The following is a 144,179-nucleotide window of genomic DNA, read 5'->3' as shown; positions in this document are numbered from 1 at the left end:
TTATTGCTTATGTGAATTGAGCTTGATGTGAATTGAGGGGCTCTTCTCGGTCACTCCTCCCCTAGGTAATGATGCCCATCGCCTTCTCAATATGCCACCTGCAGTATCTGGCCTCCAAGGTCACCAAGCACATCCTTTCTTTCTGCTGGTTCCGGAATAAAGCAGCTTATAGGCTTAATGCAGAGTCTTGATTCAGTGTAACTTTACTCAGGGAGCACTGCTCTGATTCTCAGGGTGGTTGGAACTGCCAGAAATGGTTGTAGGGTTCAGAAACATGCCAATGCATGGCAAAAACCACACAATATTATAAAGTAATTAGCCTCCAATTAAGATAAATAAATTAAAAATTTTTTTAAAAGAAACATTTGAAAACAACAGAGCATTATAGCCAGTGCCCCAGAAAGGGTGTTGTGAGTTTCACAGTGTGGAGTTGGAGAACAATGGTGGGCCATTCTCAACCTTATTACCATAAGGCAAGTAAGATATTCCTGAGACTGACATGGAAATGTATGAGTCTGTTGAAAAGACAGAAACATCTATAAATCAGGTAAACAGGTGCGCACGGGATTACAGGTTCATTAACGAAGTGATGGGCCTTTGAGAGAGAGATATTGCATTTCAGCAATTGTCGTAACAAGTTTGTTTATGATGAGGACTGTGACCTTGGAGGCCAGTACAATGGCACTCTGCATCTTTTGAGAAGATTATAGTGTAATTATAACTTTAATGGGCTTCAGGCAAAGACTCTTAAGTAACCAGAAAGTTCCTATTTTCTCTCTCAGGAGAGCATGTGCTGGTGATATATTGGAACTAGCTCACAGGTATGGCACTACTTAAAAATACCTCAGCAATTAAGAAAGAAGACAAATGAATTTCCAGAAATAAATCCCTTACATTTAGAAGGGAATCTTCAAACATAAGCAGTAGCTACTTACCTTCTGTGTTTCTCTTTATTTCTCCCCCTATCTTTACCTCTGATTTCAGTCCTTTGTCTCTCTTACTTCTGGTCTTTCTATCTGTGTTGTTTCTCTGTGGACCTGCCTTATCTCTATGATCTGGCCTGAGCATCTGTTTGAAAGGAAGATCAACTCTGCCCCACAGACTATATAATCCTTCAGACTCTAATGAAATCATAATTTAGTGTCTATTTTTCAAGATACTATGCCAGGTCAAAGGAGAAACCCAAGCCAAAGCTCTTAGTTCCATTGTCTTGATGAATGTAACAGGAAGCATCATATAAAGCTAATGATCCAAAATGGAGACTATTCTAGTGGATAGAGCAGATGCTCTGTAATCAGCTTGTAATTTCTGTTACAGAAAATTTACTGGATTTTCTAGTAAAATCCAGTAAATTTTACCAGACCAGCCAGACCTAGATTTAGTTACTTCTGGCTATGCAACAGAATTCTCTGATATCTCTTTGATGATCTACTTGAAGGCACCTTTATAACAGCTGAGAATTTACATTTTACCTCAATTTGGAAAGGACTTTGAGAGGCAGGATCATCCATCCTCTTGTTCTTCAAAATAAAGAGAGAGATGAAAAGAAAGATGGGATTCCCTTCTTCTTTTTAAGGCTTTGTCCTGGAGCAAAAGAGAAATTTCTATGAAAAGAACCTAATATTTATTAAACATCTAAGTTGTGCCAAAGACCGTGCTAAGCATTTTACATGAATCAACTCATTCAGCATGGACCACAATCCTGCAAAATAGGTGTTATTATCAGGAAACTGAGTATGGGATTGTGTGGCTACTGTGGGCTGGTTCTTTGTACACACTAACCTCATTCAACTGCTGAGTCATTCTTCATAGTGGGCATTATTATCTCTAAGTTATAGGTCAGAAAACTAAGGTTTAAGAAGTTTAATGTTTGACTAAGGCAACACAGCTGGTGAATGGTAATTTTGAATCTATGTTCAGACTGTAGAGTACCAAAGTACTCCACTCTAAAGTGCTTCCTTTCTCGCCCATCATGCTCCTCCTGAGCTCATTCCAGTCATGATATTATGTCCTTATGTCTAACCTAGATTCCAGATAGGAATTTGTCTTTTTTCCCCACAGTATCAATCACCAATCAAAAACATTTATTATGATTTTTCAGGATTTACTCTGTGAAGTCTAGTGCTCAGAAGGGAAAGAGATAGAAAAAGTGAGTAGGAACTGGTCCCTGCCCTCAAGGAGTGATGGTCCTAATTGGGAAGAAGAAAGAAAAGCTTGTGATTAAGTTGCATGGCTTTTCTGGACAACAATGGAAAACATGTCGTGAAGCAGGACGTGACAAATGACCGGAAAAATGTTACAGACAACATGTGCTGGAGAATTTCAGATGAGGGGGAAATGGGGAGCAGATGGTCACATAATACACTTTCGTATATTGATGTTTAAAGCTCATCATTAAGCCCTTCAGCAATCTTTTGTTTAGGATAAATCTCAGCTTTCCTTAAGAATATTATTCCCTACTCCTCTCAGCCTTTCCCCGCTTCTTAGAAAAGCACTGAACAGCATGACGAATGAGTTAATGTTTCTTAGAGAAGGTTGGTGTCTAAAAAACAGTTGTTGAATTGGATGAATAGAGAGACTATTTTCTGTGAGTTCCTATGTGAGCAGAGCCTGGATGACTTGCAGTCAGTAATGAAACCAGGGCTGTCCCAACACAGTCTCCATTCTGATACCCTTGAGTAGATAAAAACACACCCTTGGGTATTTTCACATAGTTCTTGGGACTGGAGAGCATGACCATCCACACACCCAAACCTCCTTGATCAACTTAAGGATGAGTGGGAGGTGGAGAAGGAAATAGGGGGAAAATTTCCCAGCACTCTCTTAGCAACAAGACACATCCTTCCCAACTAAGTGGTAAGTATCCTTATTTATACACTCCTAGGTAACCTCTTTAAAATGTAAATACTCTTGACTCCGGGGTTACATAATCTCCTACTTTAAAAGACCCAGGAACCTGTTGATAGGGCTGTATGAGGGGTGATCCGATGTAAGATCACTGCTGTTGGGCTGGAAAAAAAAAAAGACCAGTTGGGAAAGAAATGTAAAAAACTTGGAGGGCCAAATCAGCAAAACACAGGAGAGCCTGGAAGTAAATCATACCTACTTCACCATCCTGCCAGGGACTAAACCCTGGTGAAAAGTTCATGGCTGTGGAAATATATGAACCCATTTTTTTCCCCTTTTTTCCCCTTCAGTCAAATATCAAACACAAATCCCAGGAGACCAAAAGGTTAGGCCATCATAAATGCCCTCTATCTTGAATCAAAGGTGACAGAGAGAAGAAAAACAGACACGATGACCTTGAGAGATTTTATCTCCTAGACAGTTTTCAGGATACACATTTCACAAAGAGTGGTTCAAAGTCACTTTTGGGTCCCTTCCTGTTGTCACCTGATAAGTTCAAGACATCCAGTTTGCAAGCAATTTCCTGCGAAGAAACTGCCAACAAACTTTGATTCATGTTCTCTGTTTGAGGATGTTAGAAATTTTATCAAGAGCCTTTAATTCCCTTCTTCGTGTGAACTGAGTTCTGTGACAGGGAACACAATCACCAAGCCAGGCTGCTCCCGGGAGCTCTTGAGCAGCTGAGCCCTTGACTCGCTCACTCATCCAGCTGGAGACCACAGACCTCAGCGAGCCCTGCAGGCACAGAGTTGTGGGAAGCAGACTCCAGTGCTGGAGTCTGAGGCAGAAGGTTCAGAGCTTTACTTGGAGATGTGCCATTATCATTTAAACTCACTCACTTGCAGATTCATTATCTTTCAGTTCAGTTCAGGTGCTCAGTTGTGCCCACCTCTTGTGGCCCCACAGACGGCAGCGCACCAGGCTTCCCTGTGCATCACCAACTCCCGGAGTTCACTCAAACTCATGTCCATTGAGTCGGCGATGCCATCTAACCACCTCATCCTCTGTCATCCCCTTCTCCTCCTGCCCTCAATCTTTCCCAGCATCAGGGTCTTCTCAAATGAGTCAGTTCTTTGCATCAGGTGACCAAAGTATTGGAGTTTCAGCTTCAGCATCAGTCCTCCCAATGAGTGTTCAGGTCTGATTTCCTTTAGGATGGACTGGTTGGATCTCCTTGCAGTCCAAGGGACTTTCAAGTTTTCTCCAATACCACAGTTCAAAAGCATCAATTATTCGGTGCTCAGTTTTCTTTGTGGTCCAACTCTCACATTCCTACATGACTACTGGGAAAATCATAGCTTTGACTATACGGACCTTTGTTGGCATAGTAATATCTCTGCTTTTTAATATGCTGTCTAGGTTGCTCGTAGCTTTTTTTCCAAGGAGCAAATGCCTTTCAATTTCATGGCTGCTGTCACCATCTGCAGTGATTTTAAAGTCATTATCTTTAAATAATGCTAATTATATTACAAAGGCGGGCCTCCCAGGTGGCTCAGTGGTAAAGAATCTGCTTATGCAGGAGACTCAGGAGATGGAAGTTTGATCCCTAGGTCAGGAAGATCCCCTGGAGAAGGGAATAATGGCAAGGAAGATCCCCTGGAGAAGGGAATGGCAACACTCCAGTATTCTTGCCTGGAAAAATCCCATGGACAGAGGAGCCTGGTGGGCTTTCATCCATGGGGTCACAAAACCCATGGGCACATTGGGATTTTTAAGATATACCGTGTTACAGCATATCAGGAAACAGCTGTTTTAATCTAGGTATCCCATTGTCCAAGGAGAAAGGAGCTTGTAGGAAGGGTATGAGCCAGGGAAAATAAAGGCAGAACAGAGTGATGGCTTCAGGGCAGTTATCAAAACCCTGTTTAGTAATCCACCCAAACCAAAAATAACAGAGACAAAGGAATGAAATTAGAGGCAAAGAGAGAAGCAGGAAGAGGGTGAAACAAGAGACACAGAGGGTGTCTTTATTGTGGAGGCTGAAGATATTAACTTTGAACTTTCATGAGACACGTTGTTTCAAAGTCAACTGTCTTTGGCCACTGTTGCCTGCTGCACATGTAACTGTTGCTCAGTAGAGTTTACATGGAAGATAAGTGGATGGATGAATGATGGATTCCCTTAAGGAGTCACTGATATTTTCCTCAAAGTGATGGCCTGATCAGCCATAACAGGTTACGTCTCAGAGTCCGTGGGGGCGACGCCTTCCAAGCGTGACCAAACTACCTGGAAGGCCATCACCCTGGAAATCATTTCCACCTGAAACTCTTCACTGCCCAGCAGAATCCCACTCCGGCTGGGTTGGCAGCACTCTTTCCCGTCCAAGGCCTTTCCTGCTTCTGCTTAAGCCCATCTGCACGTGGGTGCAGCATGTGATCTCGCTGGCTGTAGGGCTACAGATGACTGACAGCCATTCCCCGAGAACATCGGGTCTGCCTGTAGCGGGGCTGTGCATGGATGGCTCACAGTGACGGGATTAAGTGCTGAAGCTTCTCCAGGGACAGCCCATGCTCAGGATGCGTGTCTGAGATACTGTCAGACATGGCAGCCGGGGAGGGGGATGGCTACTAGGCAGCGATGCCTGCCAGGCATGAAGAGCATCACGGAGACAAAGCACCGAGGTCCACCTGCAGGCCAGCTTCCCTGAGCTCCTTATATTTGTCTGTCTGGCCAGGGAGGTGTTGGTAGGAGGTAAAGGACTCCATCTGCCTTGCCTCCTTTACTGAGTGATGTTTTGCCAGTAATTAAATGTGTTAAAACCTCAAAACCCAGCTGGAGGCCTCATAGACATAAAACACTCTCTCCTCTGTGTCCAGGGACTAAACTTCCTGGACCAAATGTCTGACAGGACATGTGAGCAACAAGGAAGTAGGAAGGGAAACCCAGTGACTGTAGCTTTTGGAACCATCAGAACCAGAACGCATGGGGGTTTGACCACTGTCAGGGAAGAATCAGTCCACTGAATTCTCAAGTAGGATTACTATATATATATATATACACACATACTGCTCAAAAAGTCAGATTCAGAAGAAAGTGTTATTCTCAGGAACTCTTGACTTTCAGTTGTAAGTCTTTGTTCATGAGGAATATTAAGGCTTCAGTGAAAAATGCAGGTCTTGACTGCATTTCCTCTGCTTAGAATGAAAAAACAAACAAACAAACAAACAAAAAAAACATGGACATTCTCACATTCCTCCATTATGACATAGTCACAAATGGAACTAGACTGGGGAAAAATGCCTCCCACATCCTTTGTGGATTCCACTATATATATATTTTTTAACCAGTCCAGTGAGCTAAAGTTTAGAGTGCCCTCCAGTTTTGGGATGAGGGCAGGACTTAATTCCTCTTATTTACATCCCTCTTTTCCTATCCCACCACCTCTTCCAACCTCACATGGCCTTGCAGGCCAGGGCACTCCCCAAGTAAGTATACCCATTCCATTTGCCAATGGGGCTCAAAATTCTTCCGGAGGAGAAGACGTGTGCCCTCTGAAGGAGAGTTCTGATCACTGTTATTAAAGCTAATAATAGGCAGTGACAGGCCTGGAGGACTGAGGCATCTGGTCTTGTTCTGATGGACCCTGATCACTGTAATTTGGGCCTTTCTTTGGGGAAGCCTGTCCCCACGTGCTCTGTCTCCTTGCTGGGCAGGCAGAAGGTGACCTCCTCCAGCCATGGTATGGATCCCTTCCGAGAGAAGCTCTGACATGAAATCAGCACATCCGTTCATCACTTGTTCTCTTCCTGTCCCTGTCATCTGACTACCCAGCATTGCCCCGCTTGCTGTTGGTTATTAATGAGCTTCTCCTTTCTTTGGCCAGTTTCCTGAATCTTCAGCCACCACAGGCGCTGTCTCTTCCAGAAACACTGGCATTAGTGTAGGCTTGCTGCCAATGACTCCTGTGGACATAAGGTTATTTCGAAATATACATGACAGAGGTCATTCACTTCTATACCCTAGTTATAGAATGGGCCACAGAGGCTGCGGAGTTGCACTGGATTGCCCAAGTTCAAACAGATTATTGTGTCTGACCAGGAATTAGGATCTGTGTCTTCTATTAAATAACTCCAAGATCACAGATCATCCTTATTAACTCTTTTCAATGATTCTACTCCAAACTCCATGATTAAAGTTCCCTTGTTTTCCCATATTCATTTCCCTGAAGATCTTACATCTCACTTTTTTATCCATCCTGCTCTCTCTAATGTCTATGCCTTCTCCTACCACGTTTCCTGTTTCTGCACCCCCCACCCACCCCAACTATTACTCTATTGTTCAGTCACCTTTAGGAAGGCACACAGAATTGAGTGACTAGAAAATAAGTTCTGTTATTACTTGCCAGGGAAGCCTGAGGGAAGTTATTAAGAAGCAACTCTTCCCAGGGATGTTTCTCCTGTTACTGTTATAATTGTGACTGAGATTTCAGTCTCAAAGGTTAAAGTATCATAATTTCCCTTTCACTTTCTTTTATTTGCAGAGAAGAGAACATATCCAAGGAAGAATGCCTAACACAGTACTTCCCAACCCAGGTCACAATGCAAAGTGAAGAACCATCTAGAAGTGCAGGCACGCAATACAGACGGAGAAGGGTGTATGGAAAGGGGTGAACAGAGAAGATGCTGGGGAGGGGCAATCTGTGGATGGGGGAGGACCACACCAGTTGGAGGAAACAATTTTCTAACTTCAGTTTGGTGTTACCAGACAATGGAAAAGAAGGCAGGTGAGTAAGTTTTGTTTCAAAAAAAGGAATCCAGCTGGATTAGAGGAATGTAGGGCTTTCTTAGGAGAAGGCAATGGCACCCCACTCCAGTACTCTTGCCTGGAAAATCCCATGGGCAGAGGAGCCTGGTAGGCTGCAGTCCATGGGGTCGCTAGGAGTCGGACATGACTGAGCGACTTCACTTTCCCTTTTCACTTTCATGCATTGGAGAAGGAAATGGCAACCCACTCCAGTGTTCTTGCCTGGAGATGTTCATCCCAGGGATGGGGGAGCCTGGTGGGCTGCTGTCCATGGGGTCGCACAGAGTAGGACATGACTGAAGCGACTTAGCAGCAGCAGCAGCAGCAGCAGCAGGGCTTTCTTGGTTGCTCAGGCAGTAAAGAATCTGCCTGGAGTGCAGGAAACTGGGGTTTGACCCCTGGGTCAGGAAGACTCCCTGAAGAAAGGAAGGGATACCCACTCCAATATTCTTGCTTGGAGATTTCCATTGACAGAGAGGCCTGGCAGGCTACAGTCCATGGGTTCTGAAGGATTCTGACATGACTGAGCGACTAACACTTCCATTTTGCTTTCAGAGGAATGTGGTTGTAATTAGGCCCCCTAGGAACCAAGGTAAACACGAGAGCTCTAATGCTGTGATGATGGTTTGGAGAATCAGAAACTGAAAGCAAGAGGGGGTGGAACACTGAAGGACTGGAGAATAGGAGATGTAGTTTCTACTCTCAAAATCCTTACTTGACTTTGAACATGTGATTTCTCCACTGGGGGCCTCAGCCTTCTTCACTGTAAAATGATTCAGTTAGACTTGATTATCCCAAGGTCTCAACTGTATTTTTCCAACTGCATCGACACCCAGATTGTCTAACACTGCAATTCCATTTGACCAATCTGTCCAGATATAACCTTCTGTTGGCATCACCACAGAGAAGCTAACTCATGTCTTTTCTCTTCTTCTGCATGACTCTCCTCCAAAGGCCAAACTCTTCTATATCAAACACATCCAAGCATTTTTTGAAACCCTGTTTTACTGACGTCACAAAGCCCTGGGGGCTCCATCCTGGTGAAATTCCTCCCCACCTTACCCCTGCCTCTCTTCTCCCTAGACCTATCCCCTGCACCTAGCAGGTCGAACTCATTTAAAGTGTAAATGATAGCAAATCAGGAACCTCCTGCTGCTTGTAATGATAACACTTCCCATAATTTGCATGATAAAATTCAACTGATTTCGGGCCGCATTTCTTAGGACAGATAGGTGACACTTGGGCTCCATGAGGGGAATAAATTACCACCTCACGTTCTCTGCCATTACAGTTGTGAATTCGGATTGGCTGACATTCAACTCCAAACAAAAGCACAAAGCCTTGTCTAATGGAGCAATGAAAAAGCATATCTAGGAAATATTAACAAGTTTCGCATGGTAATTTATGCAAATACACACCATAACTCAGCTGAAGAGGTTCAGCTTACACCTATAGCAGGGAGCCGCACTAGCCAGGGATTTTATGGAACTGAAACCACCTCATTACATCTCAGAGGTTGTGGGTTTCCATGCAAATTAGCACTGGAGAAGGCAAAGGTGGCAATTAGTCCTCAGACCACCCGCATCAGAATCACCTTGGCGTGCCTATTAAAGGCAGTTCCCTATGGCAGACCCATTAAAATCATAAGCCCTTTGGAGTGGGCCTGAGAACCTGCATTTTAATAAGCTTCCCTCCCCCCGACCCCAGGCAGTTTAGACCGTCTTTCTGACCTTGGACTCCACCGTCAGTACTGTCTACATCTAGGTTATACACAAAATGATCTAGTCTCTTACTCTATGAATTGGCTAAGTTGCTTAACTATTTTCACCCTCAAGTTCCTCATCTACAAAATAAGAAGTCAATCCAATGACCTCTTAAGTGTTTCAAGCTGTGATTCTTTTTTTTTTAAGTCCAAACGTGGGCCAATATTTCAGGACCAGCGAAACCTATCCTCAGGTATGTTGGTAAACTCTCCAGAATGGCTGTGTAGCCATGTCTCTCAGGGGTTCTGCTGTCTCCCAGGAACAAGAAGGACTGCACAGCCTCCCCATCCATCTCTGCTTCCTTGATTTCTTTACTGCACGGTCTCTTTTCAGTCTGGAAGCCATGCTTACCCCACTGCTTCTGCTAGAGCTTTGTCTAGACTCAGAACCTTTCTCCTTTGGTGACTTCAGTTCAGTTCAGTTCAGTCGCTCAGTCATGTCTGACTCTTTGTGACTCCATGAATCACAGCACGCCAGGCCTCCCTGTCCATCACCAACTCCCAGAGTTCACTCAAACTCACGTCTATTGAGTCGGTGATGCCATCCAGCCATCTCATCTTCTGTCGTCCCCTTCTCCTCCTGCCCCCAATTCCTCCCAGCATCAGAGTCTTTTCCAATGAGTCAACTCTTTGCATGAGGTGGCCAAAGTATTGGATTTTCAGCTTCAGCACCAGTACTTCCAGTGAACACCCAGGACTGTTCTCCTTTAGGATGGACTAGTTGGATCTCCTTGCAGTCCAAGGGACTCTCAAGAGTCTTCTCCAACACCACAGTTCAAAAGCATCAATTCTTCGGCGCTCAGCTTTCTTCACAGTCCAACTCTCACATGCATACATGACCACTGGAAAAACCATAGCCTTGACTAGATGGACCTTTGTTGGCAAAGTAATGTCTCTGCTTTGGAATATATTATCTAGGTTGGTCATAACTTTCCTTCCAAGGAGTAAGCATCTTTTAATTTCATGGCTGCAGTCACCATCTGCAGTGATTTTGGAGCCCCAAAAAATAAAGTCTGACACTGTTTCCACTGTTTCCCCATCTATTTCCCATGAAGTGATGGGACCAGATGCCATGATCTTCATTTTCTGAATGTTGAGCTTTAAGCCAACTTTTTCACTCTCCTCTTTCACTCTCATCAAGAGGCTTTTTAGTTCCTCTTCACTTTCTGCCATAAGGGTGGTGTCATCTGCATATCTGAGGTTATTGATATTTCTCCCGGCAATCTTGATTCCAGCTTATGCTTCTTCCAGCCCAGCGTTTCTCACGATGTACTCTGCGTATAAGTTAAATAAGCAGGGTGACAATATACAGCCTTGACGTACTCCTTTTCCTATTTGCAACCAGTCTGTTGTTCCATGTCCAGTTCTAACTGTTGCTTCCTGACCTGCATATAGGTTTCTCAAGAGGCAGGTCAGGTGGTTTGGTATTTCCATCTCTTTCAGAATTTCCCACAGTTTATTGTGATCCACACAGTCAAAGGCTTTGGCATAGTCAATAAAGCAGAAATAGATGTTTTTCTGGAACTCTCTTGCTTTTTTGATGATCCAGCGGATGTTGGCAGTTTGGTCTCTGGTTCCTCTGCCTTTTCTAAAACCATCTTGAACATCTGGAAATTCATAGTTCATGTATTGCTGAAGCCTGGCTTGGAGGATTTTGAGCATTACTTTACTAGCATGTGAGGTAAGTGCAATTGTGCAGTAGTTTGAACATTCTTTGGCATTGCCTTTCTTTGGGATTGGAATGAAAACTGACCTTTTCCAGTCCTGTGGCCACTGCTGAGTTTTGCTGGCATATTGAGTGCAGCACTTTCACAGCATCTTCTTTCAGGATTTGAAATAGCTCCACTGGAATTCCATCACCTCCACTAGCTTTGTTCTTAGTGATGCTTTCTAAGACCCACTTGACTTCACATTCCAGTATGTGTGGCTCTAGGTGAGTGATCACACCATCGTGATTATCTGAGTCATGAAAATCTTTTTTGTACAGTTCTTCTGTGTATTCTTGTCACCTCTTCTATTGGTGACTTAGGCTATTTTAAAAATTTAAATGTAGTTGATTTATAATGTCATGTTAGTTTCAAGTGTACAGCAAAGGGATTCATATACATATATACATGCCCTCTTCAGTCGTTTCTGACTCTTTGTGACCCCATGAACTGTAGCCCACCAGGCTCCTCTGTCCATGGGATTCTCCAGGCAAGACAAGAATACTCAAGTGGGTTGGCATTTCCTTCTCTCTCTATATATATATCCTCTATCTGATTATTTCCTCTTATATGTTATTACAAAGTACAGAGTATAGTTTCCTGTGCTATACACAGAGGTCCTTGTCGGTTATCTATTTTATACACAGTAGTATGTATATGTTAATCCCAACCTTCTAATTTATCCCTTTGTCTGTCTCTTTCTCCTCTGGTAACTGTAAATGTGTTCTCTATGTCTGGGAGTCTCTTTCTGTTTTGTAGATAATTTCATTTGTGTCTTTTTTTTTATTCCACATATAAGCAATTTCATATGATATTTGTTATCTCCATCTGGCCTACTTGGCTTAGTATGATAACCTCTAGGCATGTATCCAGAGAAAACAGTAATTGGGCAAGATGCAGGCACCCCAATGTTCGCTGCTGCACTATTCACAACAGCAGGACATGGAAGCAACCTACATGTCCATCAGTGGACGGCTAGAAAAGGAATATGTGATTTATTCAATGGAATCGTATTCAGCCATAGAAAACAATGAAATAATGTCATTTGCAGCAACATGGATGGACCTTGAGATTCTCATACTAAGTGAGGTAAATCAGATAGAGAAAGATTTAGCTTTTTGAAGGTAAAAGCCACTATAGTTTTCGTTTGTTTTTGAAGCCTGGTTATACTTTCCACTGATAAGTGTCTCTCCTCACCTTCTAGGCACCTGTTGTGTAACAGACTCTTAGTAAGTATTAATTGACTGAAGGAATTCAGGAACAATAATCTGCTGAGAGAGGGTATGTAAAAGGGGGAACTAGAGAACTATATACCTAGCAGGGGCATATTTAATAGCTTAATACATTAGTACATAAAACTAGCATTTATTTACAACCAAATACGCTTGAGGCTTGCTACACATAGCATCGCATTTGCTCCTTAAATGTCTATGAGACAGCTATTAATACATGCATTCTACCTGAGGAAATTGGCCTCAGATAGGTTAAAATACTTATCCACATTTTCACATTGGTAAATTGCTGAGGATGGATTTGATGTAAACTTTGTGTGGCAAAAAAGCTAAATATTTTCATCTCAGCTCTGAGTCTCCAAAGGGAAAGTCTGGCAAAAAAATTGTTCATCGACTGTTACATCTAAGTCAGTTTTCCCCCCACTTTATTGCTATTTCTTTCTTATCTGAAACTGGTTTGTCTGTCTTGTTAAGATATTAAAAACAAGACTGCAGTTTGTTTAGATGGGAGCTCGGCTGTTTCTGCAACAAAGACAGCTAACCAGTGACCGTACCATGACCTTGGGAGAGGGTGTGTCAAGGCAAAGCCTCCTGGCATAGCTGTGATGAAGTGCAAGCTCAGTGGTCCAAACCACGCTGCCACCGCACGGGGCTCGCTCATGTCTCTCACATCTCCAAGATTACACGTTGCCTTCTCTTTCATCTTCCACACTTATCCAGGCACCTCTTATTCCTCGAGTGTTCCCTAGGCATTCCCTCCTGCAATCCTCATGATTTCTCAGGTTACATAAGTTTTGGGGATGATGCATGTTGAATGCTAAGTCACTTCAGTCGTGTCTGACTCTCTGCTACCCAGTGGAACTCTAGCCCACCAGGCTCCTCTGTCCATTGGATTCTCCAGCAAGAATACTGGAGTGGGTTACCATGCCTTCCTCCAGGGGACCTTCGCAACCCAGGGATTGAACCCTCATCTTTTATGTCTCCTGCATTGGCAGGCAGGTTCTTTATCACTATTGCCACCTGGGAAACCATACACTGGGGAAGGTGGTGTATAGCCAGATAAAACAAGTGTACTCCAGGCAAAGGAATCAGCATGGGCAAAGGTTCTGAGGAGCTCCAGTGGTCCAGCAGAGGATTTAATCCTACACTTTCTTCCCTATTTAGAGCTACTCAGAGGCCCTTTTCCTTATTTCTGTTTTTCCTTTTTTGCCTCTTTATCTCTGCTCACATACAAACTCTCTGAGAAAGGCTCTCACTGTTCAGTGAGTCCTCATCATTCCTGCTGAACAGACTGCTTGAGCCAGGCTACGTGACAGCCTGATGGTCAAACAGAGACCTGTGGTCTATTTGTGGAAACAGGTTTCCAAGGAGGAGAGTGGACATGGCAAGTCCTTGGTGCTTAAGAGTTTCCTGTGCAATATCCTCTCCTCCTGCTCAGCAGAATGTCTGACCTCTCAGCACATACATGTTGCAGACACACAGGTGAGAGTCACTGCTGGACAGAAAGGTACCCAGGTAGACACAGGTATGTGTTTGGATGGAGGTGGTGTAGAAGGCATGCTTAGCATCAGTGGAAAGACCATAACAATGGGAAAAGCACAAGTATAATCAGATGGCCCGTTTTGTCCACCTGCTGCCTTTCTATGTTTACAGGTGTGCAAAGGACATTCCCCTGTGGACTCAGTTGCTGAAAGTCAAAAATCTAGCCTCCGTCTCTTTAAACTGTGCCCTTCTCCTTTCTGTCCGAAGGCATCAGGCCATGGAAAACCATCAGCCCACCACATGGCCTGCAGCCACATTTCCTGATTCCTCTTAGGGAAGAATGTGTCCCTCATTGGTAAGAAGCACACAGGAACACACACTACCCGGGAGGCATTGCCTGTAGCTTTTCCTAAATTCAAATCGCAGCCTATCGCCTGGCCGCTCTGGGCTCCACGTCCACTCTCTCCCTTTCTCTGTTTATGTTTTGAGCGTGCCTTCCTTTGGTTGCAGTGAAGTCTGGTTTCATGGCTTTCTTCCTCAAGTCTTTTCTGTAACTGTTCTCTTTGCTCCCAAAGGCCCAGCACATGGGGACTGTCTTTGTTCTTCTCACACAGCAGAAGCTCTTTTTAGAGAGACAGGGAGGAGGCTCTTGTTTCTCTGAGTCACAATTAGATGCATTATTTGCACTTCCATCCGCTTTCAGACATGTGACATAAATGTAACGTCACAGAGGGGTCATGTCTTCGTGGGTTTAGGGTGGAGTGGATGTGTGTGTGTTGCGATGAGGGATGGTGCAATTTGTCAAAGTGAAAACTGAGACAGAAAACTAAGGGGGAAGAAACAGAGGAAAAGAGAAAGAGAATACAGTGAAACAGGGGAGACATTTGGAACAGGAAACCCTTTAGTAATGGTGCCACAGACCCAGGGCTTCAGTGTCCTCCCCCCAGGGGAGTGGTTCGATGTCAAATCTTTTCAAAGCTCCCTGCAGTTCAGGGGTTTGGTGGATGCCTGGGCATCATCCAGGGTGACATCCAGAGTGACATCCATCAGGGTCCCCTTTGGGAACCTCTTTGGGCTGATGAAATTGGAGTTGTCAGTGTGGAGACAGGCAGCTCAGCTCTGGCGGTAGCCAGGGACCCCAGTCGCGGAAGGGAAACCACGGCCCACGTTCTGTCTGGGCAGTCTCACTGGGTGCCAGGCTCTGTGCCCCAAGGACAGTGGTTCAGCCTTCACTTTTCATTTGTCACCCCTGCTTTATGTCTGTCCTCCCGAAAGGTGGTTTAGAGCCGAGGAACGAGGGAGAAGGCTGGAGGCCAAGTTCACACGTCACCGTCAGGACCCCAGTTCGGCTTTGCCAGCTTTTTCACCCTCTGTGCAGCTCTGCAAAATGCCCTTTGATGGGCTGACTCTGACGGATGGGAGCTGTGCTCGAGGCCTGGCAGTTAGTCCCTGTGTGATCCTGGCTCCAGGACCACACTCGCAAGTGCTGCAGATGGGGAGGTCAATGAAGTAACGCCAGCCACTACTTTTCCTCCCCCTGGCGCTTGGCACTGTTAGTGAAAGGTGCTTTGTGGATTATTAACAACAACAATTAATGGAGGGGTAATTGACTGTGAAAGGAGGCCAGGGGGGTGGCGGGGACCACCATCCAACCTTACATTCCTGGGGCCAGGGCCTCCCCAGGGAGTAGACTGCCTCCTGAATGAGTGGCCCCTGAGCCACGGAGGAGGCACACGTGGGGCTCCCAGGGGCCAAAGTTGAGGCAACGCTGGCCTGGTGCTGCAGTGAGCACAGAATTGCAATGCCTGACAAAGGCTCTTTGTTGGATTAAGCCTCTCATTCCGAAGGGAGAGTCGTTTCCTTAATGTGCAAAGCCATAGGTTCACAGACTGGCCGTTAGAGCTGAAAGGACATTCCCTGTGTAATTTGAGGTCCCTCCTGTAAATTCCTTCAAAAGATAATTTGCCTGGATTCAGTGATAATACCTAGTCATGTCCCAGAAGTCACTGATAATATCTAGTAATTCACAGTTGGAGATCCAGTATGCAAGAGGCTAAACTGCAGAGACCACATGGAAAGGATACACACTGAGCACTGCAAATCAATAATGTGATAGGCTAATAGCAATAACAACCGATCCCCATCAAGATGTGATCATCACCACTGGGGTCATCACCATCATGACCCTTTTACACACGTTCAGTGCTTTGCTCCTTGGATCCTCATCACAGCACTATGATGCCCGTGTTGCTATTATCCCCTTTTTCATAGATAAGGAAACTGGAACAGAATATTTAAGCAAATTGGCCCAGGCTACCAAACATGAATGTTTGCCCCAGTTAGCAAATGTAGGTGCCAGAATTCTAAACTATGAGCTCTTCTTGGCTACCCAGGGTCTTTCCCATGAACCACCATGCTGTCAGATCAGAGCAAACAGAAGGGTCTTAATGTCAGTCCTAGGGCTGTGTGACTTTGGGCCTCTATATGGCTGAGTTCATGCTTCCCAAGTGGCTCAGTGGTAAAGAATCTGCCTGCCAACGCAGAAGACCCAGGAGATGTGGGTTCAATCCCTGGGTTGGGAAGGCCCCCTGGAGGAGGAAATGGCAACACACTTCAGTATTCTTACCTAGAGAATCTCATGGACAGAAGAGCTGGGAAGGCTATAGTGCATGGGGTTGCAAAGAGTCAGACATGACTGAGCGACTGAACATGCATACATGCATGGCTGATTGCATGCATCTGACATGGGAATACACATGCAAACCAAGCCGCAAGGCCCAGAACTAGGTGGAGGCAAGGGAGATACCTGGGTGCCAAAGTGAAGGAGGGTCTCCCACTCAGGGTAGTGCATGAAGAACCCCTACACACTGCCCATGGAGGCCAATTCCTTGTTAGGCTTTGAGGTCCAAGCAAGTGGGTGTCTTACTAACCTCATCCTTCTCTTGGCCTTAGTAGCAAAGGTTAAGCGAGATCCTTTACTCGGGTTTCTAGCATTCTTACATACACATTTCCTTCATTTTTCTTGAGATTAATATTGTGGGATGTTTCCTAGGCAGCACAGTTGATTACAAGAAAAAGATGGCAGAGACCCACTGCCCTTGAATTGGGGTGACCAGGAACAAGAAAGGGATGGAGGGAGGGTTTGCTAACAGACTTCACATTTGCTTAGGCCCTGCTTGGTTCACTGGAGCCCATGAGTGACTCTTCCTCCTCACGTGCTAAGGATCTCACTGCAGAGGAGTGGGGAACCAACGCATCGGCAGCCCCAGAGACGCTCCTGCATCCAGGCTCCTCAAACACCGGCTCTTCGAGATTTGTTTACGGAGTACGTGTTCTCCAGCCCGCCGGCAGGGATGCCTGCTTTCCACAGGGCACCACATGTGCCTCTCAGCGAAGAGGCCCCTACCGGGGGTGGTCACTTTGTATCAGCAAAGTGACCCTTTGGAATAGCAGGATATGGTTGCTTGAGGGGACCTTCCAGCCCGTTTCGTTAGACCCTCTCAGTTTACAGATGTTGCGCCTAAGGCTCAGGGAAGGGAAGTGATCTGTCCTCCGTCCATGCATTAGGGATGCCCTTGGTCTTCTGTTCTGGGTCTCCACAGCTTTCTGCACTGGGCGTGTGCTGTGCACCAGTGAGGTCCGCAGTGGACATTGCTGGGCAGGAATCTTGCTCTAAACAGCCTAGCTTTTCCCCTTCTGGAAAAAATCCTCTTTTAGAAAGCTTGAATCCTCGCGTTTTCTGCCCTTTCCTGTCCCAGAAATTCCAAGTGACGTATCAGTAACTTTCTTGAGAGCAGAAAGTGTATTACACAAACCTCCTGTCTGGGTGGGAGATGGAAAACCTGAATCCTGTGTGTGTGTGTGTGTGTGTGTGTGTGTGTGTGTAGGTAATGGAGGATTTGGGCCTAGTAGGTAACAGAACAGTTTCTCTCCCTGTGAAAGCTAATTGCAACATTTCCATTTCTGGGATCCAGCACAGGGCTGGACACAATACAGGCTCAGTTTCTGAGTGTCTTTCCTCTCCTGCCATCTTGGATTCCCAGCACTCTGCTCCTGGAAGAACTGAGCTAATCTTGACCATATGGATGTTGCCACCACAGCATGACAATTCCGCTTCAAGGGAATTATTGCTTTTTGCATCTTTCTCCACCTTCCTAATGATGACAAAGTCGCAGGGCCAGTTCTATTCTCTTTTCCCTCAGGTCACGAAGCGACTCCTTCTAGGAGTCTGGTTGCTTGCTAATTACGGATGAAGTCTGGTCTGATGGAGCCCACGGCCGTATGGATGCTCTGATTCTCTGAGATCTGAGAGCTGAGTATTTAGCTGGGCATTTAGGATAATGCCTCCCTCACCCTTTGGGACAGTAACAAAGTCAGCATTGACCACAAGTACCAAATGCTTCTGAGAGAAATGCTGGCCAACTACTATTGCCCTTCCCAGATGACTTCTCCCTGGTCACAGTGATTCAGATAACACAGCCAGAAATAATTCTGAGGCAATTTGGAGTAGCCAAGTAATGATGATGTCTGTTTATAGGTTTGTAGTCCTGAATTATCATAGAAACTGGAAAAATAGCTCTGCATCATTTGTTCCCATATGCTCAGTGCTTGTGTATGTGCTGGTATAGATACTTATTTAGACTAATATAGCTTGGATAATATAGAAACAATTCCATCAACATCATTTTATTTAAACCTTGCAATAACCCTGTATGGTTGCTTCTCTTATCTACATTTTTCATTTAAAAAACAAGATTTTTCTGAAGTCATCTAGCCAATAAGAAGTAGAGGTGGGACTTAGAGCCAGGTGTAATGAGTTCACATTTGGTGGCTGTTCAATGATGCCATACTTAGTTTCGGAAGCATCCCCAGCATGTACTGGTGCCCTGCTACTCACAGGATGGGCCACAGACCAGCAGTGCAGGCGACTCCTGGGAGCTGGCTAGGATGAGGCATTTCAGGCCTCATCCAAGACCTGCTGAATCAGAATCTGCATTTTAACAAGATCTCCAGGCAGTTCCTCTGCACACTGAAGTTGAAAAAGCAATGCTTTAGAGCAGCACTACCCAGTAAAAATATAGAATGTATTACATACATAGTTGGAGTGTTCGTAGAGTCAATAAAAGGTAAAATGGAACAAGTAAAATTAATTTTGCTTTTATTAATACATTTCACCTCAAATACTGAACACATTATCATTTTAATACGTGTCAATAAAAAATGATTAGTGAAACATTTTTATGTTCTTTTTTTTTCTGGACTAAGTCTTTGCAAGGGGCTTCCCTGGTGGCTCAGACGGTAAAGAATCTGCCTGTAATGCAGGAGACCCAGGTTCAATCCCTGGATCAGGAAGATCCCCTGGAGGAAGAAATGGCAACCCACTCCAGTGTTCTGGCCTGGAGGATCCATGGACAGAGGAGCCTAATGGGCTAGGGTCACAAAGAGTCAGACACAACTAAGCGACTAACACTTTGCAGTCTGGTGTGTATTTTATACTTACACATCTCTGTTCGGGCTGAAGACCTTTCATGGATTCAAATGCACACGTGTTGAGTGATAGCCCTACAGGGTAGTGCAGATAGACAACGGTGATGGAGTAGGGTTCTCAGACTTCAACACAGATTGGAATCCCTGGGAGGGCTTGTAAACATGGATGGCTGATAGTCCACTGATAGACTTACTGATTCAGTGATCTGGGTTGGGACTCACGTATTTACATTTCTAACCAATTCCCAGATGAGGCTGCTTCAGCTGCTCCCAGGACCACCACTGATCTACAGGTTCCTCAGCCCCATTTTAGAAATCATATGTACCTGTTGTGTGCTCAGCCGTGTCCAAATCTTTGCAGCAGCCCCATGGACATAGCCCGCCAGGCTCCTCTGTCCATGGAATTCTCCAGCAAGAATACTAGAGTGGGTTGTCATTTCCTACGCCAGGGGATCTTCTGGACCTCGGGATCAAACCCAGCTCTCTTGGGGTCCTGTATTGGCACAGTTTCTTTACCACTAGCGCAACCTGGGAAGCCCAGAAACCATAAGGTTCTAGATTTAAATCAGAAAAACAAAGAAGACCTTGGAATATGCAAGGGGGGGGAAATCTCAACCAGAAGAAAGAGCATCAGCTTCTCAGCCTGCCAGGTAGAAAGAGTAAGATGGTCTCTGGGTCTTGAACCTAGTTGTCCACAGTAAGACAAACCAGAAAGGAGATTTTTACCCAGCTTACAGAGCATGCGTGTCTGGGTCCAGATGCAGTGACTGCAGAGTTCAATGTTCCACTAAAGGTTAGCTTCAGAGGGTGTATCTAGACATCCATGGGCCTTCTTGACACTTCCTGTTCCCTGCACCCAACGCACGATCTCTTACTACCCCGGTCTCCTTCCTTGAAAACAACCTTGGACCTTCTCATTCCTTCTTTCTCCATTCCACTGCCCTCCTGACCCACCTGGTAGCCCCCCTGGCAGTTCGCCCGGCCTCTGGGGATGTCCCATCCTCGATTCATCCCTGCACACTGCAGCCAGAAGACCTTTTTCAAAGATAAATCTGCCCACTTCTCTTCTCTGATTTAAACCACCTTGGAAGTGTCCCCTAAGCCTCAGCGTAAGGTCCTGCCTGTTTCGCTGACCTTTGACACACTTCCTGGCACTCTTTGCCCACTCTCCTGTCACACAGGGCACGGCTCTTGGTTCAGCGCCATGCTCCAGAAACACTCATTTTCCTCTTCCTTGAACACAAACTGGAGCTCTTCTTTCTGACTCAGCCTTCACACACATGGTTCCTTTGCTTGGAATTCGCTTCCTCTTCTGATTTGTCGAGCTACCTGTGCTTCCTTCAGGTCTCAGCAAATGTCACTTCCCCTGAGAAGGCTGATTAGACCATCTTCCAGAAAATGGCTTTCCCACTCACCAGGTTTCGTTAGAGCACCTGATCATTGTTTTCAGGCCATTTAACACAATTTGTTATTACATATTTATTTGTGCATTTACTGCTTCATACTGGCCTCCCTCAATAGTTTATAAGCAACCAAAAGAATGGTACCATATATTTGGTTTACTTCTATAGGCAGTCTAACTCAGAACTATGACCAACACGGTAGTAGACCCTGATATATCTATTGGATGAATGGATAATTCTGTCATGTTAACAAATTAAAAGACATAAAAGATAGAAAAGATGATCTTGAGTATGTTTTCAATTGCTCAAAGCCATTGGGTAAGAGCTGTTGAGGAAGGGATGTACTGTTTTAGTCAACAGTATTAACAATAACACAAACACATATGTTCTGAATATTCAGAAATGGTCCAAGAAAGCAGAAACATGGACCAAGTCAGGCTAGTTGGGCTATGAAGGTCAACGTCAAGAAGAAAATATATCGATTATCCACAGCAAAATACTTGTTGGGAGAGGCAGCCTGGTGGCACAGAAGACAAGGGACATTTTATCTGGACAATAGGTAGAACCCGATAGCCCTTTTGCCATTTTAAATTAAATGGAACCCAGCATGATTGCTTCAGTTCAGTTCAGTCGCTCATTCGTGTCTGACTCTTTGCAACCCCATGGACTGCAGCACGCCAGGCCTCCCTGTCCATCACCAACTCCCAGAGCTTACTCAAACTCACATCCATTGAGTTGGTGATGCCATCCAACCATCTCATCCTCTGTCGTCCCCTTCTCCTCCTGCTTTCAATCTTTCCCAGCATCAGGGTCTTTTCCAGTGAGCCAGTTCTTTGCATCAGGTGATCCAAGTATTGGAGTTTCGGCTTCAGCATCAGTCCTTCCAAAGAATATTCAGGACTGGTTGAATCCTTTAGGCTGGACTGGTTGAATCTCCTTGCAGTCCAAGGGACTCTCAAGAGTCTTCTCCTACACCACAGTTCAAAAGCATCAATTCTTTGGTGCTCAGCTTTCTTTATAGTCCAACTGTCGCATCCATACATGACTACTGGAAAAACTATAGCCTTGACTAGACGGACCTTTTTTGGCAAAGTGATGTCTCTGCTTTTTAATCTGCAGTCTGTGGTTGCTCACTGTTGAATTTTATTTTTAGGCTTTGGTCACAGTCTCTAGGATACATCCCATTTCCTTTTGTATTGATTCCCAGTATTGTGTTTGCACCCCTGTCTAGGTGCAGACAATATGCACTCTCCAGAAGAAGGGATTGCCTGCTCCCCAGAGGCTGCAGCCTGAGAAATCCCAGAAGCAGCTTGGCCACAGGCCCCTGGATGACAGTGTCTGGCCCAGGCTGGACTGCTGAGCGTCAGTGGTGGGAAGGGGGTGGGGTGAGGGAGTGCTTCCTCGCCTGCCGCAGAGGTTCTAATAAATCAGGCGGAATCCTGCAGAGGGTCCCCACTGGCTCAGGCATTTAGGCAAGAGCTGAGCAGAACCAGAGCTAACACATTCTTCATCCTGCCTGACGATTCCTTTCTCCTGGAGGTGCTTTTGTGGCGCCCTGGAGCCTGTGCCCTTGTGAGCCTCTAGGGGGGTCCCCTGGGTCTGTTTGGTGAGGGGGTTGGGATTGGAAGGAGTGGGGCGCACACCTCATATGCCTTTTCTCCCTCCTTTCTCCTTTGTATTATTATCATTAATAATGAAATATTGAGCGCAGGCTGTTAATGAGCCTAAACTCCCCTCTCTGTTAGTTTCTTTTGTCGCCTTGAGACTGTCACTTCAGAGTAAATTACTTTTCTCTGTGTCTTGTTCCAGTCATATTACACCCACGTGACCCTCCCCAGCCCTCCTGTTCTAATTTCAGGGTTTCTCTCTCTCTCTCTCTCTCTCTCTCTCTCTCTCTGCAGTTTGCTAAGCAAGGGAGGGCATCCCATCTATCATACTTAAACCTGTGCTGCGTGTCCCCTCCTGCAATTGAGACATCATTCTTGTGGCTCTGGATCCAGCCACGTTTTAAATACTTACACAATACACACAGATATAGCCTATAAATAAGTAAGTAAATAAATAATATATAGTCATCTCTGATTGTTGTTTCCGGAGTTTTGTGGAGGAAGATTTAGAGACAAGGAGGCAGAATGAGACCTGTTTCTCAGGGAGGGCGGCGGATCCACAGACAAGCTGTACTCCTTGCTGTTGGCTGACACTGCCTTCTGCTCAGCCCTGGCTCCTGTTCATTTCATGGTATGCTAAGCATTTCCTTGTCAATTGGGGGATGTCAGGATGTGAAAACAACCAACATTAAGTAGATATTCTGTGCCAGCACGACAGCAAGTGCCTGGAATATGCTTTTGTCTCCTGTTCAAAGATGCTAAACTGGTCTCCAGCAAACAGCCACCATTTCAGCGTGCTTCCTTTGCTACTGGGGACCACAAAGGGCTGAAAATGCAGTACTGCTTTCTCTCTCTCTGAATTCCTTCCTGCTTCCTTTTTGTCTTGTCTTCATACAAGGGCGCTCAAGCCTTAGTTTATACCCCAGCTCTGCTGTTTGCTGTGTGATCGTGGAAAACTAATTCAACCTCCCTGTGCCTGCGTCCTTATCTATGAAGCAGTGATAACAGTTATATTTATTTCATAATGTTGTAAGGACTAAATGAACTAATACATGTAATGTGTTCAATATGGTGTTTCATACTTTATAAACATCCATAAATCTTTTCTTCTCCCCCACCCCAACTTTTTTTTTTTTTTAATTCTCCTGTCCTTTTTACCCAGTCTCTCTCTAGCCCTTCTTTTTTACCACTGGGAATTCTAACCTCAGAGGATTGGCTTTTACTGATCACCCACCTGTCTCTTTCTACCCAGAGCTGAACATTATTTCCACTGATTGGCTGATAGTCACAGACAGTCCCATCAGAGCCTGAAGCAACAAACAAACAAACAAACAACTCAGTAATACTGATACTGTACTTGTTTAAAAATTTTATCTTTTGTTCATCATGGGTCTCTTTGTTTTAATTTAGATTTTATTTAAAGTAGTACATTAAAATGTCATTTATCTTGCTTATTGAGCTTCTGATAACACTTTAATTTGTGCCCAAGGCAATGCATTATGAGCATCGCTTGCCTTACTTTAGCCCCAGCCCTGGCTGTCACAGAAATCAATTTTCTTCTAGTCACCCTATTTTTTTCTTCTTAGTCTGTGTGGACCCTTGTAAAGGACATATCTTCTCTACAATGGCCACCCACCTGGTATTGATCATTGCAGAGGACAGGAAGTGAGAGTCAATTTTAAGCAGAAGTAAAAATTTCTTTGGACTGAACACGAAACAAAAGGCAAGCAGGGAAACACATTTGAGATCTACATGACCTAAGGGTTGGGCCTTCAAATCTCCCCAGCTGATCCATGAAATCTCGTCTTGCCCGCTTTGATAGGGTATGAATACGGGCCAGCCTAGAGGTGGGGCTATTTATGAACCTGACAGTCAGGGCGCAGGGTGGTGTCGATGGAAGAGTCAGGCAGCAGAATTCCAATGGCATAGCTTTTCCTCTCCCGTTTCCATGCACGTAAGAATCTGTCCTGGGATTAAGCATTTTTATGAGGGTCTTCTGCTATGCCCCGTGATAAAGTAGGGCTGCACAGCATTTATCCCTTACAGTTCTTTTGATTTAAGACTAAAAGGAAAGCTTTTGATCAAACAAGAGCCTGACTATGCAGGCTTCTGGACTGTCTCACTATCAGGACCACCTACCACAGTGCTGAACCGCCTCCCTCTCGGTACTCAAAACACTATTACACAAAACTTTCTAAGGACTTCCCTTGTGGCTCAGCTGGTAAAGAATTTGCCTAGAGAAGGGAAAGGCTACCCACTCCAGTATTCTGGACTGGAGAATTCCATGGACTGTATAGTCCATGGGATTGCAAAGAGTTGGACACAACTGAGTGACTTTCACTTTCATTTTCTAAGCTTTGAGGATCTGGGGGGAATCTCGGCTCCTTAGGTATGCCTCAGAAAATGCTCTGTGTGTGCATACTAAATCACCTCAGTCGTGTCTGACTCTTGGGACCCCATGGACTGTATCCCACCAGGCTACTCTGTCCATGGATTTCTCCAGGCAAGAATATTGGTATGGGTTGCCATGCCCTCCTCCAGGGGATCTTCTCAACCCAGGGATTAAACCCAGGTCTCTTGCATTGCAGGTAGATTCTTTACCATCCTAACTACCAGGGAAGCCCATTAAAATTGCTGGGCTCCACTATTGGTATTTCTGATTCAAGAGGTCTGGGGTAGGGTTTATAACATTTGTAACATGTTCCCAGGTAATGTTGCTGCTAGGTCTTGGAGATCAAGCTTGTAGGAACACTGGTGTAGACTCTAGGTGTCCATTGGGTCACATCTTCAAGTCAGTACTTTCCCGATCAGTTGAATTATCTTACAGATAATATCTTACAGAGAGAAAATGTCTTTCTTTTATTGTCAATCAGGGTAGGCTATATTCTTACGAATGTATATTCCTTTTCTGTGTCCTATCTTATATTATCTCTGTCCTTCTCCATGTCCTTGGAGTCCTCTCCCTTCAGCTGGTGGGTGGGAAAAGACAGTAAGGGGAAAGCACACCCCTTCTTCAGCATGTTGGCCCAGATACGGCACATATCACTGGAAAGATGGAGGAGAATGGGCTATGGCAGTGAGCCTAAGAGGGAAAAGAAACATGTGTGGGTGAATTTATAGCCCTCTCTGCTACACCCCTCAAGAGTGTTTGGGAGTTCCATCTTGTTTTGTATAAAATCTTCCATCAGTGATCTCAATTTTCTATTTTATGTCAACTGTATCAAATACTGGTAGTTATAGCCTGTGTTCCTTCCCTAGTTAATTACCAGCTTCATATAAACCATCAGTCCTTCCTAGAGAGAAGGTGTTCTCTCTCTGTGTGGTTGGGTTTTGAGGAAGCATATCCCCAGGTAGGGGAAGATGTTGTTTCCTTGAGAGACTTGTGAGTCCCTTCTTTAAGAACTTCTGAGACAATAGCAAGCAATCTGACAAACCTCTTTTTACTTTGTGCTGTGCTTAGGTGCTTAGTCGTGTCCAACTCTTTGTGACCCCATGGACTGTAGCCTGCCAGGCTCCTCTATCCATGGGGATTCTCCAGGCAAGAATATTGGAGTGGATTGCCATTCCCTTCTCCAGGGAAGCTTACTAACCCGGGGATCATACACAGGTCTCCTGCATTGCAGGCGGATTCTTTACCGTCTGAGCCACCAGGGAAGCTTTCTACTTTAAATGCCCGTTATTTCTTATATTCTTTCATTAATAGGCAGAGAACAGGGGTGGAAAGGAAATGAAAGGGAACAAGACTAAAACTTTTAATGTTCCTTTTTACTCACCTTGCTTCTTCTGTATTTCTATTACATATGGTCTGTATGAGGACATGAGAATGAACACCTGACCAGGCATCACTTCTTGTTGCAATCAGGATTCTGACAAATTGTATGATGTATAACTATGTATGTGGGGAGAGATACTTAAAATAGTCTGGAAATCATCACTTGCATACAGGCATATTATTATATGTGATGAAATAATGTCATTGTATGTCAAGGAAGGTTAAAAGGAAGACATTGAAATCAGGTTCTCTCCCACCCTCCTGGAGTTTACAGGGAGAGAATGAATTGCTGTAAAATCTATTTTGGCTGCTGGCAATTCTGACCACATACTTATTCATGCACTTCTGCTTGTCCCTTCCGGGGTGTCTATTTCCTATCTAGAAAGTCACCGAAAGCAGCTCCTCTATAGAGCTTTCATATTCCCTAGAGATTATTAGGACAGGGAACAGCTACACTCAAATCATTTCGAATAGCAACAGACTGTTAAATGCTTGTAATTCCTTATACTTTTCACAATAAATCTGCATATATTTTCTCCTTTGGTGCTATTTATAACCTTGCAAAAATAAATATGTATAGGGTAGGTGGGTACTATCTGTTCCCAGTTTACAGATGGGAAAAGTGACGTGCAAAATATGAGAGTTATTTGTGTAAATTTACCAAAGAAACTTGAAGATGGAGTGAGGGAGGTCTAGAATGGAGATATGCATGTTTAATTAGAATACTGGGTGCAGACACATGTGAATATTGTTTTTGTACAGTCACTACATCGTGTCTGACTCTTTGCAACTCCATAGACTGTAACCCATTTCCTTCCCCAGGGGATCTTTCTGGACCAGAGATCAAACCTGCGTCTCCTGCACTGGCAGGCTAATTCTTTACTACTGAACCATCAAGGAAGCCCCATGTGAAAATTACCGCTGACCCTAATGTTAGGGACCCCTTTCCATCTCCTTCCCACAATCAGTCGAATGGTTTGTGGAGTTTATGAAGTTATCATTTGCATAACTATTACAAAATAGACCAAATAAATCCTGTTGATGATATGAATTTTCAATATGTTCAGCCATTGGCTCCAGGGAATTCTAATACATGCACATTTTAGACATTAAATTATTTATCATCAACGAAGCGGCAATGTCAAAATATCATAGGCATTGCTTAAGCAAGCAAATGATCAAACACTTTCCATCAGCCTCTCTGTATTCTGAAGAAAGAAAAATACAGCTCCAAACACTCATGTATGTTTCTGTCTCCTCCTTACCCAACTATTTTCCAAGATATAAGGATCCAAGTAAACCTAATTCAGGAGTATCAAAGAAGCATAATCGCGACAATGACTTAGCACCTCAGTAAAATTTTCTTAGGCTTTCCTGGTGGTTCAGACGGTGAAGAATTCGCCTGCAATGTGGGAAACCTGGGTTCAATCTCTGGGTTAGGAAGATCCCCTAAAAGAGGGCATGGCAACCCACTCCAATATTCTTTTATCAAAAATACATTATCACTATTATTAACAGGACTCATTCCACTATTTCAAATTTCAAGTTCCAACTATTGTTCCTAGGCGTGGTCCTCTATATTATCAGATGTCCAATGGTATCTCTAAGTGTGATGTCATCATGCAGAATGAATACACGCTGTATGGAAAAATCCTGGGTTCCCCTGGTGGATCAGATGGTAAATTATCTGCCTGCAAGGTGGGAGACCCAGGTTCAATCCCTGGGTCAAGAAGATCCTCTGGAGAAAGGAATGACAACCCACTGCAGTATTCTTGCCTGGAGAATCCCATGGACAGAGGAACCTGGCGGGCTACAGCCCATGGGGTCGAAAAGAATCTGACATGACTGAGAGACTATCAGTACTTTCTATGATCTATCAGATAAGACACATGTAAAATGACAAAAGAGAAAAGCAAAATAAAGAACTTCTTTACTCCTTTCCTCCCTGCTCCCCACCCCCTGCCAAGATGTGCTCCTTTCCTATCTGTTTTATAAAACTCTTCCTGAAATTGTTTTTGGATCATATATCCTCAAACAGTAGAGGATCAGAGTGGAGGCATCAGGGAACGTGCCCTTGCACTTTCTGCGAACCCCCCTCTCTCCAGCTGGGCTTCGAATGCCCTCGAGGCGCGGACTAACAGCTGGGGCGTCATCCGGGCCACTGAGCCCTGCAGGCAGTGTGATTGCATTTTTTCCAAGTTCAACTCCAGATGCTTACTCACAAGTCACTAAATTAACAGCAGATTCATTTTGGGCTCATTAACGTTACTCCAAGATCACAACAGAATCACCACCCAGAAAGGTGATCCCGTGCTTATCCTGTACTCTCACCATCCCTTTGTTTTCATTTCTCTAAAATGAAGTCAGAGAAAAGGAGGGTGAAGCTCCCGAGAAGACTCACGCCTAAGACATCCAAAAACCTGTGTCACTATCGAGAGAAAACCACCACCATCTTATGTCTGATTGACACGTTTTATGAAGGGCAAGTGACAGCTTTTAATGTAAGTACTGACAAAATTACTGTTGGAGGGCTTTTTTAGAAAACGCATATACTTAATGACATAAAATATATTAAGACGTCAGTGTTTTAACCAATGTTTATAAAAATCTATTACCGTCATTTATTGAGTCTGTAAAGCATGTTATGGGCTAACAAGATAAAAGATGCTTTGCAAATAAAGCTGCTATTATTTAGAATGTGAATCTGCTGCCCTATTTACCCAGTTAGAGAGGTGGTGCCTTTAACCACTTGTAAGCAGAATATTTGTTTTTCCAAGTGCTTTGTTTTGGAAGATGAATAAATTAGTCGACATCATAGTCAGCACTCACGTGAGCAAACGCCTCTGTATTTTTACACAAGCGCATTTATGCAAAGTCTGGTATACCTTGACATATTTAGTATCTACCTGAGAAATTGGTTCAGAAAGCCAGCACAGCCATTACCCACATGCTGGACTGTAGACCCTCATTAGACCCTCAGCTCCATGAACCAGGGGATACATTATTTTCATTGTGTGCCCAATGCCTGGCTCAAGGCAAGGCACAAAATAGGTAATCAATAAATGTTTGTTGAGTAGATAAACTAAATAATGAATGGACGCAGCATCACCTGGGTCCATTGACCTATCCTGTAATCACAAATTTGAATGAGTAGAGGCAGTATGTCTATTTCAAAGAATGGCTTTTCTAGGTGTGGTGGTCTGAAAATATCAGATGTTTTACGTTTTAAAGTAACACTTATTAACTGGAGAGGTGCTGTTTCAGATGTTTTAAGCTTAATTAGCAAAGGATATCTCTGCTGAGACAAGAGCCCGGAATTCAGGCTGTGACTTCAGATTTTTTTTCTTGTCGGGGAGAAGAAATTACTGAGTGAACAGACCTTCACGGTGCACAACTCAGGGGTGGACGCCCATGTGGTTAATTGGTCTTCATATGTCAATAACTTTTCTGCTTAAAGTTCTCAATATCCCTTTCTACAAAAGTGTCACTGAGGGAGGAAAATCTTGAGTGAAAATGGTATCTTGATTTGTCTTTTAAAGCACCTGCTTAATTTCACACACCGCCAGGCTGTTGTCCTGGGCACTGTCTTCTTGGCTTCGGACTTCTGGAAACCACAGTCTCTGCCACCCCAGTGCTGAGAGGGGTGAGGCAGGGTTTAGGCACAGAGGATGTCTTACTTTGCTGAGCACATTCAATTCAGGAAGGGGTTGGAAGTGACACTCAAAGAGCCAGAGCCACAAGCTGCCATATGTGAGGTGCTAAAACTAGACTCAGACTTTATGTGGCTGTGCTGTTTTCCATGGTTCAGAATGGAGTTCATTTGAAAACACATTCACATTGAAGAAAATCTGAAAATCAGAGAGTTATAAAGAGAGGGCATGATGCCACACAAAATTTAGCTGAGAGAGGGAGAGAATATAGAATATTCACTTATATTCATATGCATAATATGTAAATATATTTTATGGATAACTAAGTTCATGTATGGGCTTTCCCAGTGACTTAGCAGTAAAGAATCTGCCTGCCATGCAAGGGACACAGGAGATGAAGATTTGATTTCTGGCTTGGGAAGATCCCCTGGAGGAGGGCATGGCAACCCACTGTGATATTCTTGCTGGGAAAACCCCATGGACAGAAGAGCCTGGTGGGATACAGTCCTTGGGGTCACAAAGAGCCAGACACGACTGAAGCGGCTGAGTGCTAGGTCATGTCTATCGATTTGTATCCTATGCTTTTACCTAGATTATGACAAAAGCTGGGATGAGGTTAAGGCAGATTTATCCAGTGATAGAAATTCTGCCTTTGCCCATTGAGAGTGGGATATTCATAAAATGCCACAGACTGAAGTAGTTTCAAAATTATTTATTCAAACCTCGCTTCTCTTTCCCTCTCCACAGATCAGGAGAAGAATCTACTTGTGATCATTGCACATGCTTCTCCTGGTTTGTACGGCGCTCCTTTATCACAATAGAATAGGCGTGTGGGGCAGGACAGCACAGGTTCTGGAGTCAGACCGTCTCTGTTCAAATCCCCACTCTGACAATGCCTAGCTTTGCAATTTTGAGTGACATATTCACATTCCCTATGTTACCATTTCCTCTTCAGTAAAACGGATACAATGCTATTGCCTATCTCATGATTGTTGTGGAAATTAAGTGAGCAAATATACAAAAAGCACTCATAAGAGAGCCCAGGAGTTAATTTGTTGCCAGTAAATGTTAGCTTTTATTATCAGTGCACATAGTATTATATGTCTAGGAGAAAATACATGTACAAGTCCATCTGTTATCATTGTTGTTCAGTCGCTCACTTGTGTCCATCTCTTTGTGACCCCAAGGACCGCAGCATGCTAGGTTGCAAGTTGCAAGTCCAGGGTCATAGTGAATTCCATTTAGACACTCTCTCCAAGACTGAATGTCCTGATCTACAATGTGAGTTTTCAACCAACCAGTTGAGCAGGGGGAAAAAGTGTAATCAAATACATTAAAGGATCAGGCCTTATGAGATTATGAGTGTACTTTACAATTATACAGTATAGTTCATAATTTTCACTGTGGAAACAAAACGTAAAAATGAAGGAACCTTGATAAATGTTTAGATAGTCTCTATCCACGTCAACAGTTGTCCGTTTCCCTTCACCATCAGTGGCTGACCAACCCAGCTCCGGGAGTTGGTGATGGACAGGGAGGCCTGGCGTGCTGCAATTCATGGGGTAGCAAAGAGTCGGACACGACTGAGCCACTGAACTTAGCTGAACCCAGCTCCCTCTCGGCAGTTCACCTTGCTCTCCCAGGATCATCACTGCCCCTGGTGCCCAGCCACGGAACAGCAGCACCGAGCCATGGAGAAAGTTCCTAGAAACCACAACACAGTTTATGAGCTGCACACGCATTGCAGTGACTGATTAAAAAATACAAGATGAAATATTGCAGCTATCAATGATTCCTTCACATGGCTGACTTCTAATGAAAAGGTACAGTTTCTCAGGGAGAGAGAAGAAATGAAGGAAAAGGATTTTTATCAATTTCAGAGGAACCCTTGATATCATCCTGAACATTTTTCTGGGTGAAATATTTTTCTCATATTACCCTCCATCATGCTGTGTTTGTTTAATTTCCCCTTTTCAGCAGGTATATATTTCAGTTTTTAATTTAAAAAACATCATTGCCCCTCATTGATTTCCTCACATCATTTCATTTCCTATTTGCTCACTTCTCCTTAGAATTTTTTGCTGCTAGTGATGAGGAATTTCTGCTGATACTTTATTCTCCAAAACGTGTGTACAAAAAAGAGAATAGGCCCACAAGTGATTTGATTTTTACTAGACTTCATATCCATATCTGCCCCCAAAGCAATATGTAATTTCTGTTTCTACCTCCAACACAGAGGCTGAGAACCACCTCCGTCAATATGGCCCTCTGAAGTATTTTAGAGAAAATATTATGAAAAGTAAATCATCTGTTGTGTAATTAGTGGGTGTCTTAGCACATGGATTATGGAGAGCGTGTTGAGGCTGTGAGAAGCTGAAATCTCTCTGGCTGATGGATGTTTGGGCAGCATAAGGATCACTCCACACAGGGCTGCACACACCTTTCTCCCTATCTTCCTGTCTTTCCCTTTCTGTCACCTACTCCATCCGCCCGTGTTTCTCCTCCCTACTCCTTTGACCCAATCAGGGCTTGGCTACTCCTTTATTACCTGGGCCTTGGGTAAGAAAATGCAAAAAAGAAAAGAGAGAGAGAGAGAGACCAGAGCATTTTTTCTTTAGCTCTATCCCACCAAATTCAAGTGCAGGGGCACTTCTTCTATGAACCTGAGGAATGACCTTCATCACAGTCCCCAAATAACATCTCTTGAATAGGTCTTGTTAGTCTGGCTGAAGGCTGGCCATCAGATGTGGAGGGGCGCCCAGGAAATAAGCAAGCTCTGAAGTTAAGGCGTCAGTCCTGCAGACCACTAGGTCTGCTCCACATTTCTGACACCAACTACAGCTTCAGGAGTTTCCCCAAATCACCGTGTCAAGGAAAACACTCACTGTTTCCTCGACTCTCACCCTCAACACTTCTGTTACCAGATTTGTAGAATTTTTTATTCCCATACTAATCAAGTCTCTGCCACCAGTTGGATGCCCTACAGTTCAGTTCAATTCTGATTCCATAAGTTAAGGGCTTAGTCCCACAAGACTGCTCCCCGTATTAGATGTCAGTTGCAAATAGCAGGTCCCCAGGTTACCCACCACTTCCATCTGATGGGGCTGCAAATCAAAGTTTCCCATGATCCCCTTCTTGGGGTCAATAATTTGCTCAAGCTTTGCTCAGAACCCAGGAAGAGAGTTTACTTACTGGTTAGTGGTGGGTTAGTCACTCAGTTGTGTCTGACTCTTTTCGACCCCATGAACTGTAGCCCGTCAGGCTCCTCTATCCATGGGATTCTCCAGGCAAGAATACTGGAGTGGATTGCCATTCCCTTCTCCAGAGGATCTTCCTGGCCCAGGGATCGAACCCAGGTCTCCTGCATTGCAGGCAGATTCTTTACCAGTTGAGCTACAGGGAAGATCCTTACTTATTACTGCCAGTTTATTACAAAGAAAATGTTAAAAGACACAAATGAAGTGTCTGATAAACAGATACATTGGGGAAGGTCTGGAAAATTCCTGAGTAGAGGAGCTTCTGTCCCTGTGGAGTTTGGTTAAAACACCCACCTAGAATACAGAAGTGTTCATCAACTCCCAGGCTCTCCGTGTTCTGTAGTTCAGGGATTTATTTTTTATGGCAGCTTCAGCATGTAGCCATGCTTGGTTATTAACTACTTTTTCAGCCTCCTTCCCCTCTCTAGAGGATGGGAAGTTGGGCCAGAAGTCCCAAGCTTCTAAACATGGTTTCACATTTCTAGTGACCAGCCCTCATCCAGAAGCCACCAAGAGCTGGCTCATTGGAACAAAAGATGGTCCTGTCACCCAGGAAACTCCAAGGGATTTAAGAGTTCTGTGTCATAAGCTCAGATCAAAGGCCAAATGTTAGCAGGAACTAAAAACAGAGAAACATATATAAAAATAATTATTTACATACCCTTGAGTTCAAAAACTGGAGAAGGCAATGGCATCCCACTCCAGTACTCTTGCCTGGCAATTTTATCTGGAAAATCCCATGGACGGAGGAGCCTGGTAGGCTGCAGTCCATGGGGTCGCTAAGAGTCGGACTCGACTGAGCAACTTCACTTTCACTTTTCACTTTCATGCATCAGAGAAGGAAATGGCAACCCACTCCAGTGTTCTTGCCTGGAGAATCCCAGGGATGGGGGAGCCTGATGGGCTGCCATCTATGGGGTCGCACAGAGTCAGACACAACTGAAGTGACTTAGCAGCAGCAGCAGCAGCAAGTTCAAAAACCCACTAGAAAGACTCACAGAATTCATTAAAAACTATTATACTCACAATATGTGGACCGTGAATTTCCTGATGTTCAAGCTGGTTTTAGAAAAGGCAGAGGAACCAGAGATCAAATTGCCAACATCCGCTGGATCATGGAAAAAGCAAGAGAGTTCCGGAAAAAACATCTATTTCTGCTTTATTGACTATGCCAAAGCCTTTGACTGTGTGGATCACAATAAACTGTGGAAAATTCTGAAAGAGATGGGAATACCAGACCATCTGATCTGCCTCTTGAGAAATTTGTATGCAAGTCAGGAAGCAACAGTTAGAATTGGACATGGAACAACAGACTGGTTCCAAATAGGAAAAGGAGTATGCAAAGGCTTGTCACGTTGCTTATTTAACTTATATGCAAAGTACATCATGAGAAACGCTGGGCTGGAAGAAGCACAAGCTGGAATCAAGATTGCCGGGAGAAATATCAATAACCTCAGATATGCAGATGACACCACCCTTATGGCAGAAAGTGAAGAGGAACTCAAAAGCCTCTTGATGAGAGTGAAGGTGGAGAGTGGAAAAAGTTGGCTTAAAGCTCAACATTCAGAAAACGAAGATCATGGCATCCGGTCCCATCACTTCATGGGAAATAGATGGGGAAACAGTGGAAACAGTGTCAGACTTTATTTTTGGGGGCTCCAAAATCAGTGCAGATGGTGACTGCAGCCATGAAATTAAAAGACGCTTACTCCTTGGAAGGAAAGTTATGACCAACCTAGATAGCATATTCAAAAGCAGAGACATTACTTTGCCAACAAAGGTCCGTCTAGTCAAGGCTATGGTTTTTCCTGTGGTCATGTATGGATGTGAGAGTTGGACTGTGAAGAAGGCTGAGCACTGAAGAATTGATGCTTTTGAACTGTGGTGTTGGAGAAGACTCTTGAGAGTCCCTTGGACTGCAAGGAGATCCAACCAGTCCATTCTGAAGGAGATCAGTCCTGGGATTTCTTTGGAAGGAATGATGCTAAAGCTGAAACTCCAGTACTTTGGCCACCTCATGCGAAGAGTTGACTCATTGGAAAAGACTCTGATGCTGGGAGGGATTGGGGGCAGGAGGAGAAGGGGACGACAGAGGATGAGATGGCTGGATGGCATCACTGACTCGATGGATGTGAGTCTGAGTGAACTCCGGGAGTTGGTGGTGGACACGGAGGCCTGGTGTGCTGCGATTCATGGGGTCGCAAAGAGTCAGACATGACTGAGCGACTGAACTGAACTGAAAGAAGCAACAGTTAGAACTGGACATGGAACAACAGACTTGTTCCAAATGGGGAAAGGAGTATGTCAAGGCTGTATATTGTCGCCTTGCTTATTTAACTTATATGCAAAGTACATCATGAGAAACGCTGGGCTGGATGAAGCACAAGCTGGGATCAAGATTGCCGGGAGAAATATCAATAACCTCAGATACGCAGATGACAACACCCTTAGGGCAGAAAGCAAAGAAGAACTAAAGAGCCTCTTGATGAAAGTGAAAGATGAGAGTGAAAAAGTTGACTTAAAACTCAACATTTGGAAAATTAAGATCATGGCATCCGGTCCCATCACTTCATAGCAAATAGATGGGGAAACAATGGAAATAGTGAGAGACTATTTTGGGGGGCTCCAAAATCACTGCAGATGGTGACTGCAGCCATGAAATTAAAAGACACTTGCTCCTTGGAAGAAAAACTATGACCAACCTAGACAGCATATTAAAAAGCAGACATTACTTTAACAACAAAGGTCCGTCTAGTCTAAGCTATGGTTTTTCCAGTAGTCATGTATGGATGTGAGAGCTGGGCTATAAAGAAAGCTGAACACCAAAGAATTAATGCTTTTGAACTGTGGTGTTGGAGAAGACTCTTGAAAGTCCCTTGGACTGCAGGGAGGTCCAACCAGTCCATTGTAAAGGAAATCAGTCTTGAACGTTCATTGGAAGGACTGATGCTGAACCTGAAATTCCAATACTCTGGCCACCTGATGTGAAGAACCAACTCATTGGAAAAGACCCTGATGCTGGGAAAGATTTAAGGCAGGAAGAGAAGGGGACGACAGAGGGTGAGATGGTTGGATGGCATCACCAATGCAATGGACATGAGTTTGAGTAAACTCTGGGAGTTGGTGATGGACAGGGAAGCTTGGTGTGCTGCAGTCCATGGGGTTGCAAAGAGTCAGACACAATTGAGCAACTGAAATGAACTGATCCATGATTATTATAGGAAAAAGATACAAATTAAGACCGACCAAAGGAGGAGACTCATAGGATAGCATCTAGGAGGGTTCTAAACCCGCTCTTTCATCATCCTCAGGATGAAGTCCACTCAAGCTTGGTGTACAGAGTTTTACTGAGGCTTCATCACACAGTCATGATTGGTTGGTTGTCCATGTGGTTGATCTCAGTCTCTAGATAAACTGATACCTCAAGACCAAAAGCCTCCGCCCTCTAATGATACTGTCAGCCTTTCTGGCATAGCCAGTCCCCACCCTGAGAGTATCAGGGATGACCAGCCCACCCTGAGTCATTCTGTGAGATAAACTCTCAGGAGTGTGTTTAGGGGACACCATAAATAATAAGCAGTCTTGTTAGGAGCGAAGGACAAAGGCCAGACCCCTATTCAGATGTGACCAAACTCCTCCTTACCACCCCAGGGGTAAGAAAGAAAGTAGAAAAGCCAGAGCAGCTACCCAAGCCCACCTGTTTCTCTGAGTACCTCTCAGTCTCTTCCCTCACTCCTTCCACTCTTTAGAGGGTCAAGTGTATTCGCTGCTGTGCTAAGTCGCTTCAGTCATGTCCAGTTCTGTGCGACCTTGCAGACAGTGGCCCTCCAGGCTCCTCTGTCCATGGGGTTCTCCAGGCAAGAATACTGGAGTGGGTTGCCATGCCCTCCTCCAGGGGATCTTCCCAACCCAAGGATGGAACCCGTGTCTCTTGCATTTCCTGCATTGGTAGGCAGATAGTGACTGCAGATGGCACAGTACCATCACAGTGGCACTTTACCACCAGAGCCGCCTGGAAAGCAAGTGTATTCTAAATAGAGTATTAATACAGACTGTAGCTTTGACCGAGTATGTATTTTAAAACAAAATAAAAACAATATAAAATTCTTATGAAGTCCCATAAGTGATGTGTTCACATACTCACATTAACATGTGTTCACATAACACATTCCCATAAGTGATGTGTTCTGCCATCTTGGATACTATTTTAGCTAGTAATTTGGCTGTCTTTCATATCATAAGTCCTCTCCTTAACGTTCTGAATGGAATTTGAATGTTTCTTTTAAAGATTTTTACTTAGAAGATAGTGTTCACACCTACAGAGCGAGTCACTGGAAAACCTGTTTGTTTACTGGGAGAGGGTTGGTCTAAATCCAACACAGGTGTTTTCCAAAAAAAAAAACGTTTTAGTGAATATCATGTCTTTTCTATATGATTTCATATGCCTTGCACATAGAAGAAATTGCTGCAAGTTTTGTAACTGTGATGCTTTATTTGGTTCCATCTTACCAGTGTTTTCAACATCTTAGAGATTTGAAACATTTCTATCCATTAAAGGCAACAGGAGGGAACTCCTTTGTGAATAGAGATGCAAGTCCAAATGTTTGATCTGTGATACAGTGCTTGTCTCAAAAATGGTTAAAAGGAGGTTGTAATATGCATCCACGCACAACCATCTGCATCTTCGCGACAGCGACACGTCAATTGCTTGCATATTCACAGGTGGTGATTGACTGGTTCGTGCCTGTCTGGGCAAATTGGTGCGTTCAGCTTCGTGCTCGTGGATGTGGGTGTATTTCACAGAAGCAGGTTGGTCAATAAATTTTGAAACTTTATCCTCATCTTTGGATAGAGTAATAAAAGTTTGTAGGCTTAAGAAAGCAATATTCCCTGGAACTGCAATATATGGGAATGATGAAACTGAACGAAAATGTACAGTAATCTCTAAGGCCTACCCAAGCTAGGGAGGTGCAAAGTGAGGGCTATAAAGCAAAATTTAACACCCGCCACACTAAAAGTCATTTTTGGCCTCTGACCAATTTCACACAGAATTGGGAAATATGACTAATATCAAGGCCAGAGTCCCTGGAGGAGCTTAAGGAGGAGCATGTCAGGAAGAAAAGTGATGGCCTGTTGCTAGTGGAACCACTGAGAGGTCAGTGCAGGCATCAGAATGGCCCAAAGCCTGCCAGGCAGCAGCTTGTCTTCCCTTTTCTTAAATTCCATCTGCTGTGCAAAACAAGATTTGCAGCTGTCCTTGGAGACTTGCGACTTCTGTAGGTTAAAAGGTCTCCATGGCAGAGACTAAGGATCTTCCTTTCCATGGGGTGTAGGATAGGGTATGAGAATCGACTTTTCCCATGAGGCAGTGTTTGCAGCGTGCAATTCACTGTCACCAAGGACGTCCCCACGAAGCCAGGCTTAAAGAGGCAACAAACAAAGAACCAAACTCGCATGACTGTCCAAACCCTGATCAACACATTCAGCTAGCCCGAAGCATTTATGTTTACAGTTCCAAGGCCAGAGATGGTATTCTTTTTTTTTTACTTAGTTGGATCATTATGCTGAATTCTGGCACCTGGGTTCCCCTTCTTAATTTTTTTTCTTTTTATTATCCAAATACCATAAGCCTCTATATGGTGAACTTGTCCTGTGTCCAGCTTGACAATCTCTTTCTGTCCCAGCACCCAAGATTAGCCCCATGCTTGATGATGGTGGACACAGCTTCACGTGACCATCAGTTCCAGTTAATGTTCTTGACTGATTGCAGGATCATTGCTGTGACAGGAACATGTCAGCGGTGGGTGATTTCCACTGAACAGTGACTCCTAGACTGTGGCTTTGCAAGCAGAGCAAGGAGGAAAGATGAGCAATTATCCAGTGGACGTGATCCATGCTGACAGCCAATCTGGATAATTCAAATAGAAACAACTTCCTTTGCTTCACTGGCAGGTTTGTGGCTTGATTTAGTGAGATCAGTGTTTAACTTTCTTTGCCTGTGGAAAGGCAGTACATGTGTTTGCTGGTTAAGTGAGGGTTTGGGGGCTATAACCACAGCATCTGTTAATTTGACATTCAAGTTTCACTCTGGTTTGGAAGCCCCTGTGCCTAAAATTTTAAAGCTGCAATACATACCTATCTTCCAGATGTCTGGGAACTCAGATTGCATATGCTTCTTGGTTTTCTAATCTGCCCAGAGAAATAAAACCATCACCTGAGCCAAAGAGTAGTTTGCTTAATTGGATTTTTTTTTTTTTCATTCCGGAGATACACAAAATGTATTCTAATGTTGCAGACGTCTGAGTGACATCGTGAGCTGAGCCAGACCACTTGCCTAGACTTGAAGATTTACATTTTGATGATGTTTTTCAAGTGCTGTTTTATCTCGAGGGAAAAAAAAAGCAATATTTTCAGCAGCTGCAGAATTCTCCACACATCTGCAGGAAGTCTTTCCTTCTGCCCTGGGCAGCACAGGGTAATGGCTAGAGCATAAGTTTTAGGGTCAATTTGACCTTGTTTGGATACCAGTTCCAAAACTCATTGGGTATATTATCTTGAGCAAGGGACCTAATCTTTTCAAGCATCAGTTGCCTCATTTATGAAATAGAGGGTAAGCATCATTCTGATAACTTCAAGACCGCTATGAGGGTTAAAGATGATGTATTCAACGAACATTTACTGAGTGCCTACCATGTGTCAAGTGCCGTTTCAGGCACTGGCAAAACAGTAGTGACTCAAGTAGATGAAATCACTGCCTTCATGGAGCTGGCAATGTATCTAGTGAGGCAGACAAAAACAAGATTAATAAGGAGGATAAATAGCAGGTGAGATGGGTGGCATGGAATCTGGGAGAAACATAAAACATGGAAGAGGGACAGGAAGTGACAATGGGGAAGGGGGGTGCAGTAACACATGGTGCTAAAGCACAGGGGTGAAAGTGTAGGTCACGGGGATACTGGGGAGAAGACTGCTACGGGATGAACTGTGTGCCTCCTGCCGAAAGATACGCTGAAGTCCTAGAGCCGAGTAACTCAGACTGTGAACTTGCTTGGAAATAAGGTCTTTGTAGAGGTAATCAGTTTAAAAGGAGGGCTTATGTGGGCTTCCCTCACAGCTTGGTTGGTAAAGAATCCACCTGCAATGCAGGAGACCCTGGTTCAATTCCTGAGTAGGGAGGTTTCCCTGGAGAAGGGATAGGCTACCCACTCCAGTATTCTTGGGCTTCCCTTGTGGCTCAGCGGGTAAAGAATCTGCCCACAATGCAGGAGACCGGCATTCGATCCCTGGGTTGGGAAGATCCCCTGGAGAAGGGAAAGGCTACCCACTCCAGTATGCTGGCCTGAAGAATTCCATGGACCAGTTGCAAAGAGTCAGACATGACTGAATGACTTTCACTTTCACTTTAGGATGGGTCTTAATCCAATACGACCTGTGTCCTTACATCAAGAGGAAATTTGGGTAGAGAGACAGATGGGCACAGAGGGAAGACATCGTGAAGACACATGGGGAGAAAATGGCCATGTGGCTGAAGTGAGAGAAAGCCAAGGAGTGCTGGCAGACACCAGGCGCTAGGAGGGGCCAGAGAGGACACCCCTAATCCTCAGAGCATGGCCCCGCGGACTCCTCGATTTCAGACTTCCAGCCTCCAGCACTGTGAGGCAACATATTCTTGTTGTTTTGAAGTCACCCAGTCATGGGTGCTTTATTATAGCAGGCTTGGAAACTAATACAAAGAGCGTCTGGATTGAAGGAGCAGCGTGTGTAAAGGCCCTGAGGCCAGGAAGGCGTCAGAACACACGAGGAACCGCCCAGAGGGCAGCATGCCTGGAGAGGGACAGGTCAGAGAACAAGGAGGAAAAGACAAGGTGGGAGAGGCCGGAGTAGGGACCGGGTCACCCTCACGTCTGTGCCTTGACTCTGCAAGACAGGAAAGAAAAAATCAGAGGGCTTGGAAGAGAGGGGGCTGGGATCTGACTCTCATTATCAAATTATGTCTGTGAAGTGCCGCCTGATTGGCAATGATTTTTTTTTTTTTTTTTTACCCCTTTAGCCCACTTCACTTCTGATAAATTCTAGTTGAAGGGTGGGGAAGGAAATGTTTTTAATATTCATTATTTATGCAGCTGTTCCCGCGCTGTGTGCTGTGGAGAGCTTACACTCGTAATGATTGCCATCCTTGGAAGTTTACAGTGACAGAAAGCCTTTCTCTACCTGCACCATGCCAATGCCATTTATTCAGGTCTCACGCACTGGAGGATGATTGAAATCTCTCTCTCCATTTAGCTTTTTTAAAGTTTATTTATTTCTTCGACTGTACCCGGTCTTAGTTGTGGCATGTGGGATCTGGTTTCCTGACCAAGGATCGAACGTGTGACCTCTGGATTGGGAGTACAGAGTCTTAACCACTGGACCATCACTTGATGGGGGTCAGGGTGTCTCCTTCATTTAGTTCTGATTATGCTTTGCCTGCGTATTTCTTTGGCTTGGCTGGAGAAAGATAGGCTCCCACACGGTTAGCTGACCATTTCTGGAGAGGTAAACAGAAGCTTCAGCATGCAAGATAAAAGGGAAGTTTTGGAAGGAGACTCGGTGGAGATACCAGGGTTTTTGGTAAGTGAGTGATATAAACAGAAACACGCAAGGAAAGGAGGAGATGCCGACCTGAGGACATGACACAGCGTGGCCGTGTTCACTGCAGTGGACTGAGCAGAGCAGTGCGCCTGGGACATCGCTCCATTCATTCTGCCTGTGTTTATCGAGCACGCCCTGCATGGCAATTCTTGGGTTAAACACCAGATATTGGGCTTCCCTTGTGGCTCAGCTGGTAAAGAATCCACCTGCAATGCGGGAGACCTGGGTTCCATCCCTGGGTTGGGAAGATCCCCCGGAGAAGGGAACAGCTACCCACTCCAGTATTCTGGCCTGGAGAACTCCATACACCAAATATTAAAAAGGTAATAAAATCTGGCTCCATCTATACATGATTCCCAGTGTGTGTGAACAAAAAAGAAATGATACAAAAGGAGGAAATTCATCCTTTCTGCTCAGGAATTGGAGAAAATATTGAGGCAGGAGGAACAGGGGACCTGGAGAACATATGATGAGGCCCAGGTATTAAGCAGTTTCAGGCTCGCAGCCAGCAAGAGGGCTGTCAGGAAGATGGAAGCTGAAAGCTGAAATGGGGCAGGTGACAGGTGAACAAAGCAGGCCGGGAGGAATTCTAGGAAGTGCAGGAAGATCCATAAAAACAGGGAGGGCATCTGGAAAGTGTCTTCACAGTCGCAGAGCCCAGATGCAGGGTTGGGATTCAAGGGGAAAGACTCCATTTTACAGGACGGTGAGGGGGAGTGGAGGGGAGGAGCCACCAGGCATAGTCCTGAGGGTGATACGTGTCCTGCTTGTTGTCAGATGAGGATTTTTGGGTTTCGGCAGAGAGACATAGGGTGAGTGCTGCTGCTACTGCTGCTAAGTCGCTTCTGTCGTGTCCGACTCTGTGCGACCCTATAGACGGCAGCCCACCAGGCTCCCCCGTCCCTGGGATTCTCCAGGCAAGAACATTGGAGTGGGTTGCCATTTCCTTCTCCAAGGCAGGAAAGTGAAAAGTAAAAGGGAAGTCGCTCAGTCGTGTCCTACTCTTCGCGACCCCATGGACTGCAGCCCACCAGGCTCCTGCGTCCACGGGATTTTCCAGGCAAGAGTGCTGGAGTGGGGTGCCATTGCCTTCTCTGATAGGGTGAGTAGTTAGTTACAAATAATACCTGAGCGTAAGGTGCGTTCAGGTTTTGGAAACAAAGCAACTCCCCGATTATTGTAATGGGGGACAAAGGTCAGCAAATTCAGAGTGTGGAATGCTAAGGTCAGACTCTAACCTTCTCACACGGCCCCTTCCCCGGAGTGTGGTCACATTTACCCTGAGCGGCCCCCTGGTTAGCTGTGGGGAGAGAAAGCCCATGAGGAGACTTTGAGAGGCAGTGATTCAGCACGAAATGTCTTGCATAACCTGGGAATTACTGAAACACAGGCTTAAACCACATGGTCCACACGAAGGAGAAAAGGAAACTCCCCGTGGCCCTGGACCAGGCTTCTTGCAGGCATACCCACATCTGCCGCACCACAGCCCACCTCCACGGGCCAAAAGTTAGCTGTTCCGGGCAAAGCGCTTTCCTATATTCTTAGTGAAACAAAAGCGAAGAGGAAATGATAGACTCTGAGATGGATGGGAGGTTAGACCCCAGCTATTCCTGCTTCTTCCTTTTACAGAGAAGGGAACTGAGGCTCAGAGGCGTTACTCGATTTACAAAAAGACTGAAAAAGAAAAAAAGCAGCTGAAGTTCTTTGCTAGTCTATACCTTAATTTAGATTTTCTTTTTCTCAAATGGCTGGAGAGGAGAAGACTTTTTGACACAATCATAATTTAAGCAGCTTCTTCTTGGTTTTCTTTCTGGTATAAAGAGCAGTTCAGGAAAGTAGAATCACATGTATACTCCCCAATGGCACCCACTCCAGCACTCTTGCCTGGAAAATCCCATGGACGGAGGAGCCTGGTGGGCTGCAGTCCATGGGGTCACTAGGAGTTGGACACGCCTGAGCAACTTCACTTTCACTTTTCACTTTCATGCATTGGAGAAGGAAATGGCAACCCACTCCAGTGTTCTTGCCTGGAGAATCCCAGGGACGGGGGAGCCTGGTGGGCTGCCCTCTATGGGGTTGCGCAGTCGAACACGACTGAAGTGACTTAGCAGTAATAAACATCTCAAGAGAATGAACTAGAAATATCTTCCTCTCTTGGATGCCACCAGAAATACTTGTGTATCTCCATTTAACTCATTTCTTCTGTGTGGCCACCGTTACACTCTTATCCTAAAGAGGGGTGTGGAAAAGACTTTCTCTTCCTGTCCCCTCACCCAGAATGTTTAAGAATATTTAAGCCTCTAACGGGTGCTCTGAGGTCAGAGTACCTGTACTGAGTCCTGACTGTACTTCTTGCTAGGAATGTAACCTTGGACAGGTGATGTCACCTCCTTCTGCCTCAGTTTTCTCATCTATGAAATGGGCATGTTATATTAGCATTGTTAGAATGTTAGATAGGATGAGAGAATTAATACTTGCAAATTTCTAGAACAATGCTTACCACATAGTAAATACACAATAATTCTTTGCTAATAATATTACTTTTATATGCGACCTTACTTGGGTGACCTTGGGCAAGTCACCAAAGCCATCTGGGAATCATTTGTAAAAATGAATGGATTGGGAAGACTTTTCTGATGCTAAATTTCTAAGGTTCTGTCCTACAAGGTTGCCATAAAAGTGAAATCAATAGTTACATTTTCACATTGACTGCAACATTTCTGGAAAACCATGCTTTGGGGGTTTAAAGATGAATGTCACTGATAATTGGAAAACTTTCTCTTTTTCATGAATGATCTTCTCCATTTGCTCCTTATTGCTCATAAATTGAAAAAGTTGTCTTGAACTTCAGAATGCGAGCGTTAGTGAAGGAACACAGATTTAAAGGGTGAAGACCATTAGAGCGCCTTTGTCTTTTCTGGCTTCATTGTGTGGGTGTTTACATTCTGCAGGCGAGGAGACTCCGGCTCCCTCTGACCCTGACCTTTACATAATATTTATTGGATTAGGAAAAAAACAATTCAGAGTAATAAAGATTTCCGTGCATGCATTTATTATACACAGAACTGTGCTTCATTTTGGAAAATCTGTCCCAAACCTACTCAGGCAAATCATCCATTACAAGGTCACTGCAGACTTAGCAGAATGCCCTGCTGAAATCTTATATTTTAGCTGGAATGGCAGTGAAGGCATGAAGAGAAAGAGAAGAGAGACATTTATCCTGAGGGAGGGACCTTCACCAACTCTGTGCAGATAAGATAGAAGTATCCAAGGTGATCTTAGGATGGCCCATTGGCTACAGAGGAATCATTAGGGTGTGCAGAGGACCCACTTTCGTTCCCAGGGGCTAGGCTCCCCCCCCCTTTCCCCATCTCCTCTATTGCCTTATTTTCTCCTTCTTGAAAAATCTCACAGATCCAAACTTTCTTCTCTGTTCCCAGTTATACCACCCCAGGCCAGGATATCTCAAGTCTCAATCCCTGTGACCATCTCTGAGCACCTCTCTTTGCCACTCCTTGGCCTAACAAATCTGTACCACATGAAGCTTCCAAAAATACTTATCTTACATTCTATTTTCCTTTGGTTACTTAAAAAACAAAGCCCGGAGATATGCTCTTACTTATCAGTTCAAATCAGCGTTTCTCAGACTATCATCCTGAGCTCTCTATGGATTAGTTCCTCAATATCTATCCAGTTTATTTCTGAGAGATCTAAAGTCTGGGCTCCCATTGAGCAAGGTTCATCTCTCTTGGCTCAACAAATATTTCTTAAATAAGACAATTTTAATTAGACAGGGCTCAATTGCTCATATAAATATAGGACTTATCAGATTTTCTATTTCTTTTGGGGTTACCTTTTAACAAAATATTTTTCTACAATTCTATTCATTTTTTTTCTTACATATATATTTATGTTTTTAATATCATGTGTTGGATTGGTAGTGATATTTTCTTTTCTCTTTCTTGTTATTAATAAATTGTGCTTTTAAAATTGTAATTAGTTTTTATCATAAAATATCCAAATATTTTTTAACTCATCAAAGAAATTTTTGACTTCTTGATTTTCTTCATTGTACATTTGTTTTATGGTTTATTAAATTCTACTCTTATCATTCCCTTCTTTCTTTAGATTAATTTACTCTTGTTTTGTCATATTGCCTGAGAAAGTACTTAGTTAATTTCTAGCCTTTCTTCTTTTTTATTACTATATGAATTTAACACACTGATTTCCCTTTAAAATTGGTTTTGGCTGTGTCTCACAAATTTTGATATCACTTATTTTTATCATTTAGTTCCAATTTTTTTCTAATCTCTACTGCAACTTCTTTTCTTCTCTTTTAACGAAAGGGTCATTTATAAGTCTCTTGCCTGATTATCAGATTGGAACGCAGGAAGAGGAGGATTTCAGGTATGGTTTTGTTGGCTTAAAAGTGTCTAAGAGAATTAATCAGAGGGAAAACTAAGTCCAGAGCTCAAGAGATAGATCTGAGCTAGATACAAATATCAGGAATTCCTTAGCAAAGCAAAGGTCATGAAATCTTGTAAGTAGATGAATAACCCAGGAACAGAAAATTGCATGAATAGTTGAAGGCCAAGAGAAGACAACTGAGGACCATCAAAATTTAAGGAGTAGGAAAACAAGATGAGCTTTAAAACAGACTAATGCAGCTACTGAGATTGAAAAGTGATTGAAATGGCATTATACTTTATTTCTAAATTTGCCTAAAAGGGGAAAAGAAATATTATGGTGACAAATCTGAAAAGGGACTTGGGAAAGAAAGGCTTTTTAAAGGATATTAAAATCTTGAGTATCTGTTCATGGAACTGGGCAAAAGCCACAGAAAACTAGATACTGAATATGGATTGAAAAACATCTTTGAAGATGGTAAGAGTCAGTAGGATCCTCAATAGAGCAAGAGGTAAGAGCCCTGTTTGGGAAAAGGGATACCTCAGTCTCTGCAGCCAACCAAGGGACAGAGAGAGTGAGTGCAGACTCACATGTAGAGGTTTGGGGAACAGGAGGCTGAAGGGCTTCTCCTGGTGTTTTGTGTATTAAATCAAAACTGACATAAGTCTTATGAAAATTACAAAGGGAGAAGAAAATATTCACATTTAAGTCCTGGTCCACTTTTAGAAATTACCAATGATAACTGAAATATAGAGGGTTTACAGATTTCTCCTTTTCTTTAGTTATTCTTCACATCCCTCTCTGGAAAGACTCCAGAGAGAGGGTATGTAAGCTTAGCAGCTGGGCTAGGGCTGTGCGCCATAGAGTCATACTTCTCTAAGTGCAGTCCCTGGATCAGTAGCATCAGCATCATCTAATGACTCATCAGAAACTCAGAAATGCAAATCTTCAGGTCCCATCCAAAAACTATTGACTGCAAAACTCTGAACGTGGGGCCTTGTATTATTCTCCTAGGTTTTCTCTAACAAATTACAGCAAACTTAGAAGCTTAAAACAACAAAGATGTATGATTTCATAATTCTGAAGACCAGAAGTCTGAAATCAAGGTGTCGGCAGGGTCATGCTACTCCTGAAAGCTCTAGGGGAGAATCTTTGCTTACCTCTTTTGGCTTCTGATGGCTCCAAACGTACTCAGCTTGTGGGCGTATAAATTCAGTATCTGCTTCTATCTTCATGAAGTCTTCTCCCTTATGTCTCTTTGTCTCAAATTTTCCTCGGCCTTTTTCTTATAAAGACACCTGTCATTGGACTAAAAGCCCACCCTAAATCTAGGTTGATTCCATTGCAATATCCTTAACTCAATTTCCTCAAGCTCTTGGAGTTAGAACTTGAACATATCCTTTTAAGAGCTATTGTTTGACCCATGACAAGCCTACTAGACTGCTTTAAGATGACATAGAGTAGTGAATCTCAAAGCTGACTGGGCAGAGCTTATAAAATCCCTGATAATTAAATCAGAATTTTTGAATAGGGAACCCAAATTTTACCAGATGATCACAATGTCAGCTGAATTTGAAAATCCACAGTATCAAGAGAAGAATATTAACTATAGAGTTAGACAAACCTGGGTTCCAATGTTGCCCCTTTATCGTATCAGAAGATTTTAAAATGGAGATAATCATAGCTACTTCATATTATTACAATGTTATTATGGAGCTTAAAAAAAATTGTGTATGTAAAGCACTTGGATTTTAGCTGTATACTGTCTGACTTCAGAGCTTCATTCATTCATTCACTCAGAGCTTATTTATTGAAGCATTTGAAATGACATTCTGCTGAGAATTTTGGTTCTACTTATAGCCCTCCCTTGGAGAAAGCAACGGCAACCCACTCCAGTACTCTTGCCTGGAAAATCCCATGGACGGAGGAGCCTGGTAGGCTGCAGTCCATGGGGTCTCTAAGAGTTGGACACAACTGAGCAACTTCACTTTTACTTTTCACTTTCATGCCTTGGAGAAGGAAATGGCAACCCACTCCAGTGTTCTTGCCTGGAGAATCCCAGGGACGGGGGAGCCTGGTGGGCTGCCCTCTATAGGGTCGCACAGAGTCGGACACGACTGAAGCGACTTAGCAGCAAAGGCAGCAGCAGCATAGCCCTCCCTCAGCTTACCTCTGAAAGCAGGTAGAAGGATCTCCTTTGTAGCATTCTGCTTGTATCCCTCTCAGCTTTCAGAAAGGAATGTATTTCTGCCTGCCCCAGTTCAAGATCTCTTATCTGATTGCTTCTACTGCTGCTAAATCACTTCAGTTGTGTCCGACTCTGTGCGACCCCATAGACGGCAACCCACCAGGCTCCCCCATCCCTGGGATTCCCCAGGTAAGAAAACTGGAGTGGGTTGCCATTTCCTTCTCCACTTATCTGATTGAGTTTATATCTAATTGGATACACAGAATATCTGGGTGCTAAGCATTTTCAAAGAAGAATAATCTTGAGCTCATATCTACTTACTACTCATCAAATATTCTGTTGAGCAGAATACTTTTCCAGGAAGACTGCATAAAAGACTAAAAATATTCGACATTCCAAATATTTTATGCTTTTTTTTTCTTTTTTTAGAAAAAAAGAAAAAGAAATTGCTATCAAGCATCTAAATGTCAAGGGCTGGAGATACTGTGATAATTTTAGTCGTTATGTAACTGAGTCTAGTCAAGAGACCAAAAAAACAATCAACTCAAAGCACAAACAAAGGTAAAATTGCAGCCACGGCAAATGCTGTGAAGGAGGCTTGCCCAGTAAGACGTTGTAAACCTATAACATGATCGGACAGAGTCAGAGAGGTCAGGGAGGCTCTCCTGAGGAGGGAATCTTAAGCTGAGATATCGAGTATGACCAGGAATTAACCCGGTGAAAAAGGAAAGAAAAACATTCCAGACAGAAGGAATAGCAGGCAAAATGCTGTGTGGCAAGAGTAAAAATTTCCCCTCCTCACCCTTTTCCTTGTTTCCTGTTTTTCCTTCCCCTCCCTTATCACCTCTTGGTAGCAAGATGTCCACCCAATCTCCAGATTATTGAGTTCACATTCAAGTCACAAAATAAGGGAAAAGGGAGAAATACTAGATTTTATCTTTCCTTTTGTCAGAAATTAAAAACTTTCCGAGAAGTCCCACAGAAGACTTCCCTTATATTTCATTGAATAAATGCTCAAACTTAGGTCCCTGACAAAGAGGATCAGGACCAAGAAAAATTGATCTAAATCAAAACAGCCCTTTATTTTATTCCAAGGTCAAATATGGGTTTTCTGAGCAGAGAAGCTCTGGCTGCAGGAATTCTGTTGGGGAGGCAATCAATAGTGCCTGCCCCAGAGACTGCAGCATGGTCCAGGTCAGTCAGTCAGTCAGTCCAGTCACTCAGTTGTGTCCGACTCTTTGCAACTCCATGAATCGCAGCACACCAGGCCTCCATGTCTATCACCAACACCTGGAGTTCACTCAAACTCATGTGCATCGAGTCAGTGATGCCATCCTGCAATCTCATCCTCAATTGTCCCCTTCTCTTCCTGCCCCCAATCCCTCCCAGCATCAGAGTCTTTTCCAATGAGTCAACTCTTCGCATGAGGTGGCCAAAGTACTGGAGTTTCAGCTTTAGCATCATTCCTTCCAAAGAAATCCCAGGGCTGATCTCCTTCAGAATGGACTGGTTGGATGTCCTTGCAGTCCAAGGGACTCTCAAGAGTCTTCTCCAACACCACAGTTCAAAAGCATCAATTCTTTGGTGCTCAGCTTTCTTCACAGTCCAACTCTCACATCCATACATGACTACTGGAAAAGCCATAGCTTTGAATACAGACTTTCGTTGGCAAAGTAATATCTCTGCTTTTGAATATGCTATCTAGGTTGGTCATAACTTTTCTTCTAAGAAGTAAACGTCTTTTAATTTCATGGCTGCAGTCACTATCTGCAGTGATTTTGGAGCCCCCAAAAAATAAAGTCTGACACTGTTTCCACTGTTTCCCCATCTATTTCCCATGAAGTGATGGGACCAGATGCCATGATCTTCGTTTTCTGAATGTTGAGCTTTAAGCCAACTTTTTCACTCTCCTCTTTCACTTTCATCAAATGGTTTTTTAGTTCCTCCTCACTTTCTGCCATAAGGGTGGTGTATCTGCATATCTGAGGTTATTGATATTTTCTCCTGGCAATCTTGATTCCAGCTCGTGCTTCTTCTAGCCCAGCGTTTCTCATGATGTACTCTGCATATAAGTTAAATAAGCAGGGTGACAATATACAGACTTGACAAACTCCTTTTCCTATTTGGAACCAGTCTGTTGTTCCATGTCCAGTTCTAACTGTTGCTTCCTGACCTGCATATAGGTTTCTCAAGAGGCAGGTCAGGTGGTCTGGTATTCCCATCTCTTTCAGAATTTTCCAGTTTATTGTGATCCACACAGTCAAAGGCTTTGGCATAGTCAATAAAGCAGAAATAGATGTTTTTCTGGAACTCTCTTGCTTTTTTGATGATCCAGCGGATGTTGGCAATTTTGTCTCTGGTTCCTCTGCCTTTTCTAAACCCAGCTTGAACATCTGGAAATTCACGGTTCATTTATTGCTGAAGCCTGGCTTGGAGCATTTTGAGCATTACTTTATTAGCATGTGAGATGAGTGCACTTGTGCAGTAGTTTGAGCATTCTTTGGTATTGCCTTTCTTTGGGATTGGCATGAAAACTGACCTTTTCCAATCCTGTGGCCACTGCTGAGTTTTCCAAATTTGCTGGCATATTGAGTGCAGCACTTTCACAGCATCATCTTTCAGGATTGGAAATAGCTCCACTGGAATTCCATCACCTCCACTAGCTTTGTTTGTAATGATGCTTTCTAAGGCCCACTTGACTTCACATTCCAGGATGTTTGCCTCTAGGCGAGTGATCATACCATCGTGATTATCTTGGTTGAAGATTTTTTTTGTCCAGTTCTTCTGTGTATTCTTGCCACCTCTTCTTAATATCTTCTGCTTCTGTTAGGTCCATACCATTCTGTCCTTTCTCGAGCCCAGCTTTGCATGAAATGTTTGCTTGGTATCTCTAATTTTCTTGAAGAGATCTCTAGTCTTTCCCATTATATTGTTTTCCTCTATTTCTTTACATTGATCACTGAGGAAGCGATCTCTCCTTGCTATTCTTTGGAACTCTGCATTCAGATGCTTATATCTTTCCTTTTCTCCTTTGCTTTTCACTTCTCTTCTTTTCACAGCTATTTGTAAAGCCTCCTCAGACAGCCAGTTTGCTTTTTTGCATTTATTTTCCACGGGTATGGTCTTGATCCCTGTCTCCTGTACAATGTCACGAACCTCTGTCCATAGTTCATCAGGCACTCTGTCTATCACATCTAGACCCTTAAATCTATTTCTCACTTCCACTGTATAATCATAAGAGATTTGATTTAGGTCATACCTGAATGATCTAGTGGTTTTCCCTACTTTCTTTAAGTCTGAATTTGGCAATAAGGAGTTCATGATCTGAGCCACAGTCAGCTCCTGGTCTTGTTTTTGCTGACTATATAGAGTTTCTCCATCTTTGGCTGCAAAGAATATAATCAAGAGTTTGGTGTTGACCATCTGGTGATGCCCATGTGTAGAGTCTTCTCTTGTGTTGTTGGAAGAGGGTGTTGCTATGACCAGTGTGTTCTCTTGGCAGAACTCTATTAGCCTTTGCCCTGCTTCATTCCGTATTCCAAGGCCAAATTTGCCTGTTACTCCAGGTGTTTCTTGACTTCCTACTTTTGCATTCCAGTCCCCTATAATGAAAAGGACATCTTTTTCAGGTGTTAGTTCTAAAAGGTCTTGTAGGTCTTCATAGAACCATTCAACTTCAGCTTCTTCAGCGTTACTGGTTGGGGTATAGGCTTGGATTACTGTGATATTGAATGGTTTGCCTTGGAAACGAACAGAGATCATTCTGTCGTTTTTGAGATTGCATCCAAGCACTGCATTTCAGACTCTTTTGTTGACCATGATGGGTACTCCATTTCTTCTAAGGGATTCCTTCCCACAGTAGTAGATAATGGTCATCTGAGTTAGACTCACCCATTCCAGTCCATTTTAGTTCGCTGATTCCTAGAATGTTCACTCTTGCCATCTCTGGTTTGACCACTTCCAATTTGCCTTGATTCATGGACCTAACATTCCAGGTTCCTATGCAATATTGCTCTTTACAGCATCGGATCTTGCTTCTATCACCAGTCACATCCACAACTGGGTATTCTTTTTGCTTTGATTCCAACCCTTCATTCTTTCTAGAATTATTTCTGCACTGCTCTCCAAGTAGAATATGGAAAATAGCAGGCCAAGGGTGATATTTAGGCAGTTACAATAACAGGACTCATTGATTAGTTTGTCATGAGGTTAAGAAAGTGGTATCTTCTAGTAGAACAAGTAGCCATATGAGCAGGGCGTTATGTAGGTAAAGAATCTGGTGCTTCTAAGAGCAGAATGTCTTAGCCTAGACACTTATCCCATATTGGGCTAGATAATTTTGTGTGTGTGTGTGTGTGTGTGTGTGTGTGTGTGATTGTATTAAATTTGCCAGAGAAACAGAACATACATATGAGAAATTAGCTCACCTGAAGGAGGCTGAGAAGTCCCATTGAAGCAGGAGATAGATGGGCCCCAAATTAGACATTTACAACTAGACTCTTGTTTATGCTTTGAGACAAAGATGATAGCTGAAGCAGGATAGGCAGCTGGACTCGGTCTCCTGTGAACACTCCAAGATAATGGAAATGGTAGACAGGGGCTAAGACCTGCTTAGGTAAAAGATAAGGAGGTCATATATATCTTTCTTAAAATCAAAGAGATGCTTCCCTCAAACTATTGGTGTGCAGAAAAGATCCTCAATGGAGGGGACCCTGGACCATACTATGCCCTGCTAACTTCCCAGAGATCCTCACACGGGAATCCATCTTGGCTAAAAGAGGCACACATACAGGGGAGCACCCTGAAACAGACCAGATGTGGATGGGGAGACCAAGAAAGCAAGATGACCGGCCAGAAGAAAACCACAGACTTGTCCCCATATGCGTGATTTTTGTTGTTAAGTCGCTCAGTCCCGTCCATCTCTTTGCGACCCAATGGATTGCAGCACACGAGGCTTCCCTGTCCTTCACCAACTCCTGGAGCTTGCTCAAACTCATGTCCATTGAGTCAATAATGCCCTCCACCCATCTCATCCTCTGTTGTCCCCTTTTCCTCCCGCCTTCAATCTTTCCCAGCATCAAGGTCTTGTCTAATGACTTGGCTCTTCACATCAGATGGCCAAAGTATTGGAGCTTCAGTTTCAGCATCAATCCTTCTAATGAATATTCAGAACTGATTTCCTTTAGGGTTGACGGGTTTGTTCTCCTTGCAGAAACCGCCCTGAAAGAGTGTAGCACACTCTCTTTTCTCTCTCTCTCTCTCTGAAACCGTTCACGCTTTCTCTGCATGTATCATCTCTCCTAGTAAACTCTTTCCTTGCCTCACTACTTTATGTCTCTTGGCTGAATTCTTTCTTTAAATCAGAAAAGAGCCAGGGTCCCACTCTTAGCTACTAGTCTCTGCTGGTCTAGGGGCTAGGATTCAGTACCTTCACTGGCATGGCCTGGATTCAATTCCTAATCGGGGAACTGAGATCCCACTTCAAGCTGCCATACACCGCAGCCACCACCCCACAGCCTCTCAACAGCATCATAATTTGCTGTCTGCCAGATGGAGATACAAAAGAGCCAAAGTGAAGTTCCCATCTGAGTCCAAAGGCCTGAGAACCAGGGGAGCAAAAGCTAAGAATTTCAGTCCAAGCACAGGAGAAGATGAGATGAGACGTCCCAGTTCAACCAGTGAAGCAGGAAAATTAAGGGGCGGATTCATCCTTCTCCCTCCTTTGGTTCTACCCAAGCCCTGGAGAGGTTGGATGATGGAGGCCTCACTGGAGAGGACAATCTGCTTTACTGAGCCCACAAATTCAAATGTTAATCTCATTCAGAAATATCCTCCCACCCCAAAAGGAATGCTTAATCCGGGCCCTCCTTGGCCTGTCAAGTTGGCACATAAAATTAACCATCACAGTGGCTGACCTGTCCACTGAAGAATATTCAGCAACATCCTTGACCTCTATCCACTCCATGCAAGAACCACCTGTCCAGTAGTAACTACGTCTCCAAATGAGCCCTGGGAAGAAAACTCGCCCTCCATTGAGAGCCGTTGCCTCAAAGGATTCTTTCTACTGGATATGGCCTTGGATGATGTGATCACAGGGGCAGGACTAAAGGGACAAGGGGAGAAGGGGCATTGTCCAGGGCACACAATTTCAAGAGACTCTAGTACAATCCTGAGAATGAGCGCCTCCTTAAATTTGCACCCTAAGACACTCACATACCTCTCCCTTCTTCTAATGTGTGGTATTAGCATAATTTTAACAAGGATAAACCTGATTCTGCTTATAACTGGTTCTTCTTCAAGGGTGTTGTTGAGGATATTACTCTGTATCCAGTACAGAGTAGACTATGAGAAACCCCAGGAGGATTTCTGCTTATTTTTTTGGAAATAGAGATGTTTTTCCTAAGCCACTGGATTGCTTTTATCTGATGAACATTATGAATTGTACAACCATTTGATTCCCTTTTTTCATTGCTTGTTATTAATTTTCCCTCTTTTTTTGTATTGACTGTTGTCAAACTTGGAAACCAAACCAGCAGTTTCCGTGGCAAGAATGTATAATAATATTTCCAGCATTACTCCTGACTATATTTGAAATTTTTGCCTTTGTTTTTCCTCTGTTTTGTCTCAGTTTTGTGTTGGGTCATTGTACATTTTATGCATTCTTATAAAATACCTTAAAGATATTTGGCACTAATATCATAAAGTATCCAGCACAGGCCCTGGCCCCAGAATCCATTCGGTATATAGCTACTTCCTTCCTTCAACAGTGAGATCTGAGAGAAAGAGGCTGTCAGGGACAGATCTTTGTAAATGGCCATGTGCTCTGGAAGGATACGAGCAATATTTGGGGGTGAGGGTGGTTTCTGAAGGCAAAGAAACAGAGGCAGCTTGTGTCAAAAGATTCTAAAAATAACATTTACCTCTCCAGGAAAATAAATAACTTTCAGTGGTAGACTTTTGACCTGTGGCTTTGTTGATCCAAACTCTTGGGGGTTAGAGAACTTTCATAAACCTGCCACCTACATCCCACCCTGAAAGCTCTTGTTAGTCCGTGTTCAAGTGTCTGAAGTGTCATGCTCCTCCACAGTGGGTGCGTGTTATGACTGTGAGCTGTGTTCCATCTTCCAAAGACAAGATGCGAGCAGAATGACAGACGGATAACTTAAGAAGCACTTGGGAAACTGACGGCTACATTAAGTGAGAGAACATTGAGCCCTGATCAGCAAAGACAGGGCAGAGGGTGGGGGCAGGGGAGGGGGAATCTGTTGCTCTAAATAGCCTCTGCCTCTTGCAATGAGATTACTGCATTTTCATCATAATTATTAAATCTTGGCAAGAGGCTCAGCAGCCTGTTACCTACCTCCCTGATGTCAGGCTGCTCTCCCCACTCTGCAATTTTGAAACCTGGCTGGCAATGGTACCCTGAAGAGCAGTTCTAACAGCGCTGCAGCAAACTTTCCCCCACTTGAAATCTTCAATTATATATGTATAGACTAATGGCAATCTACATCCTACCATTTTCTCCCTCTGTCTTTTTTCTTATCGCCATATCATTAGCTTCAACAAAATTAAGTTAGGGACATTTAGTGCTCAGAGAAGCCAGGGGAATAATAACAGATGGATTAGGGTAAAGGGGATAAGGCAGACAGAGGACAATTTGACTTCCTTTTAGAAAAGTTTGAGCTACACAAAGAGAAAGACATATAAGGTAACATTGAACTTTAAAGAGAAAATTTCAGCCCATGGTGAGTTGAGCTACTAAAAACCCCAAGATATTAAATAATCACCATCCTTGAGGGGAATGTATGGGGCAAATTGAAGTGATAACATGTATTGTACAGTGTAAAGCACTGGGGAAAAAAATAGAGGAGAGGTGATAAAGTACTATTATTTTCCCCTGCCTATTTAAATTATTAGTTAAATAAATAACAAAGGTTCCGGATTAAAATCAACCATCCCTGCATGTCAGAGACACTGGGGAATGGCACTTGAAGGACTCTGTAGAAATATGGCATCTGAACTTCATCAGAACCCAATAAAAATCAAATCTCTACATGCACCCTTTGAAGGGCTTATTTAGTCTTATCCATTTGTTATTAGGGCTTCCCTGAGATAGCTCAGTTGGTAAAGAATCCGCCTACAATGTAGGAGACCTCAGTTTGATTCCTGGGTCAGGAAGATCCATTGGAGAAGGGATAGGCTACCCACTCCAGTATTCTTGGGCTTCCCTCGTGGCTCAGCTGGTAAAGAATCCACCTGCAATGTGGGAGACCTGGGTTCGATCTGGGTTGGGAAGACACCCTGGAGAAGGGAAAGGCTACCCACTCCAGTATAGTCCAAGGGCTCACAAAGAGTCGGACATGACTGAGTGACTTTCACTTTCACTTTCATTTGTTATTAACATTAGTTAGGCTCAAAGTTCAGGTCTGGCTCTACTGAACTGGCAAAAGTGACTTGAACATGTTGTTTAGTCGCTAAATTGTGTCTGACTCTTTTGCGACCCCTTGGATTATAGCCTGCCAGGCTCTTTTGTCCATGGGATTTCCCAGGCAAGAGAACTGGAGTGGGTTGTCATTTTCTTCTCCAGGAGATTTTCCTGACCCAGGGACCAAACCCATGTCTCCTGCATTGACAGGCAGATACTTCAGCACTGAGCCACCAGCGAAGCCCCTGTTTTGAATATAGTAGGTATTTGATATGTGTTCACTGAATTAAATTAAGGTTAGTGTACATATGTTTCAAAACCAAAATAGGTAAATATGAGAGAATGTCATGTGAAAACAATTCTTTAAAACAAATATATTCTAAGATTTCACAGATCTATATTCCAGTGGGGAATGAAGAAACCAGAGCTTTATAGGATGGATGTAGCTTTTCAGAATTTATTTAAAAAAAAAAAAAAAGTTCTCTTTTGTTTATCTTACATGATTTTTCACCAGACTCTTAGGGGGAAGCTTTTGTTATCCAAATAAGATAGATATCACTAGTGCCCTTCTAGCCCATGAAACACCTCCTTGCTCTTAGGTCAGGCCAGGAAATGAGTTCAAACCTATTGGCTGCTAGAGAAAATGACATGGGTTCATTCTTGGGGAGGTGACGAGATGACCATAGATCATTATCTGGCCTCTCTTCCCAAATTCATTGACCAGTTAGACTATACATCCCACATGATGAAGCTACAGGATGAAGTCATTATCAGCCTGGACTTTAAAGTTATCACATAAAGTAAAATTACCCTGAAAGGTCATCTAGACCCATGTGGATATTTGTGCATAGGAATAAACCTTTGTTGTGCTAAATTACTTAGATCTGGCTGGGCTAGTTACAGAGCATTATAAGACCTATCCTTATTAATATACTAAGCTTTATAAATGAGAAAACTGAAGCTCAGAGAACTATTTTAAATTGATCCAGATAACACTGTAGATAAGGGACAAAGTGGTATAAGAACCCAGATCTTGCTGAAAAATATATCAAAGAAAGAAAAACACCCAGCCCTTCTGCAGGATGGGAGGAAAAGTCATAACTGAACTTTTGTTTGGGTTTTTTTTCTGGTTATAGAGATTGGCAATGGTACCTACTCTGGGCTGCAGGGTCCAAGAACAGAAACGTTTCTTCTGTTCTGAAACACAGACGAGCAGGGGAAATAGTTATTTATGTGCTTTCTGCACCATCTGAAGAGCTTTTCCCACCGAGTACTAATAACTTTTGTTTCTGTGAAAGAAAGGTCCACATCTTAGTGGGTTGAAACACACAAAAAAAGTGTATTTCTAACTTACACAAAGTCCAGTCAGTGAAGCTTGTGAGCTTAGCTTCACACAGGTATTCAGAAGCTCAGGGTGATAGATTCTACTACGTACAACACACGGTTTCCAATGTTGCCCTCAGCACTGGCACAAAACCGGCAGACAGAGAAAACTCCAGCGTAGGGAGCTGAGCTGGTCTTTAAGGACCCATCTTGGCAGTGGATGACATCACTTCGGTTTCATTCCATTGGCTAGGAGACAGTCATGTGGTTCTGCTTGCCTACAAGGAAAACCAGGAAAGCTGGCGCTGGGTGCCTAGGAAGAAAAGGAAAAGAACTGGCAAACATAGAGCAGTCTATACCACAGTCAATCTTTCTGGTCACCAAACAACCATTCCACTCTTTTCTCCCAAGAATAAACCACACTCACTCACCTCCATTCATCCTCACGAGGCAGCCCCAGGTCCTGTGTGGCCCCTTCTTCCCGCTCAAAGTCCAGGATCTTCGGGTGATAGTCAGTGCTCTCCATCAGCTGCCATGCTTATTTCCCAAAATCTGAACCAAGAAGAGAAAAGAACTGTCCTCACAAATAATGGTGATGTAGGGATAGAACCACTTCAGGAAAAAAAAAAAGATCAGAAAACAAATAGCAGTCACTGGTTCCCTTTGGTTACGGAATCCTGTGGGGCAGGTCCTGTGGAGGTCGGTGGCCTGAAGTCATACAGATTTCCTTGGCTAGTTTCTAACTGTTCTCTGCACGAGGAGTTACCTTGCACATAGTCTCTGTGGGCCCTGGGGACACCCCCTCCAGGTGGCTCTTCTTTACCTCCTATTCTCTAAATCTAAAGGTCCTTGAGGGCTGTCTAGCTTGTACAGTATACTTTTTGTTTTGGCTAGTGATATTAAGGAGTTTAATAGCTCTTTTTAGGAGAAGGAAATGGCAACCCACTCCAGTATTCTTGCCTGGACAATCCCAGGGATGGGGGAGCCTGGTGGGCTGCCGTCTATGGGGTTGCACAGAGTCGGATACGACTGAAGCGACTTAGCAGCAGCAGCAGCATGGTACCTTTGGTTCAATATCCAATACAGTTCTCCTGAAATCTTAGGAGGCTTCTGATTCTATTTGCTTCTGATCAGCTCCTTGTATCAGAAACCCAGCCCAAACTTATTTTCTAGACACAATTCTCAATCTGTTTTATTTCTTTACTTTCTTACCTTACGTCTCCCTTTCTTAACTTAATATTGGTTTACTTTCAGCCTGGAAAAATTCACGGAAAGGTGACATCTGTAATCTCATCTTTGCCACAGGGAAGAGTCATTTTCTTCAACTGGTGTTTTATAAGCCATTTGCTACTAAGTATATTTTTTCAAATTACATCTTTTTAAAGTTTGAGTTTGTATGTGCAGAGTTTTTCCAACCTTTTGAGAATCTAAAAACTGCTGGTATTTCTTTATTTCTTTTCATTCTAATTGAAAATCAGTCAATTGTACCCTGAGATGGTGTCTTTCTTATAATAGCTTTTCAATGATGAACCATCATAACTATTTCTTTCTGATTCTTTTAGCCATTTTCCTTAGCATCACTGGCTTAGCAGGCGTATAATCTTATTTCCATGTTTTATCAGATATTTTGATGAAAATTTTGCTTCTAAATAACAAGTTCACTTGCCCCGCCTCCCATATCAGTTTCTTGGTTCTGTCTCTCCCACTGCCAAGTCAGTACCACATATTTCAGAGTTTTCATCTGATGGTACCCCAATTCTGATAACAATTTCTTTAGTTGTTAAAATATCAAGCATACCTGAAATCTTAATGATTTAGTGGATATTTATCTTCTTTCATCATAAATTCCAAGTAGGGGTGCATGTGGGATCCCAGCCTTCCTTCATTCAGGATCTTTGCCATCTTTTTTTCAGCAATGCCACGGTCATGGACATCCAGATGGCGCATACAGGGAGTGTGAGTAAGAAGGGTTTTACTAGATATTCTTAGGTACCAGGCTTAAAAGAGGTATATCTCACTTCTGACCACATTTCATCCGAGGCTAGGGTTTTACAGTGTGGAGAAGGCAGAAGAACAAGAGCCCCCTGAGAGCAAAGGTTAAAGTGGTTAGGGTGTTAGAACTTATTCAGGCAGTCAAAGAATTAAAGTCAGGAAGGTGCATAGGAAAGGGAAGAAATGTGAATTTGAAGAACTGGTGGTCTTGGTGAGGTGTAAAAGCATGAGTTTTAGTAATAAAATGAGAACAATGGAAACACAGGCGTGATGATCAGAAAGGAAGATGTTGGAACAAGAGTTTTCACAAGTGGGATAGGTGGGTCCACATGATAGCAAGATCCAAGTTTTAGTTAGAGAGGTGGGTTGCTGAGGCCTGGATAAGGTGTCTTTGTTCTAGTATTTTGGTCCTTTGTGAGTCCAGCTCAGAGGCAGTGCCATGGTACAGGGGTTAAGCTAGAATGTTCTAGAATCAGAAAACCTTAGTTTGAATCTTGGCTCCATCACTTACAATCTCTGTGTTCTTGGCATGTTAACTTCCCTCAACTTTACTACTCACCTGTAATAGGACAATGAGAATCATTTCTTCATAATCAGGGGGTTTATATGTATAAGGTATTCATATACTCTAGCCCATCCTAAATAGTCATTTAAAATCTGCATTTTATGTGTGTCATTCCTGACTAGTCTTTCTTTTCTAAACCTTCTCCATCTCTACCTCTACCCCTGTTCCTACTGGAATTCAGTGGAACAATACTTTGGCCACCTCATGAGAAGAAGACTTGACTCGTTGGAAAAGACCCTGATGCTGGGAGGGATTGGGGGCAGGAGGAGAAGGGGACAACAGAGGATGAGATAGCTGGATGGCATCACCGACTTGATGGACATGTGTTTGAGTAAACTCCGGGAGTTGGTGATGGACAGGGAGGCCTGGCGTGCTGTGATTCGTGGGGTCGCAAAGAGTTGGACACGACTGAGTGACTGAACTGAACTGAAACAGTATCCAATGTACATGGTTCCTTTGAATGATGTGTTGTAACTTCAACCTTCTCCCCAAGTTTATCACACAATTTCTAAATGGGAATTTCTTTTATATCACATTAGGTAACCAATTTCAGAGGTAGTGGTTTAGTCTAAAGTTTTTTCATTTCACTGAATTTCTCTTGAGAAAACATATGAAAAGGTTTTTTTTGTTTGTTTGTTTTGGTTTTTTTGGGGGGGATGGTTTGTTTTTGATAATGGAAAGTTTGTCCAAAGGTATGGCAGGCGATCCAACATTACGCTGCCATCACAGCCGTTCCCATCGCAGCTGGGGAGTGATCATTTCTAAAGGCAGTTCTCACGCCTCTCCCCTCTCCTGACCAGGAAGCTCCCATCGCCTCCACAGCCTTACTGTGGTCCACAGACCGGCAGCATCAATGTCACCTGGGTTGTTAAAAATACAGAATTGCAAGCCCCATCCAAACCTACTGCATCTAATTCTGCCTTTTAAAAAGATGTGAAGAGATTCTAAGGCATTATAGAGCTTGCAAAGCACTGTTCTGTAGCAAAAAGATGACTTTTCATTCCTTTGTCTGAAGGAAGCGTTGCATCTTAAAATAAGGTGTTCTGTCAGACATTAGGTAGAGCCCACCTGGGATTCATCTTTCCTATTAAAGACGTGGAACTATTAGACAAGTTCTATCCTTGTCTAATATTCATACCTTGAGATTCAGAAATGAGGGAGGGGCTGTTAAGCAGTACCCGGTTTTACAAAGAAATTTCTGACTCTGGACAACAAGATTTAAAGAGTAAGATCTTTCTTTTATGTTGCCTGAGGAAATTTACCAGTTTCCTTAATGCAATCTTCCCTCCACTTGAGAAGGGGAAAAACAAACAAGAACGCTGAAAGAAAATCTAATAGAAATGGTGTGTGTGTGTGTGTGCGTGTGTGTGTAAAATCCTCAAGAGTCTGTTCCATCTGGAGAGAAGTCTAGTAATAGAAATCTGTTAGACTGGGGAAGTGGTAGTCTCCTGTGAGTAGATATTGTTGTGTTCAGTTGCTAAGTCTGGTCTGACTTTTTGCCACCTCATGGACTGCAGCATGCCAGGCTTCCCTGTCCTCCACCATCTCCTGGAGTTTTCTCAAACTCATATCCATTGAATCAGTGATGCCATCCAACCATCTCATCCTCTGTTGCCCCCTTCTTCTCCTGCCTTCAATCTTTCCCAGCATCAGGGTCTTTTCCAATGAGTTGGCTCTTCATATTAGATGTCTAAAGTATTGGAGCTTCAGCTTCAGCATCAGTCCTTCCAATGAATATTCAGGACTGAATTACTTTAGGGTTGACTGGTTTGATCTCCTTGCAGTCCAAGGAACTCTCAAGAGTTTTCTCCAGCACCGCAGTCTGAAAGCATTAATTCCTCAGGGCTCAGCCTTCTTTATAGTCCAACTCTCACATCCATACAGGACTACTGGAAAAATCATAGCTTTGTTATAAGGACCTTTGTCAGCAAAATGATGTCTCTGCTTTTTAGTACACTGTCTAGGTTTATCATAACTTTTGTTCCAAGGAGCAAGCATTTTTTAATTTCATGGATGTAGTCACCAACTGTAGTGATTTTAGAGCCCAAGAATATAAAGTCTATTACTGTTTCCATTTATCCCCATGAGGTGATGGGACTGGTTGCCATCTTAGTTTTTAGAATGTTGAATTTTAAGCCAGTTTTTTCACTTTCCTCTTTCACCTTCATCAAGAGGCTCTTTAGCTACCCTTTGCTTTCTTCCATGAGAGTGGTATCATCTGCATATCTGAGGTTATTGATGTTTCTCTGGCAATCTTGATTCAAGGTTATGATTCATCCAGCCTGGAATTTCGCATAATGTACTCTGCAAATAAGTTAAATAAGCAGAGTGACAGTATACAGCCTTAACATATTCCTTTCCTAGTTTTGAACTAGCCCATTGTTCCATGTCTGGTTCTAACTTTTGCTTCCTGACCTGCATCCGGATTTCTCGGGTGGTTCGGTATTCCAATCTCTTTAGGAATTTTCCACAGTTTGCTGTCATCCACACAGATGTTTTTCTGGAATTCTCTTGCTTTTTCTATAACCTTACAGATGTTGGCAATTTGGTCTCTGGTTTCTTTGCCTTTTCTAAATCCAGCCTGTACATCTGGAAGTTCTCAGTTCACATACTGTTGAAGCCTAGTTTGTAGGATTTTGAGCATTACCTTGCTAGCATGTGAAATGAGTGCAATTGTATGCAAATATAGTGAGGGGCTAAGAGAAATCTGCTTAGAGAAAAGAGGGCAGGTGCCCCAAGGAATGCATTTGAAGTTGTGTTAGTATAACAAACACACCAGTTTTAATTAGAGTATACACTTATTTGGAAGGGGATGCTAGCGATTGATAGATGTTATGGTGGAAGCTAAAGCCCACTCCAAAATTATCAGCTTGGAGGATTAATTGCCTATCTGAGTGGAATCCTATCACTCAACAGCTATTATTCTACAAAGATTAAATTCAATGATTGCAGGGTGGAAGGTTTCATCTCAACAAACAAACACACACAAAAACTTTGTTAGTGAATCAATTATACATAAATACATATATTCACTCTTTTTAGATTCTTAAAGGGACTTATAAGATTTCTTAAGCTTTCTGACTATTCTAAGTTTTTTCTGAATTTCTCACTAGAGCTATGTATTCCGGTGACTAGGAAGGAAACACAGTTTAAATGCCTGGCAAACACCACTTTAACCAAGTGGTCTGGGTTAACACTGCCATCAGTCAGAGCTGAACATCATCCACCCTCTGATATGACGCGCTGAGAAGCACACGATGTCACTTCTATGATGTTCTGGCCAAAAATGTATAACTTCATTCTGTTGTAGCTTTTCATGACAAAACATTATTAAATGAATCCAATTGAAGGACATTCTATAAAATACTGATACTCTTCAAAAATATCAAGGTTATGTGAGATAAGGAAAGCCTGAGTGACTGTCTCAGATTGAAGGAGACAACTCCAAGCAACATGGGACAAGAGATAAGATCCTGTGACGGAAAAGTTTCACTGGTGAAGAAAATAGCAGAATTCTAGAAACGGTAGTTTGGTTACCATTGTATCATTGTTAAGTTTTTGGTTTTAATTATTGTACTATGGTTATGTAAGATGTTAACATTAGGGAAAGGTGAGTGAAGGATATAGGGTCATTTTTTATACATTTTTTGCAACTTTTATGAGTTGTAAATTATTATTTCAAAATTAAAAGAAAAAAACTAAATAGAAGCATAAAGGTCTTTTGTGTCTGTTTTTTAAGAAAGCTACAAAAATGGGTTCCAATCTTCTATCAGTCTTAGGAGGAAAGCCTTAAAGAGGATGGGAAAACAGATCAAGATCCTGTGACCATAACATAAGGAATAATGAAAGCCCCAAGAATTGTTCTAAGTCTGGAGAATGGTGCTGAGCTTTACTTAAGTATAGCTCATGAAAATCTAAACCAAAAGACCATGTCAAATATATATGTGTACATATACATGCACTATATATCTATATTACATGATATTAGACCTATATTATACTATAATATTATATTAATATATCATATAGTCTAATATAATACTATTATAATACTATATATAATATCTATAGTATTTCAATATATATAGTATTATATATAATACTATATATGTATATATTCTAATAATATAATGCTATAATATTGATCTAAATCATAATAGTATTATAGAATATATTATATGTTCTCAGATATAATATATATTATACATTTTAATATAATACTATAATATAGATCTAAATCATAATAAAACAGTAACATATACATATATATAAAATAATAATAATAAACAACAAAATGCTTTAAAAACATAATAAAAGCAATAACATATGACATATATCTAAAAACAGTAACATATGACATATATAAAAAGCTAAAATATATGACATACATATATATATATAAAATATACCTATAGTCATGCTTATTCTTTGGAAGAACTGATACCGAAGCGCCAATACCTTGGCCACCTGATGCAAAGAGCTAACTCTTTGGAAAAGACCCTGACACTGGGAAAGACTGGAAGCAAAAGGAGAAGGATGTGGCAGAGGATGAGATGGTTGGATGGCATCACCGACTCAGTGGACATGAATGTGAGCAAACTCTGGGATATAGTGGAGATCAGAAGAGTCAGGCATGCTACAGTCCATGGGGTTGCAAAGAGTTGGACATGACTTAATGACTGAAAAACAACAACAAAAATGGTAATTTCTATGGGCCTAACTGTGTACCCCTAAATTCATATGTCCAAGCACTAACCCCCAGGACTTCAGAATGTAACTATATTTGGAGTTAGAGCCTTTAAGCAGGTGATCAAATTAAAATGAGGCAGTTAAGTCTGGGCCTTAATCTGACTGGTGTCCTTGTAAGAAGAGGAAATCAGACAGACTCCCAGAGGAAAGATCAAGTGAAGACACGACCAGAAGGAGGCCACCTGCAAGGCAAGGACAGAGACCACAGGTGAAACCAAACCAGCCCATCCTTTGATCCTGGACTGCTAGCATCCAGAACCAGGAGATCTGGGCCATCTGCTGCTCGGTCTGTGACATTTTGTTATGGCAGCTCTAGCAAATTAAAATAATCATGTATATTCTAAATAAATCTATATTTAAATTAGTCCTTTTTAAGTAGTCTAAACTTTTCATTTTTTCCCCTTGCCTTTATGGGCCTCCCTGGTGACTCAGATGGTTAAGAACCCACCTATAAGGCAGGAGACCCAGGTTTGATCCCTGGGTCAAGATGCCCTTGGAGAAAGGAATGGCTACCCACTCCAGTGTTCTTGCCTGGAGAATTCCACAGACAGAAGAGCGTGACAGGCTACAGTCCATGGGATCATAGAGTTGGACACAACTGAGTGGCTTTCACTTTATGGATAAACACATTACTTTCCCAGATGCAAATATTTTGACATATGCATTTGAGACTCTTTTAGGCCCATTTAAATCCTTATATCCTTTACAATCTTAAGACTTTAAACCCTTAAGACTTTCATCTAGAGGATGTTCCACTTAGTTTTAGGATGGATATTACATGTGTATGAGGTTTCTCAGATAACCCTTAAAATGCTTTCTTCAACGTAGGGTACTGCATTTAAAGATTTGGCCAACTATAGGATGTTCATAGGAAGTTAAACTGGCTTAGGAGAGGTCTACAAATCTTATCATTCTAGGAGCAGTGGTAGAATCTGATTTTGCTAAGGGCAACAAAACAACTTAGGAAGGACATGACTGATTCCTTTAAGCTTTTATAGGGCTGCCAGTTGGGAGAGATTAGGTTTATTTCACTAGTTTTTAGAGAGAAGTCTAGGACTAGCTGGATTTTAGTTCCAGGGACATATTTTGTAACAACATAAGAAGATACATTTGAGCAATTGACCCCATCCATAATGCAATGGTCTAGCTCAAGGGGTGGTAAGTCCTCAGTCACTCAAGGCATTCAATCATTTAGTGACGCCCATCTGCCAAGGAATATGTAGATCAGGTTCTTTCAGAGGGTGAAATACTGGGCAGAGGTTGAGAAATAATGAAATTTTTTAGAGTCTTCTAACTCTAAGAGTCTTAGAGAATTCCAAGGGTAACATGGGAGAGTGAAAAGATTCTGGATTTTGGAGGAAAATACATGGAAAAAGAACTATCAAAGATATTAGCAAGGGTATGTCCCTTGGAGTCAAAGATGATTTAAAAGTCATGCATCTACCTTGCCCCAGAGGGAGTTGACTTAATTGGTCTAGGTTAGGCCCGGCATGGACATTTTAAAAATTTCCTCTGGTAATTGCAGCATGCATCTGAGGTTCAGGTCTTTGATCCAGCTAAAGTATTTAAGAACATTATACACAATCATCCCCCAACTCATTATAATTTCCAGCAATTCTCAAAATCCTGAGCTTTATATCAGACTTCCTGACAAAGATGATGACATAAATTCTCCTGAGGAATGCTAATGCCAAGCCACCCAAGAGTTATGGAAACGTCACAGATTTTTTCACTGTCTACACTTGCCTGACAGCAATCATCACACCCCAAATTAATGCAAAAGATGGGTATCAGAATTTTGCATTTAATATAGAAGTTTTTTTCAAACTCCCCTATTGGGTAATAAATTGGAAGAAGCTGAGTAACTATTCTAGATGCTGTCCTATACTTCCGTTCAGTTCAGTTGCACAGTTGTGTCCGACTCTTTGTGACCCCGTGGACTGCAGCGCGCCAGGCTTCCCCGTCCATCACCAACTCCCAGAGCTTAGTTAAACTCATGGTCATTGAGTCGGTGATGCCATACAACAATCTCATCCTCTGTTGTCCCCTTCTCCTCCTACCTTCAATCTTTCCAATGAGTCTTTTCCAATGACTCAGGGTCTTTTCCAATGAGTCAGTTCTTTGCATCAGGTGGCCAAAGTACTGGAGTTTCAGCTTCAACATCAGTCCTTCCAATGAATATTCAGGACTGATTTCCTTTAGGATGGACTGGTTGGATCTCCTTGCTGTCCAACAGACTCTCAAGAGTCTTTTCCAACACCACAGTTCAAAAGCATCAATTCTTCAGCGGTCAGCTTTCTTCACAGTCCAACTCTCACATCTATACATAACCACTGGAAAAACCATAGCCTTGACTAGACAGACCTTCATTGGCAAAGTAATATCTCTGCTTTTTAATATGCTGTCTAGGTTGGTCATAACTTTTTTCCTAAGGGGCAAGCATCTTTTAATTTCATGGCTGCAGTCACCATCTGCAGTGATTCTGGAGCCCAAAATAAATAAAGCCAGTCCTAAACTTACTACACATCTATCATCCTGTACAGGTAGTTGGTGCCTAAAAAGGTGGTCACCTTTGTTTGAAGGCAGTATGGAAAGATACCGTAAGAGTTAATAAGACATGAAAAAAAAAAATCAAAATTCAGGAGCTGCTGAATTGCACAAAAAGTTTTCCCCTCTTTGGGAGTTGGAACAATTATAAAAATAAAAATAACTACTAACATTTATTGAGCATGTATTCTCTGCCTGATGCTATTTTAAGTAAGAATACTGCATCCACTGATTCATTTACTTGTCACAACAATCCTTTGAGGTAGGTACTATTTCACCTTCCTATCTAGTTATATAGGTTTAGAAACTGAAGTACAGAGAGGCTAAGTGAATTTCACCAGATCCTATAATTAAGAAGTGATAGTGCTGAGATAAAACCAAGAATATCATAGTTTAGCACCCAAGCTCTTACTATACTCTGCTTGCATATAATTTGTATGGCATCAGCAAAAGAGAGTGAAACCGATTTGATGTCATCTAGTTCAGCTCTTCATGTTGTAGATATCCACCAGGGTACAGGACTGACAGGTCCGTCATACAGACAGTCGTACAGGCCTGGCCACACGCACCTAGGCAGATAAACAGATCAAGGAAACCAATAGCCTACTTCTTTAGTCACCTCTGTCTTTAGACACCATATATATCACTGCTTTGGTTTCGTCCAATTAACTCATTTCTCCTATATAAAGGGAATTAAGTTTAATTAAAATTAGAGAAAATCTATTAATTGGGACATACTATTCAAGCACCTTTAATCTGATTTGTTTCTTATATAGCTAAGGCCTGCCTTCCTAAGTTGTCACTATTTTGGTTCTACACTGCATCAAATTTAACTGTTGCTATCTCACAGTTCCTACCTATTCCTTTTATGCTTGCTGACATTATCTCTTAAAAAATAAAGGTAAGGAATTAGCCCTGGGAATGACTTTTGTGATTAACATATTTATTTGAATGAATAGAGCATCTAATGATGCTTGAACATTTTTATACTGAGCTAGTTCATGTTTCTGCATAGAAAAATCCAATACAATCATTCCTTCTCGGATTAACTTATGAAATAAATAAAATTAACTTTATGAAATAAATACAAGCTACTTGCACTTTTGACTAGATAAAATGGTCTTAACATTTTTCTAGAAGAGCCTATAGAATTGTAGCTAAGATAATTTTGAAGAAGAATATGGTAAGTTTATACTAGCTGATAGCTAGACTTATTATAAAACTTAATAGGTAAACAGTAAAAAAAAATGGCATGAGAATATGTTTTATCCTGACTTCATATTTTAACATTTTTAGATTTTCATTTGCCAGAGGATTTAACTCCTTGGAAGTCTGAAAATAGGAGAAGGCTTTGCATCAAACTCGGGTCACCTAAATATTGTTGGTGTTTTATTATCAGAGCCTTTTATTTATCTTATTGTTGGAGCACCTTTATGTTGTTTTTAGTCTCCTAGCAGAATCTCTGATAATGTATATGGGACAAGGTAGCTAGATATAACTTAGGATGGGAAATAAAATATGGAGTTTTCAACATGGAGGTAGGGCTTGAATTTATTTGATTTATGTGCTATTTTGATCCATTTCAGGGCTTTCTGGAAACTAAATCTAAACTCTCTCTACTACTCCAGATGCGCCAAAGAGTAGTGGCCAGTGTTGGAGATAACAGCCTAAGGAAGGTAGACACCTAGTTCTCCTGATAGATCTCCTCCCCGGAGAGACAGCCACATGCTTTACTCCGTTCGGTGAAACCCAGTGGATGTAGAGCAATATGAATGAGGAATGTCTTTTTTTCTACTCCCTGGATCCCTTGTGAAACGATTTGCTCTAGCATCTCACTCTTTACACCAAGGGAAAAGGGAGTAACTGACTTATCAGTAGAATTCAAAAGGATGAAACAGGCTTGCTATACTCAACACTCTCCTTTTTTTCTCCTGGCCACAGCTACAGCCTCCAGTCTTTAAGTCCTACCTGGGAAGGCAGTCCTTGGAGAGAGGACTAAGCAACCACCTTGAATTTTGAGGCTCAGTTAGCAGGGCCCATTTGGCTCTCCCAACAGAGTTACATCCTCTAATATACCTATTGCCAGTAATAAAGGTAGTATGTTTATGCCCATCTGCCCTACTGATCCTTATTCTCAAGTTATTTAGAACCCAAGGGTACTACACGCATGCTGGACCTCTTCAAACACTAGCATTTGATAAAAGTGGCTGCTTGACCTTCCAAGTTATACACTCATTTTGTCTTCTATGGAACATTAATTTCTTTGATGTTAACAGATGCTGTTAGTACAAGGATTGCATAGCTAAATGTATAATTCTAGGTAAAGCAAGATAAAATAGGTATTTTATTCTGCAGGACTTTTGGAAACCTTTAAATAGAAATATGCTATGTGAATCTTAATGAAGATTATTCAGCATATCTCAAATATATAAGTATCTGAACTTTTTTTTTCTATTTCAAAATCATACAGTAATAGTATTCTCTGGAACACAGTTAGGGAAATCCTGAATAATTTCATAAGTTGGGCTAATTGGCAGTTTTCAAAGAAAAAATGAAATAGAAAGAACACTACCTGTGCTGCATACAAAACTAAATTACAGATGAATTTTTAAAAGGAAAAAAATGAAAATATAAACTATAATGATTACAAAATCTCAGAATGGGAAACATTTTCCAAACACTAAAGCAAAGAAAGAGCAATCATAGAATAATTAATTTAATTTAGATAACATTAAAATTTTATGTAAAAACAACAACAAAACACACCATCTGTGGGGGTGGGGGGAAGGAAGTAGCAAGCTGGAAGAAAGCTACTGTTGAGGATACGCGAAAATGGTTCAATATGTAATAACTCTTACAAGTGAACATTCAAAAGATGAGTATCCCAGGAGCAAACGGAGAGAGGGCATGATTTAACAGTTCACAAAAGAAATGCATTCAATATGCAAGAGAAAATATCTGATCTCACTGGTAGTCAGAATTACAAGTAAAAACAATGGTGAGATATCACTTTTTGTACTATATTTGTTAAAAATTTTACTTATTTTTCCCATACTATTTGTTCTAGGGATGTGAATCACTGGTTCTGGGAATCTTTTCTGAGGAAAAACTTGACAATATGTTCCAAAGTCTTTTAAATGCACATAATTTTTGACTCAGCAATTCCACCTCTAGAAATTTATTCAAATGAGATGATCATAGCTGCTTGAAAAGATTTACATTCAAGCACAGCCATTTTATCATAGCTTATAATAACAAAAATGGAAATATCCATTAAGTCTGATCATAAATATAACAAATTCATGAGCTGGAATACTATGCAGTCATTAAAAATCATGCTCTACAAGAATATTTAATGACGTGGGGAGATGATGATGATATACTAAGTGAAAAAGCATGTTTTAAATCCATAAGTGCAACATAATTCCACTTTATTAGAAAATATATAGTGTAAAATAGGCTATACACTAAAATGTAAATAGCACTTACATCTGGGTAGGTGGGGTTATGTAACTTTTTTCGTCTTTATTTTTTATTGAATTTTCCAATTTGTATGCAATTAAAATACATTGCTTTTTTAAATCAGAAAAAATTATTTTCAAAAGGATTATACTAGTAAAGACTGCATTTTGCAAAGAAGGAATCTGTTTGCATACTTTATTAAAGTGTAATTAGTGAAGCTTTAGCCCATTGCATTTTTAAATGATAAGAATATGACTTTACTGCCTTGTGTAGAGCGAAAAACAAGATCGGCGCTTAAATCAATGTTGTGTGTAGTACAGATTCTTTCAAGAGCCCATGGATTGCATGGTCTGAAGGACTGGTCTTTTGGGTGATATATAGACCATGACAGTTACCCATCTTCAGGTTACAAGCATGCAAAACCATAAGTCAAGCTATTTTCTGACGTAAAGAGGTTCTGCAAATTCAGACTTCCCGAGTAATCCGTGAAGTCCAAATTTTACACTCAATTCAACTAGAGAAGCTATCCGCTCCCCTCAGCTGCGTCTAAACCACCCACATTATCTGAACATCTCCACGAGCAGCAGACCTGTTTATTTGCAACATAGGGATAAGGAGTTAGTGGAAACGAAAAGAAAATTGTCCTACATGGAAATCTCATATAACATAACTGAGAGGGCAAGGCCTCTCATTCTTCAGAGAGCCTGAAAAAGATTGTCTCAGATCCAAAATGGAAACACTTACTCTGTTTATCTGGTATTCTCCTATTATGTTCAGTGAGGCCATGCCATTTAAGGCTGTCTCTTGTCTGCCTTTGTCACTTTTCAAGCACATCTGCAGAATTAAATTCCAGGCACTGCCAGGGATGCTTTCAAAAGCTCCGAATCAATTCTTCAATCATTCCACTTTCTTAGCTGTGATTAAAGACATGTGTCCCCTAATTAAGCTAATGAGAAATTGTTAATTGGCACAAAGCCCCCCTCTGTGCACACTTGTTAATGTCACTGTCACTTTGACAGGAGGAAAGATCAGAATCAAGGACAGAGTGTTCTTAAGTGACTTCCACATTGGACTTAAGTACAGGAGCTCTGTTTGGGAAGTGAGGACTACCTGTTCTAGGACTTACAGGAGGGAATAAGGAATGCCATTTTTCTGTGCTTTCTTAGGGAAGTAAAAGGCAGAAATGCAATAGAACAATGGCTGACTTGTTGATTTCTTTTTTCCACTTAATTGAATGATGCTGTTCATTTTCTCATCTGCTTTCCAGGTAACAAGGAATCTATGTGGGCAGGCCACAGCCGAGCAGAAATACATCTCTATGAAGGACTGTTATTAGGGCTGTCTGCCCCAGAATCTTACTCCTGCCTCTCCCTCAAGTGGGAACCAATTACTCTTTTCCAAGTTTCAGGAGAAAGCTGCAAAGAGAAAAAATAAGGACTGGTTAAAACCAACTAGGTCCAAGATGGTGGAAGATTTGACTTCCGGTGTACCTTGAGCCTCATTATACGCTCACTGTAATGCATTAGCATCTAAATTTTGGGGGCTTCAAAATCACTGAGATGGTGACTGCAGCCATGAAATTAAAGGACGCTTACTCCTTGGAAGGAAAGTTATGACCAATCTAGACAGCATATTAAAAAGCAGAGACATTACTTTGCCAACAAAGGTCCATCTAGTCAAGGCTATGGTTTTTCTAGTAGTCATGTATGGATGTGAATTGGACTATAAAGAAAGCTGAGTGCTGAAAAATTGATGCTTTTGAAATGTGGTGCTGGAGAAGCCTCTTGAGAGTTCCTTGGATAGCAAGGAGATCCAACCAGTCCATCCTAAAGGATAGCTAGACTTATTATAAATAAGTCTATAGGACTTACTATAAATCAATCCTAAATATTCATTGGAAAGACTGATGCTGAAGTTGAAACTCCAATACTTTGGCCGCCTGATGCGAAGAGCTGACTCATTTGAAAAGATTCTGATGCTGGAAAAGATTGAAGGCAGGAGGAGAAGGGGACAACAGAGGATAAGATGGTTTGATGGCATCACCAACTCAATGAACATGAGTTTGAATAAACTCTGGGAGTTGGTGATGGACAGGGAGGACTGGCGTGCTGCAGTCCATGGGGTCACAAAGAGTTGGACATGACCGAGCGACTGAACTGAACTGAACTGAACACACAAACCAGTGCCCTGATAGTTGATGATTGCCATGACAACATCTGAAAAACCCCATGCGATGACTGAAAAGGAGAATTGCATCATTTCTGGGTCCAAACCATGACCCTGTTCTTGGATAATTCATGAGTGCTCCTCCCACTCTTTCCAGTTCCCTCCCTTTTCCCTCACCCTCCTTATATTTGGTGTATTCACCTGAATTGGGTTGAGAAGTTGATTTGCAAATTAGGTTCCTGCTTCTTCATCCTTTGACCATTGAATAAAGGTTGCACTGTTCCAGTCTCAGAATTGGTTTTGTTATTGACTGCAGGAACCCAATCAGAAAAAGAACCTCCCTGGCTGAGACAGCGGGTGTCAGCTTGGTCTAGGACACTGGTGGAGGTAGAGTTGACCAACTCGGTAGCAGGACCATGAGGAAGGAATCTTCCTTAGTTATCCAGTTCACTCTTGGCCCATTTGTTTCCTCTTGGAGTCAAATAACATCATTATTGCAAATTATCCTGCTGACACCTTGTGGATGGGAGTGCTGTGCTTTGACAGAGGAAGCAAGTGCTTTGGTAAGATTTTTCTACAGGTTCCGTTTGGGGAAGATCAGAACATTGTACTTGCTTAGCCTGTCTTTAGTGTTCCCTGTGCACCTTTGCACACCAAAAATGAGGAATTCTCAAAATCTTGGAAAAGTTTGAAAATGAAATGGGTCAGGATTCATGGAAGATTCTTAAGAGAGCCTTAAGCAAGACAGGAGAACTGAAAATACATGAGCTTATCTTTTCATTCAGAGCAGCTAGTTCCAGGAAGTGGAACTTGCTATTCTAAGCAAATTTGGTTTTAGAATAGCCCTGGATTGATCCTTTCAGAAAGGGGCAAGCCTGGAGGCTGGTTGTTTAGGTTACTGACAAAACTCTGCAAATGCCCAAGAAAAGCAATGGAAGTTCAGGAGAAGTGGTGGCTGCATCTGAAAGTCCATGACTTGTGAGTCATGCGGGTTAGAGGTGGGGGGCTCTGCTTCATCTATCACGTGTCTGAAGACAGGTCCTCAGTAGTCTTGTAGATCGTACAAGTGGGATGGGATGGAGAGGAGAGGATAAGTGCTTTGCAGTTTGAAGGCCTGCGGGTCACTGTCAGAAGCCTGAGAGGACGTTGCAGTCAACTGGTTCCCTGGTGGGGTTTATGGAGCCGGTCACTCCTCAGACAGCAGTTCCAGTGAGGGATTCAACAAGAAGGGAGAGGCCTGCGTCAGGTGAAAAATAATTTCCCCTTCTCCCTTTTAGGGTCATGGCTAAGAGCTCCCTGCAATAAAAGACAGATAAACAGAAAAACAATGAGCAGATAAATGTCATGTGTTCCTCCTATGTCCATGGGAGATCCCCAGGAAAACTGAGTAACTCCCCGAATTGACCCATGGCAGCATAGTGAACAGGATAAGGTTGTTTTGCAGATATAAGTCATTGCCTTCTCCATGGATAAAAGTCTAGAAGGTTAGAAGCATTCTCTGCTTCTGGTACAGACAGGGAGACATCTTTTTTTGTTGTTTTGTTTTTTTTTTTAATTTTATTTTATTTTTAAACTTTACATAATTGTATCTTTACAGAAGAATTTCCTTTATGAACATGCGTGTCTTACAAAAGAGTAATTTTTAACCATTTTTCAGGTATTTTTCTGTAACTGCAGTTTCTTAAAAATAATCAGTTCAAGATAATTCTACCAAAGAGACATTTTAAGGTAGCAAATTCTGCTCCTCCTTACCTGTTAAGGAGAAAGTGGCTTCCAGAGTCAGAAGTGAGGGGTGTGGGCAAGGTGGTAGTGACAGCGGGTGTGTTCCTTCCACCCGATGCCTTGGGCTGTGTTTGAGTCCAGATAGACAATTGGTTGGGCTTCCCAGGTGGCTCAGCTGGTAAAGAATCCACCTGTCAATACAGGAGATACAAGATACGCAGGTTCAATCCCTGGAGGAGGAAATGGCAACCCACTCCAGTATTCTTGTCTGGAGAATTCCGTGGACAGAGGAGCCTGGGGAGGCTACAGCCCATAGGGTCACAAAGAGTTGGACATGACTGAGCGACCGAGAACACAACAAGACTATGGGATATGAGCTCTCATTCTCAGAGAGGAAGGTCAAGAAGCACTCTCAGCATTCCCAGCTGAGAAAGGATGATCGTCAGTGGAGGAGAGAGGCGTTGTCACCACTCTTGCAGCGCTCAGCCTTGCTTGGCGAGGCAGCCTCTGACACCGAGGCAGGCATTTCACAGTGGGCATCCACATCTGGAGCAGCAGTGAAGCAGACTGCAAAGCTGAGGACCTTGACAAGGGGGCCTGGGAAAGCAAGAGCAGAAGAGCCCTAGGGCCGCCGTGCAGTGGTTGCAGGGATGAGGAAGTCTGCTCTTGCCAGACAAAGGCATCTGCTCTCCTGCAGCACTCTGTGTGTGTCTACAAGGCTGGGAGGCCGGTGGAGATCTGAGTCACACTCTCCTGCCACGTGTGTGAGCGGGGAACATTTCAGGAAGTCTTGGGGTGGGTTGGGAACAGGAGGAGGAATGCAGGAAGCAGGTGTAACATCATGTGACTATAGACAAAGCTTCTGAAAAGCCTCTAAGATCCCTTCAAATCATGGCACAGGCACCTGAGACTATCATTTCATCCCACTCATGTTTTCTTTCCTTATAGTCTCACCCGGAGAAATTTACACACAAAATTCAGCTGGGGAGCCTTCATTAGCTTCCTCTTCCATGAAGAGGAAAGATAAGCACAACCTGCGATATGCTCCCTAAGTATGAGCTGAGAGTTAGGCAGAGTTCAAGTTACAAGGATAAACAGGATGTCCTTGTCACACGCTTCAACCTCCTGCCCCCAGGAATTTGCTGTTTAACAGAAGAATTCTATCCTATGGCCCGAAGTTAGGGCTGAGTGTTTTGCAAATCAGGGGATCTGTTTATTTGCACTAAAAATATTTAACTCAATCCATAAACAGATGGAATGGGGACCAGGAGGTCATGTTTTGTGATTCAACTGAAATAATTCCTTTCTTTTATCCCATTGGTAACCAGAGGGACAGGGACAAGATGAAATGATGTATATAACCATGTTTTGTAAACACTAAAGCTCTCAGAGCACAGAGTGAAATCTGATGAGAGTAGCAGAATAGTCACTTGTTAAAGTAGGGATGACAGCAAAATTTGGTAGCTTTAAAATTCTGTTAGCTCCATTTTCCAAATGCATTCATTTCAATCTTTGTCCACCACATGATTGCTAGTCGTGACTTTTTTTTTTTTTGCTCAAACTCATGTCCATTGAGTCCGTGACACTATCTAATCATCTCATCCTCTGCCACTCCCTTCTCTTTTTGCCTTCAATCTTTTCCAGCATCAGGGTCTTATCCAATGAGTTGGCTCTTCTCATCAGGTGTGGAAAGGATTGGAGCTTCAGCTTCAACATCAGTCCTTCCAATGAACACCCAGGATTGATCTCCTTTAGGATTGACTGGTTTGATCTCCTTGCAGTTCAAGGGACTCTCAAGAGTCTTCTCCAGCACCACAGTTTAAAAGTATCAATTCTTTGGTGCTCAGTCTTCTTTATGGTCCAACTCTTACATCCATACATGACTACTGGGGAAACCATAGCTTTGACTGTATAGACCTTAGTTGGCGAAGTGATGTCTCTGCTTTTTAACACGTTGTCTATGTTTGTCATAGCTTTCCTTCCAGGGAGCAATCATCTTTTAATTTCATGGCTGCAATCACTGTCCACATTGATTTGGGAGTCCAAGAAAATAAAATCTGTCACTGCTTCCACTCTTTCCCCATCTATTTGCCCTGAAGTGATGGGACCAGATGCCATGATCTTAGCTTTTTGAATGTTGAATTTTAAGCCAGCTTTTTCAGTCTCCTCTTTCACCCTCATCAAAAGGCTCTCTAGTTCCTCTTCACTTTCTGCCATTAGAATGGTACCATCTGCATCTCTGAGGTTGTTGATGTTTCTCCTGGAAATCTTGATTCCAGCTTGTGCTTCATCCTGCCTGGCATGTTGCATGATGTAATCTGCACATAAGTTAAAAAATCAGGGTGACAATATATAGCCTTGACATACCCCTTTCCCAATGATGAACCAGTCTGTTGTTCCATGTAAGGTTCTAACTGTTGCTTCTTACCCACACACAGGTTTCCCAGAATTTTCAGTAATGACAACTCTATATCGCTCATTAAATTTGTTCCAAACTTAGCTAAGTGTTGCCTATTCCTGTCTGAATACACTTAGTTGCTTTAACAGATCCCTTACCTTCCAAGAGAGAGGATGCAGGAGGCTCAGGCTCCAGGTTTCCATTTTCTTTAGTCACCCTTCAAGACCTATTGTTTATTTCTGTTTTCTTTCCCTCAGTGGTCACCTCTAGACCATTTACATCTAGACCTTCTCTTTGGTTACCATAGCCACCTCTATATGTGTCAGTTTGGATAGCTCTTAATTCTAATCATTTCCCTTAAGAGTCAGTACCACACCATCCCTGTGTCCTCTGTAGACTCTGGAACTCCAGGTTGAAACAGATGCTAAGATCTTATATTGGTGTGGGAAGAGTTTGGTCAATTCTACTCTTCACTTTCAGTTTTAAAGAGCAGCAAGTGGAGAAGCTGTCATATAAGTCAAAGACAGGTCCAGGTTCTAGACTTTGAGCTGTGATACTTATCACTGGGTCAATAAGGTAGAATAAGAGATTAGACATTTTATCGAGGCCATGTGAGTATTAAGGAAAAGCAGCCAAGAAAGGACAATTAATGCAAAGTCTTTGACTCCTGAGCTTTCCCAGTAAAGCCTTGGGAATCCATGCTATAAATCTCCTTCTGAATGGATTCACGTATATCTTTCAGCAGCTGATTCTGTCCTCATTGCTCTCACAAGGCCACCCTGAGGATCCTGTAGTGACAAGAACACAGTAGTAAAAATGAGAGTGGAGAAGCCAGGGTGGTGATGCTGTTTCTTGCTGGTTAGCTGCTTTTTGTTCCAGAATGGTGCCACAGAGTTAAACGAAGGTTTCTCCCCAACTATTGAGAGGTATTCTTTCATTAAGCATGAATGATTGGAATACAGTAGGTGCGTTTTTTATTTTCTTCTTTTAAACTTGAAAACCAATTTCCCAAGGTCTGGGTCAGCAGCTGACCCATACTCCTGAGAGATCAGAAAAGCTCTCTGACCCAATCACCGCACACCCATGTCACAGGGAGAGCCGGTTCCTGGAGCCCCAGGAAATCTGTGCAGCCTGCACCATCAAAGCATGCAGAAGTAACCTTTACTCCCAACTTTTCAGAATTTTAACCAAAGAATAGACATGACAACCATTCTCCAAAATACATATTAAACACACATTATGTGCTAGGAATTCTTTTAGACATTGAGAATTGAGAATACCACAATGAACAAAACATAAAAATCCTGCCTTTATGCAATGTACAGATCAGGGAATGGATTAAATATATTATATGTTAGGCTATGATAAATGCTACAGAGAAACTATAGTAGATACAGTGCATAGAGAATGCTGGCATGGTCATTGCAGATTTAAGCTGGGTGATCAAGAAAAGTATTGCCGAGGAGGTGAGACTCGGATAGACTTGAAGGAAGAGAATGATGAGATATCCGGGGAGGGTTCTAGGCTTAGGCATGGGGCAGTCCTGCCATTCTCCCAGAGACCTCTCTAGGAGGCCAAGACAGCTGACTCGCGGTGAGTGAGAGGGCATATGTAGAAAATGCAGGAAGCAAAGGAGAGACCTGGGATCCAGTGGTGGCTGTGGGAGACCCCAAGAGCTGTCTTGGGCTCTGCTGTGGAGCATAAACAGAAAGGTGGAGTGGGAGGTGGGAGCACAAGTGGAAGCAGAAAGATCAGGTTGTGGCTCCTATAGTCAACTGTCACTCAGGCCAAGCTGGTACAGCTCGCTGCACAATAGGTTGATAAATCAAGAGACAAGTTGTTGGGGCAAGAAATAGTGACTATTTGCAAAGCCAGCTGGCATAAAAGAGGGTGAACTCATGTCCCAAAGAACCATCTTACCCAAGTCAGAAATCAGACTTTTAGACTAAAAAAGGAAGGAGGTGTGGTTGGTTGTTGCAAACTTCTTGGTGTCAGAATCTTTTGTTCTTGCAGCTTGTCCACGCATGTCAGGACATGATGTTCCTGTAAACTTCCAACAAGGCACATTTTATTCTCTGTTCTATGATTTTTTATCTCTATATGAATAGAAAAGTATTATACCCTTAAAGGTCAGAGCCTTGAGAATGGGCTACCCTATATATTTCAGGCTACAGGCAATATTCTTAGCTGGAAGCAAAAGCAATAGAATACAAATGTTAAAATTAAAAGAAATAGGTCCAATACGGGGGCGGGGGTGGGGGGTTCAGATTTATTCTTCCCTATTACAGTATGGATGAAAGATAAGGGTGGTTTGGACCATACGTGGAGCTTCCCTGGTGGCTCAGAAGATAAAGAATCTGCCTGTAATTCAGGAGACCCAGGTTCAGTCCCTGGTTTGGGAAGATCCTCTGGAGGAGGGCATGGTAACCCAATCCAGTGTTCTTGCCTGGAGAATCCCATGGACAGAGGAGCCTGGTGGGCTACAGTCCATGGGGTCGCAAAGAGACTAATACACACTGGAGTGATAACAGAAGAGATAATAAAAGTGATTTGATTTGGAATATATTTAAAAGTGAGCCAACAGGATTTGCTGATGAACTAGATATTGGGCGTCAGGGAGAGAGAACAACTGCTTCATTAACTCTCTCAAGGGGTCTTAGAGTCTCTGGGTGGCCTGCCAGTTCAGAGTAGAGAGTGGGCTTTTAGACCACACTGCCTCTCCCTGTTCAACGTCATTCTGCACACGGAATAAGATGGGACTCTTGTGACCTCAGGCAAAGCCCAGGGATTAGATGATAAATCACTGGATATAAACACATTAAATTAGGAGTCATAAAGGATTATCTTCCTTCCCAGGCCTAAAAAAAGTATGTCTTCTTTCACACCATGTCAGTAGGCTTTTCAGAAGGGACCCTCGTGCCTGGCTTACACAGGCCTCCAGATAACAGGAGCCCTTAGGTGGTACCATTTACTGTTCATCACCTCCCCCTCCTCCCATCCCGGCTACTCACTCTCTTCTGGATATCCTCGGAATCTTGTTATTATTTTTCTAAAGCAGGAGTGTTTATGATCTTCCCCGCACAGACTAGAAAATAGTTTTATTAAACTACTCATAAAAGAGGCGAAGTTAATAAAAGAGAGAGTTGAGGGAGACAAGGGAGCCACAGGCTTCAAGAGGAGCACGTTTTAAATGTTTTAAACAGCTCCGTCTGCCTGTGCTCCCTTCCCCGATCAGCTATCACTATGGTATTTTTGCTGGCATCAGCGACTTTCCACCTCATCTTTCTTGCTCACAGGTAGTTTTGAAACCTCATTTCAACCTGTTTGGATGGGATGCCAGCACTTGACTGGAGCTGGGCCTCCACCAGCAATCTGGCACTCTGTCCTGGCCCGTTTTGCTGTGAGCTGCAGAAAATGACGAACGACCAAGGGTTCACGTGGGGCGGCTGAAACAGGTGTTTCCTCAAACTGCATGTGCTCCTGCACATGATCTTTGCTGGTGGGATTCAGCTTTGTCAGCCCCACCCCAGGAGAGACAGCAAGATTGCCTTTACACGCGTGGATAAAGTGGAACTCTTCTTGGGGGTAATGCTATGCCTGGAGATTTGCTACCCATCTCTTCTATTGTACATGTGAAGATGCATTTCTTACTGCCTGGAAGATACTGCAGCTGGAAGCAAGGTCTGTATCAGAAGCTGGCTTTCCAGAATATTTAATCATGGCAGGCACCACCCCCTTCTCTTTCCTCACCGCCCCCCCCCAACCCCCCACACACCTCTCTTTCCAATGAATGGGAATATGTAAGGTCCTTGAAGGATAACCACCTCCATACTCAACTATAATGCATCTCCATAATTGAATGGGGAGAGTCAGGGCAGAAGCAGCGAAGAGATGTGGCCTTTTCTCTGCCAAGGGAAGATTTTACAAAGCAGGGAGAAGGGATGGGACAAGAGAAAAGGGCGGTGGATCAGATTTCTGAAGTCTCAGAACAGCTGTAAGCGTGTGCATATGAATAGAGGCTGACTACACACAGCCACCAACCCTAGAGCAAAAGACCATTTGACTACATCAAAGGCAAGAAGGAAACTCGGAGGGCGGGGGTGAGGGAGGTGGGAGAAATAATAACGGTTGTATTAAAATGGTAAATAATGGAATTCAGAAGTTATCGCCGGAGTTGAAATGGAATATGAGGTTCTCACTCTCCTCCCGTCTTAAGCCTTGTGTGCTGTTGATGTGGTTTATTAAGCAGCTGTCACAACCCAGGCCTCCGAGACAGATGCACTCAATAGGGTACGAAGAAGAAATTCCAGGAGAGGCAGCAACCGGTTGTGCCACAGGCTCGCCAACTACAAATCTCTTCCCAGCCTCCCCCACCCCCACGCCAGCTAAAGAAAATAGAAAAAGAAAGGAGGAGGGGAGGAACCTAAAGGAACAGGAAATCAAGTAAAAGAGCAATACAAGTAAATAAAGGAGGATGGCTCCTCTGGTAAGAAATGCAGGTTCTTTTCCTCCCACAATTAGTTACAATGTATCTGGTGAGCCAAGCAAGTTACCGGCTGTGATGTTCACAAAAATGGACGATGTAGTACCTACCCTTTTGGCGACTTAGAATTCAAGGTGACACTGAATTGAAGAATGAGTGGGCTTTGCCAGAATAACTCTTGGAAGAAGCTGTTCCCAGGCAGAGAGATTAGAGGCATGCAAATCTGTCATTTGTGTGGCTTGAGCAACAGTGAGGAATGGAAGCAGGGGACCCGAAAAACAGGTTAGGGCAAAATGGAGAAGATTCTTGAATGTCCATCCTTTGGCATTTGGATGTGATCCTAAAGAAAAGGTGAACTTTTTAAGGGATTTTAATCAAGAAGCAACGGGCTTCCCAGGTGGCCCCATGGTAAAGAATCTGCCTACCAATGCAGGAGACTCAGGACACAAGGGTTCCATCCCTGGGTCAGAAAGATGCCCTGAAGGAGGAAATGGCAACCCATTCCAGTATTCTTGCCTGGAAAATTCCATGGGCGGAGGAGCTTGGTGTGCTGCAACCCATGGGGTCGCAAAGAGCTGGACACAACTGAGCAACTGAGCATGCATGCGGACAATCTAGAGGCAATCAGGTTTGCATGTTAGAAGGACCTGTTTAGTAGCTGTGGGAAGGACCTGCAGAAAGGAGACTGGAGTGGAGATAAGGAGACCATTCAAGGGCTAGTTCCACAGTCCAGGTGAGGGATGGCTCCAGATTATAGGAATAAAGTAGGGTAATTAAACAGTTACTTTAAAAATCCTATTAGGGACAGAGAGGGGATTTAAAAGGGAGTTTGAACCACTGATATAAGCTAATGACCACTCAAGAGAAGAATCCAATAACAAACTACAAGTTACAGTAGCTTGAAGGAAGACCGGGTGCATTCAAGTGCTAGGCACACTCAAGCCACAAATCCTGAGAGTTAAAACATAAAACAACAGATGTGGAGTCTGAATCTTATACGAAGTCAGGGAATTAATGGTCCTTGAAGAGTAGCATTTCTGCATGTGGCCAAGATAGGAATATAGGTGAAAGGGGGGAAAAAAAAGAAAACCTAGGTGAAAAGGGACATTATACTGAAATCTTGAAACAGATTGCCATATTGCAGGGTATATCACACCCCTTTTGCTAATATAACAATGATTTAAATAGCACCATGACTATTCCTGTTAGACCATATAGTGTCAAAGCAGGAAAATGACACAAACCTTGACCTCTGTCCAAAAATGAGGGAAAAGGGTGGTCTTCTCCCAAACCCACTTTTTCTCTGATTATAAAAATGTAGCTCTCTTTGTTCACGGGGCTGCACTCCCTTGCTGCTTGTGTCTCCACAAGCATCCTATGCTAATCAGCTCCCTCTTTGCTTATCACTTTGCCTCACACTGGATTCTTTCTGCAACAAGGTGAAAGAACCTGAGCTTCAGTAAGTCCTGACAGCGGTTTCAGTGAAAAGGCAGTGGGTTCGAGTCCCCTCCTAAATCAGGGATCAGGCGTTGGGATTCAAGTCTCAAACTGAGTTTTGGCTGGGTTTGAGTCCCTCCTGGGGAAAGGTGTGGTTTCACACACAGTTCTGCAGAAGAGATGGACCCCAGTCCTCTCCAGCCCAGTCTGTGATCTTTGGCCCGTAGTTACACTGGTCACTCTTCAGTTCTTCAGACTGCACGGCCTGCAGACAGTGGCCTGGAGGAGCCAGCAAGAGCTGTATCGCAGGTCCCTGAGAGTAGAAGTGAAGTCCTAGGTCCTAGAAGAAGAGTTTCCAAGATGTAACTGGCTCCATGCACAGCATTGTCAGTCCCAGAGTCAAAGTAGCAGTTTTAAGCACCAAAAGAGCCCCCTAAGATTAGTATGCACTTTGGAAGAATCCTATTCCCATTTTTAGGCTAGATAGTAATTAACTCCCGTTCCAAAATTCCTTAAAATAGTGTGGCTTTTGCTTCTATTCACAAGTAGATTCAACAATTTCTTGTGATGTCGTGCTAACCAATTGTTAATTACACCATTATTTTATTATCCGGAAATGAGGAACACTTGCTATGCTTTAACATTTTTGAATACCAGAGAGAAAAGAAATTGGATTGCTAGGGTTTTTTTTTTTTTTGAGAGGAAGGAAATAAAAATCCTTAAATCAGTCTATTCTTTGCCTTATAGTCTTTTCTCAGCAAGTGCTACATGATAAAGTAATTGTGCAATTAGGAATAAATGGCTTATAAGAGCGACATCTTACTTTGTTCCAAAAAGGTGTAAACGTTCTGTGTTCCTTTTTAAAATTGCTCAATTTGTACTAGAAAAGAAGTCAGGAATATAATTTTGGAATAATTGTGCTTTATAAGTTTGGTAACCAAGATTTTCCCATTGGCGTGGTTCCTACATTTTCTCCAAACAATATCAATGTGTTTCAGGAACTATTTAGAAATAGGATGAACCATCTCCCTCAAATCTGGCTTTGATTATCTTGGGCCAAGATAATCAACAACCTTGGGTTGTCATCATGTACTTTTCTTCCTCTGAGCAGATAATGTAAGACATGGAGAAAACACTAAATGAATGTAAGTATATTAATTTTTATCTTTATGATTGCTTCAGCTCAGAGGTAAAGAATCCACCTACAACACAAAAGACAACACAAGAGACATGGGTTGAATACCTGGGCCAGGAAGATCCCCTGGAGTAGAGAATGGCAACCCAGTCCAGTATTCTTGCCTGGAAAAATCCCATGGACAGAGGAGTCTGGCTGGCTACAGTCCATAGGATTGCAAAGAGCTGGACACGACTGAAGGGACTTAGCACGTACGCACAGCTAATAAAAGTGAGGTTTTTGTTCTTCTTCTCATTTTAATGGTGGTTTGACAGCTAGAGTACACTGATAACTTTTCACATCAGCTTAATAAGTTAGCATCCTGATTTTGGTGGAAACATAAAGTTTACATGCCAAGAAGAGAAGAGAGATGCACCTAGAGCTTGGGGAAAGGTAATTGTAATTTTCCAGACAAGAGCCCCAGAATTTAATTTTTTATTCTAAACCAAGAGTTGGTTGAGAAGAGTATCCCATTGTATGTGTAAGCCTCTATCCTTTTCTAGGACCCCACCTTACATATTTGATCCTAAGAAGGTCCTATGACTGAGGAAGACAGACATGCCCGCTTGCCAGGGAGGATCATTGGAAACACTCCATAATCCTCTTGCCAGTTTTTTATATCTGAATAAAAGGAGCTTTACCCCAAACCGATATGTCTCTCCCAAGTGTATCAGAATGAGAGAATGACATAACAGATGTGGATGCACTTAGAAAGAAAATTCAATATATAAATGCAAGAGATTCTTGGTTTTTATTACAGAGATCCGTCTAGTCCTGCCACATTATGACAGAAAAAGCCCTATTAGCTACATATATTATAATAATCTATTACTGGTAGAACCAGCCTTGGGTGGTAGCAGCTGGCCTTGACTGTTAACCATAGAAATTTGTTAGAGATATGATAGATGAAGAGGTGAGGCTGGTTAGTGTGTGTTAACGGCGGAACACTGTCTTGCTTCAGTCCCAGCCCTGTGAATTTTTCCAGAAGAACCCGTGTCTAAATGAGGCTCTCAGAGCCAGGTTGGAGAGACTATTAGGCTGAGGGCCGAAGTCCTGGTTTCTAGACCCAGCTGTTCCACTTACTAATTGGGCAAAATCTTTCTGAAATGATTCTTTTAAGTAGGTCTAGTTATGTCATAAGTAAGTTGTGGAGTTATGAAGTGGGTACTGGGCTCCTAAATGCCAATGTTCCATTTTTGAGGGGCAAAAAGACTGAAACTTAGGATCCAAATGAGATACAGATACTTTTTTCTCATTCATTCATTCATTCATCAAACGTAAAGTGTGTGTTAATTGCTCAGTCACGTCCAACTCTGACTGTAGCCCACCAGGCTCCTGTGTGCATGGAATTCTCCAGGTAAGAATACTGAAGTGGGTGGCCATTTCCTTCTCTAGGGGATCCTCCCAACCCAAGGATTGAATCCTGGTCTCCCGCATTATGAACATCATATGAGCCACCAGGGAAGCCCACTGTCCAAGGTAAATGCTGAGTGATTAGTATGTACCAGGCCCCAGTTTTAGGCACAGCGGATGGGATAGAGAACAAAGAGAAAAAAAGTCCTTTTCCTCCTGAGGGTTACAATCCAGTGAAGAAGACACTATTGTTTCCTATGGTTGTTATTAATAAAATAAATGATTACAACCAGTAATTTAAAAACCAGTGATTTAAAAACAATACAAATTTATTCTCTCATAGTTCTGGAAGCTAGAAATCCAAAGTTAAGGTGCTGGAGGGTCATACACTGTTCATTCACAGGTCCTACGAGAGAACCCCGTCCTCACCTCTTCCAGGTTCTACTGGTTGCTGGCATTCCTTGGCTTGTAGCCGTATCGTTCTAATCTTCAAGGCCACCATCTTCAAATCTCTGTTTGCAGTGTTTTCAGCATCTCTATGTGTGTCAAGTTCTCCTTCTACCTCCATTTTATTCATGCGATTTTATTTAGGGTTCATTCAGATAATTCAGGATAATCTTCCCAACTTGACAATCCTAATTTAACCACATCTACAAAGACATTTTTTCCATGTAAGATATATGTGAAGGTTCCAGGGGTTAGGATGTGAATATCTTGGAGGAAGACGTCTTTCCAGCTACTGCAGAGCAATAGTTAACTGATAGACCAGTAGAGGTATAATATGTCAGATGATATTGAGGGCAAGAGAAGGGGAGGGTGACAGGGGTCTTGGGGTGGGGTGGGGTGGGATTACTGTTTTAGATTCAGTGTCAGGAAAGCTCTTGCTGAAATGCTGATCAAGTCAGGGATCAGAAAGAAGGGAAGGAACAAGTTCTGCAGGGATGCTTTTCTTGGGCAGAACTAACACAACATGTATGGATGTGAGAGTTGGACTGTGAAGAAGGCTGAGCGCCGAAAAATTGATGCCTTTGAACTGTGGTGTTGGAGAAGATTCTTGAGAGTCCCTTGGACTGCAAGGAGATCCAACCAGTCCATTCTGAAGGAGATCAGCCATGGGATTTCTTTGGAAGGAATGATGCTAAAGCTGAAACTCCAGTACTTTGGCCACCTTATGCGAAGAGATGACTCATTGGAAAAGACTCTGATGCTGGGAGGGATTGGGGGCAAGAGGAGAAGGGGACGACAGAGGATGAGATGGCTGGATGGCATCACTGACTCGATGGACGTGAGTCTGAGTGAACTCCGGGAGTTGGTGATGGACAGGGAGGCCTGGTGTGCTGTGATTCATGGGGTCGCAAAGAGTCGGACACGACCGAGCGACTGATCTGATCTGATCTGAACACACCATGAGTTTGAGTGAACTCCAAGAGTTGGTAATGGACAGGGAGGCCTGGCATGCTGCGATTCATGGGGTCGCAAATAGTCAGACACGACTGAGCAACTGAACTGAACTGAACACACCACAAGAGGACTGATGTTCCCATCACTTGTAGCCCTATTTCCTGTAAGTACAGCCTCCTGATCATCCTGGCCCAACATAGTCTCAGCTGTTGTTGGACTTCTGGTCTTGATTTCTTAATCAAGACAACATTACTCAATCTGGATGAATCTGGAGCATCCTGAGTTACAGATCGGATGTCCTAGAGAACCTCATGAAAATGACCATGGAATCCTTGGCCTTCTGGTGTCTCAATGAACTTCTGATGTAGGGAAGCTTACAATTTGAAAGATATAGGTCAATCACTTTCTACGGGAACTATTATTTTCTTTTAGGGTTTCCAGTTATTTTTATTTCTCCTCTTTCTTTCCCCAATTTTCTATTATCAGAAAATCAGAAACATTCAGATTTCTGTGCTGGATTTTTCTGAAAAATATTTCTACTTTATATTGAGATAGTGAAATTGTTCCCTTCTGTTCCACTGATCTACCTTAGGAACTTGAACTCATTTCAATATTTCTGAAGGCAACTGCTTCACTCTTCCATGACTTGAAAGCTAGGGACAGAGAGGTAGTGTCTCACTATCTCCTGCATGACCGATGTGTGGGCTACACATGGACTTTGCATTTCACATCTATCAAGCATCATTCACAGAAAAGTTAGTGGTGTCCCTTGAAGCTGAGGTCTGTGGTGGCAGTATAGCCTCATTTACAGCGGGGACAGGAGAATCTTCCACATGTAAGCAAACGCCTCCATTCCTTCCATGCCCAGTAAGTCCTTGAGATCCTCTCCATCAGAATTCTGAGTCTTCTGAAGCAGAAATATCCCTGGAAGGGATGCGTATGGGTTTTTTAACACCAGTATCAGCCATTAGCATCTTAAAGAATATCGGTTTATTCTTACTATATTTAGTAAGAGCACATTTTTAAAAGAAAAAGAAGGAAATTCAAGGTTGAGCTAATGAATTGTGTGGAAAAATATCTTCCACCTCCCAGCAACTGTGTAAAGGCAAAGAATGAATGTGAAAGGTGAACATATAAAAAAGGGAAGTGGCAGGCATTGAAAGCTCTAGTTCATCACAGCAGTGTTGCTCTGGCGAGTCATTTCAGCTTTCTGGACCTGCTGTTACTAATTCCATATACAGAGATTCATAATAAATGAACATGTCCCTTTTAGTTCTTCAGCTTATGATCTAATTTAATAACTCCCATCTACTTAGTGTTTATGCCAGACACTTATTAAATCCTTTACATGTTTTATTTTACTTAATCCTTCCAACAACCTCCATGAGATAGTTACCATCACTCTCTCTCTTTTAGAGATGAGGAAACTGAGGCTTGGGGGATTTAGTAAATTGCTTACATTCTCATAGCTTATAAGTGACTAAGCCAAAATTAACTCCATGTCAATTTAATGCTAAAGTTCTTCCCCTTACCTACCACATACTATGGTCAGAGGACAGAGCATACCATATCATAAAAAGTGCATACTGGAGACCTGTTCCCAGTTCTCCCCAGCCTGAATCCAACAAAGACTTTTCTAAATTTTCCTGATTCCTGAAGGATAGGGTCAAGTAAATGAGGAAAAATCCCCAAACCCTATGTTTTATGTTTGTGGTTGTCATCACAGACGGTCTTAAAATTGGAGCTTTCTGGCAACATTTTCAAAATTCTCAGAGAACATGTGTGATGATGGTGATGTCACTTAATGATACATGGCTGGCCTGCTGATGTAACATACAAGCATTTTGCTAATCTAGGCAATACAGAGCTTGCATTTAGCTACTCCAAACCAGTTCTTTTGGTTAATATGATGAAATGTTTACTGCAGACAAGTTTAATAGGGCTCACTTTTCACTTTCGTGCGCTGGAGAAGGAAATGGCAACCTACTCCAGTTTTCTTGCCCGGAGAATCCCAGGGATGGAGGAGCCTAGTGGGCTGCTGTCTATGGAGTCACACATAGTCAGATATGACTGAAGCAACTTAGCAGCAGCAGCAGCAGGTGACATCTATGGATAAGTTAGTCATCAAATGGCTCCCATGACTAAAAAAAAAAAAAAAACATAGTCTTGGTCCTGAGCTCATGGATTTAACCCGGGGTTCTCCCACATGTGAAGCTGCCTCCAAGGAGTTACCGTAGCTAAGAGGCAGAGAAGACTTGATAAGGCAGCATCAGGATGTCTGTCCAGGAAACGTGGTGCAGTCTCCTAGGCTGGAACAAATGCATCTCTTAAGCATGGCCCAACATTTTGATTTTTTTCTGTGACAATTTCTAAATGTGCATAGAGAAAACCTGGCCCCCTTTGTATTCATGTATTCCAGCACACAACATCTGATTTTCTGCATGGCAGGAGCCAACCAAGCACCCACTCTCCATTCCCCAGTTTGCCGTTTTAATGCATTTCATGATTTTGTTGCTTTGGTGTGCATTTCAAAATGACACATTTGATCAGTTCTTTAGGTAATATTGATGTTTTGCCCTTTCAAATGTGTCATTTGATTTTCTGATGTTATTCTCCATCTGCTTTGGTAACCCTTTCATTTAGTCCCAGCTTTTTATTGGGTCCCCAAAGGTTTATATAAAGGAATCTGACTGGAGGGTATTTTATTTTATTTTAAAAATGTTTTTGTCCATTCTTGGCTCTTGTGTACCCCAACCCCACCTTTCCAACCCACTTCCTCCCTCCCCTTCCCTTTCCCCTCCTCTACCATCTCACCTCTTCCTCCACCCTTTAAAACTGTGAATAAATTCTGCTCTACAACAGCCTCAAACGCCAGACCTTCCTCAATTGTATCTAAGTATTTCATTGTGTAAGGCCTATTGCCTTGGCTCTGCTGGTCCCTGTGGATTCAATCAAAGAGCAATTTTTAAAAGCAGCTATGGGGAGAGGGCTGGTGTTTTACATTTCTGACAAGTTTTCATTGCCCTTGTTGAAGACATTTGCAAACTGCAATTCCAAAATTTTCAAGGCAGAAACAAAGCCTTAGTAAGGTCTGTTCTTTTCTCGTTGTTTGACTTTACAGCGCTGATTGTATTTACCTTACATTCTTGGCAGGTTAATTTCCACATTTCTGATCTCTTAACCTCTTCTTCGAGTACAGTAAATGCAGATGTTAGAGACACGCAATGAGGTGGAGAGACTGATTGAAAATAAACACATGCCAGTTTCTTCCTTGTAAAATATCTGAAGAGACCCGAGAAATAAAGTAAATGATAAAAAATGCCTTTGTTTTATGTTTGCAAATGTCATCACTGATGTTCTCAAAACTTAGATTCTGTACAGAAGGGCTGTGCCATCTGTGAGTTCATCTTGTTTAGTTAGAAAAAGTCCCCTACATAAATGCATTAGCTCAAGAATTTTTCTTTTAAGAAAAGGCATTATATTATAAATAAGTACCATCAAGTAAGCTGATTGCAACTATTTCATTTATTTCACTGGGATGAGTTAAGGATTTATTCATTAGAGGGAATGAATAAAGTTACAGGCTTATGAAAATCATTGTATCTTCTATGGTGGCAAAGTGGAAGGAAGGCAGACAAATTCACAGACGTCTAGCCTTCGGCATAAATGTAAATCAACCAAGTTTGTCTTTAGGATTCTTCCACTTTTCTGTCTTCTTTTGTGCATAATCAGTGTATCTGATGCCCCTCTTAAGTTCCTGGTAAAATTGTATAGTGTGATGAGGAGAGCACTCATTTTGACTTAAAAATAACTAGTATTTTCATATAGAGCTAGAATTTTAATATGGACTCTGGCACCATCCAATTGCATACCTAAACTTCATGACTGATTTCCACATCTAAAATAAATTAGATGACTATTGCCTATTTCGCACGAGGAGGCTGATGTCATTCCTGATGTGATGGAACCTGCCAAAAACGGAATCCAAGTGCATGCTGCATTAGGATGGGAGCTAGCCCGGGATCAGCAGTTCTGTCCGTGAGGAACAGCATCCTGGGGGAGACACGGTATAAGCTGAGTCGGGGCACTGTGTGCACAGATGCCCCTGGGGAAAGAAGCAGTTCTCAGGTCCAAATGGATGAGGTTGTCTATAACTTAAGGATGATTACCGGATATAAAGACACCAGAAGGAGAGATGGGGTGTGATGGCTCACACATTTCTTCAGGAGATTTCTGGCTGCCTGCTCTTGTCTTTCTATTTGACCACTTCCTTTAAGTATAAATTTGTTTTGATCCCTCTAGACTTCAAAGCTTTCCTTTTTTTTTTTTTTTTAACCCTAAAGAAAGACTGACAGGAGGATATTTTGGTTCTTCACAGCACATGACCCCAACAATGAGCCTCTTCTCTCTCAGCGATACTGGGAGAACAGTATCCACATCTGTCTCTTTACTAGAACAGAAACTCCATAAATACAGTGATGTCTGGTCTCCTTTTTCATTGCCGCATCCCCAGCACTGAGAACAGAGGCTGATTCCCACCTCCCACTTAGTAAATATGTGTTGAATGAATAGATGACTTTTTGTTGTTGTTCTGTTGCTTGGCCATGTTTGACTCTTTGCGACCCCATGGACTGCAGCATGCCAGGCCTCCCTGTCCATCACCAACTCCCGGAGTTATTCAAACTCATGTGCATTGAGTCGGAGATGCCATCCAACCATCTCATCCTCTGTTGTCCCCTTCTCCTCCTGCCATCAATCTTTCCCAGCATTAGGGTCTTTTCAAACGAGTCAGTTATTCACATCAGGTGGCCAAAGTATTGGAGTTTCAGCCTCAGCATCAGTCCTTCCAATGAGTGTTCAGGTCTGATTTCCTTTAGGATGGACTGGTTGGATCTTGCAGTCCAAGGGATTCTCAAGAGTCTTCTCTAACACCAGTTCAAAAGCATCAATTCTTTGGTGCTTAGCTTTCTTTATAGTCCAACTCTCACATCAATACATGACTACTGGAAAAATCATAGCCTTGACTAGACGGACCTTTGTTGGCAAAGTAATATCTCTGCTTTTGAATATGCTGTCTAGGTTGGTCATAACTTTTCTTCCAAGGAGTAAGCGTCTTTTAATTTCATGGCTGCAGTCACCCTCTGCAGTGATTTTGGAGCCCCCCCAAAATAAAGTTTGACACTGTTTCCATTGTTTCCCCATCTATTTGCCATGAAGTGATGGTACTGGATGACATGATCTTAGTTTTTTGAACGTTGACTTTTAAGCCAGCTCTTTTACTCTCTTCTTTCACTTTCATCAAGAAGCTCTTTAGTTTTTCTTCACTTTCTGCATAAAAGAATTTTTAAATTACATAGTGACTTGGGGACATGAAGAACCAATGACCACTGCATCTTTATGGTGAATATTGCTGTTCCTAGTTGCTCAGTCATGTCCAATTCTCTGTGACCCCGTGGACTGTAGCCCACCAGGCTCCTCTGTCCATGGAGATTCTTCAGGCAAGAATACTGGAGTGGGTTGCCATGCCCTCCTCCATGGGATCTTCCCAACCCAGGGATCGAACCCAGGCCTCCTGCACTGCAGGCAGGTTCTTTACTGTCTGAGCCACCAGGGAAACCCATGGTGCACGTTGGTGACTGGCAAATAGTTGAATGAATGACATTCTTTTTCTATTAACAGTTGTGAGATTTTTTTTTTCTCCTATTTTGACTTACAGTTCCTTGAGAGTAAGGTGAAATATTTTTAAATGTTATTTGTATTTTTTCCTGTTCAATTATTTGTCATTCTCTTGAAGGAAGGTTATTTATGTCTGGTACACTAATGTCTGTTCTCCTTGATGTGAACATTTTCCCTGATGAAAGACAAGGGAAATGCCAGCTAGATATTTCATAATTGGGCCATTTGACTACTTTGCTATTTTAAGCACTAAAGATTTTGCTTTGAGCTAAGGCTGTATGTAGCTTCACAAATACCTTTTCACAATCTTATGAATTAAAGGGGCATATGTTATGAGTATTTCCATTTCTTAATGAAGAGACTGAATCACCAGCTGAGTGTTTTTGTCTAGAGTGACAGAGCTATGGGATTTATAGTCCATCGCTGCCCCCTTTGGAACATTAACCCAAGGAAATTTTGTTTTAAAAGAAAACACAAGGATGACAGAAAATAGTGTGGAGTCATATTTCCAAACATGGACAAACTCTTCTTTTGTTAAAGATCGGGTGCCTTTTTGCTGCAGGTGCGCTGGCTTTGTTCTTTGATTAATCCATGCTGGACGGGCCTCCTGGCTAATCTCATTAACTAATAATGCTTCTGGGTAATTAGCTTGATGTGTGCAATTATGCTCAGATTGTAGGGCTTTTTTCCCTCACTTTGGTAGCTTTAGTATGTATTTAATGCTTTGGAGTGCCCTGGCCCTTTGAGAGATTGAGCAAAATGCCCAAATCTTTTCCCATCAAGAAAGCATGACAGTCTACCTGGCGATGGAATTATCTGATGTTCATCTACTAAGAAATGTCCTACTGTCAGAAATTTCTCAATTATGCTCACACAGACACACATACACATATACACACGGACCATACACACAGTCCAGATGAGGAAATCTGGAAGCACTTCCAGAACTATCCGTTTTGGCTGACGTCATGAATCTCCCAGTTTCATGATAAAATTTCTTACTGGAATTTAGCTACATACCCTGAACTAGAAAGATAATTCTGCATAGTAGACAACTATGACTGCCATGTGGAAACAATATAAAGTCTTTGGTCCTTTAAAGATCTGTTCTCTTTCTGCAAAGAACAAAGAGATCTGAGCTGTTGTCTCCACTCCTCCACGATCTAGCCTTGTGACTTTGGGCAAGGCATTTAACCTCTGTGGCACTGAATTTACGTATCTACAAAATGAGAAAGCCCCTTCAATCAGTCAATATGTTTTAAGCTCCTACGGTAAACTGGGCCTGTGATAAACAAGAGACATCATGAGCGTGTAAGAAAGACTCAGCCCACCTAGACTGTCATCTCACCAGGTTGAATTAAATTATTTTTCTAAGATTCTTTCAAACTTGGCAACGTTATGATTCTGCTATGAATCACTCTTTCCCTTTTTTCTTCTTCCCTTCCCAAGTCCCCCAGGAAGTAAGGAGAAAAAGTGAGCATATTGGGAAGCTGAGTACACCAAAATGTTTGAATCCAGTTGAAGTTAGTGGTTATTCAGACCAGTAGGCATGTCATAGGCTTTCATTTTGCCTTATTTTTCAACCTTCCCTGTTATCATCCTTAATCTCACCCATTGTGATTCTGGAAAAGGGACTAGAAAAGGTTGAGATTGTGCATTTTAAACCTTCAGTCTTTCCATGCGTCTACGAGCAGATTATTCCTTCTTCCAGTGACGGCGGGGTACCCACCTGAATTTAAACCCGGAACGTATATCTCTGGCTACAGAGCGATGATCCTCAGCTGCTGTAACAAAACCATTTCATTTCAGGGCATTTTAGCAACCTTGCCTAAACCAGTGTTGTCAACTAACTAACCCCTATGGACACTAATGGAACCTTTGAAATGAATTGTACTATTACAGAAACTTATCATTTCTTGTTATTGCTTTTATAACCTGGAGTTTTGTTTTTCCTGGATCTGTTTGCAAAAATAACAGAGAGCACCTTAGTTATGTGCTAACACTTGCCTTGATATGATCCTGTATAGCCCTTTCAGGGAGAGAACCATCCACCATGACTCAGAAGAAATTTACAGCTAAAATGCATTATCGTCTAGCCACTGACGGCCTATCACCCCGGTGCTGAAGGTCTGGAAAAGTGGTGTTTACTGTCTCCTCTGAGCCAAGCCTGGTTTATATTAATGACCAATGCACAGCAAATATATTGGATTTTATTCTCCCCTTTAACCTGCCTCAGTAATAATCTTAATGGGAAAAGAAGCTCTCATGATCTCTCTCAGAGGCCTTGTGTTCCTGCCTCTTTCAGACAATTTTTTTTCCCTCACACTTAGAGCTTGTGGGAGATAGAAACAGAAAGCTCAGTGATTTTCTCTTTTATATTAAAAATAAAGGGAGTGTTTGAGTGCCTACCAAAGATGGGAGTTGACAATAAGTCAACTTGTGTTTTTTTATTACTCAGGTTTAGTCTAGAGAGAGATTTCTTTTTTCTCTAAACTTAGTAAATGAGATACGTTGGATGGTTCTCTAAATAGCTAAGCATTGGAGCATTTATATTGCTATTATTATTTTTATGCATGCTATTTTCCCTTAGCAATAGAAAAGAAAATAAATAGTCTTTTCATTGCCAGTTCTATTTTTGTTAAGGGCTTAACTAGAAGATATATCTAATCATAATGAGCAGAGCATAAAGAATATTAAGATTAAAAGTACTTATATTTTCCTTTATCCTCTCAACAATCTCCAGATGGATTTCCTAGGGGTTGCCTTCTAAATCTTCTTACACAGTAAGCTGTAAATCCCAGATCCAGCAAGCTTCTGGTTTGGCTGAACATAGCCTTTCATGTACAATATGTACTGCCTGAATAATGGCAAAAAATTATTCAGAGGATAATTACAGCAATTGATCCTGAGATGTTTTGTAGCGTCCTTCATAGATCATTCTTCAAAGCCTTTTGGAGAAACGGTGTCTGTGGAGTCGTCTAGAAGTAGAGAGCTTCTAGAGTCCAGTGTAAAATAGATAGTCTGCAAGAATCAGTCACCTAAAAGATGGGAGATAACCCTAGAACTCATGCCAGAGGTCGAAGACAGCTCAGAGAACCAGATGATTCTGAAAGTCTGGAGGTGACGATTCCCTTGATCCCCTTCTCATACAACGGCCTCCATCTCAGATGTTCTAATACACCTAAGCCTTTAATTGTACATTGCTCTGTAATTTCCGAGGAACTCTCAAAGGAGTTCCCTTACATGACTTTGAGCAGCTCCCTATAAAGTGAGAGGTGGTGAGCCATTAACTTTGACGGATGAGGAAAATAACGATGAGTGGTCCGATAACTTTGCCAGGGTCACAGCTTTGGCAAGTGGTGGCACCTGGGAAGAGCAGGGTCTTCCAATCAGAAGGCCAGTGGACTTTGCTCCCTGACAACCCCTAAACAGGAAGCAAAGCTCGCACTTGGCATTTTGGGGAAATGCCACAAGCCATACTTCATATTAGCATCTTTCCTACCAAAGAGGAATTATTGGAATCCTTATTCCTCCCTTTAATATCACTTCTATACACATACACGTCCATGTGCACCCCTCCACACACATGGACATTCACACACACACATGCGCACACCCATCTCCTCTTTATTTTTTTCAGTGGTCCTTCCTGAGGCAGAGAACAGATGGGCAGCTGAGCAAGCATACCTGTACTGGATGCAGAAATCAATAGAGACAGTGATTTCATAAACGGCTCCACTAGGCACTGAAATTCATGGTTTAGAGACAGTGGGAGGTTGGAGGAGGAGGAGTTTTGGAGGAGGCAAGTGTATCCTTTCTCGATGACAGCTTGTTCTCCAGAATACCTGAAGCCTTCACGATAGGCTGTAGTTAAACAGTACCAGGTCAGATGCTCAGATGGTGACATTCCAATTTTTATATTTCTGAAAACGTATTATGATGTCTGGCATCAGAACATTTTATATATAGTTATATATACATTATAGCATATTATGAGTATCATATACATTATAATGTGTATTTATATTATTTCAGAAACATTTTATATTATTACGTAATATTTATTTTTTAAAAAAACTATACAGCTTTTAATTAAGCTGTGGGTGTGATTTTGGACTGAATTGAATGAGACCTTGGTGACTAGTAATTATGGCCTGAGAGAAAAGACTGTGATGGAAACAAAGAAAGTATTAAAATCAAATAATGACTGACTTAATCTGGCTAATTAATGTAAAACAGAGATGACCAGATTTGTACCACCAAAGCACTAGCTGGCAGTTAACCTTATTTACCTCCACTTTTTACCAGGATGTTTATTTTCCTATAGAATCCCCATGAAAAACAGCACAGTCATCTATTTGTTTTATGATTTGTGTATCACCAACCTTTAATTGTTGTTCAGTCACTCAGTCATGTCCGACTGCAGAATGTCCCTCACCATCTCCCACAGTTTGCCCAAGTTCGTATCCATTGAACCTTAAATTCACCAATCTTAAATTATCACAATTAATCAATAATTTCTCAATGACTTTGCAGTTAGGACAGAGGTTTTTTTTAAATGAGATTGGATAAAATATGTATTTGTATATGTATGTGTATAAACTTAAAAGAAGTTATTTTTGAGAGTGAGAATCTAAAGTTTTACTTTCATACAACTTCATCTAAAACTTAATACCTAAAGTTACTGTTCCTTTTTTCTCCATCAAAGTGAAGACAATGCTTCTTACTGGGAAGAGAAAAAGGAGTGTGTGTGTGTGTGTGTGTGTGTGTGTGTGTTACAAATACCAGGATACAGAAAAAAGGAATTGCCATATTCCAATGAATCCTTAACCAATTATCACAGCATCCCACTATCCGTCTGTATCCTTAGGGGCATGTACAGTGTTAGCATCCATGATTCCAGCCCTAAAGCAAAGGCATTCATCTCTTTTGTTCACACCTTGATATGGTTTTATCAGTGACAGATGTGTTTAAGTTCTTCTTCAACCCCTTTCTAACTTAGAACCATACATAATATCTTATGAACTTATGTATTCTAATTGGCATGACCCATTTCAGTGTAGTTACTTTGAAAAGTATGACCAACCTAAACAGCATAGTAAAAGCAGAGACGTTACTTTGCTGACAGAGGTCCATCTAGCCAAAGCTATGGTTTTTCCAGTAGTCATGTATGGATGTGAGAGTTGGACCATAAAGTTGAGCACCAAAGAATTGATGCTTTTGAACTATGGTGTTGGAGGAGATTCCTGTGAGTCCCTTGGACTGCAAGGAGATCAAACCACACAATCCTAAAGGAAATCAACCCCAAATATTCATTGGAAGGACTGATGCTGAAGCTCCAATACTTTGGCCACCTGATGTGAACAACTGACTCATTGGAGAAGACCCTGATGCTGGGAAAGATTGAAGGCAGGAGGAGAAGGGGACGGCAGAGGATGAGATGGTTGGATGGCATCACCGATGTGATGGACATGAGTTTGAGTATGCTCTGGGGGTTGGTGATGGACAGGGAAGTCTGGCGTGCTGCAGTCCATGGTTGCCAAGAGTCAGACACGACTGACTGACTGAACTGAACTGACTTTGAAAAGCTATCCAACTTTTGGTTATGCTACTAACTCATGGTGTAGCTAGAAGAATGCTGGATTAAAAGCTAGGTAATCAGGCTCCTAGTTGTCAGTCAACTACTGATTACAAAGTGTGTCCCTTTTCAAATCACTTCCTCATCCTACTCTCTGTTTTCTCATTTATAATGGAGGAGGCTTGGTCCTCTCTCAAATTCCTGCTAGCTCTAAAATTATGATTCTATGGCTTCTATGCCCCAAATCTTGGAGGACTTTTAGAAATTATCTTCTGTCCATTATGATACGTTCTTTCGAATTTCCTCAATAGTTGAAACTTTTTTTTCCATTGAAAGCAAATTTGATTTGAAACAGCTAAAGATCATTAAGAGCTGAGCTGAGGGATTCTTGTGCTTGATCAAGCTGCTTATGAGCCTTTTAGATCAAAAATGAGCTGTGACCATAAACTAACAAGATTGGTTTTCTCAGAGTGTCATGCAAATGAACTTTGAGAAATCTAGTCCAAAGATGAGTTCCAAAAACAACTCAAGTACTGACAACTTAAGAGGCCTGCTTTGAAGGGGAAAATATCCTTCCTTTGGCCAAACATGTCATATGTTGGGCCAAATTCAAAATAGTATGGTAACTATCAAGGACTTCCTAAGTTGCTGTTTGTATAAAGCCAAAGCTAAAGTTAAAAATCAGTTGCTGTGTAAGGTAGTATCAAACTCTTTACTCTAATAAGTATAATAGATTTTTAAGAGGATGTTCATGCCCATGTTGAATCTAGATTAAGTACATTAGATAACCATCTCACATATTTTCCTAACTCTAGAAGAAGTCGATAAAGAAACTGAGTCTCATACTGATTAAATAGCCAATCACAAAGCTAGTAATTAGCTCAGCTCTCACTGTAGAAAAGTCTCTCTGACAAAAAGTGTTCCATGGTATACAGTTGTTATAATTTGAGAAATTCAAGAAGTGATGGTTTCTTCTTACTCACACTCTGACCTTATCTTAGTCTGAACTGCTCCAAAATAGAGACTCAGAGATGAAAACTTGGGTGCCAGCTGTTTATTTGGGGATATATCATAGGAAATGGATGTGACAGGGTGGGGAGAGTGAGGCAGGTAAGGAGGATCGTCTAGGTTGCTGCTGTTGGCAGTGAGGCTGTGCCCTGTGGTTCACTCCAGAAGCACACAGTGCCTCGTGCAAATATCCATCCTAGAGAGGGAGGCGTGACCAGTTACCCACTTATTTCTGTTGGCTCAGGGTTGCCCCTGGTGGTGGCAGCTTTCTGAACTGCTTGGGCACAGGCTGAGCATGGTGCTCATGCGAGAAAATCCCAAGCTGAATGCAGAAGATGTGAGCAAAAACTCATCACCAAAGTGGGAAGGACAGAGAAAGAGAAACTTGCTCTTGTGGAACCGTCCAAGCTGTCTGCTTCCAGGACATCTGCTCCAATATCCACAAAGTTCATGCAATTGGAATTCCCTTTCTCTCACCCTTGGATGCCCTCCTTCTCTATTGAAATTCCACTCACCCTTTAAGGCACTAACCAAGAATCATGTCCTCTGTAAAGCTTGCTTCCCTGGTCCCGACTCTTCCCTCTTTCTTCCCACTATAGTTTGGTCATAAGGCCATTAGATATTCCATTGATATCTTGGAAATACTTGCTTGCAGACTTGTTTCCCTCTCTAACTTGGAATTCCTTGAGGGCAAGATTTGCACTTGTTTATTTCTATAACCCTAGCACAGAGCCAAGATTTGTGTAGATACTCTATATATTTTTAAATTATTTAATTGAAGCATAATTGATTTATGATGTTATGTTAGTTTCTGTTGTACAACAATGTGAATCAGCTATAAGTATACATATATCTCCTGCCTCTTGAGCCTGCATCCCATCCCCAACCCCATCCTTCCCCTCTAGGTCATCACAGAGTACCAGGCTGAGCTCCCTGTACTGCATTGCAGCTTCCCACTACCTATTTGACGTGTGGAAGTGTATGCATATCAATGCCATTCTTCCAACTTGTCCCACCCTTCCCTTCCCCGCTGCGTACACAAGTCCATTCTTTATGTCTGCATCTCTATTCCTGCCCTGCAAATAGATTCATTAGTACTATTTTTTTTTTCTGCTCTACACATTTTTATTGAATATGCCTGCCAATGCAGGAGATGCAAGAGACTCAAGTTCGATTCTGGGTTGAGAAGATCTCCTGGGGTAGGAAATGGCAATCCACTCCAGTATTCTTGCCTGGAAAATTTTATGGACAGAAAGAGCCTGGTGGGCTACTGTTGATGGGGCTGCAAAGAACTGGACATGACTGAGCAACAGAGCACACAATGTAACAACACACTTTTATTAATGACATAAAAGAGCATTGAATATAAATAGCCACTTTTCATACTTTGGTAGATTTTAATCCTGACCTCTTTCTGCTTTCACCTGACCAGACTAAGACAGCAGAGTCCTAACACTTTCTATCATTTTTGGTACCCTTCCCTGGACTCTCTCCAGACCTCTTTGATCTTGAGATACAGCATCCAGAACTCCTGAGAGTTTCCCAGGTGGCACTGCACCACAGTTCTCCATATCAGTGTGGCCCTGGCATCTGTTTCTCTGCCTTTCAACCCAGCAGCAGCAACTTTCACTTCATTGCTGGCAATCGTTTTGATGCCCTCTGTCACAGTGATTCATAGACAGGCCTCTGTTTCCTAATGGACTGCAGGCTCCGGAGGGGAAAGCAATTGTCATCTTCATTTTCCTACTCCCCCAAGGCAGAGAGGATGACACAGCAAACAGTCAAAGACAACCACTTTCTCATATAATGGTGACAGTGGGAAGGATACCCAGCAATGATAAATGGTCCCAGATCCATGTCTCTCTGAGTCCTCTACGTGTTATATCACCTTCTCACTGCAACCTTGGAGATGATCTTAGTCTTCTTCCCTTTTCACGGACCAGGAAACTGAGGTTCAGCTAAATTAAGGGGCTTATCTGTGATTATGCATCTAGCAGGTCATGAGGGACCTTAACCAAAGTCTGTGCAGTCATAATGCTTGGGGCTGGTGCACTGGGATGACCCAGAAGGATGATACGGGGAGGGAGGAGGGAGGAAGCTTCAGGATGGGGAACACGTGTATACCTGTGGCGGATTCATGTTGATATATGGCAAAACCAATACAATATTGTAAAGTTAAAAAAGTGCTGCATGATCTACAGAGATTTCTTGCAAAAGATGGAAGTGAGCCCGGGGATCATCAAGGACAACCAGATAAGATGTTTCTGTTTTGATCGTTTGTTTATATCAGTGATTTTCAACCAAGTGTGATTTTGCCCTCAGGAAATATTTGACGATGTTTAGATGTTTTTGGTTGTCCTAGCTGGAGAGGGGAGGTGTGCTCCTGGCCTCCGGGACACAGAGGACAGAAAAACTGCTAAGCACTCTACTTTGCACAACGGAGAATCACGTGGTCCAGATTGCCAGTAGTGCTAGGTTGAGACGTCCTCGTTGAAATGAAGGAAAAAGAGACTGAAGTGAAAGGAGAAACTCGGTCTAACAACACAGATGCAAGGCTGGGATGAGCAATTGGGCCTTCTACCTCTTTACCCCAGGCACTCTACCAGGCCTGTAAGTCACGCTGGCTCGTGCTGATCCATGGAGAAACTATGTGTGAAAATGCTTTGTAAACTATCAAGTTCCTACAAAGGTTTTATCTTATTGTTTTATCTTACTCCCCTCTAAATTCCTTAGTTTTTGTTTTGTTTTGTTTTTTAAACACAGAGTGGCCTTTTGGGATGGTGTGGTGCTCCAGGTTAATGCCTTTGGAGACGTTCTTGTCCTTCTGGGCTTGTACTTGGTTTAGCTCATTAAAAATACAGGATTTGTCGACATGGGTCTTATTAATTATCTAAAGTATTTATGAACATCTTAGCTTCGATGTCTTTAAGTGATCCTGATGTCTGACGAGAACTCTCATCTCTGGAACTCACCCAGGTCCTCCTGGATGCACCAGCCCAGACCTGGTGCTTCAGGTTGGCACCTCCCAGAGTTCTGATCCCTGCTGACCTTTGCATCTTGACCTCGAGTCTCACTGCAAACACTGCTGGTTTCAATGGCTTACATGGTCAATGATGCTCTGGATGGGACCCTATTCTCCTTGAGACCCTATTCCCTTCCCACGCCCCCTGCCCAACAAGAGAAGCAGAATGGATATATCTTTCACAGCGAGGTTGTGGAAGGTCCACTTTTCAATCAGCTTTAAAGGACCTCACTCACATATCCTGCATCATCTTGATAACTTATATGCTTCATCCATGAACTTCTCTGTAGCCTTTTGAATTTGAATTTCTAACTATGTTCAGCCTATAATGGATTACAATCAAGCAAGAAAGCAAGTAATCAATAATATAAACAAGTAAATAAATAATACTTCTGCAATTTACTACCCACTATAGGATACAGCCATGCCAAAGTAAATGATCCATAGTTCAACAAATGGGAACATCTCCAACTATGGCTTTGATCTCATCTACACAGATATAGAGGGAGTTAAAGGATCTGTGTATTATTGGGTATGTATATGTAGGAGAGGTGTTGTATATAATGGGGAGACGGAGGGCAGAACACACACATTTTATTCCTTTGCTTTTGCCCCCATTTCTCCCAATGGAACACACTGAAATACACAGAATAGAGTGATCTGTCCTCGAAATATCAGCCTGCCTTGGGGAAGCCAAAGTTTGTAGCCTACTGTGCTCTATCTGATATTATCATGAAAGCTGTAGCAAAAATCTGCTGCTTCAAAATCCCAGGCAGACTGCAAAGCACACAAGTTCATTTGTCTGGTTCTTGCACCTCTCTGAATTCTCATCCCATCTTTTTATTTGTGCCCAACATCACAGATGATGACAAACATTGGGCATCAGTGATGGCCTGGCTTCAGCAGATGGCCACCGTGATCCTCAGAAAGGGCCCAAGTCCTCCTCAGCTGCAAAGACCCCAGGTTCCTCTCTCTAAGGGTCCAGGGAGGATCTTTCTGTAGCATTTCGGCGAATGTTCACTAGAGTTCAATTTGGAACTAGGACCAAAGATAAGCCAGAGTCAAGAGAAGACTAACTTTACACTGAAGCTATTGTGGATATTTCAAGCTTTGGTCCCAATCGAATTCACCATCTTTCATATCCTAATTGTTAAATACTACCACCAAATTGCTTTATTGACTATGCCAAAGCCTTTGACTGTGTGGATCACAATAAACTGTGGAAAATTCTTCAACAGATGGGAATACCAGACCACCTGACCTGCCTCTTGAGAAACCTATATGCAGGTCAGGAAGCAGCAGTTAGAACTGGACATGGAACAACAGACTGGTTCCAAATAGGAAAAGGAGTACGTCAAGGCTGTATATTGTCACCCTGCTTATTTAACTTATATGCAGAGTACATCATGAGAAACGCTGGGCTGGAAGAAACACAGCTGGAATCAAGATTGCCAGGAGAAATATCAATAACCTCAGATATGCAGATGACACCACCCTTATGGCAGAAAGTGAAGAGGAACTAAAAAGCCTCTTGATGAAAGTGAAAGAGGAGAGTGAAAAAGTTGGCTTAAAGCTCAACATTCAGAAAACGAAGATCATGCCATCTGGTCCCATCACTTCATGGGAAATAGATGGGGAAACAGTGGAAACAGTGTCAGACTTTATTTTTTGGGGCTCCAAAATCACTGCAGATGGTGATTGCAGCCATGAAATTAATAGACGCTTACTCCTTGGAAGGAAAGTTATGACCAACCTAGATAGCATATTCAAAAGCAGAGACATTACTTTGCCAACAAAGATCTGTCTAGTCAAGGCTATGGTTTTTCCAGTGGTCATATATGGATGTGAGAGTTGGACTGTGAAGAAAGCTGAGCACTGAAGAATTGATGCTTTTGAACTGTGATGTTGGAGAAGACTCTTGAGAGCCCCTTGGACTGCAAGGACATCCAACCAGTCCATTCTAAAGGAGATCAGTCCTGGGTGTTCTTTGGAAGGAATGATGCTAAAGCTGAAGCTCCAGTACTTTGGCCACCTCAAGCAAAGAGTTGACTCATTGGAAAAGACTCTGATGCTGCGAGGGGTTGGGGGCAGGAGGAGAAGGGAATGACAGAGGATGAGATGGCTGGATGGCATCAGTGACTCGATGGATGTGAGTTTGAGTGAGGTCCAGGAGTTGGTGATGGACAGGGAGGCCTGGTGTGCTACAGTCCGTGGGGTTGCAAAGAGTTGGACACGACTGAGCGACTGAACTGAACTGAACTGAACTGACCTGAACCACCAAGTTCCAGCCTCACTGGTCATCTACTTTTCCATTCTAGTCTGTTCATTATTAAATTTTGTGTATTTTTACTTCTTACCAATTTGTCCTACTTCAGGTGCTCTTTATTCCAAATGCCATCTTGAACCCCAGTTTCAAAGTAAATAAACTCCTCTATATCTGCAATTCCTCCACAGCCCAGTTCCTCTCTCCCTAACTTTGAGTGGATCCAGGCAATCACTCAGGAACACTGGGGTCTAGGGTAGATGTAAAGAGCTCTGGCTCTGGGTTCAAATCCCAGCCCTGCCACTCATGAAATGTATCAGGTTGGGCAAGGTACCAAAAGTTTTTTAGCCTCAGATTTTATATCAGTAAATAGAAGAAAAAACTCCATTAGGACTATTATGAGGATAAAACTAGTATAGTACGAAACACTTAGAACAGCATCTAGCACATTGGAAGACTTTGAAAAAAAGTGTTTCGCAAGCCCAGGTAAGACTGCCTACATTCCATGCACTTCAGTACTTATTTTGTTGGAAATTTTCAACATCCTTTCAATGATGCCTTCTCTTCTCCAAGCCATTACTTCTTCACTGTGCTCTAAGAAGTACCTTCTGCTATGAGACTCACCCTTGCAAGATGCCTCACTTCTTATTCTTCTCATCCATGCCATAACCTCATGTTCATCCAGGACTTCTGCACCGTCTCACAATACTTCAGTTTCAAGTACCATCTTCAAACTGTGTGATGTCCATGATGGTATGACTTGCTCACCCTCCTGAAAAACCACGTCTGTCTGTTGGTTCATCTCAGCCCCAGCACCTCAGCTAGGACATTGCTGGAGGTCAGGACAGAACTTGTTGCTACTCATTTGTGGTGAATCAGTATTAAGTGCTCCATTTGGAAAGAGGTTCAGATTTTTACTCAAGAGCACATAGATAGCAAATAATTATACCCAGTTCTCCTGACTTTGTTCCAGATCCAGGACTCCTGACTTTGTATTGCATAGTTGCCTTGAAAGACCTTCCAAAACTTATGCACATTTGTTTGGCATTTTAGCACCTAGAAGAATCATGTAACATCATCTGAAAGCTTGAAGCATTTAATGTCAGCTTTCTCTTCTATAAATTATTTTTTGTATAAATAGTTGTGTTTCCTTGTCAAATATGTAGTTTTTCCATGAGAAATCTATAATTCTTTATCCCCAGCCTTTGGGGGAATATACTTATATTCCCACTTCTCTGAGCAAAGGGGTGCGCTTCATCATGGCTGCAGTAAAGGGGAAAAGGAAAATCTAAGCCCTCAGCCCAGTAAGGTTCCTACTCTCTAGGGTTTAACAGCAGGCTGATTATCATTCGCGACACATCAATTTGTTAAGGGAAATACTGAGACAGGTAATGAAATTCCCACTGGAATGAGGTTGGGTGTGAGAGCTTATCATCGCTTTGATCTAGTTTTTATTTTCTTTTTGAGTATGATAGGTATGGCAGATGATTGTCCAGGAGCCTAGCTGGACAAGAAATGACCGGTAGTGTATTTCAAGGAGCAATTGATGATACCTCCTCAGGCATGGGAAGTGGAGAGGTGGTTTAGTGTTTGGCCCCAACCACAACTTTCTGAATAACCATTCATTAAAAGTGATGGTGAGCATATGCCTACCTGACATCCTCACTTACAGAAAATCAAACTAGAAGACAAAAGTATTTATTTTGAGAAGACATGAACCTTTGGAAGTGAGGCCCCAAGGCAACTTTTCTATCTCAATTAAATAAAGTGATTTCATTATTATTAATTACTTACTGAAGACCTGCTATGTCCAATGTACTAAGAAACACTGAATTTAACAACAACAACAAAACCAGCTTCTTCCCTTAAGGAATTTACAATTTACTTTCAGTCAGAGAAGAAACCAAATAATTATGTTTGGTTTTATAATTATTCATATAGATCACATAGGAGAACTCAGTAAGTGCCTGGGACATTTAGGATGTTTCCATCTGGGAGTTCATATTCAGATCAGTAGGGATAAATGGCAGAGAGGCAGATTTATTCAATAGTAAAAGGAAGATTTTAGTGTGTCCAAAATTGGAGTTGGCTGCCTTTGGAGATCGTGAATGGTTCATCCCTAAAAATAATTCAAGGAGGAGTTGGAAAAATACCTTCAGGGATGCTGAGAATGAAGGCCCTTTTGGGGGACAGGAGTGTTGATTATTTCCTGTAAGCTTCTTTCTACATCTTATTGTCTCTAATTACAGCAAACAGTTCCCAAAGAGCAATTTTTACTTAGATTCTCAGAAGTTGAAGTCCACCCCTTTCCTCCTCTCCAGTCATAGTTTTCAAAGTCTTTGAGAGGTTTCCATCAGAAGCAGATGCAGATGAGAGAAGAAAGAAATATTATTTTGCAGCAGCTGGTGCTCCATCAAAACAGGGGCCTTGTGAAATGACGGCAGACATCAGTAATGGCCAAAGCGCCGGCCTTATTTATAGGTTTGAGTGAAAGATAAATACTGTACATGCACATTCTAATTAAGGCCAAGACTTCCCAGCATGCATAGCTCTGCATCTCATTCCCCTTGTCACTGCTGCCACGGCTCCCATATTTTCTGTGGTTTTCTTCTAGTTATGAGTGATGCCGTGCTGACCGAAATGGATGGAGTCCCAAGCTGGCTGTAGGGCACAGGGATTTGATCTGCCGCCTGGCTGGAGCCTGGACTCAAAAAATACCACAGCTGTATTTGCCCTTGTCTTTAGTGGCTGACTTGAGCGTTTAGACAAAAGATGGTGATGTGGGATTTAGGATTACCTGTGAAGGGGCTCCAGCCCCACTGTGGTACAGCAGTGGATGGCAAGGAGTGAAACGCTCCACAAAAATGCTCCCTTCTCAATTCCATCCATGTCTATTAAGCATCTGTTGGGTTAGGAGGAGAGAGATGGTCTGTTTCCATCAGACACATTTCTAAGATAGATTTCTGAGTGGCATAAAGCTAATGCTTTTTTAATAGTCTCCTCTACCTATTACATAATGAAAAAAATTGAGCACGTGCCATGAGCATATGACTAATGGCCCTTAGAGAAAGTCCAATCCTAGTTTTGATCTTTGAGAGATGAGGACATCAAAATCTAATGCAGCTAATCATGTCAAAGGCACAATCAATAAGCATACCCTGATCTCACAGTGTAATTAAGTCTCCATAAGTTCATTTTTAGACCAAATCAATCAAAAGTAGTCAACCTGATTAGGAATTAATTCAGCAGTATCATTAATTTGAAAAAAAAAACACAAGATTTATTTTTCAAAATATTAATATCTTGCTATTTAAAAATTATCTATTCTTAGTTCCTTAAAATATCTTTATATCAACACACTCTAATAAAATTTGAGGTCTTTTCCTGGCAAAAGTAAGACTTTTCATCACTGCAAAAAAAAAATAATGAAACTATTTTTTCCTCTGTATATCTTTTTGGATGTCCCATAATTTTACTCTGAAGCTATCTTTAGGTCCTACTTGGGACATGCAGACATAGTAGGTAAGGACTAGGCATAGATCTGGATTTCAGTTTGTGGCATCATTTGGCCAAGGTCAAGAGTAAAGAAAGAAAATAGAAACAGAGATAAGAAAACACAGGGCTAAACTATGCATGAAGTATGGGTTTTGCCTCAGGATTTTTTACTTGACTCCTAGTTAAAACTTATTTGAATTACCAGCTGATTTTTCTTCTAAATTTTTTCCCAGTATACCAACCAAAATTGATGTTTGCCTGTTTTTGTGTGTGTGTGTACATGTGTGTGTGTACATGTGTGTGTGTGTGTTTGCACATGCACACAGGCCATTTTCATAACTAAGACAACTGTTAACTGAGGATTTGTTTCTCAATGGATATAGCTAATCCAGGCTTCCTTGGTGGTTCAGATGGTAAAGAGTCTGCCTGAAATGTGGGAGACCTGGGTTGATCTCAGGGTTGGGAAGATCTCCTGGAGAAGGAAATGGAGACCCACTCCAGTATTCTGGCTTGGAAAATCCCATGGACAGAGGAGCCTGGTGGGCTATAGTTCATGGGGTCAAAAAGAGTTGGACGTGACTGAGCAACTAATGCTGGACAGCTAATCCAACAGTGCAAGCCTCAAACAGCGTGTGAGACCTTGTTGTGCACCATCTTTCACTCTGAGTTCCATCTGGGTAATGGTAGAAACTTAATACCACTTCTTGGGAGGCATCAGCATGGAGTGGGCAGAGGGATGAAATTAATGTTCATATTACTACTATGTAACTGACTATTAACTGACAAAGACTAAGACCATTCACATATTTGGTATCATTTTTTCACAATGTGAACAATAGCTATCTCTCAGCATAGCAATTTATATTCATACTTCTTCGAGAAGGTAACCGAACCTCAAGAAACTAAGTAATTTCCTTAATATTTCAGGGTTATTAAGTGGTAATCAGGGGTTTATTTGAACCTCTGGAAACCAGGAATGGGGGTCTCACATTATCAGAAAGAACTCATGGGTGACTTGGGAAGGCTGGAGCGGCAAGGGGTCGTGGCCAATGTTTAACACAGGGTTCATTCGTAGGTGGTCAAAAATATTATTGAATGAGTGACTTGGAAATTCAGAGCAATCAACTTAGCTATAAGAGAATGAGGGAACAATGTGGTATCAGAACTAGACCTAGGAGAAGTGCCTAGGAGTTCAAACTGGATGGGGAGCAGGAGTCAGATAGCAATGACTTGATTGTGCAGGCCACGTTAAAGGCATAAGAAATCAGTCAATTAACAAAATAAGCAAATAATTGAACTATAAATATATAAGATTCAATTCAGAATCAATTGATATTTATTGTGTGATCACTATGTGCTATGTTCTAATTTTTCTGCACATTTTTAGCTTTCTTATTTCACCTTTATAATAATCATTTTTCATAGTTGGGGAAATTGAGCTTCTTGAAGGTATGACTTTCCCAAGGTCACAAACTAATAGATAGTGAAGTCAGTGTTTGAATCCAGGTCTCCAGGCTCACTTCAGTTATTAACATAACCAGCACAATCCGTTTTCAGCAGGCATCTTACTTGACCAGTCGACAACATCTAGCATCACTTGACTTCCAAGACAGGGTTCCCTCTTGTTTCCTTTTGACTTCTATCAACAAACCTCCTCAGTTGCCTCTGGCAGTTCCTACTCATCCAAATGATTTCCAAACATCAGAGTGTTCACAGTTCAGTCTTTGTAACTTTTCTCTTTCTTGTTCACTTTCTTCATGTGTTTATCTAGTACCAAGGCTTTCAGTACTATCAAGACAACTCCAGATTTTAAATCTCTAGCAGAACACTTGCCTCAGCTCTCTACAGCTCTCTGATGGCCAAAACAGCTCCTCAAATTGCAACTTTTCAATACTGCTTTCCTGATATTTCCCAAACTTGGTTGCACTTGCTGTGTCTTCTGTCTTAGTTAATAACAACTTGGCCCTTCCAGTTGCTCAGGGCTCAAACCACAGAATTATCTTTAATACTCTCTCACTTTGTCCATGACCAATTTCTCAGCCAATCCTTTCACTTATGTTGGTTATGTCTTCAGAAAATGATTGACTATGTCTTGCTACTCCCACAGCTATCTTCTTAACCCAATTCACTGCCAACACTTTTGGATTATTGCAAGAACTTTTCCTAGTCTGAATTTTCCCACCTTTAGCCTGTTCTTCTTTAGCCTCTTGATGAAAGTGAAGAGGAGAGTGAAAAAGTTGGCTTAAAGCCCAACATTCAGAAAACTAAGATCATGGCATCCAATCCCATCACTTCATGGCAAATAGATGGAGAAACAGTGGAAACAGTGTCAGACTTTATTTTGGGGAGGCTCCAAAATCACTGCAGATGGTGATTGCAGCCATGAAATTAAAAGACGCTTACTCCTTGGAAGAAAAGTTATGACCAACCTAGACAGCATATTAAAAAGCAGAGATGTTACTTTGCCAACAAAGGTCCATCTAGCCAAGGCTATGGTTTTTCCACTGGTCATGTATGGATGTGAGAGTTGGGCTATAAGGAAAGCTGAGTGCCGAAGAATTGATGCTTTTGTAAAATGTGGTGTTGGAGAAGACTCTTGAGAGTCCCTTGGACTGCAAGGAGATGCAACCAGTCCATCCTAAAGGAAATTAGTCCTGAATATTCATTGGGAGGACTGATGTTGAAGCTGAAACCAATACTTTGGCCACCTGATGCGAAGAAAGAAAGAAAGAAAGAAAGAAAGTGAAGTCGTTCAGCTCCTCAGTCCATGGAACTTTCCAGGCAAGAGTACTGGAGAGGGTTGCCATTTCCTTCTCCAGGGGATCTTCCCGACCCAGGGATTGAACCCAGGTCTTCCAAATTCCAGGGAGATACTTTACCGTCTGAGCCACCAAGGAAGATGCGAAGAGCTGACTCATTTGAAAAGACCCCGAAGCTGGGAAAGAGTGAAGGTGGGAGGAGAAGGTGATGACAGAGGATGAGATGGTTGGTTGGCATCACCGACTCAATGGACATGGGTCTGGATGAACTTCGGGAGTTGGTGATGGACAGGGAGGCCTGGCGTGCCACGGTCCATGGGGTCGCAGTTGGACACGACTGAGTGACTGAACTGAACTGAGTTGAGCCTATTCTTCATATAACAGTCAAAGTAACCTCATAAATAGTAAATCATGTGACTCTTCTCATCACAACTTATTTACTCAGAATAAAAGGTGGAGTCCTTTTAATGGTATTCAAGACTCTACATGATCTGGCATCATAAAACCTAAAACTTCCACCTTGAAGACTTGTATTATTACCTCTGCCTGGAACATACTTCCCCAAACATCTGACCATTTGCTCCTTCATCTTTTTTAGGTTATCCTTAGCTAGCAAAGGATTTCCCTGGTGGCTCAGATGGTGAAGAATCCTCCTGAAATATAGGAGATCTGGGTTTGATCCCTGGATAGAGAAGATCCCCTGGAGAAGGAAATGGCAACCCATTCTGGTATTTTTGCCTGGGAAATCCCATCAACAGAGGAGCCTGGCGAGCTACAGTCCACGGAGTTGCAAAAGAGTTCGACATGTCTTTAGGACTAAACACACACACACACACATTGATTGAATGCATGGGCAGGAGGGAGCCCTAAGAATTTAGCCATCTGGAAGCTGCATGGTGTATGATGCAACCCCTGACAGGTAGGCAAAAGCCTAAGCAGTTTCAGTATGTGCATCAACGTGCAACCTAACATTTTCAGTCTTCAAAAAATTTCCTGCACTGTCCCCACATGATGCTCCTATGCCTTAGGAGAAAATACATTAATTTTCAGAGGCCTGATAGATCATGAACCATGAGATCACTTGTGTAAAAAGCTGTGTAAATAGCTAACAGAAATCCGGATTCTATTTCTTTTGTGATGGTGCACAATTGCAAACCAAAAATAGAAAATAAAAAATAAATAAATCACACTGAGCATCTTTTCACGGAAAGCCCCATTACTCCCTTTTATTGTGGCTTGCCTCCATCCACACAATTCTGCACCATCAAGCTGCTCTCCCTCTTTGGTAGAATGTACACCCTAGGAAAAAGAGCAGGAGGACAGGAATCAGAGAGACTTGGCTTCAGACTCCGATTGTATGCCTTGCTAATCCAGAAACTTAATTTTCTTGATCCTTTTGAGCCTCGATGCTTATTTGTAAAACAAGCAAGATAAAAGACACTTATAGGGTAGTTATGAAGACCACATTATATACAATATTATATACAAGTTACATATGTGTGTGTGCATGCTAAGTCACTTGAGTCGTGTCCAACTCTTTTAGATCCCATGGACTGTAGCCCTCCAGGCTCCTCTCTCCATGAGAATCCCCAGGCAAGAATACTGGAGTGGGTTACCATGCCCTCCTCCAGGGGATCTTCCTGATCCAAGAATCCAACCCATGTCTCCTGCGGCTCCTGCAATGCAGGCGAATTCTTTACTGCTGAGCCACTTGGGAAGCCCACAAGTTATATATAAATTATAGATAATATATAATGATATACTGTATATTTGACTGGCACTTAATATTGTATATATTCTATATGTCATATCAAATATGTATATTTTATTGGCACTTGATGCATGCTCCTTAAAATTTGATTGGCATTAAGTGCTGTGAGATAATATATATATTGGTCTCTGTCCCTAGTTCATGGCACTGAACTTCTAAAACCTTTATATTTCCCTAAGTGATCATTTATAGCACTAGAAGCATCTTTTGTTCTAATATTTGGCCTTTGACCCCAGTTCCTGATACAGAGCTTCAAACTCCCTTGGACTTTGCTGTTCTTTTGTTCTAATAGTAGTGCCTTTTGTTCTAATGAGGGTAGGCTCTTTCATGGAGGCTGGTCACCAGAAAAAAAGATGCCATGAATAGACACTTGGAATTTTCAGCATCCCTTCACATCCTTCAGAGAGAGTATGAGGGGACAAAAAGGAGTTAATAATCAATGATGCTTACATGATGATCTCTGTGTGATCCCCAAAGTAGGGGAATGGGAGCGCTCCTGGGCTAGTGAACACCTGGAGCTCCTTGGCTAGCGGTGCCACCTACGAAAGCGTAGAAACAGCACCTCTTCCCACACATCCCCCTATGCCTCTCTTCCATCTGGACGCTCACCTGGATCTTTAACCATATCCTTTTGTAATAAACTGGTAAATATAAGTAAACTCCTTTCCCACATTCGGTGAACTTTTCTAACACATTAATTGGACCTGAGGAGGAAGGGGCATGGGAACCTCTGATTAACAGCTGGTAGATCAGAAAGAAGCATGGGGCTTTCCTTGTGTGGTAAAGAATCTGCCTTCCATGCAGGAGCCACAGGAGACACAAGTTTGATCCCTGAGTCAGAATGATCTCCTGGAGGAGGAAATGGCAACCCACTCCAGTATTTTGGCCGGGATAATCCCATGGACAGAGGAGCCTGTCAGGCCACCGTCCATGGGGTCACAAAGAGTCGGACACGACTGAATGACTAAGCATGCATGAAGGTCAGAAGCACAGATCACAATCTGGATTTGTGTGGCTTCTGAAATGGGGGGAGGCAGTTTTGTGGGACTGAGCCTCTAATCTGGTGGAATCTGATGCTATCTCCAGGTACGATTGAATTAAATTGTAGACCTTACTGGTGTTGCAGAGAGTGGCATGGTGTGGGAAAAAACCCCATACAACTGGTATCAGAGGTGTTGTGTTAGAGTAAAGAGGAAACAGGAAGAGTAGAGTGTAAGTGTCTACAATAGTGCCAGTTATATATATATATGATTATATTGTGTGTAATATATAATATATCATTTAATATATGTAATGTAAATACATATATTGTATAATGCATATTACATACATACATATGTATGTTTGATTGGCATTTAGTGCATTCTCCTTAAAAGATTCAAGCTCTCTGTTTAAGAAGAACAGGTATTTACAGAAAAGCAGAGACTGATAGCCTAATGTAACGTTAGACTCATCTCTTCCCATAGGTATTTAACTAACAGGGATCTATGTCCTGAGAAAACACAGATACACCAATAGGAACTATTTTAGAGTATGTTGGGAGGTCTAACACATTCACTTAACATATGTATTATAGATAATTTCTAATTGTCATCCAGTTTCTCTTTTTCTTTGTACAGACAGTTTCAATGGCAGCTAAAACAAGTGGGAATCCAGAACCCCACCAGGCTCACTGACCTTGACAAGTGGTTCTGGTACATGTGCTGGTATGATATTCTCAAGGTGGTTGACACATCAACCCTTCCCTGTGCACAGAGGTCCTTTCTGCAGGAAATCTCCCAGAAGTGGTTCTCTTCAGCTGCTCCTGACTCCAGCATTACATCTGTCTCTGGAATGCCAGCTGAGGCCTCAGAACACCTCAGTAAGAATGAAGGCAAATGTGGCCAACAGAATCTCAAGGAATTTATCTCAACTTGTGATGTTCATAGGTACCATCCGGGTAAGCAATGTGACTTGAAGTCCAACTCAAAGGAATGAAATTTGAAACTTGAATATAAAAAATAGGGCTTCCCAGGTTGCCCAGTAGTAAAGAATCCACCTGGCAATGCAGGAAACATAAGAGGTATGGGTTCAATCCCTGGGTAGGGAAGTTCCCCTGGAGAAGGAAATGGCAAGTCACTCCATTGTTCTTGCCTGGAGAATTCCATGGACAGAGGAGCCTGGTGTGCTACAGTCCACAGGGTCACAAAGAGTTGAACACAAAAGAAACTTAGCTCACACATGTAAAAAATAATGACTTTTTCATATTCCATCTTCTTTTTAAACTTCTACTCCATTTATATCTCCTGATACCAGGAGAGACAACATCTCTTGGCAAGCAGTGGATAAAAGTTGTGTTCTTTGTGTTCTTAGTTCACATATATTATCTGCTCTTTTTTTTTTTTTTTTTTTCCCAGTTCAGACTCTGTCCATTGTTCTAACAAAAACAACAACAAAAACACTGAGGTGGGCTTATTAAGAAAGGAGGCACAGTGACCCTCTGGGGAGAAGACCTTCATCCAATTTAAATGGGCGTGCACTCTGACAGATATTTGGTGTTTAGGCATCTGATGAGCCTGGACTTTCCAAACTTGTCTGCAAGTTGGAATCACTTGAGAAGTTTTTGATGCCTATGTTCTGTCCACCAGAGGCTGATATGATTGGTCTGGATATGGTCCAGACTTTGGACTCTTTGAAACATCATCAGATGATTCTAATGTGCAGACAAGTCTGTGAATCACTTCCACTGGCCCACGATATGAGTCTATCTGAATAAAAGTATATTTCTAGTTTTTTAGAGCCAGAGATACTGCTCAAGCCAGTGTCCTTGCCAAATTATCTATGTCTGGTGTCATTAAGGCCAAATAGCCAGTTTTGAAAGGAGAAGGATTATATCTCTATCTAACAGTACTTCAGTAGCAAATGTATCTGAATTATAAAAGGAGAAAGAACATTTTAATTTGAAAGGAAAAAAGGAAATATAAATTATACGCAGGTTATGTGTGAGTACCAACTTAACCATTACAAGAGTTCTATCTGAAGGGAAATAGAAGGAAATATTAATAGAAAATAGACTTCTGTTGATGGTAGAGATCTGCTCCTAAAACTGAGTAATTAAAGAATCTTTGTTTAAATACATCTTTAAGCTCATCCCGCAATGGCACCCCACTCCAGTACTCTTGCCTGGAAAATCCCATGGATGGAGGATCCTGGAAGGCTGCAGTCCATGGGGTTGCTGAGGGTCAGACACGACTGAATGACTTCACTTTCACTTTTCACTTTCATGCATTGGAGAAGGAAATGGCAACCCACTCCAGTGTTCTTGCCTGGAGAATCCCAGGGACAGGGGAGCCTGGTGGGCTGCCATCTATGGGGTCACACAGAGTTGGACATGACTGAAGTGACTTAGCAGCAGTAACAATCAGGAGTGGAAAATTAGAAAAATCTAGAATTGGATATGAAAAAAGTAATAATTCTTTCTAGTTTGGGATATCCTACTGAGAATTTGAGGGCTTCTTAGCTGGCACTAATAGTAAAGAATCCACCTGCCAATGAAGGAGACGTAAGAGACACGGGTTCGATCCCTGGGTCTGGAAGATCCCAGCAAACTGCTCCAGTATTCTTGCCTGGAGAATCCCATGGACAGAGGACCCTAGTGAGCTACAGTCCATAGGGTCACAAAGAGTCAGACACAACTGAAGTGACTTAACACACACACACTGAGAATTTGAAGTACGGATCAAAGGGGATACATTTCAAACCACCCCCAGCCCTCTGAACTTTAGCAGGAAGATGATAATGCTGCATAGCACTAGGTTATAGGGCAGGGCTTTATTCTTTGGGCTTTTAAGCACATGGGAACAAACATCTGATAGGAAGAAAGCCTGACCAGAATCAAGCTGAATCTTCATGGAAGAGTTTGAACATCTAGGTACTCATATTGCTTTAATCGTGAGCCTATACTCAAGATGGAAAGATGCAAAGCATTACCCAATAGAAATATAACGTTGTCCATATATGTACTTGAAAATTTTCTAGTAGTCACATTCAGAAAGGAAATAGGAGAAAAGGATATTAATGTGTCTGAGCCAATATATATTATCATTTCAACATGAAATCAGTATAAACATTTGAAATTAATGTAATAAAATATTTTAGATTCTTTTTTTCTTACTACCAGGTCTTGAAATCTGGTTTATTTTCTACATGCTTACAACAAGTCTCAATCTGGAATGGCCTCATTCAAATGCTGAATAGCCACATGTGGTTACTGTCTACTATTTTGCACACTGCAAGTGCAGATGGAAGATCATAAGGTCTGAACAAAGAGACTTTTCTTCTAATTGATCTTAAATGATGGACCGCATCAGATGGTCTCTAGAGTCATTTTGCAGCCCTCGTGTTCTCTGAGTCAATGGCAAGTCAAGGATGTGGGTCCATCGAAAAACTGGATGAGAATGGCCAAGCCTTTGAAGCTGGGACAGTCCCCAAGGCAACTCTGCTATTTCCGTCTCAATTTAGGGACACTAAAAAAGCATCTTCAGCTCTCACCAAAACGGCAGGTTCTGAGCAGAGAGTATAGTTTTTGCCGCACAGAGCAAAGGGATTCTCTAGGATATGGTTCTAGGGAAAAAAAACTCCCTGAGGGACGGCTTAACTTGAAATTAACTTTGTTATTGATCCCAGTGGTCAGGTGATGAGTGATGTGGTGTAAATCAAATCTTTGACCCACAAACCAAAAGCATAGCTCTTATGATTACTTTTTGCACAGCTTTATTAGAACTCTGCACACTTCCATGGTATGCTTCATTCTCAAGACCCGGCTAAGTCATGAGTCCCCACCCCCCCTTGACATTGGCTTTTAGAGCAGCAATATACTCCAGCACAGCAGAGCTTTGTCTTGCCTCATAGCCTGGGGTGGCCCCAGAGCTATTAAAAGTCTCTATTCATTGCCCCACTTTCAGATGAAATTGTTCAAACAGCGGTCTGTTTAGACCTCAGTCAGGAAACTGCTTTTTACTGGTGCGAGATGGAAACGGCAGTGGCGAAATACTTGAGCTAAAATGAGAGAACTGAGCGCTCAGCCCATCTGTTCTCTGGAGCACCACGTGACCTTAGCCAGAAGACTCCCTGTGTCTAGACTTCAGTGCGTTCTCCTGTAAGACAGCTGAAGTCCCTTCCACTTTGATGGTGAGGATCACGTTCCTGGAATCCTGGCACATTTCACAGGAAGATTTAAAATAAATGCAAGATACAATGATGAATCATTTCAGCAGACCCTAGGGGAGAAGCAGGATGGTAAATAACTGTCAAATCTTGGTAAACTGTTCAGACAGACAGGGGGGCAGGGACACCTTATGGGCAGGTCAAGGACAAATTCGGGGAAGGGGAGAGAGGGGGAGGAAGGAGGTGGAGGGGGCTGGGGAAAGTTCACTGCAGGGCCACCCAAGGCTGAGGATGGCCAAGTTTGAAAGCCCTGTCTTTATGCTGGAAGGACCTGACGAGCAAAACTGATTAGCTGTAGAATATCATTTAAATCTTCTCTTAAAGCAAATCCAAGTCTTTAATCATTATCTCCCAAACCACCAAACAGCGCCAGACACACACCGGCCTCAGTGAGAGACTTGTCAAGACTGAAACAGTAATTCACAAATTCACTAAAATTCCCTGCTCCAGCGAGCAGTATGACAGCTCCAGCGACCGCGGTAACATTTCTATTCAAACTGGCTTTGGAGCCGAAGCTATAAATATCCTTGCAATATTTCCTGCTTCAGAACATAAAGACAGCTTTACAGCACTGATAAAATAGAAATTACTTTCTCTCTGAGGTCTTGCTGGAATTTTAATGTCTGTTTTGCAATAAAGCAGCTCCTACACAATTTGATTTGAGGGAAAGAAAACAAACGGTCTAATTTAGTTACAATAATGACTCTTGTATTGTTTGCCCTGCTTGCTTCTCTGGCTGCTGGGCTGTTAAAGTTTGTAGTGTTGAGCAGAGGGGATGATTTTATGAGAATATTAAAATGGTTTCTTTATTATTTAAAGATACACTGTCTTCATACTTCCTCAACACAGCGCAACCCAAAACAATGTTTTAAGGAGAAATAGAGAGAAGAAAATAAAGTTTACGGCCCTTAATAGCGCCTTGTGAAAATTGCTTGTTAGAACTGTAAAGCTGTTGACCAAAGCTGACACGAATTTAAAAGGCTTTTGAAACGCAAAAGATCATAGCAGCTTTAATTATTCCATACATGTTACCCTGTTCTTGTTAGTGCCTTCAAAGTTGAGCAAATCTCTTTTTTAAAATCCACATACACCCGTCTCCTTTGTAGATTACATGATGTGGAAAGAAAAAAGAAAGACAGAAATTTGTGTTTGTAAATGGACTGTGTGCTGAGGGCATAGGAACACAGGGTTGAGAACAGAAGCTAAGGATAGAGCCAGGCTGTCTGCGAGCAAGAATTAAATGACTGAAGGGAGGCAGGGTTTGATCAGGTGCTGCATAGAAGTGTGATTAATCCAACCTCAGACTTATCAACTAAGGGTTAAAGTTCAAATTAGCCTCAGTTAGGTTTGGGATTTCCCTCTATGTGAAAAGCACCATGACCCCATGGCATCCTCTACTTGACTTATCAAGGGAATCTTCCCAGATCACGTGGCCCTGGGCTAAACCATGAAGCAAATGTCCTCTTCCACCATCTGCCTCCCTTCTTGCTTCAGGCATCTTGAAACTTACAACTCAGATTGGGACTTGAACTCAACCAAAACTCAGGTTGACACTTGGACCCCCTGTCCTTTAACTGAGATCGCACACCTGTCCTCAGAACTTGCTGAAGTTCAGGTTCTTTACATCTTGTCACAGAAAAAATTCAGTGAGAGACAAAGGGATAAGTAATAAATGGATTTATTCTGAGAGATATACATTGCACAGACAAAATGCAGTCAGTCTCAAATGCTGAGAGCAGCCTCAAGGTATGGCATCATCTGGAAAGTGAGAGTGGCCATGGGGGAGACACTCCAAGACAGAGTGTAGGCCATCTCAGAAGGTGAGGGGCCCCGAAATATGGGGTGGTTAGTTTTCATGGGCTGGGTAATTCCATAGGCCAATGTGTAGGAGGATTATTTTTGAACTATTTTGGAGAGGAGGCAGAGATTTCCAGGGATAAGCCCACTGTCCACTTTTTGGCTATTTGGCATTAGCCTTGGAATTGTTATGGCGCCTGTCATTTAGATGATAAAATATTACAATAAGTGTACAATAAGGCTCAAGGTCTACTGAAGTCAAATCTTCCACCTTCTTGGACCTAGTTGGTTCTAACTAGTTTCTGTCTATCCAAATAGCTAGGTTGTTCCTTAAGGGTTGGGCCCTGCCCACGTCCCTCCTGCTTCAGCCTTTTCCCCCTCAGCTGTTTATTTTTGCTCGCTTATGCTTACAATTAGTTGCACCACGTTTTCTCTTTTAGCTTCTCATATTTTCCCATTTCCTTCCATCCAAACAGATTCTACCTCCCAATATCCTGATATACCAAAAGTTCTACACTTATTCTAAAACTTTCAGTGCTTCTGCAGCGTGTACTTGACATAACAGACCCGTGATATCTTGTCCATAAGGAAATCGGGCTTGCATCTCTCCTTTGGTTTTTTAAACTGTGTTCTTAGGACTCTTTAGATTTCACAAACATCTCTCAACAACTGTGTGATAGAGAGGGGCTGGGTGCTACACACTTTTGTCAACAAAGCACCTGTACTTCTGTCAATTTAGTATAAGGAGGACTCATTTTTTAAGGTGTTCTGCCATTTGAAAAACATTTGGAAGTCATTGTTCTTGTTCGAATTTTTATTTTGCAAAAGAGAAAACTGAGGTTCAGGGAGGAAAAATGGCCATTTTCTCATAGCTGAATAGTGGCAGGGTGGGAAGGAGAACCCATGGGGACTTACTACTACAAGTGGGAGAGCAGTGATCTCTTACGAACTAATTCACGCTAGAATGAAAGCACTCTTATGATTGATCCCATGTTAGGGATAGTTATTATAATTAAAAGAAGAATGTTAGTAAGTGATTGTAATGCATTTGCCAAGAAGACATTTGAAGAATAGTGTACTTAAGCAACTCTTAAAATATGGTCTGAGGAGCCACTGGAGAAAGGACAGTCTATTCAACAAAGAGTACTGGGAATACTGGATATCCACACACACAAAATGAAATTAAATCTGTACATCTTATATAAAAAATAACTCAAAATAAATGAAAGACCTAAATGTTTAAACTGTAAATATCTTAAAAGAAAGCACAGGACAAAAGCTTCATGACATTTGGCAATGATTTCTTGGGTATGATGCCAAAGGTACAGGCAGCAACAACAAAAAATAGGCAATTTGGACTTGACAAAAAATTATGCATCAAAAACAATATAAATAGAATAAAAAAACAAACCACAAAATGGGAGGGAATATTTGCAAATCACATATATGATAAAGGGTTAATATTTAGACTATTTGGAGACATCCTGAAACTCAATAACAGATAACAACCTGATCTAAAAATGAACAAAAGACTTAAACAGACTTTTTTCAGAATAAAAACAAATAGTTACCAAGCACATGAAAAGATGCTCTACATGACTAATCATCAAGGAAGTGAAAATCAAAACTACAATGAGAGACCACCTCACACCCATTAGGATGGCTGCTACCAACAAGTGAGAAGAGTGTTGACACGGATGTGGATAAATTGAAATGCTTTTGCACTGTTGGTAGGAATGGAAAAATGGTACATCTGCCGTGGAAAACAGTATGAAAGTTCCTCCAAAAATTGAAAATAGAATTACCATATGACCCAGAGGGTATTCACCCAAAAGAATTAGAAGAAGGATTTTTAAAAGAATTTGCATCTATGTTTCTAGTAGCATTATTCACAATAGCTGGGGCTTCCCAGGTAGCACTAGTGGTTAAAGACCTGCCTGCCAAGGCAGGAGACAGAAGAGACAAGGGTTCAATCCCTGGATCGGGAAGATCCCCTGGAGGAGGGCATGGCAACACTCCAGTATCCTGACCTGGAGAATCCCATGGACGGAGGGGCCTGGTGAGCTACAGTCCATAGGGTCACAGAGAGACACGACTGAAGCAACTTGGCAGCAGCATTCACAGCAGCTAAAATGTGGAAGCAACCCAAGTGTCAATCAGAGGATGAATGGGTTTGATGTGAAGCAGGACCCTATGAAGTTCCTGTGAAAGCCTTCCTGGGTCCCCAGTGTCTTTGATTACAGGATACAGGCTTCATGCAGCCTCTACGACCTTCCCTAAGGTCCAGCTGCTTATTTAACGTCTATGCAGAGGACATCATGTGAAATGCCAGGCTGGATGAAACACAAGCTAGAATAAAGATTGCCCGGAGAAATATATCAATAACCTCAGATATGCAGATGACACCACCCTTATGGCAGAAAGAGAAGAACTAAAGAGCCTCTTGATGAAAGTGAAAGAGGAGAGTGAAAAAGTTGGCTTAAAACTCAACATTCAGAAAACTAAGATCATGGCATCCAGTCCCATCACTTCATGCAAATAGTTGGGGAAACAGTGGAAACAGTGATAGATTTTATGTTGGGGGGCTCTAAAATCACTGCAGCTGGTCACTGCAGCCATGAAATTAAAAGACGCTTGCTCCTTGAAAGAAAAGTCATGACCAACCTAGACAGCATATTAAATGAGGTGGATGAAACTGGAGCCTATTATACAGAGTTAAGTAAGCCAGAAAGAAAAACACCAGTACAGTATACTAACGCATATATATGGAATTTAGAAAGATGGTAACAATAACCCTGTATACGAGACAGCAAAAGAGACACTGATGTATAGAACAGTTTTTTGGACCCTGTGGGAGAGGGAGAGGGTGGGATGATTTGGGAGAATGGCATTGAAACATGTATAATATCATATATGAAACGAGACGCCAGTCCAGGTTCGATGCACAATATTGGATGCTTGGGGCTGGTGCACTGGGATGATCCAGAGGGATGGTACAGGGAGGGAGGAGGGTTCAGGATGGGAAACACATGTATACCTGTGGGGGATTCATTTTGATATATGGCAAAACCAATACAATGTTGTAAAGTTAAAAAATAAAATAAATTAAAAAAAAAAATAAAAAGTAGAGACACTACTTTGCCAACAAAGGTTCTATCTAGTCAAAGCTATGATTTTTCCAGTAGTCATGTATGGATGTGAGAGTTGGACTCTAAAGAAAGCTGAGCACTGAAGAATTGATGCTTTTGAACTGTGGCATCAGAGAAGACTCTTGAGAGTCCCTTGGACTGCAAGGATATCAAACCAGTCAATCTTAAAGGAAATCAGTCCTGAATATTTATTGGAAGGACTGATGCTGAAGCTGAAACTTCAATACTTTGACCACCTGATGTGAAGAACTGACTCACTGGAAAAGACCCTGATGCTGGGAAAGATTGAAGGCAGAGGAGAAGGGGACAACAGAGGATGAGATGGTTGGATGGCATCACCGACGTGATGGACATGAGTTTGAGTAAACTCCAGGAGTTAGAGATGGACTGGGAAGCCTGGCATGCTGCAGTCCATGGGGTCACAAAGAGTTAGACACGACTGAGTGACTGAACTGAACTGAAGGTCCAAATCAAGCAATTGTTAATTAGGGAAGAGAAGGGATATGATACAAGGGAGAAACAAATAGAGTAACTATAGCGCAGCCTTGAGGCAAGGTCCTGGTTCCCCATCCAGGGATACACTTGACAATGTCTTTGAGTTGTTTTGCAGAGACCGAAACCCCCACCAGATGGGAAAAGTTAAGTTAATGATGTATACTGCCTACAATGGCATAGGCTCCAGACCGGCTGGAACCAGAAGGTTGATGATGCTGACTCCCACTTAACCTCACCACCAACCAATCAGAAGAATGTCCATGACGTGATCACACCCTCTTTGAACCACTACTATAAAATTTCTCACCACCCTCTCCAAGCTGGGTCATACAGTTTTGAGATCATTAGCCCACTGTGTCCCCTTTTGCCTGACAAAGCAATAAAGCTACCCTTTGTGGTTGTTATCATTCAGTCGCTGAGTCTTGTCTGACTTTTGGTGACCTCATGGACTGCAGTTAAGCAGGCTCCTCTGTCCTCCACTGTCTCCTGGAGCTTGCTCAAATTCACGTCCATTGAGTCAGTGATGCCGTCCAACCATCCCATCCTCTGTCATCCTGCTTCTTCTTCTGCCCCCAATCTTTCCCAGCATCAGGATCTTTTCCAGTGACTTGGCTCTTCACATCAGGTGGCCAAAAGTATTAGAGCTTCAGCTTCAGTATCAGTCCTTCCAATGAATATTCAGGATTGATTTCTTTTAGGATTGACTGCTTTGATCTTGTGGCAGTCTAAAGGACTCTCAAGAGTATCCTCCAGCATCACCGTTTGAAAGCATCAGTTCTTCATGCTCAGCCTTCTTTATGGTCCAACTCTCACATCCATGACTACTAGAAAAACCATAGCTTTGACTATAAGGACGTTTGTCTGGATTCTTTGTTACATCACATAAAACTCTGTCTCAGATTTAATTCAGTGTCAAGGTACAGAGGCTGAATCAGACTTCAGATTGAATAAGTAAACTATGGTATATACATATAATGGAATTTTATTGTATCTTAAAAAGGAAGAAACTTCTAATACATGCTACAACATGGATAAATCCTATTGTATTTCCCACGATTTTCTTTTTTACATAATGAAAAAAAAAATGTGGTCTGAGGAAACCTCTAGAGTCTCTGGACTATTTTAGAGAGTCTGTAAGGCTGAAACTATTCTCATAATAACAATAAAGCATTATTTTTTTACTGTCTTTACATTTCCAGTGATGTAAATGTAGCATTTCTACACAAGAAATGCTGGGCCAGCCATGGTGCCTTAGTATAAATCGAGGCAATGCCACCAAACTGGACTAGTAGTCATTATTCTTCCCTACCTCACGCTTACAAAAGAAAGAGAGAAAGGCATGGAGGGATGGTAGGGAAGAAGAAGAAAGGAGGGAAATAAAGGAAGAAAAAACAAGAGGAAGAAGGAGGAGGGGGGAAAAGGGGGGAAACCAGTTTAAGAATATTCTTGATGAAGCATTAAAAATTCTACTTCTATAAATTACTAAAAATACTAAATCTCCACCCTGGAGTATATGTTTTTATATAGTAAGTGTGACAAATGAAAAGTTCATGAAAAACATGGAAATGCATACCAAAATACAAGAGTTGTCTCAAGGCAAAGTGATTTGAGTTGCAAACTGAATTCGTCACTCCCTTCATGAAACATCCTTTATACTAGAAGGAACTGCTGACCAGCAAGTAATGGTCATTGAAACTTGGATATCTAGCAGACATGTCTTTGAAAATGAAAGAAGTAAGCCTGTCACTTCTGAGAAAACAACTGAGAGTATTTTTTGCCAATAATATTTGTGCTTTTAAACAAAAATAATAGAATTCTGGAAAACTTGTATCTGCTACAGTATCCTTGACAGCTTTCCAATATTTAATGACTTTCTTGATGAAATTGGTAGTGATATTAATGAATGAGTCATTTTTAATATTGGATAATGAAATATGTCAACATTTGGAAGAGCTGCATTATTCAAGGAACCAATATTTTCTTGAATGACTAATGCAGGTTGCTTCACAATCATGTGTGGGTGAAAAATGCACTCAGAGTGCAGAAGAGACCACTGTACTTTGATGCAGCAGAAGAGGAAAAGTTTGCTGATATGGTTTCAGATTCCACACTGCGACAAATCTGTAAGGATCTACTTGCTGCGTTTCAAAGTAATATCAAAGACAAATACCCTCAATTGTATGAAAAGGTTTTGAAAATACTCCTCTCTTTTCTAACTACATATCTAAATCAGTCCATTTTTTTTCTCATATCCTTCAACCAGAATAACCTATTACAGATAAGACTGATTCCAGAAGTGTATTTGAAGCTATAGCTGTCTTAAGTCAGAGATTAAAGATATTTCAAAGGCATAAAGTAGTGCGACTATTTTAACTCATTTTGTTTGTTTGTTTGTTTGTTTTTGTTGTTTGGGATTAACGAAGAGGTCCTGGGGGCAAGAGCTTTGACAGTCCCTGCTGTAGGTGACTCAGGAGACTTTCAAGAATGTCTCCCAAGCTTCACTGACAATGGTAACAAAATATCCCACATTTTCCAATAATTTTCCTGAGGACTCCTCTATGTGTCCTGTTATTTAGTCCTTCATTTAAGTCCCTTCACACACCGAAGCTGAGCCATGGGGGAAAATTAACAGGCAGAGGCTTCTTAACTCTAGTGGTTTCTGAATCCCAGGGCACGCACATCCTTTCTTTTCCTGCTTTGGTCGGTAGGCTCCACTTGTTATCCTAATAAAGTTTCTAGGTGTTCTGGATGCGTCTGCAAATCCTCTACAGGCCCAGTCGTTGTTCTGAGTACTAATGTGTCCACATAGATGCAGCCCTGAGTGGAGATTTTAAAGAATATGGAGGGACAGTCTTTCTCAGAAACTTCGTTTCTAGACGAAATAACACACAAACCAAAGGACTCAGGGTGAGAAAGAAAATGCTTTGAATTTAAGAAAAAGGGTGGGGGAAACTTCCCTTGTGGTCCAGTGACTAAGACGCTGGGCTTCCTCTGCAGGGGGCACGGGTGTGATCCCTGGTGGGGGAACTAAGATCCCACATGCTGCAAGGTTTTCATTGATCATTCCTAAAGGCTTCCTGTGTGGGGTTGGTAAGAGAGAGTAGAGACAAGGGGCAGAATCCATGAGGTGAAACCTCCACCACAAACCAAAGCTGCTTCTTGGTTTAATCCTTTCAGGAAGTATATGTTGTGTTATTGTGAATTAAGCACAAGTCTGGATATTAAAAGATGTTAGTTTGAGTCCTTGTTTTATCAGGAACCACGAAACTTGAGACTATTAAATATGTCATTCACAGAAGATGGTAGATTTATTTTGTATGCCCTGAGCAGTAAATAACAAAGACCACCGGACCGGGAATATTAAAGACTGCACATCAAGGGTTTGGTCGTGTTCCTGACACATGGGCACTGTTCCACTGGCAGGGTGTTGGTGTTTACTTTTGCATTAATATTAGTATGAGATATGTGTTGCTAGGAAAATTGTCCATTTCTTTGAGGCTTTGCTTCTTCGTTTCTAAAATGGGACTTGCTGTGCTTCCTAACTGATCCCCTGAAGTTGTGACGCGCACTGAAAGTAGGGCAGGACTGAAGAGTCAAGACGCTCGTGTCTGTGTCCCAGCAAAAGTCCCGACTAACCAAGTGACCTTGGGGAGTAATTTCCGTGGTCAGCCCCTTAGTTGCCCCATCTGTTTGCCAAAGTGTGTGTGTGTGTGTGTTACTCGCTCAGTGGCGTCTGGCTCTTTGCAACGCCATGGACTGCAGCCCACTAGGCTCCTCTGTGCATGAAATTCTTCAGATGTTGGGCCAAATAATCTCTCAGTTTCTATCCAGCATCGATATTCTTTATGTAGAATCTCCTGTGATCCCTCAAGGCTTAAAACTCTGTTCTAGATTGGTTATATTTAGGGCAGAGCTGGGTCTAGAACCTAGAACTTTCTAGTTTCTGAGTATGTAGAAGGATTATTATGTTTAATGAGGAACTCCAAGATAATCTGGATACCTGAAAAACTTCATAGCAATGATTCATTTTTAAATACCAAGTGCTCACTGGGACGACCCAGAGGGATGGAATGGGGAGGGAGGAGGGAGGAGGGTTCAGGATGGGGAACACATGTATACCTGTGGCGGATTCATTTTGATATTTGGCAAAACTAATACAGTTATGTAAAGTTTAAAAATAAAATAAAATTAAATACCAAGTGCTGAAAACATGATGTCTCTGTATAAATTTTTTTTTAAGTCATTTTTATTAAATGAGGAAGGGAGTTACTGTCTCCTGAGGACTAGCTGTCTGGCAAGACTTCAAATCCTTCCTAGTTCCAGTGGGTTGGAAATGCTGCAGCAACATTTGTCCTGGTGTCATTGTCTTAGTTCCAGCCCCAGCAGCAATCAAGAAGAGCAGGGGAGTGTGGCCACAAAGAAAACAAGGAATTAATCAATCTCTCTCCAACTTTACTGAGTGGGGAGAACAGTGAGACCAAAGCTACGGCAAGATCATACTGAGAAACAGAGATAGAATATCAGTTCTATGTTTTATATCCATTTTATTAAAACAGTAATGGAAATTGAATTATCCAAAGAAATAAAAACATACATTTCCTTGGAGCTTAGAGAGCTTTTAGTTTCCATCCAGCTCACTTGAAACAAAACCCATGTCTGCATTCATCTTCTATATGAACAATGAATCAATCATTTTTTATTGAATGTTCCCCTCCCCTTTGCCATGGTAATGGCCAGTTTCTGCACAGTTGATCAGATCAACCAGGCTATAGATTTGATTTGGTCATTGAAATGGTCCCTGAATTAGGTAATTTCATTTTTTTCATCTTATAAATGAAAATCATACTCACCTCATGCTTCTAAAACTGTGGGCTATATTTTTTCTGCATGAACATCATCAGCAGTGTTCACTATAAAGGCAGATCCTAAGCTCCCCCAACCCCAGTCTTCTAAATCAGAATCCCTGAGGTTGGGAGGAGGGTGTTCAAGAAGCTCCCTGGTATTAACATATTCCCCAGGTGAATTAATGAGTGAATAAATTGAATAGATAAGTGTCACAATTCTAATTTGGGGGGTTCAAAAGCATTAACTTTGCTATTGAAATAAACTCCAGCACCACAGTTCGAAAGCATCAATTCTTCAGTGCTCAGTTTTCTTTATGATCCAACTCTCACATCCATACATGCCTACTGGAAAAGCCATAACTTTGACTATACGGACCTTTGGCAGCAAAGTGATGTCTCTCTTTTTTTGATATGCTGTCTAGGTTTGTCATAGCTTTTCTTCCAAGCTCCACACATCTTTTAATTTCATGGCTGCAGTCACTGTCCACTGCCATTTTGGAGCCCGAGAAAATAAAGTCTGTCACTGTTTGCATTTTTTCCCCATCTATTTGCCATGAAGTGATCATGTAATCAACTTTAATCTTATGATTATAAACATGAAATGGCCCCTATATGTATTCATGCAATGGGAATTCAAGCACCTGCTACCTGTGTCCCCTGTCTATCGACTCTCACACAATGTCTTCTACAATAGCCAAACCATGCACTTCTTCCGTCTATGAAGTTTACACTTTCTTGCTTCTACCCGTTGGCTTATGCAAATCCCTCAAGCATAAATGATTTCTCCAAGTCCATTTTTGACAGGAAAACAATTCTACTCTTCTTTCAAATTATATTTCAGTTATTTAGTAGGTTCCTTCTAAGTGGAGGTCACTGAATTTGATATTGCAAACAGAAACAAAGACTTGTTTGCTCTTCATGGCCCCTGAGTTTAGGGATTGCTTTCTTAAGTAGAATGGGCTTCCCTGGTGGCTCAGATGCTAAAGAATCTGCCTGCAATGCAGGGGATCTGGGTTCAGTCTCTAGATTGGAAAGATCCCCTGGAAGAGGAAATGGCAACCCACTCCAGTATTCTTGCCTGGAGAATCCCATGACAGAGGAGCCTGGCAGACTGCAGTCCACGGAGTTGCAAAGAGTCAGATATGACTGAGCAAACAATACATTTTATTCAAGGCTTTCATCTCAGCATCTTGCTCCTCTATGGTAAATACAGATCCCAATCTGTATTTAAGCAAAAACAAAGAACAATTACAACAAATCTTATTCCTATGACTAGACTGTAAGATTTTTAATGGTGCAGATCTAAGGCCCTCTGGCTTTCAGGCTCTCAAACTGTTCATAGTAGTTTCTCAATAAATACTTATTTCATGAGATTGGATTTCATCTTTCTTAATCCCTTTATGAAGCTTAGAAATGAATAGAGTGAAGTCCAGAAAGAATAAAGAAACTATTTAAGGTCAAATAGCTAGTTGTTAGCAGAGCCAAAAACAATACTTTTATTTCCTTTAAAAAAATATTTTAAAATTTTCTGTTGAAATATAATTGATTTAAAATACTGTGTTAGTTTCAGATGTATAGCAAAGTGAGTCTGTTATACATATATAAAAATATATATATTCTTTTTAAATATTGTCTTCCATTATAGGTTGTTATATACAAGATTTTGAGTATAGCTCCTTTGCTATATAGGAGGTCTTTCTTGGTTTCCTATTTTAAATATAACTGTGTATATTTTAATCTCAAGCTCCTAAATTATCCCTCCTCCCCTTCTCCTTTGGTAACCATGTTTGTGTTTGTTTTCTATGTCTTTGAGTCTATCTTTGTTTTGTAAATAAGTTCATTTGTTTCATCTTTTTAAATTTGATTCCACATATATTTGCCTTACTATAACTTACTTCACTTAGTATGATCATTTCTAGGTCCATCCATGCTGATGCAAATGGCATTATTTCATTCTTTTTCATGACCACATAATATTTACTTGTCTATACACCACATCATTTCACTCACTCATCTATCAGTGGACACGGTTGCTTCCATATCTTGGTTATTATAAGTAGTGCTGCTATGAACATTGGAGTGCATGGATCTTTTTGAATTATGGTTTTCTTCAATACCTTTATTTCCTTGACATGCTCTCATCAAGTTCCCAGCTTAGTATGAGAGAGGAGACCTACCTTTGAATTTCAATGTTTGTCTTTGTCTCATTGCAGATGTTTCGTTATCATCACCTTCATATTTGTAGACAAACTTTACTTTAGTTTATCCTCATGCTAATTCCTTTTCTTTCCCATGATTGTTTTCAGGTTTTCCTCTGGACTTCCTTCAGCTCTGTCATACATATATCTCTTGCTGAGTGCACTAAGGTTATAAACAGTATTCCAGCTGCGGCCAAATCATGATTTTGTACACAAAGTAATAATATTGTCTGTGCATTCCCAGCATCTTTTCAGATCATGCCCAGAAAATTGCTGGTCTTTTGGCAGCAACAGCAGCACATGGAATAGATATTTAAGGCAATAGATGCAACAGTTCCAACATTCTTATTCTGAAGTGTAACAGGTAGTGAACCCATAATCATACAAAAATCATGTTTTTATTTTTTTCTCTAAAAGGATTTCTCACACAAGGTCACATTGAAACTTAAAAGTTAGATATCTGCTTGGTCTCACAGCCTGTAATTTACTCACCTTGGCTTGGCATATTACTACATGGAAAGGTTTAGTTCCACCTGCAAACTTTGCACCATTTTCAAAATCATTCTTCTGAAAATAATAAGATACATTCCAGTATCAATATCCGAGAGATTTTTTCTTGTTGTTGTTGCCATAACATATATGAAAAAGCATCTCTTTTACATAAGCTTTGTTTCTTGTGTTTTACCAATACTTTAAAAAAAGCTTCATGAGGTCTTTTCCTGTGTTCTTTCCATGCTTATGGAGCTTTCCTTTAGAAAATTGACAAAAGATATCAGGAGTTTTTATAAAGTATATATCCATTGGCTTTCCATGTTCACAATGTTTACCAAGCTCATCAAACGGCTCCAGTAGATATGTGAGATATGATTTCCTTTTTCAGAACTACAATAGACACTCTTTACTTTTTTATTCAAAGAGACTAAGGTGAGCATTGCACAGGCTGCTCTGGAGTGCCCTAAAAACTGTTCGCCACAGTGTCTGGCACATGGTGGTGCCAAGAGAGGTTGGGTGTCTTTTCCTTAAACCCAATCTATGGGTGGGTGACTCTAATGCCGTGACGGACAGCAAAGCCAAGGACTTGGGACCTAGTTCTGGTTCTCCACTTGTACTAAAAGGTCATTACTTCTTTCTTCTCCATTTGTTCATTTGTAAAATCAGGTGTTTGGAATCAACTGCCTCAAAGGCTTCTTTTAAAATAATTTTTCAAGGATTCTAAAACTTTTTAGTTAGTATTTTTCTTTCTTTCAGCTCCATGCCAAAGAGTGAAATTGCCGAGTCAATTGTAGTTCTGTCTCTGTCTCTTTGAGAAATGTCCAGTACTGTTTTCCACAGTAGCTGCATCAATTTAGACTCCGACCGACACTCTAGAAGGGTTCTCCTTTATCCACATTCTGGCTGACATTTGTTATTTGTGTTCTTTTTGATGATAACCATTCTGACAAGGGTGGGGTGATATCTCATTGTGATTTTGATTTGTATTTCCTTAATGATTAACGATGCTGAGCATCTTTTCATATGCCTTTTGGCCATCTGCATGCCTCCCTTGGAAAAACGTCTATTCAGATCTTCTGCTGAATTTTTTAATCTGGTTATTTAGGGTTTTGGTTTTTTTTTTGGATGTTGAGTTTTTATGAGCTTTTTCCACTCCTGCATATATATACCAGGAAAACAAAAGTGCTAATTGGAAAAGACATATGCACTTCAGTGTTCATTGCAGCTTTTTTACTACTGTTAAGATATGGAAGTAACTTAAGTGTCCATCAACAGATGAATGGATAAAAGATGTGGTATACACACACACAGATACACACAATAAAACACTACTCAGCCTTTAAAAAGAATGAAATTTTGCCATTGGCAATGACATGGATGAACTTGGAGGGCATTATGCTAAGTGAAATAAGTCAGACAGAGAAAGATGAATACTATGTGATATCGCTTGCATGTGGAATCTAAAAAGCACAACAACCTAGTGAATATAACATAAACAAAACTGAATCACAGATACAGAGAGCAAGCTAGTGGTCACCACTGGGGAGAAGGGAGGGGAGCAGGGCAACATAGAGGTAGGGGGTAAGAGGTGCGAACTATTATATAAAATGAGATACCAGAATGTATTGTCCAACACAGGGAATATAGCCAATGTTATATAATAACTATAGAATATACTATTTAAAATTTGTGAATCACTGCATTGTACACTGTAACATAAAATATTGTACATCAACAATACTTTAGTAAAAACAGCTATGAAATTTTAAAAAATAATAAAATCTACATTGGCTTACAGTTTCACATCTGCTATTCATCTTTCAAAACATTTGCTAGTCTGAGATCTTTATCTTATCTGCAACATCCAGAACATTTATTACAATTTCATTGTATGCCTCTACTTCTCTACAGAAAAAGATAAATTGGAATGGCTAATTTTTTGAGCAAAAGCTAGGGTGAAAAAATGTCTCTTCTCACAATTCTTCTATACATTGTTTATACTCTTTTTGCTTTTTGTTTTCTTCCTCTCTTTTCCCTTTTCTCTCTCTTTCGTAATACAACCCTGAATGGTGTCAAATTGCCTTTTCATGGCTTCCTGCCTTTTTTAGATCTGTACTCACAGATTTTCTGAATTAGAAGGCATTTTACAGATGTATGTTACAAAAGAAAGAGCAACAAATCTTTTTAATCCTACATCTCAGATTGCAAGACTTTAGAAATAATCCTACCTTCTCTGATTCTTCCTCTATAAGAGGAAGTTTATAATAAAAAGTACTAAACATGTTTCTGAAGACTCCACAAGCAGTCGTAAAAAGCGTACTGCAAATATGCCTACCCAAATGATGATTATTATTCTTATAATCCAACCCTCTTGTCTTCTCACTGGCTTGGCAGTCCTTTGGAAATTGATGCTTGAATCCATTTCTGAATTCTAGTTTGCACCAGACGCTGCATTATAAAAGAATGGCCTGAACAAGCTTTCATGTTTCCACTTGGGCTACGTTTCCCTTTTGAAGCACGATGCCTGTGCTCTGACAAAGGCCTCTTTCCTATGATAGCCATTTGCTGGGGGTTTTGTCTGAGTGTCTGTTCAAGCAGAACCCGTGATTTACTGTTGGTTGTGAAGGTGAAAGAGATTTTGACAAGTGGAGAAATGGAGAAAGTCTGAGCTTTGTTCATTAACATGCAGCCCTCTTTGTATGTATGTAAGGGGGCGGGAGACCAAGTAGGGAGGGTTAGACATATGAGTTCTAAACTTGAAGCCTAATTTGGTTATGGAAACAGATCTGCGTCTGGCAGAGACACATGGCACCCCAGCCCTCGGCCATCAGTGTTCGGGAAGCCTGCTTCGTTTAATTGGTAAATCATCTGTCTTGCATTGTCTTCCACCAGCACTATCTGTGAGGCAGCTGCCCACCTTGGCTAATTTAAATATGATTTAGCGGGATAGCCTCCTGTCCCTCCTGCCAGGACATTCAGAGTACCAAATGGATGTTGATTGGCATTCCCTACCCAGCGTTGCATGATTCAAAGATAAGATTCTGTTACTGATGTACACCAGGAGGAGTCGAATGAGGATATCTTTATTGCCTCCTTTCACTGGAGCGGATTTGCCCCATTAACCGTGTGCTAATTTTCTTTATTTGTCTGTGAGATCCATTGTGTGACCAGACGTCCTGTGTGCAGGTGGGCACTCCTCAAAGCCTTCTGGGCAAATTCCCACGATTCTGGTCACTCTCCTGGTTCATCTTTTTCCTTTGGAAAAAGGGCAACCAACCCTCCGAGTGACTAAGAATATTATCGTTTCTTTTCCCCTTTGTGAAATCTGATGGGAAGCTCATCGATTTGATTCAGTCTGCGTGCTTTTCGGGGTCACTTTTTCTGGTCAGGCATTGTGCGGGGTACCAGGGGTGATATAATGCGGGGACACCCTGTGCCCTTAGGAACCAGAAGTCTAGACGTGCCCACCGGTAATCAACAACACTTGAAAATAAGCAAGAGCTGGAGCAAGACTTCAGTGACTTTTGTCCTTGACCCCTCATCTACTTCTGTTATTTAGATACTGAAGCTTAGTCCTTTTTTTTTCCTTTCCTCTCTTTTTCTGCAATTCTCTCTGGAGGTTATTTTAGTTTTCCTTCCCTCACTAGCTTTTTAAGTTATTGTTTTTTAAAACTTAGTACTTCCCTAGTAGCTCAATTGGTAAAGAATCTGCTTCCCTGGTAGCTCAGATGGTAAAGCGTCTGCCTACAATGCGGGAGACCCGGATTTGATCCCTGGGTCGGGAAGATCCCCTGGAGAAGGAAATGGCAACCCACTCCAGAATTCTTGCCTGGAAAATTCCATGGACGGAGGAATCTGATGGGCAGCTACAGTCCATGTGGTCGCAAAGAGTCAGATACGACTGAGCTACTTCACTTTCTTTCTTTTTAAAACTTAAATATAGAAAACTCAGATGATACTGTCCTGATCATGTGCTTACCACTTAAAGAAATTTTTTTTTCCCACTTGATTGAGAAATTCATTAAATATATTACTAATAAAGTTCCCTCAGGGACTTCCCTGGTGGTCCAGTGGTTGAGACTTTGCCTTCCAATGCAGAGGGTGTAGGTTTGATCCCTGGTCAGGAAGCTAAGGTCCTACATTCCACATAGTCAAAAAACTAAAACATAAGAAACAATACTATAACAAATTCAATACAGACTTTAAAATGGTCCACATTAAAAAAAAAATCTTTTTAAAAAAAGTTCCCAGTTTTCCTTCATGTCCCAGCATCTTCCCTTTCTCTACAGATGTTCACAGTATCATGAATATAGTACATAGGTATTAAATCCATATTTGCAACCATAACCATATGTGCACTTATCAATAAAAATATATCATATCGTAGGTTTTTATTTCACAAAAATTGCATCCTATTGTAAATGTCCTTGTGCAGCTTGCTTTTTCTGTCAGCGTTATGACTGCCAGATCTGTATTGTTACACGTGGTTCCATTTTACCTCTTTTAGTTACTGTGGAATATGTCACAGAGAGCTGTATTTATCCTTTCTTCACCTAATGGATTTGATTCCCCTACAGTTTTTACTATCTGTAGCCAACAATGCTTCTCTGAATATCTAGGAAGATATTTGTACATGAGGGAGAATTTCTCTAGGGCTATTTTTGGAAGTGAAATTGCCAGGTCATAGGTCATATACAAATACAATTTTACTAGATATTGCCAAATTGCTCTTCAAAATAGTTGTGCCAATTTATTTACTCACCAGCAGTGTGCAAGCACTCTCATGTCATCTCTTCCCTACCAAAGGTTGACCCTGTCTGACTTCAGGGTCTATGATGGGGTTAAAGAGTATCGCGTTGTTATTTGCATTTTCCTGATTATACTGAGCAACAGTATTTTTTCATATTTGTTGTCACCATGGGTTTCATCTTCCGTGAATTGTCTTTTTGCATCTTTCATTTATTTTTCTATTTGTCTTTTCTAAATTGATTTTTAAGAATTCTTTTATAGTTTGGATATTAATATTGTGCCTGTTATATTTGCTGTAAATCTCTTCTCCCAGTATGTAGTGTATCTTAATTTTGTTTATGGTGCCTTCTTTTCTACAGAAATTTTACATATTAAAGATTTCCTTTTTTTTAATAGTTTATAAAAAATGCTTTCCTACTTCAAGACTTAATTATTTTTTTCTATATTGTATTATAATAATTTTGGAAGGATTATTTTTCATATTTAGGTCTTTTAGCCATTTGGAGTGTTTTTGACTTTGTTTGGTGTGGAAGTATAATTTTGTTTTCTTTTCCATATGAAACTATAATTGTTTCAACATTATTTTGATTCTAACTAATTTTGGATACACCTCCAATCATGTGACAAGGTTACAAACAGATTTAGATCTCTTTCTAGGGTCCTAATTCTATTGCATTGACTGATGCTTTCCATCACTATGCCTATACCATATAATCTTAATTTGTATTAATATTTATATATCAATTTTTTACACTCTTTTAGGATAAGTCTAAAATTATAATTTTGGCTTTATGGATGCTCTGTATTCTTTTCACTTTAACTTAAAACAATGACTTTTTTTTTTCTGTTGTATTATCTCTGCTTTGGAATACTTGTCATCAAATCTTTATTTTTTGTGTTTAGTTCATTCTTGCTCATTTTCTTTTTATCAGTCAAAATAGTCTATATCTTTAAACTTTTTGCCAGAACCTGAATCTCAGTGTCTTGGATTTTGAGCCTCACATCCAAAGATCCCTGTGTCATTCCTCCCAAGACCTCAGAAGGCTGCCCTGGGATTCCAACTCCCTGTGGTTATGCCCTGGATTTCCATGACAAACATGTTCCTTCAGCTCCCAGCAGGTAACTTGTTGCAATTATATTGTAGCAAATATTTTGATTTAATAGAAAGTCAAAATACAAATCAAGCAAGCAAAGGAGAAGTGTCCAAAGAGAAGATGATGTCAACTTGAATGTTAGAAGTAAAGACCTCAGAGATTCACAGAGTGGCGAAACCATCAGGTGGAGCAAAGACAACTCTGCAAGTGAGATGATATTTTGATGATATTTTAGTTTCAGTTGAAGATATGCAAGATTTTCACATGAAAGAATGGGAAATGGCTTTTCTGATCTAAAGAACCCATGAGTAAGTCTATGGTGAAAGTGAGTCTCTCAGTTGTATCTGACTCTTTGCAACCCCATGGACTGCACCCTAACAGGCTTTTCCATCCATGGGGTTTTCCAGGCAAGAATACTGGAGTGGGTTGCCATTTTCTTCTCCAGGAGATCTTCCAAACCCAGGGATTGAACCCAGGTCTCCCACGTTGTAGGCAGACGCTTTACCATCTGAGCCACCAGGAAGTCGACGGTAACAGGATATAAAAATGGAACTCTATGAAGTTTGTCTCAAGACTGAAAAGAGGTTCTAGACCACCTATATAGGATTTGCATAGACGCTAGCCAAAAGTCAGCTTCATGGAAAAAAAAAAAAACCCTACATATTTTCAAGTAATAAATTTTATTACCCACACCTTCAGTCTATAAAAGAGATTGAGAGCATCAGCTGAAGGGCTCTTCCCACTCCATACTCCCTTCACAATGGAGTAGGTATGGGGAAGTACTTATTCCCTGCCTCCGGGCAAACGAGAACTTCAAAGAAGATCTATTTATTATGTCTTCTTATTTTATTATTTTGATTCTTTGACATGTTGGCTTCTTGCTGACACTAAAGGACTGGCCCTCTCAGAGTTAGCTAATTCCCAATGATAATAAACAACTCACCCAGCAATATGCCTTTCATATATAAACCAAATAATTTAGAGCTCGTAAGCTCAACCGCCTCCATGATCCGGCTCTCGCATTCTGGGCTACCATTCCTCTGCCCTAATCACCCCAGGGCAGGTGGCAGACAGCTAGGGGGAGTCCTTTCTACCCTAGAACCCACTTACCCTCTTCAAACTAGCTGATCCAAAGCCTGCTTGCTTGGCCTGGATCATTCATTCCAGCAGAAGTCACAAAAAAAGACTCTAGTCCCATTCTTCCTCCCACACTCCTTCCACCTCCTGATTGACCTTGGCGCTTTCCCACGTGGCACTGCCTGGCATGCTGTGTCTTTGGTCTAGCAATCTATGAATATAACTGACTTCTTCTTTCATGACAGTCATTTGCATGTTTCCTTGTCTTTCCATCCCTGATTAAAACAAATCTCAGTTATGGTTAAGACAGAAGACCATTTGGAAGCTTAATGGCTTGTGTTCCCATGATGGACTGCACGCACACCTGTGAATTCTAAAAGGTAAGAGGCTGGAAGAGGGGGCCTCTAGTAGCAGCTACTAATAGGTAACTATGCCCCTCTGGTGCTTGAAAAACCAGGTGGCACGGTGGGATCAAATGTGTAAGACAGCTATCGGGGGAACTCCTGTGAAGGGGAAAGGAAAAGGGATCGAGAGAAGGCAGAGAAGAACCTTCCACCACGATGTAGGGAGGTCTCATACCTGTGAAATGAGAGAGAAGAAAGAATTAAGCAGGAAGAGCCTCAGGCCACTGCCTGCTTCTGAGGAAGTCTCGGGTAGACTGAAGGACAGTCCTTGAGCTAAAGGTGCCCATTGGAAGAGCCCTGCATCAGGCAGTACTGACTGTTTTCTAGGGCCCTCCCATGCTCAGTTACTGGGGAGAAGCAGCTCAGAGAGTGTGACCTAGGATGAAACGTGTTAACTGATCCAAAGTTGCATCGGCTCAGCTGTGCTCTGCACAGTGGCTTTTCTAAAGAGAGATTTGAGAGGAACACTCTCATGGCCATCATAGTCAGCCCAAATGGTGTATTACATACAAACTAGACATGGCCACGTAAGTGATATGCAATACTGCCCATGAGATGCCCGAAGGTGTAACGAGATCCCTACAGTCAAAGGCTGAAAGAGAGCTTCTGGATGCTCAAGAGCTGAGAGGGAAATCCTTTTTTTTAAATATAAATTTATTTATTTTAATTGGAGGCTAATTACATTACAATATTGTATTGGTTTTGCCGTACATCAACATGAATCCGCCACAGGTGTACACGTGTTCCCCATCCTGAACCCCCCTCCCACCTGCCTCCCCGTACCATCCCTCTGGGTCATCCCAGTGCACCAACCCCGAGCATCCTGTATCCTGCATCGAACCTGGACTGGCAATTCATTTCTTACAAGATATTATACATGTTTCAATGCCATTCTCCCAAATCATCCCACCCTCTCCCTCTCCCACAGAGTCCAAAAGACTAATTAACAAAAGAAGAGAGGCAGTTGACAATGATGTTGAGTGAGAGAGCCAAAGTATTTTTGGGAGCTGGAAGAGATATATGAAAGACTTTCAATGTACTCCGTAGAAGAAATCAGTCAGTAAATAAATATATTTGCCAAGCCTAGAAAGGCCAGATGCCATCTTTCCACAGCACCAGTCTGGTAAGGCTTTTCCTGTCCCCTGGTCTTTCTTTCTACTACCAACCCTGCCCCTGGAGAGGTCATAAACTTTAGTGTTTAAGGGAGGAGAGACAGAAATACAAGGCAGAGAAAAAGGAAATGTATATATAAAAGTGGATCACATCGTTTTCATTCTGAAGACTTTTCACTTACAGTAGGTTTAAAACACATACAGAATTCTTTCTGAGAAGATTCGAAATTTAAAAATTTTCCCATCTAGTTTATTTCTAGCAATATTTTCTTCACCAACAATATGTTACTCTGTTAGAACAATGCCTGTGTGTCTTTGCTGCCCTTTGGCTGGCCCTCCTTTTGGTCCTATGATGTTTGATCTTAGCTCTTGCGTCTTTAGACCTCACTGTTTCCTCCTCCCCCTTTTGTCTTAGTTTTTTACCCAGTTTAGATGCCATTGTTGATTCTTCATCCAGTGTTTTGACAGACCACTTCTGCTGCCCACCAGCAATGTACCACACACACGTGCTTAGGAGTGTTATGGGGAAAACCACGCAGCCCTGCGGATGGCACCACTGTAAATTTACATCCTTCATCACCAATGGGCCCATCCTTGCTGAACAACAGACATCCTGTTTCCCTAGTCAGGATTTTTCTCTACAGTTCTCAAGTCTTTGAACAGTACCTCTCCTTTTATCTCATTCTCAGCTACTCTCTCCTCAACTCAGAAATAAAAGCCATCAACTTTTATGCCACAGAATTTACCACTTGCATCTGGGCTGTTGCGATAACCTCCTGACTACTTCCAGTTTGAACGCATTCCAAACTATGTCCCACACTGCAGCTAAACTGGTCATTTCATTTCCTTGTGTGAAATCCTTCCAGCTCCTAGGAGGAATCATAAACACCACACAGGCTGGGCACTCCCTTGCAAGAGCAGCTCCTACTCTATCAGCCTCTTTTCTTCCCACCCCCAGGTTCAAAATTGACATTCCAACCACAGTGAACTCCAGTTCCTAAGCTACCCTCTGCATAGTCCTCTCTGGCTGCCAGACTTTCTTTCACAGTTTTATGTCTACCTAGAATAGTTTTCTCTCTCCCTCTTACCAGGCCAAGTGTCACTTATCCTTCATAAGTCAGCTTAGATGTAGATTCCCCCCAAAACCTTTTCTGATCCCCTAAACCTGTGTCTGAGGTCCTTTCTAATGCTCCTTAAAGTTCTGCCTGTCCAGATCTTAAGCAACACAGTGTGTAACAAGTACCTTCTCTGTCTTTCCTGCCCTATGAGAACAAAAATTGGGCCTCTCGTATTTGTAAATTTACCCCTAGATTTAAGCACAGTCCCTAGCACAGGCTTCCCTAACATGGGCACATTTAAGCACAGCCTAACAAGGGTTTCCCTTGTGGCTCAGCTGCTAAAGAATCTGCCCGCAATGCTGGAGACCTGGGTTCAATCCCTGGGTTGGGAAGATCCCCTGAAGAAGGGAAAGGCTACCCACTCCAGCATTCTGGCCTAGAGAATTCCATGGACGGTATACACCATGGGATCACAAAGAGTCGACACGACTGAGCGACTTTCACTTTCCTAACACAGAGGAGTCCCTCAGTCAATGCTGACTGAGTGAATAAATGTGAATAGACACTCAAAAATTCTTTTGTCACTTTGGAGGAAAACAAAAGCAAAACAACAAACTTCATAAAATAGGTTACAATAAGAGAAACTTGGTTATGGATCCGTCAAAGAAAACAAGTTACTTAGAAAACACCAGCATAATCGGAACGTGCTATGGGTATTTATTCAAGTGATGAAAGTTGTGAATTCAGACCAAAACTGCTGCGCTTACAGGCATCCACCAAATCAGCAGGGGATTTTGTACCTTATACCATAAAGAAACTCACTACTGCTGTTGGCTGGCGTTCATAATTAATATCTTGTAATAACCCAAATGTCTTTATTTCTATCTGAATCGGTATGATAAAATTGCTAATAAACCTCTTTCTCAACATGAATAACAATTACCTCTCCTCTGGTAAAAGACGTGTGAGTGTATTTTCCTTCATAAATGAGAGTTAGAGTCAATGAAAGCAACAACTCTTTTTATCTCCACGACTCTGTTGCAGTAAAATGGTCATATAGAATTCTAGCAGAATGCTACGCATTATTTTCTTCTTAAAAATTAGCATCTTTAGCGCCACAATGAACACTAATTTATGGACTTCTTAAATATTTTCTTATAACATTTTTTTTAACATAAGATAGCTAACCTCTCTGAGTTAAAACATATTAGAGTAACATTACCCAAAGCAGCTACTACAGAACTGTAGCTTCCTGGCTGAAAGATATCTTTTCCTGCTGGGCTGAAAGTGAAAATAGCATTAGGAAATCCCTTGCTTTTGACTTTTATTAGGTGATAACTACAACCAAGCAGGGCTAATTGAGTGGGAGAACTGTAATATAAATCATTTTAATCCAAAATATCTTTAGGTACTGTGAAGACAGCTAGTTGGTTGGTTGAAGGATTTTATCTTTAAATCAGTTCCAGATTTGGTTTGTTTGTGCTATTAGGTTCAATAGTCAGAGAGGAAGATTGTTTACACAAAAGCGGGTTAGGCTTCAGGAAGCTGGGGATGGGACTCCTATGCACTCTATGGTTTTCCTGGGGACAGAGCATTCTTGTAGCATTAGTGTGTGATCTGTGGTTGTGGGTTGCACCAAGGAAACAGGAGGAAGGAGGGCCTCTTAGATACTGTGCTCTTGTGTCCTCTGGAATCCTGGTATCAGAGGAGACAAAGAAAAAAAAAAAAAAACCTGGATCCACACTACAACTCTGAGCAGCATTATCCATGAATGAGACCCCAGGTTTCTGTTTAAAAAAAAAAAAAAAACAATGCCAACAAATGCACATTTAAGACCTTCTATTTGAATAACACTTGACTGTTTTCCAACCACTGTCTTGCACATTATTTAATCAAGTCCCTGCAAGAATGTTTCCCCCCATCCCATATTTTATAAGAAAATAAGAAGAGCTGTGACTTTTTCTGTTTTTCAGATAGGAAATTGAGGTTTGCCTAATGGTTTGCCCAAGATCACATAATTAATTAATGGTGAAAGTTAAGGTGGAATTCAAATATTTGACTCCTGGTTCAATTCTGATTGTAAATACTTCATTAACCGTAATATATCCCATTGTGAATATATTACAGCCTCACAATTTTGATTGTACATTCTTCCTATTTCCTAAATATAATTTTTCTTTTAATCTGAGGAGGTTGAAGGCTATGTCACTCTTATCCTATTCTCAGAGGAAAAAAAAATGAGAAGTGATACATATATCACACAATAAATTTAGCTTATTTCTTGCTAGAATAAATGGCTGTGTTTAGCAAATGTTTCCTGATAAAGGACAGGCTAAAATGATAGCAAACAGCAGTATAAGATAAATACTGGGGAAATGGAAAGAGAATGGAACATTCTGAATCAAAATCTGAAAGTGCAGAAAAATATATAGATGTGCTTTGGCGAACACCAGGTCTGTTTTCAGGAGAGAAAGGAACAATATGAAGCCTGGTAAATGTATTTACCCTGACAAGTGCTTACAGATACAAGGGCCCCTCAGGGCAGGAAATTTCTTTCCCAGTAAGGGCTGAGTATCTTCCTAGCTGGAATGTGGTGCAAGCTGTCTTAATCTTAATCTTCCTTGAATGTGGCTTTAGAGGGGAACAGGGCTTTTGTTTGGTAGTACGCTGATGGTAGAGAGCTGGTGCAAGCAAGGAACATGGATATACAAAGCTGGTCTTCCACTGTTGCACAAGGGTTTACACTTCCAAAGTCCACTGGATATTAGGACATGGCTTTAAGCGTGAAAATAGAATTGAAGTCTAACATTGATGAGAAGAGCTGACTCATTTGAAAAGACTCTGATGCTGGGAAAGATTGAGGGCAGGAGGAGAAGGGGGCGACAGAGGATGAGATGGTTGGATGGCATCACCAACTCGATGGCCATGGCTTTGGGTGGACTCCGGGAGTTGGTGATGGACAGGGAGGCCTGGCGTGCTGCGGTTCATGGAGTCGCAAAGAGTCGGACACGACTGAGCGACTGAACTGAGCTGAACTGTTGGGGGGTAGAAGGAGAGAATAAAAATGACAGAGTATAGAGACCAGCATAGACACTGACATCACCATAGGTGGTAGTATGGGCAAGATGAAAAGGAAAAGCGGGACTGATGACTGAAAACCTCAAGGAATATGGAATGACAGTACCAAGGAAGAGTGGCAGGAAGTGAGGTCTGACGACCTGAAATTCGAAGGAGGAAGACATTTTTTGAATTACTGGCGAACAAGAACACGCTTGTCCCATGAGCATTTGTGTTTTGTTTTGATGAACTTTGCAAGATGAAGAACCAAAGAGGTAAAGGATATAGAAAAGACAGTCAATAAAGGCATAGGTTTCACAAGGCACACTGGAAATCTTGGGAGGGCAGAGAGAGAGATAGGAGACTGATCACGCTGTCAGAAGCATAGGGTAGTATGGCTTGTGGTTTGGGGGGAGGCTTTGGCGATGTGAAATTTTTACGATAT

At 41.9% G+C, this 144,179-nt stretch overlaps 1 long non-coding RNA gene across 1 annotated transcript; it reads left to right on the top strand.

The window, feature by feature from the left end:
• Positions 1-73,530: 73,530 nt before the first annotated feature.
• Positions 73,531-119,022, top strand: LOC123333619. Its single transcript, XR_006551018.1, has 3 exons — positions 73,531-74,709; positions 114,623-114,942; positions 117,163-119,022. It is a non-coding gene; the product is annotated as an uncharacterized LOC123333619 (long non-coding RNA).
• Positions 119,023-144,179: the final 25,157 nt, after the last annotated feature.

Source organism: Bubalus bubalis, chromosome 5 (genome assembly GCF_019923935.1).
Source record: "Bubalus bubalis isolate 160015118507 breed Murrah chromosome 5, NDDB_SH_1, whole genome shotgun sequence".
Classification (NCBI taxonomy): Eukaryota; Metazoa; Chordata; class Mammalia; order Artiodactyla; family Bovidae; genus Bubalus; species Bubalus bubalis.
Note: the sequence above shows the minus strand (reverse complement) of the source record. Positions and strands in the feature narration are given on the sequence as shown.